Source organism: Ambystoma mexicanum, chromosome 8, assembly GCF_040938575.1.
Source record: "Ambystoma mexicanum isolate Mex_15411 chromosome 8, UKY_AmexF1_1, whole genome shotgun sequence".
Lineage (NCBI taxonomy): Eukaryota > Metazoa > Chordata > Amphibia > Caudata > Ambystomatidae > Ambystoma > Ambystoma mexicanum.
Genome location: NC_090929.1, coordinates 666,336,474 through 666,480,652, shown reverse-complemented (window position 1 = coordinate 666,480,652; position 144,179 = coordinate 666,336,474). Strand labels below are relative to the sequence as shown.

At 46.0% G+C, this 144,179-nt stretch overlaps 1 protein-coding gene across 1 annotated transcript; it reads right to left on the bottom strand.

Annotated features, from left to right (window-relative positions):
• Positions 1-49,152: 49,152 nt before the first annotated feature.
• Positions 49,153-143,047, bottom strand: AGMAT (agmatinase (putative)). Its single transcript, XM_069610455.1, has 7 exons — positions 142,584-143,047; positions 139,803-140,005; positions 74,502-74,550; positions 73,040-73,235; positions 72,557-72,736; positions 70,534-70,618; positions 49,153-49,406 (listed from the first exon to the last, which is right to left on the bottom strand). Exons 1-7 carry the CDS (start codon positions 142,964-142,966, stop codon positions 49,333-49,335), a joined length of 1,170 nt encoding a protein of 389 aa, XP_069466556.1. The 5' UTR covers positions 142,967-143,047; the 3' UTR covers positions 49,153-49,332.
• Between the last annotated feature and the right edge of the window lie 1,132 nt (positions 143,048-144,179).

The window sequence follows — 144,179 nt, the reverse complement described above, 5'->3', positions numbered from 1 at the left end:
CTGGTTCATTCGCACGTGAACGAAATGACGGATCTGAGCTTGATTGAACATGTTGATTCTATTCTTGACTCGAATTCTTCAGACTGTGTAAATGTAGTTCAGCAAACGTGGGACCATTCCTGTCTGGACTCCCCTACTGAATTACTTAATTTGATGGAAACATTTAGAAAAGACCCTGTGATTCCAGACAATAGTAGCTTTGCGTCTTGTGCTGGGGAGGAGGGTATGCATCATACACTCGCAGAAGTTGATGAACGTATTAGGTTAACCTTCCCGATGGTGTCTGAATTGAATATGGTTTTGAGTTCATTTGTAACTCTCCACGATAATATTTGGGAGGAGGTAAAGGTACATTCTATGATGCTGAGTGCAATCCATACTAAAATAGACAATATGGAGGCTATGTGTACTCCTGTTCCATTTATTTGCTTTATTGAATTTGTATTGCGCACCTAAAAACCCAAAGGCGTGAGGGCGCAGACAAGACAAACAACATAAATACATGTAAGAGTCTATAACAAGATCGGAACAAAATGAGCAAGGCATAACAATCACCCTTCACTTAGTAACTGCAATTGAGAAATTGAATAATCAGAGTAAACATGTTATCAATAATCAGGAAGAGAAATAACCATAATAATAACTCTCTGAAGATCTAAATTGAAAGAATAATATTACAGTTTGAAGTCCCTTTGGGTAGATATTTGCATCGTCTGAGAAAAGCAGGTAAGGTGCTAGCGTCACAGCCCACTAAAATACAGTCACAACTGGGTAGCAGACACCAGTCACTCAGATCTATCCTCCGAGTGATAATTAAGTCCTTGAGTCTGACTACTCCTGGGCCAGTTCTCTGGCGCAACCAGGCAAGAACCTTGTTGTGCAGGGCTTCTTTGGGCTCTTTTTCTTTGGTTTTCTGAATGTTAGTTATAATTAAGTTTCTTTGGTCCATTACAAAGTCATGGGAATTCGAGTACATTATCTTTGACATTTGTGATTGTTTTACTTGTAAATTTCGTAGAGATGTCCTTTTCAGTTTGGCGTTCATGACTGTGGGCTGTTTAACCTCTTTATGGCCAGCACTCGGCCCATGCAAATATAAGGAAGGAGCAATTTCCTGTATTGAGTCTAAACTAGAGATTTTTACCTTTTCCTTGCATGCCAAGGTTGGCCCGATGGAGCTCAGAGATTCCTTAATGCAGAGGTCAGTTTGAGTGGCTTGATCTGTCATTTCCCTTTGTGTAAGAGTTTGACTGGCAGTATTTACTCTCACTGCCTGTAACAGATCATCAGCACTGGAAGACCAGTGCATCTGGGAGGCAGAATTCAGTTTCGGCACCCATAGGTCCGCTACCCAATCGTTTAAAGCACCCGACAAAAGGCCAAGGTTAAATGGGTCCTTACAAAGGAGTAGGTCCTTAGCAATGTTGCCCATGAGCTCGGGCCCTATGCTCAAATTGATCAAAATTGGGTGTACTCCTCCCTTGAGGGGCGAGATTGCGTATACCCCTACCTTGAGGGGCGATGGATGGTAAGGTTATAGGTATCTCAGGTCTTATCGATAGAGCATTAGAGGTCTGTACAGTCACCGTGTCATCCATGGTGCTATGTAGACTAACCAAGGGTACATGTACTTTAGGACTCTCCTTCAGTGAAGGACTATCCAGGACCTGCGTTGATTTTAGTGCTTTAAGCGGAGAGACAAGGTCTTCAGATAACGTAATTTTTGTGACAGAAGATGTACTTTGTTTGTTTTGCAATCTCAGTCTTCTGTGCTCACTGAGTGCTAAGACCTCAAATACGTGGTCACTGCCAATTGCTGGAGAGAGGGCCATGGATTCCCCTGGACCCCCTATAGCTGCGCTTGAGCTCGACTTAATGCCCAACTTCCTCTGAGCAGCCATACTATTGGTCGAGTTTAATAAATATCAAATTTAAGAGAAGCAGAGTAGAACCAGAGGCTACCTTCGGAGCTACGTCTCCCTAAAACTACGTCTCTCACAGGGAGAATAATTCCACCAATCACAGCAGAGTTGCGGGAGTCTTATTGGACGCTGGGCTCTTACTGCACTCTTACCGCACTACAATTGCTCCAGGATGCACCTGGACCAGGATACTCTGCACTGTGCACCCTGCGGACCGCGGCGTGGTCGCAAAATCGCAGATCCCCAGAAGCTCAGCAGCCGCAGACAGAGACACTGCAGCCAGAGACCCTGAGAGCGAGCGAGACAGCGAAGAAGATTCAAGGAAAGGACCTTACATCACATTTAGTTGCACAGAAAGCCTAGAGCTACCGCCGCTTCTGACGTTCCCAGAATTTCCTGTATATGGGCCCAGCTACATCTCAAACTAAGTCTATCTTAACTACAGAAGCAAGGGCTGTAACTAATGAGTCTATAATCTGTATTGATTGTTCCTCAGAAGGCAATACCCCGACAGGTAACATGGGACCAGAATTTGCAGCTCATGTTCCACAGGGCCAAAAGAATAATAGTATAGAACCTGTGTTCCTTTTACATGCGTCGCCTAATCTGGACAACTCAGTTATGCTTGTAGGTACTGGGGTCATGTCACCACCAAAGAAAGCTTTAACAGAAGCTATGAAACATAAGATGTTGGTTAAGTATAGCACAGTAAAACATGGTGAGGGTGTAACTGTTTCAGGAAAGCAATATGAAATGCAACAAAACAAATCTAAGAATTTAAAATTGGGCAAAAAAAAAGAATTTTTCCTCCTTAACATTCATTGCGAATCTTACTATTAAAGACGTTCTCTGTGGTTGAACCACATCAAATAGGAGGAAAAAGGTTATGAGTTCTTTTGCACCAGGGGTGACAGGAGATACTGCTGCACCGATTAAGGATTTCTTGGTACTGGACAGCACAAAACCAGGGGTTAATTTTGAGAATGTAAAGGGCTGTGCACATGTAGACAAGGCTGGATGTTTGGAACTAGTGCAATTAATCACACTTCTACTACGGCCTCACAGACTGATGTATCTTCAATTTAGGCATTGAGGGACACATCACGAGTGAATCCTTTGACACTCCCGAGGTCTGTGACCCTAGCTACACAGACTATTTGGGAAGGCTCTAGTAATGCAGATAGGATCTAACCTCAGCAAAAACATCGGCATGAATGTTCAGGTGGGGTTCCATTTTACTTAGAGCCTCCTTTTGAACAGAGTGAAAGTGCGGTTGTCAAGCATGCCTGTTCACGGACAGGCTTGAATATACAGAGGTTGAATGAGGAAGAGCCCCAGCCCGAGGAAAAAAATATGTGCAAATTGCTAAATAAACTTGTGTTGCCTCGCAGGAGAAGTGTCCCGAAAGTTAACTTAGGGACTGCATATGAGGCAGGCAAATGTGACCACTATAAGAGGTCTGAAAATGAGAAATATTGACGTAAGGAACCCGTGAAAACTATGACTAGGGAAGAACATCATGGGGAAAGTAATCATATTAAGAAGGTGATCGATCAACCGTTTTAGTGTGCTGAAGTTTACAAGGAGTTATGATTTACAGGAAACTGCTCTTGTTGTGGATAATAACAGAATTTCCTCAGAGAGGAGTGATATTGATATAAATTGACTCTGGTTGCCAATTAAATGGTCGAAAACAAAAGGATCGAATGCCTTTTGATCGACAGTAAAATGATCGAAAAAAAGGGTCGATTCTTTCTTTTTTTTTTTTTTTTATGGGGGCGTTCCCACGCAAACCCCCCGTGTTCTTTATTAAAAACATTTTTTTACCATCCCAAACTAAAAAATATATAAAAATAAATTTAAAAAAAATTCGACCTTTTTTTTCTTTTGATCATTTGACTGTCGATCAAATGGTCATTCGATCCTTTGTTTTCGACCATTTGACTGGACACCATTGACTCTGACTAGTATTCATGGAGAGCATGCCCAGGTTTAACTAAATCGTAGTAATGTCCTCACAATATTCTCTGGAATCCCACCTTTAGCAGCATTGGCTTCAGCAGATCTTGATAGGGTGAAATGTCCACAATCGAAAGCATACAAATAAATGTATCATTCATTTTTCCTCCTTGCTGCTAAAGGAAATGGTTCCGTTGGAACGTCTGAAGTTGGAGAAATTGGGTTTTTCAATTGTGCCTTGTGAGGAATGTGACATTGAGCTAAGGAGGGGTGTGGGTTCACTGACAATTAGAGTTGAAAGTACATACAGTCATAACCAAAGGAAAGTGGATTGGGCTGGAGTTACCTCTGCTTAGTGGAAGCCGAGCAATCCCTGATCCAATCACATACTGTTCACCTCTATGGGGCTAACTGACCTGAACATCTCACATATGGTGGGCCAAGGGAGTGTAGAGCTGAGTTCAGGTTCACAGTTTGAGGGAACAGACAATTTTACAGTGACTTCTTGGAACTCGAAAGGGAATTGCCATCTTTTTACTAACTTGAAGTTATAGCCTTATTGAGGCAGTCTAATTGTATCGTTCTGCAGGAGACGTGGCTCCTGCAAAAAAGTATTAGACGGGTACCAGATTTCTTTTTCCAAGCAGAAAAGCCCAGTAGAGGTGGTCGTACAGCAGGTGGTCTTATTACAGCCCTACGTTCTGGGCAGAAAACTATACTGAAATGGTGCCTGATCTCCTGTATGGCATCTTAGCGGTTAAACTATCGGGACTTGATGGGGATTTGAAGTTGCTTTTGATTAACATTAACTGGTATAAGGAAGTTTACAACCTGGAAGTATTTTTAGAAACTATAGTTTCCCCCATGCCCACCCAACTCTCTCTTCTCCCCTGGCAACCCCCCTCTCCTGGTCTGACCACTCTCTCCTGTCCACTCATCTGGATCCCTATGGCACTGTGACAACTCCTCATAATGCTCTGCCAACCTCGTTCACGAACATTTGTCAGATAAAATGGATGTCAGTTGCCGCCTTCTCTTCCACCTTCATTCCCCCATACCCATCCAACACAGACTCTACCAATGATTCTGCCCTCAGCAACCTCTATCTGTCCATTACCAACACCCTAGACATTCTTCTCCCAGTCATGAGGATCCGCCTGAAACCTGCCTTCAAGCGTAACACCTGGTACGACTACGAACTTGCAGACTAAAAACGTAGGTGCAGGGCTGCAGACAGGAAGTGGCAAACCTCAGGTGCACCCTCTGACAAACTGGCCTGCCGCCTGACCCAGAGACACGACAGACTCTCCATCCGTGCCAAAAAAAAGCCCACATTCAGGCATGAGTGTCCAATGACTCCAACAACATGGCTCAACTCTTCAAAATCTGTAGGGAACTTGCCAACCGGACCGCTGTTTCTTCTGTCCCTACTCCTTCCCAGGCCCTATGCAATTCACTCGCCTCTCACTTCATTTCCAACATCAAAGACCTGTTGAACAGCCTTGCCACGCACTCCTCCAACTCAACCCTCCTCCCGCACCCCCCTACGACCCACCCTCCTCCTCCTCCTCCTCCTCCTCTCTTGCTCCTGTCTCCTCGGAAGAAGTCACCAGAGTTGTCAACTCCACAAAGGTCTCTTCCAAACAGGTTGCCCCATGCTCTTACAGAACCATCAAGGACAACATCTCCTCTATCGCCCCTGCTCTTGCTGATCTCTGCAATCACTCCTTTGCGACTGGTTCTTTTCCATCCTGCCTCAAGCACTCCCTTGTGCACCCCCACCTTAAAAAACCCTCTGCAGACCCTTCCGGCCCAGCCAACTACCGATCCATTTCTATCACCCCCTTCCTGGGGAAATTGCTTGAGAAGCTTCCTCCTCCACCTGTGGCGTCCCCCAGGGCTCCATTCTCTCACCCTGGCTCTTTAACATATGCCTTTCTCTGCTGGCATGCCTTATTTCCTTCTTTCCGCAAACTTCCAGTGCTACGCTGATGACACACAACTCTTCTTCAAACTTCCTAATGACGCCTTTGCACCTTCCTTCATCCCTGACTGCCTCTCTGAACTCTGCCTCAATGCCAGCAAAACAGAGATTCTCCCTATTGGGTCCCCTGCTTCCTATTTCTTCCCTTCACTCTGGCCTTCCTCCATGGGCTCCCCCCCGGCCCCATCCTCTGTAGCTAGGAATCTCAGAGTCATCTTCGATCCCTCCCTTTCCTTCATCCCTCATATTCAGAACATTGTCAAAAAGTCCCACTTTCAGCTCCTCCTTCTCTAAGGAACGCTACCCTTCCACACTTTCCCCCAGAGACTCAATGTCACCTGTGCTCTGCTTCTCTCCAGGCTAGACTATTGCAGTAGCCTCCTCCTAAATCTTCCTGTGTCCACCCTGCGACCCCTCCAGCCGACCCAGAATAGGGAAGCAAGACTTATCCTTGGCCTCAAGCCCAGGGACCGCATCTCTCCTGCCCTACAAAGCCTTCACTGTCTCCCGGTCTCAACCCGGATTAAGTTCAAATCCCTCTGTATCATCCACAAGGCTGTCTGGGGACGGGGACCACTCTATCTTCAACGCTTCCTGATTAAATACTCCCTTCTATACTCCTGCGTTCCTCTGGCACCAACTCCCTGTATGTGAAGCGGTTTGCTAAACAGAGAGCTGGTGGTCGATCACTTTCCACAGCAGGCTGCCTACTTTGGAACAGCCTCCCTCTTCCTCTGCGTCTTGAGCAGGACCTCCTTAAGTTTCAGAAAAGCTCAATACCTTTCTCTTTACCTCTTCCTTCTCCTCCTCTCTTCCCTGCTAATCATACAGCAGCGTGACTAATGTGCGGGGCCCTTATGTATCATCAGGGCCCTGACACTCCCACATCTCTCATCCCAGCCACTGTCTATTTACTGCACTTACTTGGCTCACCCTCCCTACAGGAGGTTGCACTTACGTTCTTCTCTTCTTAGCACTTCACCCCGAGCACTTCTCCATAAGCACCACAGCACCTATCCTTTGCCCTCCCTCCCCCTGCAGGTGTACGTTCTGAACACTCACAAGGCATAGTAGGTTAGTCTCACTTTTTGTTTGCACTATTAATTCAATTATTTATCTCTGGTGTAATTCATTGTCTACCTCCTCCCCCCCCCACCCTGTCACCCTGTGAGCACTTTGAAACAGTTCTGCTAATTAGCGCCTAACAAATGATCAACAAATAAATAAATAAATAGTTTGTAACATTTTTGATTGGCAAGATGTGAACAAGGGGTACATAGTGTTAGTGGGAGACTAAACTCCAGTTGAAGTGAATATGAGGTTGAAGGCGAACCTTTGGACTGTATTATGGATGAGAAGTCCCCATATTCTAAAAAAGTAAATGGTAGAAGGTGGTTTGTGGCACTCTCCTCACTAGGTTTGCAGGTTCTAAATGGACCTATGAAAGGGGATATTCCTAGTCAACCGACATGGTTCAAGGGTAATTCTAAATGCACTGTGGACTATGTGTTTCAGAGTTGCACTTGTGAAAAACCTGAAGGTGTCTCACTCGCTGGTCCCCGGGGATCTATCATCCAGGTGGCCAGGACACGGCCATCGCTATTGGATCCAGTTCCTGGGAGTGGACCAGTGCGGGAGGATCACTTGGATGAGGAGTTTTAGGGGAGTGGAAGTGGGACAGCGAAGAGTAAGACAAGGTATCCCCTTCCTTATGAATACTTTTCCCCATCCTGCCAAATAGGATATTTAGAAACTCACTTTTCCTACACTAACACTTTCTCACACTGTGAGGAGCGACAACGGACTAATACCAGAGCCATTTACCTGACATGTCCCAACACAAGGGTCAGGCAGAGTCAGGCAATTGCTGACAACTATGCACACCTGACTGCCCTTTCACTTCCCCATAGGGATAAAAGGCAGAGCACGAGAGCACATTCTGAGCAAAGCTGAATGCACGAGGAAGCAGCTATTCCAGGACGGCAGTTCAAACGGAGGAGAAAGGTGGCAATACCTGAAAGGATGTAAAGGAGGGAGTTGCCCTTACCCTTTCTCAACCAATACCACTAAGCCTCCAACAAAGGAAACATAAGACCGGGAATCGCAGCTGGCGAATGGTGTGACGGATGTCAGCGGTACATGGAACCCTCCCGCACTGATAGCCAGGGTGGGGAGACACGGTTGCCATCAAGGTACAGTCTTTGACTCCAGCGGCCAAGGAAACGCCAACGAGTTCAGCAGAGCCGGTGAGTCGGAAGATCCTGATATTGGACCGGACTATGTGAGGCTCAAGGTTGCAGTGGCAACATTAAGAAGATTAATAGACACAGGTCTTTTTGTGAATGAACTTGGTACCATAGATAGAGTGGTAAGGCGACACATGGGCGCTCAATCAAAGGTCTCCAGCTGGTACCCCTCTCCTGAAACTACAAGTAGCAAGAGGCCATAGGGAAGGCCGGCGTGAAGTGTCAAGGTGGTCATGCAAGGGTCGAGCCAAACCCCTCGTACAATCGAAAGTCCTTGACACGTTGCAGAAGTTTTGACAATTGTAAAATTGTGAACCCGACTAAGGAAATTGTGAAAGAGGCGTTTGCGCCCGGCTGAGTGGAATGCAGAGCGAACTGTGAGTTTGTAAAAACTTGCACTTGCCATAGGCTAGCAGAGTGACCCAGCGAGTTGAGATCTCCCTTCGGAAGTCTCCATTTAAATTGGCAAGTGTTTTGGGAGGTTGACGCAGAGAGAAGAATCAGCGCCCGGCTGAGGGGGATCCAAGGGTGAAGGGTCATCACCCAACCTCAAGATTAATCGAAGGGGACCTTTGTTTTGTTGATTTAACATATCAGGCCCTCTGAAGCAAGAGACTTGCATGAGAAGAGACTTCGGCACAAAAGGCCCTGATATAGAGAAAAGGATCTGTAAGCTCATGCTAGAGAAGCCCAGGTGTGTGCTGTGCTCAAGAGTCCCACCTTCCCCCATGCTAAAAACGTGGGGAAGGGAGACCCCGGCCATAACATCCTGACTTATCATTTTGTGAACACTTCTTTCTTTTCTTGTTTACATTATCCTCACAATCTTTTGTAACAGCGATAAGGATTGGCAATAGGTTTTCTTAGTATAGGCACTTTTATTTGACTAGAGTCCACAGGACTGAATTATTATGTTTTGATGGTCGTAGCTTGCTCTCATCTTAGACTTAGGTTTAAATTAGGTGTTTATCTCACCCATTTTACAGTTTAATAAACACCCTTGAACTGTGGTCACTTGTGTCTCTTTCTTTTATATCATGCCTTCCTTACACACTAAATTTTTTTCTCTGAAAAACTCTTAGAGACCACTCAGTTTTAACAGCTGTCTTTGGAGTAACACTGTGATAAACTTAAGGGTGGCCCGCCAGATTTAAGAATTAATTCTGTAGGAAATCAAGTCCATTGGACAGACCCGAATGTATCTAAATTAAATTTGATGCTTCAGGAGGTGATTAGTAGATTAACCTTTGAATGGAAATTAGATGTATTCAATGTATCTCATTTTGATTGTTCTCTAGTGAAAAGCAGTAAGGGTTTCTACTACCAATTGTCATACGAAAAACCCTGGGAAGCGTCATAGGCACTGTTTTGATGAAGATCTTGCTAGCAAAAAACAGGAAATGAGGAAAAAAGTAAACTGCAAAGTATAAATAGATTTGGTGGTGGAAGTAGTAGTAGTAGTAAGAGGGAGTCAAAATTGATTAAACAATAATATTGTAATTATTGCAAATTTGTCGGGGCTAAGCTCCTAGAGAATCATGCAGAAGCAATGTTAAATATTGTTGTAACGAGGGATGTTGCCTCTTTTGGGGTTTTAGCAAATGGAAAGAAAATTAAATCTATGACCTCAGAATTAAATCCCGTTGCTGAATCTGTTTGGGGGAAGTACTTTGAAAGTTTGTATTCTACGGACTTGGTTGCACAACTTGTGGACTTCTCGAGAGATACTCAGTGAGAGGTCGACATGTGATATGCTTTTTGAAGTTGAAGTTATAGTATGGGTGATTCAGCTCAGTAAGCGTTCATGTGCTGCAGGCCCTAATAGCCTTACTAATAATATTCTTAATTGCAGATCCGGCTACATTGGGCAATGGTCTTGTAACGCTTACCTCTGGTGCCCTGCAGGAGTGCCTGGTTCGGAGCGTCCTCGTATGACTCTGGGTGGTGCTGTGTGTCCAAACCACTCCCTTCCCACTGTTCCGCTGAATGGACTAGTTGGCCCAGCGTAGGGTAGGTTGGGAGTGGAGTGGAGGTCTGGATCTGCTGGTGTAGTAGTGGCCCTCAATAGTACTGGTTTAGTGCTGGGCCTTCTTCTCGTAATCTACAGCCAGACAAACAAGAAGAGCAGAGTAAACTATTGTGCCATATGTAATGCTATTGTCCCCACCTCTCTCCCTTTCCCAGGGTATGCTGACTGGCAAATAATGCAGGAAGGTGCTCACCTTACGATATGGTGAAGTGCAGAACCTCAGGTTGCGACAGGCTCCCAGTTGCTTCACTGTGGAGGGAGGCCCAGTCCTGCTGCGGCGCTCGTGATGCTTGCTGGTGAGTTTCTGCTTTGCGCGTTGTGTAAAAGTGTCCACGCACGTGTTGAAAGTCCTTCCTTATTCCTAATGTGCTCCGATGTGATGCGGTATGGAGTGCAGTGTTTTGAAGTATGTTTGCAATGTCCGATGACAAATAATTCAAGTATCTTACTTCTTTTGCAGGAGATATATTATGCAGCGGCTTCAGCTGTAGAGCCGGACCGAAGAGGGATCAGCTGCGGTAACGTTCCAAGACCAGAGGTAAGTGTGAGAGTGCTGCACGGATTCCGGTTCTGATGCCTGCCTTGTTTTTCCTTAGGTGCGGCAGCAGCAGGGCTACGAGTTGTAGAGGAGGTCCCAAGCACGACCCGCACTCAAATCGCCCATTTTGAAGTACCAGGAACTTTCACGCCGAAATATTTGATGTATGATGAGCAAATAAACCAACAGAGAGCCGCAGTGGGGCTCTGCCCTGTACCTATCAGACGGACAGCACCTATTGAAATAACTGCACAGAAAAAACCTTGGACGGTAAGGTACCCATTGAGAAAACTATATGAGTGAGCCAAACTGACGATTGCCAAAACACAATGCCTGAAGCAGCCAAGAAAGTCCTAAAGGAAGACGAATGGTGACATCACAAGAACCCGAACTGACTCACATATAGAAAATATGACGACCTGCGAATGACGAAAGGAGACGAAACACCACGGATAAGTGACATTGTGATTTTAAAGTGAAATGAGTGATGTCAAGTAAGAAGCTTATGCCATAAGAGCGATAAAGATACGCAACCAGTTTACACGTGTACATATGCTTGGAACCGCAAGAAAGCTGAGGAAATTGTGCGGCTTGCTATGCTTAGTAGAAAGATAGATTGAGGCAAGCACCACCTATACATATCTACCTCAAAAGGAGCATTTTGTATAAGTATACTTCCACTGTGCACAAGAGCAGAATCAACCGAAAGTTACTAGAGTCCACAGGAGAGGAGCCCCTCGACATGGGAATCGAAAGCTAAGGACAGAAATGAAACTCAGACGCATGCATCCCATGCAAAGAAACCAAGGTCATCTCAGCTGACATAGACTAACAGGAGATGCAATTTATGAAGCAAAGAGCAGAGTATCCTGTTAAAATAAGTCAAGATATATTTGTACAAACAATAGGGGTGCCGCTTTGTGCAAGCGTGAGAGAGGGCAAGGTATACTTTTTTAGACAAAAACAGAAAATACCCACGCTACAGCCAGTCCTTATTTCTGCCAATTATTTTTGATTATCTCCAAAAAATAAAAGAGGAGTGTGCTTTGAAATAAGTCACATAAAAGAAACCAAAGAGAAGTCCTTAGAGTACAAGGTTCATTTAATAAACAAAGAGCATTTTATATTCAAACTTATAGATTTTTCTTTACACAAATGTAATAAGAAAATTGAAAGGGAAAAGACATAAAATAAAGCATTCATAATGTATACATGATTTACAAAAATACAGAAAAAAGTTATAAAGCAGTTTAACTGTTTTTTTTGGCAAATTAATTGAAAAGAGCTCTGTAGGAAAACAAATTGTTCCTGCAGAGAAGGAATTACCCTGATAGATTAAAGAGGGATGTTAATCAATCATGATTTTTGTTGTCTGCCAACACGTACGAGAGATCATAAAAGTAGTTCCCAATGTTATCCCAAAACAAAATGGAACAAAAACATGAAAACACATTTCAGCATGCCAAACGGCATCAGTAGTTAGAGCCTTCCTCAGGGCAGGGATGTTGTAATAGGATGTTTCTCCCTAAAGGGGGCAGAGAAGAATAAAACAATGGTATTGTGAGAAATCTATTGGAATTATTCTAAGGAAAAACTGAATTTTTGCTGCTGGTCTGGATTAAAGAAAATACTGAGTACTCACCCTGTATACACATTAAAGACAGGGGGAATCTGTGTTGCTGTTTTCCAGGTATATTAGGATTCTTTCACAAGCTAGGGATAGCATCTGTAGCAGTCTGCCAGTGATACTTCTGGGCCGGTGCACTATCTTGCTGTTGAGTGGTTACAACAACTAGGGAGGCAAAAGAGGGTGAAACACGGCTTAGATAGACAAACGGAGAAGAAGTCAAGATAAGCAGCAGAAGGCATTTGGTGGGCAGAAAGCTAAATCAAATACACAAATTGCATGGAGAATGAGAAGATTTCACGGTGTCTGAAACATGTGACCTGCCACCAAGAGAGAAGTGTTGGGGCCTTCACACCCACGCGTGGCCTTGTGCCATGCACAGCTATCTGAACTCTCCCAGACAGAGAGGCAGCCTCGAGGCCTACTAACAAGAAATAATTGACACATGGCCATTGGGGCGGTGATTGATGGTGTTACTGGTTGGGGGGAGGCTGGAAGAGCGGGCGAGCACCATGCACCTGGCCGACAATTCTGCACGCTGCTAAGCCAGTGGAAAAGTACAAGGGGGCTTGGTGCCAACCCAATCATAATGGACCAAGTAATCTAGGATCCTATAGTTTGTAGAACCAATGGGACGTCGTACTTTTAGTGACGTCCACAATAGCCATTCTGAAGGAAGGGCTTAGATGCCCCACCTGACACTAGTTATCCAATCCTTTCACTCCGCTTTCATATACATATATAGTACCTGGTATCCAGTCAATATTTCGAAAACATATTTTCGAAATGCCATTTTTTTTAAAACAAAATGCCGCATTTTTTTTTCTCGAATGTTTTTTTTTTTATTCTTGTTTGGTTACTAAAAAAAAAGTATCAATAAAAAATAAAACGGGGGGTATTTCAAAAATAAAATAAAAAAAAACATTCGAAAAAAAAAAATTTCTGCAAAATTGGGTCGAGAAAATGGCATTTCGAAAATATGGCATTCGAAAAAGTCACTATATACCATAGTACCTATAGTAAAGTTATTTTCCTTTAACCAATAGAATTGCATGCAACATTTTAAGCGTTACACGTCAGTGATGACGAGTTTTTAGTATAAAAGATGTGGTTTTTATGAAGTTCGTTGGAGTTGAAGCGAGAAGGAAGATTGAGCGATTGTTAATGTTCATTGAACTCCCTGTTTTTTGTACTTGTCATTAAACTGACTCTCTTTGCCAAACCATTGAGTTGTCATTATTGATTTGATGCTAGAGTATGAATCTGCATCCCCATCCATCTCATGGGTGCTGCTGCCGCCTCATCTTAAAGTGCTATTGGGAAACCCCCAGCTTTATGGGCCGGTTGGGGTCCTAGTGCACACTTAGTAGCAGAGGATGGTTATCGATTAGCCAAAGACACCCATTGACCGTCGACATAAAGTAACTCTATGTCCTCGGCAATATCACAAGTCCTTTGCCATCCGGCTAAGTAGACCGAGAAGCTCCCCGTAGATAGTGGCTAGAGTAAATTAAAAAACCTGCAGGGTGAGGTCTGAAGGAACCTGTGTTTCACCCCCGAACCCCTTCCCACTTCTACGCGCAGCCAATCAAGTGAACAGCAGGAGAGGCGGTAACGAAGGAGGTGATCCCGAGGATCCAGAGAGAAAAACATGCGAACGGTGAGTGAATAAGACTAAACGCTTTGGCAAAAAGTTGCATGCCTTAGAACAAGTAAGGGGAGCTAACGGTGGGAAGCGGGACAAAAAATACAGGTACAGATAGAGTAGAATGTATATGTATATGGGGAAGGAAATAAAGACTCGAGGGTGACTGAGTAACACATAGAAGATGCCGGGAAGATGCACGAGCATAGAGGTGGATACCAGGAGGATACCCGAGCAATGAGGAGGATACCTGAGCAGAGAGAGGATACGCCTAAATACCTAGGCTTAATATAGCGGCTAGAAGAAGCCGGCATCCAAGGTCCTGAATTAAATAGGACGAACTGGGAGACCAAAGCGGTTAAAGACGCTTTTGAAAGGGATGGGCTTACACTCCATGTCGGGGTAACTCATAGGGGCAGAGATCTGTGTAGCCGGCTAGTCTGTCTAGTCTGTCACGTCTGTCTTATGTTTTCTCTTGTTCTTTTTTTTTAAAAACTTGTATTTTTGTTGGCAGAGGCAAACAGCATACACATACATCAGAGCAGCCAAGACATTTGATACATATATAAATGAATACAGTAGTATAGAAAAAACCATAGTACAACAGTAGGTGGGGAAGGAGGTATCACAGAGCATCACAATGCTTCAACACTTGAATGAGAAGTCTGGGAGGAATTGTCCACAGAGGAGGGCTGGTCCAAGCTATTCAGGTAGCTGTTAAATGTAGACCATATGTTTTTGGGGCGGGAGCAAGCTAAGGATCATACTAAGGAACTCTTCTTCACAATATCTGGACCAGGTGAGTAAGTTTAACCATTTCTGGAATGAGGGAGGGTAAGAGCTCTTCCAGTTCTGTAAGACACATTTCTTAGCTACTATACAGCTCACATTCAGAAACTTGGTCATACTTTTAGCCCCCTCAGTCTGCCACACCCCAAACAGACCTCCTATCAGGTCCGGGTCAACAACAGCATCGCTGATTTCAGATAGGGTTTCCAGTATCTTGCCCCAGAATGCGGCCAGCCTCAGGCAGTCCCAAAACATGTGCAAATGGTCAGCGCCCTCCACGCCACAGCGAGGGCAGAGTTGTGGGTCGGAACGTGCAAACCCGGAGATCTTGTGCGGGGTATAATACAGTCTGTTTAGCAATTTGTACTGTATGTTTTGGTCGCGGAAGTTTAGGGAGACCCTGTTGGCATGAGAGCACATCTTTTCCCATAGGTGGTCAGTGAGCTCCACCTCCAGTTCGGACGCCCAGCCGTCCCAGGCCCTCGAGGGCTGGGGTGTGGCATCAACCAGCAAAAGCTTGTACAATGAAGAGAGCACCCCACGGGAGGCGGCCTGAGTTGGCGATGTAGGCAATCCCAGGGGAGTCCGGGGGTTCATTGGGGAAGTCAGGCCAGGCGTTCCGGAAGGCGGCACAGAGTCTATAATATTGCAGAAGTTCCAGTGCTGAACCTGAGTGACCCGGCCTCCACGTCTGTGGTGTTATGAACTGTCCATCTGGGTAGAAATCAGTTGGAGCAAGGTACCCCAAGGTCTCTGTGTCGTGCCAGGGCTGTGTCATGTGTGGGTTCCAGCCCGGGGAATCGCCAGGCGGGGAGCCACTTGTAGTATGGGTGCTGTTCAGCACATGTCTAGAACATCCGACCCCAGGCTTGCACAGTGGTTTGGACCGGGTCTATGGGCGAGTCCGGTTCGTACTGCTGATGCAGTATTAATGACATTGCGTTAGTGCCTGCTGCCGCCAGAGTTTCCAGCCTGAGATGGTGGCGAGGAGGGGGCCCAGGATACCAGTAAGAAGCGGACTGTGCCTGTGCTGCGATCCAGTACCGCAGGTTATCCGGGAGGTGAACCCCCCTCTATCGTAGGGGAGTGTCATGTCAGACCATTTTTTACGTACAGTGCCGGAATGCCATAAGAACTGAGCGCACAGCTTGTGTAGATTTGTAAAGTATTTCTTTCCGGGCCAAATGGGTACGTTACTGAATACGTACAGCAGCTTGGGGAGCAATATCATCTTTACAAGTGAGAGTCTCCTTTCTAGTGATAGTGGAAGGGAGCGCCAACACGCCATTTTGGCTTCGGCTTGCTGTGCCGCGGCCAGGTAGTTGTCTGCTAACAATGTATCCTTGGTCAGGACACCTGGACTCCTAGGTACTTAATCCCGTCAGGGGACCAGCAGAGCGGGTACTCAGTGGCGGGACGTAGAGTGGAGTTGGTGAGAGGGAAGAGCTCGGATTTGGTGTAATTTATAGTGAATCCAGAGTGTGTGCCTATGCGGGTGATGTCGCGTAAAATTGGGTCGAGGTGGGCAGCGGGGTCTCTAATGAACAATAGCACATCATCCGCGTAGAGCGAAATAATTTCAGGAGAATCCTGCAGCCGTATCCCTTTACGTGAGTGGCGCGCCCTGACATGGTCCGCCATTGGCTCTATTGCCAGGGCCAACAGGATCGGGGAGAACGGGCAGCCCTGTCGGGTGCTTCTAAAGAGAGGGAGCAGGCCCGATGGCTTGGAGTTGACTCGAACTCTAGCCACTGGGGAAGTATATAATAACTTAATATATGCCATCATGATAGGCCCTATGCCCATAGTTTCCAATACTAGCCACATGTACTTCCAGGACACCATGTCAAATGTCTTCTGGGCATCGAGTGTGACGGCAACTGCACTTGCGTCCTGATCAATTTGCGACATGACGTTAAGCAGCCTTCTAATGTTGTGGGATGTGGATCTCCCAGGCACGAAGCCTGACTGGTCGTCGTGGACCATTTATGTCATGACCGGAAGGAAGCGATTGGCAATTAGTTTAGCAAACATTTTTGTGTCCAAATTCATTAACGATAGGGGTCTGTACGATCCACACTCATCGCTGGGCTTGCTGGGTTTGAGTAGGACCGTTATGACGGCCTCACGTAATGTTGGGGGAAGAGACCCTAGCCGGAGTGATTCGTTCCATACTTCAAGTAATTTAGGGGCCAGTATGGCTACGTGTTCCTGGTAGAATTCTGCCGTTAGCCCGTCGGGGCACAGCGCCTTTGCCTTAGGGGAAACTGGATATGGCCTCAACTATTTCATCTAATTGGATTGGGGAGTCTAGTTGGTCTCTGGTTGCGGGGGAAATACAAGCCGTGGGTATCTGCTCGAGGAGGTCTCGCATATGGGAGTCACTGTGCTCTGGGGGTTGGGAGTATAGTTCAGAGTAGAAGTCCGTAAAGACCTCCAAGATCTGTTGGTCGGACCACTGTACTGCCCCCTGACAATCCTTGACACAAGTGATCTGAGTTTGGCCCCACTCACCCCTTACCAGAGCAGCTAGTGTTTTGCCGGGTCCATCACCCTTGCCATATTTCCGCGCAGCTTGTGGACGGCTAAAGTATTGGATTTCCCTGGTGGCCTGTTCATTGAAAAATTGGAGTTCTTTGCTAATTTGGGAGAGGGTGATAGGGTCAACTGACATCGGGTGACCCCGCTCTAGTTCACGCAGTTTGGCTTCGGAGCGGCTAAGGGCTGCTCTTATAGTTTTAAGGACTCCCCCCTAGATATGGACATTCCCCTGATAAAGGCTTTGAAGGCATCCCAGCGGACTCCCAAGGTAGTGGACTGGGGCGTATTATGCTCAAAATAGGACTGGATGTCGGCACGGATGTCTGCCTTGAATAAGATATCCTGCAGGGCGGAAGACTTGAATCGCCATGTGTTGATGGTAGGGGTTTGAGTTCCCAGTTCTAGGGATCTCAAGATTGGTGAATGATCCGATAAAGTGCGAGCCATAGGTATTCACCAACAGATATTCTCTGTTCACTAATTGCGCAATGTAGTATGACATATCTTCCCTCCGGATCAATATGGCTCTTGTGGAGTACAAACTTAAGTGATTTGTGAACCATTGTCAGCACGCCTCTGGCCTGAGTGGAGTATGAGGTGGAATATCTGAGGGGTCTCCATGATGGTGCCATTCACTTAGAGGGCCCGTGGAGAGTGTATCTTGCAACCATATCTATTGGCGTAGGCCATGGTTTTAAGTGCCTTGGTGTAGTTACTCAAGCCCTGAATGTTCCAGGACATCACTGTTGTAGGCATTCTAAGAGTCTGGGGAACATCCCCCCACTGTTGTCGTAGAGTATATATAAGGCGGGAACCTCCCTTACGCAGACCCTCCGATGTCCTGTGGTCTGCCAGTCCGCCTCTGCCTTTTCCGATATAACATCCCCAGTTTCCCACACCCCCCACCCTCACCGCCCAATAACAACCAGCAGCGCCCACTCCCACCCTTCCCCTCCCAAGTCCGGCATCCCTCAAAGGACGGGTGCCGGTTGGCCGATCCCAAGGTGGACCAGCCTTCCCTTTAGGCCAACAGGGGCCATCAACAATCAAACATTCCAACATGTGGTTGCAACTGCAGTGGGGTGTGCCGTTGCCGTGTTGCCAACGAGTAAAATTAAGTCAATTATAGAGTACCACTAGGGTACAAGAGTTCGGCATTGAGAGTATGCTTATTATGTTGTTCCCCTCGATGAGTTTGTGAGACAGGGGATAAGGATATTTCATTGAGGCATGTCCCCCCACCGCCGAGCCGGGCGGGGGGCGCAGCCCCATCCGGAAAAAAAACCCTGCATCACGGGACTGGGAGGAAGGTTAGTGTCAATGATGCATCAAGGCCCAAGAGAAGCGACATAGAGCGGGTCAGTCATTGTCCATGTCCATGTGATTCTCAGGAGGTTCTTGGAGTGGTATCTGTGCCTCAATGAACCTTGCCGCCTCGTCAGGCACCGTAAAGAAGTACAGTTTCCCTTTGAATGTGAGCTTCAAGCGCACGGGGAACAGCATTGCATATGGGATGTTGCGTTCACGCAGCATTTTCTTGATCCCCAGAAATTGGCGCCTCTCTTGTTGCACTGCCACAGAGAAGTCAGGAAAGATTCTAATTGTTTGGGGCCCCAGGCGCAGTTCTTCTTTTTCGCGAGATAAACGTAGGATGAGGTCTCTATCCCTGTAATTGAGGATGATGGGCCTGGGGAAGTCGCCGGGTGCAGGTCGCGCTGACAAGGCTCTATGAGCACGCTCCACTGGGGAGAGAGCGGGATTGCCGAGTAGCTCCTACAATAGATCTTCCACCGCCAATTCCACGCGGCCCTTGAGGGCATTTTCAGGCACTCCAATTATCCAAACATTGTTCCTGCGAGATCGCGATTCCAGGTCGTCGCACTTGGCCTTTACTGCCTTCATGTCCCAGCTAAGAGAGGTTACAGTGTCCTGAAGGGAGTATATTATCTTCATTAGTGGCTATTCGCTCTTCCGCCTCTGTGATTCTGGCACCAGCATGGTCTATTTGTGATTTGAGCGACGCCACATTGGCATTGATCTCGTCTAACTTTTCATGAAATGTGGCAAAATTCTTCGTCATGGACTCCAGGATCGTCGCACGGTCGGGTGTCGCTGTGGAAGAGGGGGCAGCAGAGTCCTCCTGGTTGGAAGGTGCTTGTCCTTGGTTGGATTTGGGGGTTGCCTTAGCATATTTATCCATTGCTCCTGTTTTGTTGGCACCACGCGATTTGCTAGACATGGCACTGCAGGTAGATGTAAGGTGTTGCCGTTGACGGCGATCCAGGTTTTAGAGCAGTGCTGGAGTGCCGGGGAGGCCCAACGGGGTGTATGGGGGTCACGTGAATAGCGACCCCAGAAGCGCTCCACTAGTATCCCCAAGACTTGATGTATGCGCGAGACGGATGTACTGACCGAGTGCCCCCCAATAGCAGGGCCAGTGATTCCAACAATGTGTTGCGGGTGACAGAGAGCTATGTTGGCGGCAGCGCCCAGCGGCGGGGGAATGGTGGCGCAAATGTAGTCCAGACCGGCTGGAGGCAGGTTGGGCAGGCACTGCCACCAGCCCAGGCGGACGTGCCGCACCGGCCCTGGGTTCGGGCGGGGGAAGCACGGCCTACGTCAGCAACGGGCGCTACAAACTGTCAGGTTGTGGCCTTTCTCCCAATATCATTCACTTAGGAGCAGGTGTTAGACCAGGCCTACAGTTCGCATCCAGTAGAGGAGTTTGTCAATGGTTTCGGTGATGAGGCCCCCGCGGGAGGGTCATCTGGCTGCAGGGGAGTGGAGGCGTGGATAGGGAGATCACCAGCGGAGGAGTAAGATGAGACCCCCAGCACCCACCTTGCAGCCTTTATGGTGGCGAAACCTGTGCGTCCCACAGCGTAGGATGGCGCCCCCAGAGGGCCAACGCCCCCTCCACTGAGGCCGGGCCCCGGACCTCGGGTCGATGATTCAGGGGGTGGGGGGGCAGTGGCTGGCCGCCAGGTAGTAGTGCGGGCCCCACAGCAGGGGGAAGCACCAATGGCCGCGGACCTCTTCAGCAGAGGCACAGCGCAGGGGAACTCTGGTGGCAGATCCTTATTAGGGCAGCAGGGCTGTGCGTGTGGAAAGCCACAGGGGGGCACCGTCCACTCCCTGTGGCCGTTGCAGGCCGTCGATGCTGTGGCCCAAGAAGTTGAGGTGCCGAGTGGGCTGAGTAAGAGCGCCGGCCCGCGCAGTGCCCAGCGAGCCGCCAAGGACACCGGGCGGAAGTTAGTGTGGCACCACGGCGCAGGGAGAGCGGCCTCCCGGCATCAGCAGACCCAGGGGGTCATATTTAAGTAGGGCCACGGGGGCTCCAGCCCACCCCGCGGACACGGTAGCTCGCCGACTCCATAATCCGGCTGCTGCACGCGGTCCGGCAGTGCAGGGCCGCTCCAACTGCACGTCCGCAGGCAGGCCGATGGCATACTTGCCAACCCTACCGATTTAGGCGGTAGGCTGCTGCTTTTTAAGCACTCCTACCGCCTACAGATTAGAGTGTTTGATCCTACCACTTTTTAGTATGTCTGTGAAGTTGCTTTATGGCTCCCCAGGCGCTCATGTCTCGGAGTCAGATCAAGACACAGAGCCAGTAGCTGCAGAGCTGCAAAATGAAAGCATTCGATTTCGGCTGGTGGGTGGGTGTGAAGTCATTTATTTGATTTACGTGATGAACTGTGACTGACCTGATGAAACTCTAGGCACATGTGTGCAGAGACCGTCAGGTTGTCACTGGGGCATTTCACCTCAAGTGTGTTCAGACTGATAAGGACTTGTGCATTTGAACTCAAGATTTAGTGGCTTTTGTCAAGTTTCCAAAAAGAAGGAAACCAAAAAAAAATCTGTGGTCCCAAAAGAAGGTAATAAAGCAATGGTGTGAATGTTGATCAGTTGTGCAAGAAGCAAAGATGGAATGGGACTAGTCTGGTTCTCTGCCATTATCATTTCAAGGGCCAGATAAGCATATTATTAATTTGCTAGAGGAATAAATGTGCAATGTTCGGTTTTGACTTTTCAAATGATATTCTCCCAGAGCAATCGCTTTGATGAGATTGTTTTTAAATGCCCCACCTCACTCTTTTCAGATGACCCTCAGCTATGGGGGGGTTAATGGAAGAATCGGGCTGGAAAGTGTAATGCAGGATTCTATGCTTAGGCAAGGAATTATGTGAAGAGTTACAGGTCTGGGGGCACAGGAAGTTGAGGCAGCGTTCTTTGCAATTAGCTAAGTATTACGGTTGTAGGTGAAAGGGTCGAATGAAAAGATTCGAAATACAATTGTTTTGAATCAAAAGGACCGAAAAGCAAAAAATCGAATGCATTTTTTTGGGGGGGTCCTCCCCCAAACCCCTTTTTTTTGCCCAAAGACAACATTTTTTTACCTATACCAGGCCCCCCAAAAAAAGACATTTAAAAAAAGGCATAAAAGGCATTCAATCCTTTTTTTTCGATCCTTTTGAGTCTAACGTATTGTATTCGACCCTTTTTCATGCGACCCTTTGACTGGACACCATGTATTACTATATGTTCAATGCTTACATTGGGCTTTTGCATGACGAAATGTAAAAGGTACGGTATTTTGCGTATTGCCTAAATCATTGGTACTTGTAGCAACGGAAAATGCATGGGCTGCAAGTCTCTCGCCCATTTTGATCACAGCATTCTACTAATGCCGTGAACTATTGCCTTCCCAAAACTTCATTTATTCAGAGTGAGCACTCTTCCTGGCTACCTCGAGTGGTCACTGGGGCAAGTTTCCTGCTGTTTTTACTTATTTCTATATCCTGATCTCCCTGAAAGAAATGTACTGCATTATTTCATCTGGGACTTTAGGGGCATTCAGAAATGCAGCATATCTGGGTAAACGAAGCACAAGTCCATGAGTACAGAAGTAACTAGCACATAGGAAGTAAGCTAACTCCAAAGGGTCTGAGCTAGTACATTAAACATGCCCAGAGTTTAGATGATGTGTGCAGAACAGAGAAAACATATGTGGAGGGTTTGGAACACAAATGAAGTCAAGCATACAATGACCGCGGTTGGTGTGCTGGACTACTAGCTGTATAGTGACGTAGTAGCCCCCAAATCACATGATATTGCAGTTGGTTTAGAACAGAGTTGCACGGAGCACATGCAGGCTATTTTTGATGGAGCCCTCAAAAAACACTATGGCCTGCATGCAGATTTGGCAACAAAATGCGTTGACTGTATTTTAGTGGCGTCGGCTGGTGTTAACAGTGGTTGTGCTTGGATGGGCCCGGCTAGAGATGTGTGAGGGCCCATTGCAACATGACGGTTGAAGTGGGGGCCTTGCCTGGAGCAGAAAAAAGTCCAAGGCACCCATGGGGTGCATACATTTTAATGGAGACAAAGAAATACAAGGGGGGGCTTATTGCCACCGATTATCACAAGACTTCCAGCCATCAGGGAGTCGAAACAATAAATGCCCACTAGAAATCTATAAATCCTTCTTTGTGGCTGATGCAGATGAACTGGTGTCAAAGGCAATAAGGTGATAACACTTTGGTATACCCAACCATACATGCAACATTCCAAGGCACCTGTGACAGAGATTTCCTCTGAAAAATCGGGAGACTTAAAGTTTCCCATAGGAATTAATTGGGGCTAGAATTATTTTAGGCGGGAGAAAGTGAAAAATATCATCAACATTTTTCACTGAAAAATCAGGAGTCTCCTGACTTAATCGGGAGGGTTGGCATGTATGCCCATGGGAAATTATGGTGGGAAGGGCTCCAGCAAGCAGTTTGTAAGGCGAGTGCGGCAAAGTGCGCATTTTAAACCATTACCTATGCTATTTATTTCAAATTATTATGCTTAGAACCTTGTCGTTGAGTGCCATATGACATGTGATGTTATTTCCTGAGATCAAGTGATCTCATTTCCCATGAAGTTATCCCTATGCTAATTACCATTTTTCGAACTTAAAAAAATCCTACAGCTTTTTAGTCATAGAATGTTGGCAAGTATGCGATGGACGGCCAGAGAGCTTCGTCCCAGCGGCTGCCGGCAGGAGGCCAGACCCCACCTGCCAGGAAGCGCCTCAGGATACATACAACAGGCGCCGCATGGGGGGAGCGGGCAAGACGGCACTCTCCAGCGGGGGCCGCAACAGGTGGCCGTGAGCAGGGCAGCAGCTGGTCTCCTCCACGAGGCCCAGCAGTGGAGGCCGCACACCCAGCAAAGGATCAAGTGGTCATATCTCGGGCCCCAGGCACCTATTCTTCCCCAAACTACAAACACACAGCAAGGAGGGTGTCAGCAGTCAAATCGTGGCTGTAAGGTCGGGGAACAGAAAGGATCCGGGCAGGCAGAAACGGAGCTCAAAAGCCAAGCAGCCATTTTCTGGGCTGCTCAACAGCGCCCCCCGTGTTTTCTCTTGTTCTTTTCTTTTTCTATGTGATGTTATAACAAGTAACGAAATTTGGAGGAGTAAGCACGAAAATTATGCGATTGTGTAGCCAAAACACTGTATACTATTTATTGATGATTATTGGTTGAAAAGGAAAAAAATAATTTTTTGGAAAAAACTGGATTGGAGCTTGCGACGATTGGTGCTCGCTCATATTGTTGATATTGTTAAAGTAACGCAAAATGTGACTAAGTGTTGTGTGAGGAAGAAGATAGATAATTTTAAGTATGGAAGAGGTTACACCGTTAATATACTGTGCAAACAGTTGCCAAAACATGCACCTAAGCTGAAAAAGTACAGTGCGGAATGGGTTAAGGGAACCGCTAAGAAAATGTTTATGCCATGGCCCCAGGGCGGGTCACTATCTAAAACGGTCCTGCAAGACATGACGACATATTTGCACAGCACGTACACTGGCAAAAAATTAGACAAAACGCCTAGCGAGTTTAGAGCTTTGGAAAATGTGCCAAGAGGATAAGGAGGAAGAGCCGCCCTTAGATTGGATACTTAACGTATGCACAGAGGGGGGTGAGATGCCGCCTGCGCCACCTGCCCCGCCTGAAAAAAAAGGTGAAGTCAGTAAAGACGAGGGATCATACCCGCTAAGGGAACTTAAAGCAGCCACAGGATATTGCAACCGGGCATATTTGATGCCGATATTTGATTTGACTATGCAAAGTAGTGACGAAAACCCAGACAAAGATAGAGACAGAGATATCACTACCAAAGTCCTGAAGGACAAGGAGAGATGCGAAAAGGGGAAAGGAGAACAGGCACAAGCAAGTACATCTCTGGATACCAAGAGAGAGGGCAAAAGATGGAAAAGAAATGAGGATAGAACTGATGAGATAGCATTCACACAGAACGAATGGATGGGAGGTCAGATTCTGTTGAAACTCGATGGTAAAGGCATTGAAGTGAGACAAACGGGAGACTTAGATGATTTTAAAAACAAAATGAGAAGGAAAGGGAAAAAGGATTGAGAGACAAAAGGATCACGAGAACAGACAGGCAGGGACGAGAATAGTTGTATCGCGAGGAGCAAGAAAAGAAACACAGTCACAAGCAGAGAGCAGTCGATGAACAGAGTAGGCAGGAACTGCGGAAAATAGAAGGACAACAAAAGATCAGGAAAAGGAGAATAAAAAGACAAAGGGATGAGGAAATATGAAGGGCAAATGAACATAGAGATGCAAAGAAATGGGAAGAAGATAGAGTCAGGGAGCAAGCGAGAAAGCGCAGAGAGTTCGGTGACGACATAGAACGCAAGCGAAGACAGAGAGCACGCGATCTTGAATGACTGGAAAGAGGTTAAAAAACCTGATCCAGTGGTAAACTGGGAGGACATAGAAGAATTGTTTCCTGAGTACGATTCAGTACCAGGCACGTCTAAGGCAAATATCGAGGATGACTTCGACACCCGAAGCATCGGAGAAACGATGGATAGAATATATGATGAAATGGGGCTAGAACAAGCACCCCAAGGGAGAGGAGAGGACAAGCGTCGTGAGAGCACTCAGTTGTATGACACTGAGGATGCCTCCAGAAGTAGTAGAAATAGAGAGCTGTCCCTAGATAGGTTGACGCTAAATCGGAACGAGGGAGATCAGAACTGTCATGAAACTTAAACGCAGAGACCATGTTACAACTGCAAGACGTGCTCTACATTGGTTGCCTGTAGAGTCCAGAATTTTGTTCAGGACTCTGACCGTAGTACAAAAATGTAGACTTGGCAATATGCCTGACTATTTACAACAACTCCTTGTTGTGAGAACGAATATTAGAACACTAAGATCTATTAACCAGCACTTGATACTTGTGCGGAAATGTCGAACTGTTGAAGTGGCCAATTCAGCCTTTTTCTCCATTGGGCCTAAGGTCTGGAATGCTCTGCCTCTGGATATGAGATGCATTGAGTCACTTAAGATTTTTAAGAAAAGTCTGAAGACTCACCTTTTTAATTAACTTATTCATAGTTTTTACCTGATGATTGTAACTTTTCTTATTAGCCCCCACCAAAGTATCTTTTATGATCTATGTTATTTGTTGTCTGTCTTGTAGCGCCCTTACGCCCTAGGGTCTATGGCCGCGCTATACAAATGCAATAAAGTAAAGAGAGGAGTTGCACGAGTTGGGCACAGACAGTATCAGATGCAGAAAGAGAGGAGTATGAGGTAAAGGAAGATGAGAGAAAATGCGAAAAACGCTTCTCAACGGGAAAGGGAATAAGATGCTCAGATGCTAGTCAGTCTGCACCTAAGGCATCAGAGTCAGTCACGCAATCAGACCGACACAACGGAGTATCTTACAGTCAGAAGGGGGTGTCTCCGCCACCCTATGGGAGCTGACTAAGGACATTGCCAGGTAGATGGCGCTGTAGGAATATTACCCCTGCAGTGGATAGAAAAATGATGAGGGAGGAAAAGGAGTGCCATGTGTTACAATTCCCATTGCTCAAAAAAGGAGGAACAAGGCCACAGTATATTCCATGGCCACACATGGATCGAGAAAACCTAAAAAACAAGCTACCAATGTTAACATAGGGAGCTGGGAAATGGATACATCAGCTGGAAAAAATGACGGGAGGGAACACGCTGGCTATTGGCGATATTAAGGGTCTTTTAATCGCCATACTTGGTGATCGAGCTGACGATGTGTGGTCACGTGCAGGCTATCCTGGTGTGACCACAGTTAACACTGCACATGATGGAGCTCTATTCAACAATTGCAGAGCTGCGGTATGGAAAGCATTACGATTGCTATACCCAGATACTTCTGACATAGGAGCTATAATGACACGTAAAACGAAGGAAGCAGAAGATCCTTTGCTTTACATTCAGAATTTCCAAGACGCAGGGGTGTTGGAAACGCGGGAGTCTTGGGGGAAATCTATACCTGTGTTTTGCCATATATTATGCTAAAGGCTGCCAGATCAGGTACAGAAGCAGCTCAAGAAATTGGTGGGAATCAAGGCCAAACCGTGGTCTGAAATACAATTGACCATAGCTCACTATTGCAGGCTACTGCAAGAGAAGAATCGCAAAAAAGAGGCTGCACGAAAAGCTGAAGAGGCAAAATTAGTGCAGAAGAAATTGTCTAACTATGCCATTGAAGGGGCAATTATAACTAGCACAGACAGACCGAACATACAGCAGGTCAATAATCAACAGCAAGGTAATCGGGGCAGTAATGGCTTTCATCTCAGAGGGTGAGGCTTTCGGGGAAGAGGATGGCACAGTAATCAGGGAGGTGTCCAGAGTAATCGGGGAGGTTTCCAGGGTAATCAGGGAGGTTTTCAAAACATGCAAAATGTCAATCAAGATATGTCAAATGGGCAAATAATCAGACCACTGCCAGTATGTTGGATGTGTGAAATGTCAGGGCATCTAGCATGCACATGCAGAAGTCAAGGCATGGTGGAAAGCGACCAGGGAACAAGAAAAGGAATGGTGACTACACCTGTGTTTTTACAGCAGGTTGGAAATGGAGTTGCACAGAATCACACGGTGCAGCAGCAAGTGCCAGGAGCACAGCAAAGCTGGCAACCTGAGAACTTAATAAGCTATTCACAAGGACAGTCTCAACATTCCCTGATGCAACTGTCGCAGACAACAAGTGCAGGACAAGCATCGAACTCTGGAATGAGAGCAAACACTGGTGATGGAGGAAATCCATTCACTCAGCATGGGACAATGTTATATATGGATTAGGACAGCTCACTGGGAAACCTGATGTGTTCTATCCTATTAGTGACACCTAACCCTCACCAGGAACCAAGGGTAGATGTCCTTATAGGGGATAAAGAATATTTCTTCTTAGTTGACACGGGTGCAACACGTTCGTGTATACGTGAAGGCAAGTTTTCCTTGTCCGGCGATGCTCTTAATACTCAGGGCTTCACAGGAGCAACAAGTTGTGTTCCTTTTACGGAAGAACTTCCAGTCTCTATAGGAGAATGTGACATGAATGTGCCACTGTTATATTCAAGGCAAACCCCAGTAAATATATTGGGACCAGACTTAATAACAAAGTTAAACATGACAATCTCATTCACGCAGAAGGGCATAGTATGTTCGACTCCAGGAATGCATTATTTGAACGTATGCGAAATGATTAGAGCATACGCGGGACAATCGGCTATGACAGCTGTTCCATTGGAACCAGAAACATTTGCATATGGGATACGCATACTAATGGCACGGCTACCAGACCTTGCAGACAAAACCATGAGAACCCCAGATGAGTTTCTATTTAGGCCAAGAATACCTATGCACGAGGAAAAGGGACAAATGTTTCCCTTGGCAATACACACAGCCATAGTACGATGGAAAATGGCACTGATCGATGGTTATGATGACGAAGGTAGACAATGGTGCACAGTAATCGCCATTGAAGAAGGGTACAGACTGACTGACGTCACTGATGACGATCTGTTCGATGAGCGAACAGACGCTGGGGAAACAGTTGAGGTAAATCTCATTTTTTGGGTGAGGATGATCAAAACAGAAGTGCCCCAGACAATGATGCTGGCGAAAAAACGTCCTGAATATTTTGATGACGACATGGCTCGGGTGCCTGTCTCAGTGTGGACCACAGGCCCCTATGACGTAGGCTTAGTGAAAGGAGTTGGAGAAGTAAGGATTAAACTGAAGCCAGGAGCAATTTTGCCAAGAGCATGACAGTATCCCATGTCTATGGAAGCAGATGAAGGGATTTTCAAGACAATTTCTGCTATGATGGAGCAGGGCATCTCAGTGACGTCAGTCATCATGCAATACCGCGGTGTACCATATCAAAAAATCAAAGGGAGAGTCTTGGCGTTAAATCCAGGATTTGAGGCCAATAAATGATATTGTTGAGGCTGAGTTCCCTCTAGTCCCTAACCCGGCCACGATACTATGTAATATACCTGTTGAGGCAAAATATTTCACGGTGATTGACTTGAAAAACACATTTTTCTCAATCCCATTACACAACGACTCGCAAGATTTGACGTCATTTACATTCAGACAGATGCGTCTGAAGAGCACAAGACTACCCCAGGGGTACTGTGAGTCTCCTTCAATTTTCAACAGAGTCCTGCAAATGGACTTAAGTAACATCGCATTAGAGAGTGTTGTCTTGCAGTATGTGGATGACATTTTAATTCGTAGCACGACAGAGGAAAGATGCAGACACTATTCTATTCAGCTATTGATTATATTGGCTGACAAAGGATATAAAGTTGACAAAGAAAAGTTACAATATTGTCAGCAAGAAGTGCTGTATATAGGCCAGCTGATCTTGCATGAGGGGAAAAGGATTACCCCTGAAAGGGCTGAAGCCATACTGAACACAGCCAAGCCACACACGATAAAACGGATGCAGAGTTGTCTAGGCCTTTACAATTACATCAGGGCATGGGTCTGTGACTAAAGCTCATATACCAAGCCCTTGTTACAGGCCCTAAAGAAGGCACAGGTGAAGAAAGAAAAAGTTGAATGGTCTGAGACCATGGAAGAAGGTTTTACTGAACTCAAGAAGGCCATTTGCACAGCACCAGTTTTAGGGATTCCCAATTATGCAGAAGAATTCTACCTGTTCTCACACACGAATGGCAGTTTTATGACAGCAGTACTCACACAGAGAACCACATTGGGGTACAAGCCCCTGGCATACTACAGTGGGAATTTGGACCCAGTGATGAGAGGTCACTTCCCTTGCGAACAAAGCTTAGCTGCCACAGCATTCACCATAGAGAAGGCTACAACCATTGTGCTGGAATGCTCAATGACGTTGTTCATCGAGCACGCACTATTTGCCATTCTAGAGAAACCAAAGGGCACATTGCCATCTCATAGAGCTTCTGCTTATGAAGTAATCATATTGAATCCATCGATTAAGATAGTTTTATGCAAAATAGTGAACCCAGCTATGTTCATAGCAGAACCAGTGACCGAAGGAGAGCCGATCCATGACTGCACAAATTATGAGGAATTCTATGATGAAATTCCCAGAGTGAAAGAAAATGCATTGGCAGAAGGAGAAATTGTCTTTGTTGACGGTTCTTCGAGAATCAATCAAAATGATGGGCAGAGGTACACAGGCACTGCTGTGGTAAAACACACGGCAAATGGAGAGTTTCGGGTACTTATTAGTGCACGATTGCCATCTCATTACTCAGCACAGGCTGCAGCATTATTGGCGTTGATACTCGCCATCGAGAGTCACGTAGAGCAGGAAGTGACGGTGTACAGTGACTCCGCCTATATGACATCAACAGTGCACGCAGGCCTAGCGTGCTGGAAAAGGAGGGGCTACCTCCGAGCGGACGGCACGCAAGTACAGCACGCAGCCCTATTAGACTGACTCATTAAGGCACTACAGCTCCCAGTGGGCATAGCGGTCGTGAAATGCACCGCCCACACAAAGGGGACAGATTTTATCTCAAAAGGGAATCAAGTGGCAGACATAGATGCCAAGCATATGGCATCCAAGGGTGAACCCATAATGGATGTGGAAATCACTGATGTAAATGAAAAAATGATCGTTGCACGAAGTGAACCTGAGGGTTATAGTAACATGGGGCAAACCCAGTTAATGGAACTCCAAGGGGATGCGCCAAATGAGGAAAAGAACCTCTGGAAATGGCGACGGTGTTCTTTAAACCCCTCTGAAAGCTTGTGGCGACAAGGCAGCACTGGTAAACCAGTAATGCCTGTAGCCCTGTTAAAGTTAGCATTGGACCAACTACATTATCCAGCACACATCTCAAAAGAGAATCTAGCAGCAACGATCGCTGAAGACTGGTTTGTACCGAACTTAGCAGAACACGAACTGTATGATCTGCCAACAGTTCACGGCTGGGCATACACTAAAAGTAATTAGAGGAGTCATCCCAAGGCCAAATGGACCTTTTTAGCACTTGCATGTCGATTATGTCGATATGATTCAAGTATGTGACGGGTACAGATATTAAATTGTTGTGGTGTGTTCATTCTCTAGATGGGTAGAAGCAGGTCCATGTACACACCCAGACTCTACCTGTGCGGCCAAATTTCTGGTAAGAGAAGTATTTCCCAGGTTGGGAGTATGTGAGGTCATGAGGTCAGATAATGGGCCTCACTTTGTTAATGCAGTCTTCGAAGAGATTAGCTTGCTGCTTGTTATAAAGCACAAGTTCTCGTCGGCGTATCACCCGCAAGGAATTTGGATCTGCGAGCAGCTCAACGGATTGTTAAAGGAAAGAATACCCAAGAAGAAGCTTACTCTAAAGAAGGGATGGTTACACTGCTTCCATTAGCACTGTATGCACTCAGAAACCAGCCTAGTTCTGACCATCATCTTACGCCGCACAAGATAGCAACAGGCAGAAGGATGCATACTCCACTGATACCCCGAGACAGAGCTAGATATGATGCCCAGCCAACAGGAGAAATCTTAGGGTCTGAAATGCTAAATTACTTGAATTGCATGACATCTTGTCTTACTGTGATTTCAGGACAGATGCAGCGACGCCAAAAAGGGTGTAGGGCAGCACAGAACACAGAAGGAGATATTGCTACAAACTTAGTTCAGAGTTTACGTGTACCATCAATTCTTCCTGGAGACACGGTCCTGGTGAAGAATCACACGAGAAAAAAGTGGAACAGACCTTTCACAGTTGAAGACGTCACTCCATCTGCAGTCAAGCTACAAGTTGTAACAGTGATGAAGTACAGATGGCTTTGATCTCTAGGTGCAAATAGCTACCATGCCAAATGCCCTCCTAATGAATAAATGCACAGCGCAGCATGCACGCGTTAGGATAGAAGGAAAACTCAATAAATAGATGAAAATGAGTTCTGAACAGTGGTCCTCTACCACGTGATCAGAACAGTGATCATTTATTCTAACCCAAACTAGATAGTGCGCCTGCTACTCCCTTAGCACAGCCATACATCGACATGCCAAGGTCATTAACACATTGGCAGATAAGGCCTCAAGCCTAGAAACAAGAAGGGAGTAACTTCTTCAAACTGAATTATAGCAATCCGTTCATCTCCCCTTCCTCACCATTGAAGTGCCCAAGGTTGGATGAGCAAACTATTAACCAATTAGGATTCTGTCTGCTATGTTGGCTAATTTAGCATGGTGCCAACCAATGCTTTGTTAGAATGAAGTGTGACATTCTTAGTAGGACGAACTTGGGAGGAGCTATCAGTTATAGAATACCCAATAGTAGTAGCCCTCACATATAAAATGTATAGGTGCAATACCTTATTAACCAATAGGATAATTGAAAAAAAAAATTTCTTATCACTAAACCATCATGTCATTTGTGATGTGTATTTGATTTAACCCCTTAACTGCTGAGGGGTTTCCCTCCTGGTGCTGGGCCCTTTTTTGGAGATTTCGGTATGTCGCCATTCAATCCCTTGTAACTTTTCTGTTACACGAGATATCTTGGCCAAATTTGGCCCCTTTTCTTCCCACATGTAGGTGTTCATAACACCACCAAGAAATTCTAGTTGTCTGTTTGGGGTGAGAGAAAATAACAAAAAAGAGAGCACATTTTGTGTTTTTTCAGTAAATGCCAATAACATGATGTACAAAGAAGCCTGTGTTTTTTCCTTTTAAGAGCTAGGAACAAATGGTTTGCTATTCTGAATTTGCCATTTTCCAAGCTTTCAGAAACAGGTTGAGTGGAAACCAAAAAAACATACTTTCATAAGGGTACCATCAGTTCTGTGAGAGATAGGCGATTTTTCCCTTTTTGTCCAATAGGACATGCCTGGACGGAATTAAAGAGGAGGGTAGGAAAGCTGAATGGGAAGACAGAAAGGCATATATCTCTGAAAAGTATACAAAATTCCAAGTTCAGGAAGGGATCATTTGCGCAGGTCAGGCAATGTAGGTAAGATTCCCATAGTTTGGGAACAAATCGAAAAAAGGACAGAAAAAAAGTATGTGCTGGACATGTTTGGACCTGTAAGGTAATGGCTTCTGTGAATATTGAGAAATGCAAAGCACTGCTACATTCCCCTGACTTTTCTAGTTAGGAAATCACAGATTTTACAAAACAAGCAATACCAAAAACTGAGCCATGGTACACAAGACTTTTATGCTGATGGCCTAAACAGACATAATTAGCATTTGAAAATAAGGAAAACAAATGTGGTGAGGAATGGCAAGCATACATTTTTTTGATAGAGCACAGGCAGACCTTTTGAAGGATAGGTGACTTGTGCAGGTTACAAAAGCGTACAGTGGCTAAAGCAGCAACCAAATGTAGGTTACATTTGGGAAATTAAAGGGTTGTGTAACAAAGTGCAGTAGCAAATGTATGAAAATGTTTTCAAAACCAAGAGAAAACAACAAATGTCCTACCTTCCCACAGGTATCCTGACGAAAACGGTACCTCACATGTGTGGGTGCACTTACCTGGGCGCAAAGGGAGAAGGCTAAACAACTGGCACATCAAACACCCTGGGGAACACTGGATTTGCCTTTGTGGACAACCCATAGATTTGGGCTTGGGGTGTCGCAGCCACCAAGGAAAACAGGGAACCCCATGCATTTCGGAAAAGACACCCGTGGGAATCCAAAGAGGCCTAACTTGCACAAATCACCCTTGAATCTATTACCCACAAGACCCGGCAAATTCCAAAATTTGAAACCAGGAAACTACCGAAACACAGCGGCAACAACACATGTCCTACCTTCCCACGTGTGTCCTGAAAAAAACTTAGCTCACATGTGTGGGTGCACTTACCTGGGCGCAAACGGAAAAGGCTAACCCACTGGTACACCAAAGGGCCTAGGAAGACCACATTTTTACTGTATTCAGTCTTGTGGACAACCCACAGATTTGGGCCTGGGGTGTCGCAGCCACCAAGGAAAACAGGGAACCCCATGCATTTCTGAAAAGAAGACACCCGTGGGAATCCACAGAGGTCTGACTTGCACGAAGCACCCTATAATTTATTACCCACAAGGCCCGGCAAATTGCAAAATGTAGGGAAAAAACACAATTTTCAAGCATTTGCCATCAGGAAACCACTGAAACACACCAGCAAAAATACATGTTCTGCCTTCCCACGTTCCCACTGGTGACACAACAAAAATGGTACCTCACATGTGTCGGTGCGCTTACCTGAGCAGAAAATAAAAAGGGTATACTGTCCCCAAGCCCATTGGCGGTTTCAGGGAAACCCAGCAGGGTCCACATCCTTCACTGGAGGTAAAAGCTGTAACTGAGCACAGCCAGTGGTTCGGATGGCTGGAGGTGCTGCCCCTGGCCTTGGGTGCCTGTCTACCATGTGGGTTGACCGTCCCCAGGCCCAACAGCAGTCACAGGGAGCCCCGGCAAGGTCCACATCCCTCCCCGGAGGGTATAGCTGTAAGGCAGCGCAGGCAGAGCTCCAGGAGGGTGGGGGTGATGTCCCCGGCCACCTGTCTCCCATGTGGATCGACCATCGCCAAGCCCAGCAGCGGTTGCAGGAAGCCCCGGCGGGGTTCCCATCCTTACCTGGAGGGAGAAGCTGTAATACGGCATGGCCAGAGCTCCTGGACGGCCGGGGTGCTGCCAGTTGCCTTGGGCGCTTGTCTCCCATAATGGCTGACCGTCCCCACGCTCAGCAGTGGTCCTAAGGAGCCCTGACAGTGTCCCCATTCTTTCCCGGAGGAAAAAGCTCTAACACAGCCCAGCCAGAGGTCCAGGACAGCCGCGGGTGTTGCCCCTGGCCTTGTGCGTCTGTCTCCCATGTGGCTCGATTGTCCCCAGGTCCAGCGGAAGTCCCAGAGAGCCCCGGCAGGGTCCGCATACCTACCCAGAGAGGAAACCTGTAATGCAGCCCAGTCAGTGGTCCAGGACGGTCGGGGGTGATTTCCCCGGCCTTGGGTACCTGTCTCCCATTTGGGTGGATGGCCCCGAAACTCAACTGCTGTCCAGGCACCCCCAGCAGGGTCCCCGTCCCTTCACAGAGGGAAAAGCTCTAACGGGTCAGGGATGCCACCAGGGCTCCCGGGGACCACCACTGGACCTGGGGATGGTTGTCCCACATGGGAGATAGGGGTCCAAGGCTGGGGACATCACCCGGACCATCCAGGAGTCCTGGCTGGCCTGCATTACAGGTTTTACCTCCAGGGACGGATGGGGACCCTGCCGGTGCTCCCTGGAACAGCCGCTGAACTTGGGGATGGTTGACCAACAAGGGAGACAGGTACCCAAGCCCGCAGGCAGCACCCTCGGCCATCCCGGATCTCTGGCTGGCCTGCGTTACAGCTTTTCCCTCCGGGAAGGGATGGGCACATTGCCAGGGCTCACTGGGACCGCCGCTGGACTTGGGGATGGTCGCCCACCATGGGAGACAGGCGGCAAAGGCTGGAGACATCACCCCTGATCAACCTGGAATACTGGGTGCTCAGCTTTACAGGTTTTCCCTCCAGGGGGAGGTGGGGACCCTGCCAGGTCTCCCTGGAAACGCTGCAGAACTTGGGATGGTTGCGCAACATGGGAGACAGGCGGCAAAGGCTGGGGACATCACCCCATATCAACCTGGAATTCTAGCTTCCCTGCTTTACATGTTTTCCCTCCAGGGAGTGATGGGTACCCTGCTGGGGCTCCCTGGGACTGGCGCTGGATTTGAGGATGGTCGCCCGACATGGGAGACAGGAGCCAAAGGCCGGGGACATCACCCCTGACTATCCTGGAGTTCTGGCTGGCCTGCGTAACAGGTTTTCCCTTCAGGGAGGAATGGGGATCCTGCTGGGGGTCCCTGGGACCGCCGCTGAACTTGGGGACAGTTAACCAACAAGGGAGACAGGCGCCCAAGCTTGGAGGCAGCACCCTCGGCCGCCCCATAGCTCTGCTGGGCTGCGTTACAGCTTTTCCATCCTGGGAGGCATTGGGACCCTGCTGGGGCACCCTGGGACCACCACAGAACTTGGGGATGGTCGACCAACAATGGAGACAGGTGCCCAAAGCCAGGCCTATCACCCCTGACCGTCCTGGAGCTCTGGCTAGGCTGTGTTACAGCGCTTCCCTCAGAGGAGGGATGGGGACCCTGCTGGGGCACCATGGGACCACTGCTGAACTTGGGGACGGTCTACCAACAAGGGAGACAGGCGCCCAAGGCCGGGGCCATTGCCCCGACCATCTTAGAGATCTGGCTGGGCTGAATTACAGCTTTGCCCTCAGGGAAGGGATGGGAACCCTGCCGGGGGTTCACTGGGACTGTTGCTGGACTAGGGTATGGTCGAGCCACATGGGATACAGGTGCCAAAGGCCAGGGACATACTGCTGACCAAACTGGAGTTCTGGCTGGCCTTTGTTACAGGTTTTCCCTCTAGGAAGGGATGGAGACCCTGCTGGACCAGCGCTGAACTTGGGGATGGTCACCCAACATGGGAGACAGGCGCCAAAGGCCAGGCACATCATCCCCAACCATCCAGGAGTTCTGGCTAGCCTCTGTTACAGGTTTTCCCTCCAAGGAGGGATATGTACCCTGCCGGGACTCCCTGGGACCACTGCTGAACTTGGGGAAGGTCGACCCATAAGGGAGACAGGCGCTCAAGCCCGGAGGCAGCACCGCCAGCCATCCCGGAGCTCTGGCTGGCCTGTGTTACAGCATTTCCCTGCGAGAAGGGATGAGCACCCTGCCGGGGCTCAGTGGGACTGCCGCTGGACTTGGGGACGGTCGCCCAACATGAGAGACAGGCACCCAAGCCCGGAGGCAGCAACACTGGCCGTCCCGGAGCTCTGGCTGGCCTGCGTTACAGCTTTTCCCTTTGGGAAGGGATGGTTCTCTTGCTGGGGCTCACTGGAACCGGTGCTGATCTTGGGGATGGTCGACTATCAAGGGAGACAGGTGCACAAGCCGGAAGGCAGCACCCCAGCCCGTCCCGGAGCTCTGGCTGGCCTGCGTTACAGATTTCTCTCCAGGGAGGGATGGGGAACATGTTGGGGCTCCCTGGGACTGGCGCTGAACTTGGGGATGGTCGCCCAACATGGGTGACAGGCGCTACAGGCTGGGAACATCACCCCCAACCATCCTGGAGTTCTACCTGCATTACTTTGCAGGTTTTTCCCTCCTGGGAGGCCTGGGGACCCTGCCGGGGCTCCCTGGAACCAAAGCTGAACTTGGGGATGGTCGCCCAACATAGGATACAGGCTCCAAAGGCCAGAGACATCACCCCCAACCATCCTGGAGTTCTGGTTGGCCTGCATTAGAGGTTTTCCCTCCGGAAAGGGATTGGATCTTGCCGGAACTCCCTGGGACCCCTGCTGAACTTGGGGATGGTCGACCAACAAGGGAGAAAGGTGCCCAAGTCTGGAGGCAGCAGCCGCAGCCGTCCCGGAGCTCTGGCTTGCCGAAGTCACAGCTTTTGTCTCCGGGAAGGGATGGGCACCTTGCCAGGGCTCGCTGGAACCGCTGCTGGACTTGGGGATGGCCACCCAACATGGGAGAGAGGTGCCAAAGGCCAGGGACATCACCCACGACCATCCTGGAGTTCTGGCTGCCCTACGGTACAGGTTTTCCCTCCAGGAAAGGATGGGGACCATGCTGAGGCTCCCTGGGACCGTTGCAGAACTTGGGGACAGTCAACCAACAAGGGAGACAGGCGCCCAAGCTCGGAGGTAGCACCCCCGGCTGTCCCAGAGCTCTGGCTGGACTGTGTTACAGCTTTTCACTCCAGGGAGGGGTTGGGACCCTGCTGGGGCACCCTGGGACCACCGCAGAACTGGGGGATGGTGAAGCAACAAGGGAGACGGGCACTCAAGGCCTGGTCCATCACCCCTGACCATTCTAGAGCTCTGGCTGGGCTGAATTACAGCTTTTCCCTCTGGGAAGGGATCAGACCCTGCCGGGGCTCACTGGGACTGCCGCTGGACTTGGGGATGGTCGCCCATCATGGGAGACAGGCGCCAAAGGCGGGGGACATCACCCCGACCATCCTGGAGTTCTGGCTGGCCTGCGTTACAGGTGTTCCCTCCAGGGAAGGATGGAGACCCTGCTGCGGCTCCCTCGGAATGCCGCTGAACTTGGGGATGGTCGACCAGGGAGGGACAGGCAACAGCCAGGCAACAGCCAAACATCCCCCACCCCCAAAATCCTTTCCCTGGTGGCCTATTGCTCCTTTCTGCTTCGTAGGGGTGGAAAAATTGGACCAGACCCTCAATGTTACCCCACCCCCCAAGGGAAGCAGAAAGGATGTGCCCCTCTGTGGGGGGATTCCTTTCCTAAGAGGGCTGGCCCCCAGGGACTGGGTCAGCCCCCTGAAGCCCCCAAGTGTGCCACTAACATTGCTGTGGAACGTTGTTTTGCCTTTCTTGGGGACAAAACAGCACCCAAAGAAGGAAAAACAACATTGTGCCACCTTTGTGGATTTTTTGGTGGGTGGGGGGCTCACCCCAAAAATCAATTCCCTTGTCATCTAGTGCTCCTTTCTGCTTCCCCGGGTTGGAAAAATGGGGCCAGACCCTCACTCTGCTCCCTTAGGGAAGCACAAAGGTTCTGCCCGTCCTTGAGTGTGGGGGAGAGTGAGGGGGACTGGCCCACAGGCATGGGTCCAGCCCTCTAATGCCCCAAACATATATATTTTTTTTATGTTGCCTTCCTTCGGGCACATGGGTAAAAAACAGAACATCTATGGCCCCAAAGAGGCAAAACATTGTGCCTCCTCTTTTTTGTTTGGTGGGGGCCTGCTTGGCTTGGAGTGGAGTGGGAGCAACCCCCAAAATCAATTCCCTGGTAGTCTACTGGTCCGTTCTGCTTCCCAGGGGTGGCAACAATCAGCACCCATCTGCCCCCAAAGAAGGCAACACATTGTGCCCCCTTTGTTTTATTACTTTGGTGGGGGTGGGAGCCCATTTGACTTAGGGGGGGCACCCACCCCCAAAATCTATTCCCTTGTGGTCCAGTGGGGATTGCTGGTCGAGGATCGAAAGATCCTCAACCAGCAATCTGCTTGTGTGAGGGGTCTTTGGAAAGGGAACAGTCTCCCCTTTCCAACGAGCCTTCGCTTGGCCAAATCGGGCAAATAATGCCCTTGCAGTACGCAAATGTGTCCCTGCTAAATTTACATGCTGAAGCTTTCTGGCTTCAACATGTAAATATTATTTCCCGATGATGTCGGTGCACGTAGCGTGCGCCAGCATCATCACGGCAACCCCCCCGGCCCCCAGGCATGGAAGGGGAATTCCTCCCCTTTAATGCCTGGGGGTCAGAGGGATCAAGGGAGCAGCAAGGGGGGAGGTGATCCGCCCCCACCCAAAGGTAAGCAGTGCAGAGGACGAGGTATCTCATCCCCCGCACTGGAAATATAGTGCGGAGGACGAGATACCTCGTCCTCCGCAGTTAAGGGTTTAAAAGCTTGTGTTTTGCATTATATCATTGAAAGAATGCTGTGTTGCATGCACTCCCGGCCGCTTATATTTGAATAAAGCTGGGTTCTCTCTTGCACTTGGTGTTACTCAATTCATTTTGGTTATTGATCACCTATTATCAATTATCAGTGGCTGGGACCCCCTTAACACCTGAGAGTAAGACTTTCATGATGCAAGTAAGAGGAGCTCGCCTTCGAATGGAGGAGACTGAGCCAAAGATGAAATTGGTGTCATAAATATAACTATCCTGGAATGACAGATGATATATATCAGCCTTGAGAAAGACCACCAGTCGAAACACGTGTTGGTTGATACATGATATGTCTATTGAAGTTATTTCTATTTGTGACCAGTATATGTAAAGTTCCATTTCATGTTTGAAATATAGTTGATTGAAGTATTGAGATTTACATTTTTTTTTGCAATATTACAGAATTGTAAACTATTTGGAATTATTGAGTTACATTTTCTGTGAAAATACTGGTTAGCACAGTATAGTTATTTCTATGAAACTAGTTTTATTTCATGGGTTGAGGGTAAGGCCCTTTACAACTAACAGTGCAGCTTTTCTAACTATCAATGAACACAGTGTTAATTTCAAGTCCAAGCACACTGGAGACTGATTTACCCTTTCTACGTCCTCCGGCTCACCACCAAACGTAAACATGATTTTCTTGTCATATGAAATAGTGAAATGTAACACCTTATGTAGCAGTAGATCGTGCAGGGGCTTGACATACATTTTAAATAGCAGAGGTGGCAAGCATGAACCCTGAGGGACTCCACACACAACAGTAAAGATAAAGGACTTAATCATTAGGTTTGACCCTGGTTTCTACTATTTCCGAAGGAGGAGTCAATTAATTTCACCTCCCTTTTTTACACTCCCACTTCCTCCCATCTTGCAAGCATGATGGCGTGGCCAAAGGTGTTAAAGGTGTCCAGCAGACGTAAAAACATTAGAATACCGGCATGACCACCATTACAGAGCTGCAGCAGATTATCCTCTGCATCTAATTTACATGCAGATTGCTACTGTTTGGCAGAAAGGAAAATATGTGCTAAAGCCAATCAAGTGAATTTATCTCAAGAAGCCAAGTATACATCCCGTTTACTGAAAGGGGGTGGCATTACTTAAGCTGCGATTTCACATCCTCCCATTGAATTCATGTATTCCTTGACATTTCTAGTGCACCCATGCCAAACAGGGTGCTGCAGAGCCCAAGACAGCATGGATCAGACAAAGATTGGATTTATGGCAGGGAGGGGTCAGAAAGGAGAGTTGAAGAGGAAAGTCTTTGGATGTTTGCAGAACCAGAGCTGGCTACCTTTGCTCAGAAGGTGCATTCAATTAAATAATCAGTCCCCACCCATATTATTTTTAATATTTGTGTCCTGATGAGTCTGATTATACAGATCCCTTAGTTCTTCATTCGTCACATGTCACATTAGAATGGAACAGAACTAAATTAAAGAAACAAATAGTTATAGGCCGGTTATCGGAGCAGTTGAAAAATTGGCAAATACGACCACCAGCTATGTGGATTAGAAACAGGGCTTTATGATACATCAGACCCTTTGGTACCCCTGGGTGGTTCTCCGTACAATGCTTGCAACCAATGTTTCCTCTAAGCTGCGCGCATGTGCGCTTGCCCAACTTCTTTCTGGCTGCTGCTCAGAAGAATTTGAGTAGCGCACACAGACACAGCAGTTAACTGGCATTTGTTTTCTCTCCAAATAAAACTAAATTATACTAAGTAGTCTTGATATTTTGATCTAGTCTATTTACATGACACTACTATGAAAGTGTAACCTAAAAACCCTAAACAGAACACACCCTCAAGAGGTTTAAACAAACATGAAAAAGTGGCTCCATGAACAGAAGATATAACTCTGATATGCCCAAATACATCAATCAAATAACCCCCCCCCCATGACTCCTATACTTGACTCTATCATACTTGTACCATATGTCTCTAACTTCTGCCTCGGTCCACGTTTAGATATTACAGGACAACCTTGACTCGGCCTCTGTTGGCTCTGGGAAAGGTTAGCAGGTTTGTATCTACATCCACTTGTATTATGTTTGTTGTAATATGAATAACATTCAAGCACCAGAATATGTGTTACTCATGGTGCCTTAGCAAAAGCGTCATCCACAATATGTAACCCAACTGTGAGCTCAAACATCTGATTTGGACTGGAAGTAAGCAGATTAATTGAATGTGTAACCTCGCCCCATGCTTTCTATGTGTTGTACATATGCCATACAAACATGTTGAAACTGTACTCTTGCAAATTAACCCTTTAAATGCCATGGGTTTTTCCCCCCAGTGCCAAGGCCTTTTTGGTGATTTCGGTATGTCGCCATTCAGTGCTGTGTAACCTTTTTGTTACATGAGATATCTTGGCCAAATTTGGCCCCTTTTTTACCCCACATGTAAGCTGTCGTAACGCCACCCAGGAATCCTAGGTTGCTGTAGGTGGGTGAGAGAAAATAACCAAAAAGGGGGAAAATGTTGTGTTTTTTCAAAAAATGCCAATAAAATGATGTACAAAGAAGCCTGTGTTTTGATGTTTTGATGTGGTTATCAACCGTTTTGTGAGAGGTAGGCGATTTTGGCCATTTTTGCCGATTGGACATGCGTGGATGGAATGGAAGAAAAGGGTAGTTAAGCTGAATTGGAGGACAGAAAGGCATACATTTCTGAAAAGTAGACAAAATTCCAAGTTTATGAAGGGGTGATTTGTGCAGGTCGGGCAACAACCAGGTAGGGGAAAATGCCATAGTTTGGTGAAAAAGCAGTAAAATGACTGAAAAACAAGGTATGTGGTGGACATGGTTGGCTTGGTACGGCTATGGCTTCTATGAATTTTGAGAAAAACAATGCTCCGCTACATTCCCCCGACTCTTGCAGTTAGGAAAGCACACATTTTTTGTAGTGTTTCACAAAACAAGCAATACCACAAGCCAAACACTGAGCCATGGTACACAGGAGTTTTATGCTTACGGCCTGAACAGACGTACTAAGCATGTGTAAATCAGGAAAACCAATGTGGTGAGGAACGGCAAGCATACATTTTTTGAAAGAGCACAGAGAGAACTTCTCAAGGGTAGGTTACTTGTGCAGGTTACAAAAGTGTATGGTGCCTAAAGCAGCGACTAAATGTAGGGCACATTTGGGAAATGAAAGGGTTGTGTGACAAAGGGCACCAGCAAATGGGTCGAAACGTTATGAAAACCACACAAACACAACAAATGTCATACCTTCCCGTGTTCCCCGATGAAAACGGTACCTCAAATGTGTGGGTGCACCTACCTGGGCGCCAAGGGGAAAGCCGAAAACACCCCCAACCCAAAGTCTTTTCAGAGAGCTGAATTTCACGATTTTTCCAGACGGGCACACCATATAGATATGGGCCTCGGGTGTCCAAGCCACCAAGGAAAACAGGGAACCCCACACATTTTCGAAAAGAGGACACCCGGAGGAATCGGTAGAGGTCTAACTTGCACAAATCGGCCCAGAATTTATTACCAAGAAACCCTGGCAAAGTCCGAAATGTGGCCAAAAAACCAATTTTCTGCACATTTCACTCGGCCAACCCACCGAAACATGCCGCCAACAACACATGGCCTACCGCCCTGCATTCCCACAGGTGTCCCGATGAAAACGGTACCTCACATGTGTGGGTGCACCTACCTGGGCGCCAAGAGGAAAGCCTAAAACACGGGTAACCCGAAGTCTTTCGGCACAGCATAATTTCAGGAATTCTGCTCATGCGCACACCCTACAGATTTGGGCCTAAGGTGTCCAAGCCACCAAGGAAAACAGGGAACCCCATGCATTTCCGATAAGAGGACACCCGTGGGAATCCGCAGAGGTCTGACTTGCGCAAATCGGCCCACAATTTATTATCCAGAAACCCTGGCAAAGTCCGAAATGTGGTTGAAAAAAAAACAGTTTTACGCACATTTCACTCGGCTCACCCACCGAAACACGCCGCCAACAACACTTAGTTACTATTAGATTGCTTTAAAGTGCATCAACTGTACGGTTAAATGCCACACAAATCAGTTCATAAAGGAAACCAAAAACAGATATAAGAGCAAAGCAGCTGGTTAGAACAATTGGCAAAATACTGGCCCGGTTATCGAGACAGTTCTGTGTGGAGATCCCCACACCTGGGCCACCTGTAGAATAAAGATATATCACAAGCCCAGTCCATATATTGTTCACAAGAGTCTTTCCAATAGTTCTGCAACCCCAAAGTACCTGACGTTGTAGCGTTCCTCGTCGGGGAATCGACGGCCCTTCTTGAGTGCCTTCCTTTTTAGGCAGGAGTCACGGGTCGTCGAACGTCCGACGGAGAACAGGGTGAACTACGGCGGTGAAGTGGCAGCTTCTTTCCTAGCATTGCTTGTCGACAGGGAAGCGTAAACATCCTGCAAGGAAGAGGCGTGTGGGGCACCTCGATGACGAGAGTTCTGGACCACAAAGAGTTTGAAGAACTGTGGCCCAGCAAGGGCGTCGAGTTGTCGGCATCACTGTGGTCTTTGGGTGGCGGGAAACCCACCGGTGGATGCTCCTCGGTGCGTCGATGGCCTGAGCTTCTCCGGCGGGATAAGGCAGGCGGCGGTGCAGACAAGAGAGTCCCTGGATCAAATGTTCTTAGGCAATTGGACCATGCGGCTCTGGTCGTCGACGGTGGCGGATAACAGTCCGGGCGCTTCTCTTTGGGATTCCGCGGCAGTCCCTGTCTCCGGTCGGCAGCCTGTCGTAGGTCTGTCTACCAGGGAGCTTTGGCAAAGATCAATTGGTGCACGATGGTCCCTCGTAGCTCAGGAAGATGGTGCCTTACCAGGTCCTCTCTGGGTCCGTCCTTGGAGACACAGCAGCTTTCAGATTGATGAAGGAGAGCCAGAGCAATTCTTCTCTTCCAGCCGGGCTTCAAGGTCCAGCGTCAGTTTTACTCCAGTTACTCTTCGTAGTTTGGACTTTAGCTCTGAACACTTCTGAACATGATTCCTAGCAGTGAGAGGTCCCCAGATATACTGTTGATCTCCCATTCGTTCCGCTAGGTCACACTTGAGCACCCAATAACTACGAAGGGCATTCAGCAGTCTGTCAGCCAATCAGGCGCACGGTGCATTCAGGCCATTCTATTCCATCCAGACACTCACAACACAGAATGTGGATCCGGACAAGTACCACGCCATTCAACACTACACACTGCATTCATACCAGTTTCGGGCAGGGCTGTCTCAGTCATTGTGTCAAACACCAGAGACCAGACATCCACAACAAGAAGTGCATATTCGTCACACACTCCATTCACCCAGGTCCCACCCACAGGTGTACCCACAACACACGGTCTTTGGGAAGGCTCCAGCCAGTCTGGTCGGCACTTCTCCACACTACCATATATGGAACTTCCACCCAACAGCCAGTCAGGAGGAAGGGACAGAGTCAGGGCTTCCCGGGACTTTGGGAAGATCAAGGTAACAGGCGATGGAGGGCAAGAGGCCACAGGGGCCATCTTGTCTCCACCATGAATCTACCGATTCCAATGACAGGGCCTGGGCATCCCAAAATGGAGGACTCTTAGGGCACCAGGCATTTCAGCACAGAGTTGCCAACAGCCCGTACACTGCTCTGTGGGCCACCCACAGGATCCCAAAAACATACACTAGGGGTACAGGGTTGTACCCCCACCCATGGGTGCCATAAGGGTATCCCATGGGTCTGTACACCAAATCAAAAGAGAGAGCTGCACCGTCAGGAGTCCCATATGAACTCCTGCGTGGAAAACACAACAGAACATATGATAAAAAGCAGTAAAGGACAAGGATACGGAGGCCCTGTCCCTCTGATGCATTTCCAGCATTACAGTCGCCCCCCCCCCCGCAGACTGAGGTTAGGGTGCCTAATCTCCCACGAGATAGACACCCTCATCCAGATGGTCAACATACCTTCTGGAAAGGCCATCTGCATTATCGTGACTCTTCCGTGGTCTGTGCTCTATGGGGAAGTCTAGCCTTTGCAGGCTAATTGACCACCTGAGCAGTTTTGGGTGTTCACCCTTCATCTGCAAAAGCCACTTCAGGGGCTTATGATCTGTTTGGACCTTGAAGGTAGACCCTGTAAGGTAGGGCCTAAAATGCCTAAGACTCCAAACTATGCTAAAACATTCCTTTTCAACAGTAGCCCACCTAAGTTCTCTACCCTTGAGTTGTCTACTGATGAATATGATAGGATGTGCCCTCCCTTTGTCATCTAACTGGGACAAGACAGCTCCAATTCCGGTGTCGCAGGCATCTGTCTGGACGATAAAGGGTCGGCTGTAGTCAGGTGCACACAACACAGGTGCCCTACACAGACTTTCTTTCAAGCCATCAAAGGCCCTCTGACAGCCTTCAGTCCAATTAACCTTCCTAGGCTGTTTGGGAGAAGTCAGAGCTGCCAGGGGTGCAGCTATGGTTCCATAGTCCACCATGAAATTGCGATAGTACCCAGTGAGGCCCAAAAAGGCTCTAACTTGGGTTTGAGTAGTGGGAGTCTCCCAGTCATGTACCTTACTGGGGAGAGGTTGGATTTGACCCCCTCCTACCTCATGACCAAGATACGTGACTTTCCCCTGAGCTATCTGGCACTTGGTGGCCTTGATAGTGAGATTAGCCTTTTTCAAGGCCTGCAACACCTTATCCAGATGTGTCAAATGCTCTTCCCAGGTGGAACTGTAGACGGCAATGAAGCGCATGATTGAAAAATCTCTGGAAGGGGGCAGGGGCATTCTTCAACCCATAAGGCATGACCCTAAACTGGTAGAGTCCCTCTGGTGTTGAGACCTCTGTGCATTCCCACGGGTGTCCTCATTTCAGAAATGCATGGTGTTCCCTGTTTTCCTTGCTGGCTTCGACACCCAAGGCCCAAATCTGTAGGTTGCCCACATGAACAAAATGGGCTGTGCCGAAAGGCTTGGGGTTACCAGTGGGTTACCCTTTTCCTTTTGCGCTCCCGGTAGGTGCACCCACACATGTGAGGTACCGTTTTCGTCGGGATACCTGTGGGAACGCGGGAAGGTATGACATCTGTTGTTGGCGACGTGTTTTGGCGAGTGGACATCCATGTACCATGTGGGTGTACCGTCCCCTAAGCACAGCCGCAGCTCCAGTGAGCCCCGGCAGGATCCCCATTCCTCCCCGGAGGTGACATTTGTAACGTAGCACAGCCAGAGGTGGAGCCTGGGCTTGCAGACGGACAACCCACATGGGAGGGATCCGCTCCCAGGAAAACACAAATGTTCTGCTGGCATGGGGGGCAATTTGTGCCCTGACCCTGCAATTGTGTCCCAGTCCACCAACATATCTGCCCAGATGGCCCATTCCCACCCACACCACCAACAATCCAGCCCCAGTCTCACCAACCGCACTGACAGTGGGCCCTAATCATAGAATAATAAAAAACAGTACTCACATAACGTTGCAGATGCTCGCGTAGAAAAAGCTACGGTCACACCAGCAAAAACAAATCAATAATTTTCAGGCATGCCCCCCCCCCTCCCTTACAAGCCATCCCTGGTGGTCTACTGAACCTCACCCCCCACTGAAAACCCATTTGCCCCTTCATACAGGCAGATACCTGCCCCCAGGGAGGCCTGCATGAGATACCCCTGCCATCTATTTGGGGTGAGCCAAAATTGAGTGGGGGCCATGTCATGCAGCCCTCCCTGGGCCCAGATATCTGCTCCTAGGAGCCCAGGGAGGAGTGCAGGGGGGAGAGGGCCACCATAAATTGTGGGACAGCCCCCCAGTGGGTGGGGCAGTAAGGTTTGGCAACCCTGGGGCCAGATTGGCACACCAATGTGCCCCTCTCCAGCCTCACATAGCCCGGGGGTTGGATTACAGTTAAAACAAGGTGCCAAAAAGGACGAGTTATCTGGTCCTTGGCACTACGGAGGTAATGTCAAGGACCAGATATCTCATCCTTGGCACTTAAGGGGTTAATTCATTATTAAAATCAAATAATAATTTGCCCTCTAAGATTTTGAGAAAGGAAATGTCATACTCTGTGTCTCCTACTTTAGCATTGCTAACATTTCCCTATAAGTGGAGAACAACATTGAAATACCATTTACTTGGCATGCCAGAGGGAATGGGCAATGACTATGCCTGGAATTACTTGTACATTTTATTAGGGCAATGGATATTCAGACAGCTAAAATGCTTTTCACAAAATCTGCATCCTTCTATGTTTTCAGAGTTACATTGGGCATAGACCTTAACACATTATACTGAAACTCTCTGCTATCAAAACAATTGTTTTACTGAGCACTTGTATAACCCTACCCAATACTATTATGGTGGGGTATGTTGCAAACAATCTTGTATCCACTGCAAAATAATTACATACATGCAGATTCATGTCATTTTCTTAAACTGCCCATACAATCACAGTGAAGCTTTAAATATGTTTTTCTTGTTAAGCATTGCGGGAATGCAAATATCCCAGTGAGTGTGTTACTGCTGCAAGCCCTCACTTTTTACAGAGCCCGGTCAACTAGTATTGGAGGCTAGCACAGGAGCCAGGGAAGGGTATTGGGAAAGGGCACAGAGGAAAACTCCTTGACAGTGGAGAACAAATCAGCAACTTTCAAAAACCAAGTCCGATGTTTCAGCAGTACAGCACAGTGAAGGAAATGTGTTGTTTGTAGAAGGATGGGAAACGCTATCAGCAGTCTAGGAAACAGCACCTTCTGTTTCTTTCTATGCTCATTAGCTGAGGGCTTTCCCATATAATTGCGTGTTCTGTGTTTCGTGCCCTTAGCATCCCTGTGCATCTTGTTTAACTGATATCAGTGAATTGCAGAAGAGGGGTCCCTAGTTACAGAAGATGGAACTCTGTTGTATCTATGAGAATACTGCTATTAACAAAAACGGCAAATGCATCTGCTTTCCATCCACAGGCTCCATAAGAAACCTCAGTAAGGATCTTGTTGAATTTTGTCTAAACTGTCCTGAGGGAGGGTAGGCAAAATTATAGACTGTATTGTGTGCCCTGTTATTTCACTTCCTATGTCAGGGTTACAAGCAGGGCTTTGATGAGATTTACTCCCTACACGGAATCAAAATATTTTTCAGGGAGCAAAAAAGTAATTTGCTTTGCCAATAGGGACACTTTATGCATGTTAAAAGATGTGTTTTCCCCTTAAAATTCCTCTTGAAATCAGCGAGTAATATTCCTATGCCACTGCTCTGCTGCCTACTAATTCCAAAAATATCAATGGTGCTCTGTAGATAGAAGCAGGAGTAGGCGCCTATATGTTTGTTTACAATTTGCGTCAAGCAAATCTTCCTGTTTTAGGGAATAACGATGGGTGTTGGTATGCCTCTTAGCTGCAAGACTGGTTTTGAGTAAGTGTTGTCACAGCTCTGTTCACAGGACAATGTAATGTGAAGGGTAAGCACGAGAATTCTCATATCCTGTGGTGCAGTTATTCTGATGTAATTTTTATCCTTACACAAAATATGTTCTTCTGGCATTTAAATTACTCCATTATGGTTAAGGTTCCTTTTAGTTGCCATGAAGCCATCTGCAAATATTGTAACCTGTCTGAATTGTTTGCCAGCCACATCAGTTATGATGAGTGATATTCGTTTTTTCCACTGGAATAAAAAACGTTCTGCATTGTCTCAGAAGGAGTACTTCTGCCAGGTATTGTCGCAGTTCCTTAAGTCCTAGACTGGATGATCTCTTTATGATCACATATAAAATATATGTTTTTTGTCTAGCTTTGCAAAATGTTATGTAAATTACACCTTTTACACTGATTTGTAAAGAGTTGCTGTGGACAGAAAGAAGAAACTCCCTTACAAACGCTTTGGGAATGACAGCTCACCAACTATGCATGATTATAAAGTGGCTTAGCTCATCAGTCAGTGGCGCACATGAAGCATAATGTGCGCACAAAGGCCACACCCATTTCTGCACGTACAGACAAAATATTAGAGGGAACATTGCTAACTATTCATACCTCATGTTCAGCAATATGGCGACATTCTGTACACCGCATGTTAAAGATATATATTTTATTTTCCCAAAAAACACTGCATATGGTCACAGAAAAACAAATGTGGCTGTGAAGTTTCAGACCAGAAGGAAGCAGCGTCTTCCCCAGGGTGGTGAGCAACTGTGGAAGGTGTCAGGGAGTCGCTTTGTCGCCACATCTTATGGGGATACCCGAGCAGCAGCCCTCACAGACATCTGACGCCTGGAAGAACACACAGCATCTCGAACAGGAGATTGGCGGCCATCAGTGCAGTGTTTCCTGTGAAGACAAATACCATCTTTTACGCTCTATATGGCAGGCATTGTTCGCACTCATTGATGAAGGAACTGCACCCGGGGCCCGCCTCCCCTCTGCGGATATGTTAAGGCGTGTGTTAGGCCGATCCTAGTATTTGTGGGACCCCAGGCGGGAAGCAACTGGAAGCCTCCCTTCAATTTTCACACATATTGACGTAACAGGAATGATGTCACTGAAGTAACAGCACATCAAGTGATATCAATCTTTTATACAGGAGGGCATCATGAGAAAAAGGACATTACAAGAAGTTGCCAGGAGCATACCCTGGGACAAATACCTCTATGATGTGCAACATATAATCAGCCACATTGATTATTATATATTTAAGCCACACACCGGCTTGCACAACCATAATTACGTTTTTTTTGTTTTACCAGTGTACTCTATGAAACTGATTAACGTTTAGGGATCCTTACTTTGGCAGATAAGGCAAAGTGCGAGGGAATGTGTTGCCCAGGATCACACACTTTAAATCAGGAAAGCAGGGTCTGCAATGTTGGCACTTTCCCAACTCTCAGCTCTGATTGTACAGGAATGGATTACTGTTTGGCTTACAAATTCTATAAAAAAAAGTTTTTTCTAGAGTTGACTAGAAACGTACACATATCATGTACTAAACCAAATATACAAATCCTTATAGAAGCACGTTAGTTCAAATTATAAATGCAATTGTATTTTTCCAGCTAAGATAGGGAAAGTATTGTGTGCCTAAAATATGTCCAGGGTTTCAGAACTCTGCAAAGACTCAAAGAAGCCCCTTGGCAAAAGTAGTTCCATATGATTAACCTGCTCGTAATCACTATTTGGCATAGACAAGATATACAGATCGTGGCTATGCAAAATGGAAGTATTACTAAACAAAATGCTGTTGTGCATGTCAATGAGCATACCTCACTGAAAAGATGTTGGTGGTTTAGAAAGGTGGGTATAAATTGTGAAGATGCAGTTTAACAGTCTGGAGAAGTGGCACACATTTAAGTAGCTAAAAGGAGCTGTGTGAGGCTTCCACGTGCAACCAGTCCCACTGCTGTTCTCAGTGGTTTAATTGAATTCGGATACGAAATCTAGGGGGGCACACACACGCACGCACGCGCGCGCGCATGCACATGTACACACACGTACGTTATGGTGTGTTTAAAAAGGTTTGAGAAAAAAAAAAAACCTTTCACCTGAAATGTGAAAGTTCGTCACACATTCCACAACGCCACCTAATAGCCACCTCCAGTTCTCAGCCACAAAAGCAAGGCATTCTGGGTATGCAAATTGACCCAACTGCAATTGCATGGAGACAAAGGTTTGCAGTTGAGGCAATTTGCATACCCACAATGCCTTGTTGTTGTGGCTCAGAACTGGAGGTGAACTTCCAGCGATGGCTACTAGGTGGCGTTGTGGAATGTGTGACTTGGCTCAAGTGAACTTATATATATCCTTTGAAAGAAATAAGTGAAGCTGATGTACTAATAAACCAGTGTAATGACAATACTTAAATATAATGTGTTGCAACAATTAAACCTTTTTGAAAACAACTTAATTCTAAATGTCTTCAACTAACGTTGCAATTATAAACAAGTCTGATACTAACATCTACTGGTGAAGAGCAGTATTGCCACTCGGCTTTGTATCTAGTCAGGAAAGTCAGTTCGGAGAGCTCTGCAGAGCCCGGCTCAAGGGCATTATTTAGAGGCCGTGGGGGCAGTGCCCTGGCTAGCGTCGGCCCACTTAGCCCTGGCTGTTCTGATCACACTTCACTTGAGGGTCAACTTCACTTCCCCGGCATCCACATGAGTTATGAGAGGCTTCTCTCCTTTGGCCCCTGGATCACTTAATTCTTTTGGGACATGGACCCTTATTTTCATGTTCTCTCCCACACACCCTTTGGTTGCAGTTATTCCTTCTGGCCAATAATAGAACAAGTTTTGCTCTCTGGACATTTTTTCCGGATTTCTGTGGTACAATAATACTCTGGTCCAGAGTACTGAGTTTTCCTGCTTCTTTCTGGTTTTGCAATAATAGAACACGCCTGAATGTTTTGTCAGCGGCACGAGTTATGCTGCATGATTTATTCTTTGGAACGCATTTTTAGATGAGCATTTTATTTTCCAGTGGCATAAAACATGTTCTGAATTGCCGCTGAGCAGTGTTTACCAACAACCTGCCGAATGAATAACCATAACATTCTTTGTTTGATATTTGTATACATGTATTTTTATATGCACAGGAATACTTTTGCTGGGTACTGTGGTAGATCTTGAGTTCACCGATTGGCTGATAAGCCTTCTTAGAACTACCCATAACACATTTTTTTTTAACATCTATTTTGCAAAAGGGGGATACATTTCACATTTTCTACTGATTTGTTGAGAAATGCAGTGGTTGGTGGAGGGGGACATTTTACTTCCGCATTCCCTTCAGAGAGGATGTCTCAGTTCCAGGTCGTTTGGGTGTTTCAACGCGCAGTGCCCAACGAAAGCTGCACGTGCAGTGTTGCTAGGTCTGGAAAAGATCTGGGGCTATGCTAATACCAGGACTGTTGGGACTCGGGGCTAGCTAGCCTTATGGTTGTAGCCCCTGAGCTTCTATCCAAGGCTACAACCAAAAGACCCAGGGCTATAACCCCCCACCTGAAGCGCTCCATAGTGACGCCTCTGCATGCACCGCCAGCATGCGCATGTGGTGTGAGGTGGAAGCAGGATTTTGAGGGCAACTGCTTCGATTTTTGAAAGAGAAGCAGGTAAGCCGGGCCAAGGGTATAGTATATTGATGAGGTGTGGTCAGAGGCAGGGGCGGCGCCAAGGGTAGCCCCGGCCACCCTTTTAAAAATGCTCCCCACCCACCCCGGGCTCCCATTCAGTTATGTGTGTTTGTTTTGTTGTGCCACCCCAAGATTTCCAGTGTGGCCACCACTATGAAAAATGTCTGGGTGCGCCACTGGTCAGAGGAGAAGGGCAGTAACGTTTCAGAGGCAAAGTGGTTGCTGGGGAGGAGTGGGCCCAAAAGGCGGGAGTTTGGTGGGGTGACAGTGACATCTTTGAAAATGCAGGGGGACGGCACAGAACTCAAGGCTTCGGGACTGCTGGCGGGGCATGAAAATGTAGGGAGGCAGTATTAAAAGGAACACACAGTAAATAAAATAAATAAATTAAAAGGAAAGCACAGCAAAAGCTGCGGTAGGCAGTCGTGAGCGCAGCTTCCAAGGAGTGGTCAAAGGTCATGCGCCATGAGCGACTACCATTATGACACAGAACCGATAAGTTACTACCACTTATAGAAAAATAATTAGAGAGAATATGTGTGTGTGTGTGTGTATTGTTTTAAAATCTTAGTGCTTGGAAAGACATGTAAATCACAGGTCCAGTCTTGAAGCTAAAATAAAGAAAGTATTTTTAATAACAGCCTCCATTATTTAAATTGTCCAGGTGTATGAGGCAACATCATGTTTTATTACACCCTACGGTTTGGCAGGGAACTTTGGGTCGGGCAGATGTAATGTAGAGGGGGACATGAGAAAAGAATCCTGAAAACAGCTCTCCTGATCTTTCAAACAACAAGCTTTATTCATCATTATTAATGATTATTATTACCATTATTATCAATAGTGCCATGAACAAAGCTGGAGGGGAATCTACTAACTATGGGCCATATTTTCAAAAAGCAGCGCAAATGCAAGGTGCGCAGAGAATACGCTCCTCGTCTCATTAGCGCTGCTTTCAGAAATGCTCAGGTCACCTTATTCACAAAGGTTTCCTGAGCATTTCAGGGGGCTGGACAATAGCGCAAAGATGCGCTGTCCAAGGATGTGAGTCACGAGCAAATCATTCAGGGTGTAGAGACTTTCCCCAGGCCGGACATAATGCGCACTGAGTTATTAACTCCCCATCTAGGAGAGTGATCTCTCCACTAAAAGTAGTACAGGAGATCAAATGAGCAGGACTGAGCATGGACTGCACTAGTAATCCCCTATTATGTGCTGGGTGTACGTGAACACCATCCTATGGCTACATTTCCCGCCTATACGAGACGTACGGCTTGTTAATATTGTATAGATCAGAAATTGCCCAGCAAGATTAGGGTGCGTACCCGATCTGCGGTGCAGGCAGGGCTCAAAACCTGGCACTGCCTCTCATAGTCGTGGCACTGCTGCCAGCGCCGCTGCACCACTCCCCTCCTCGCATGGGCCGCTCCTGACAGACACAGCTGCCCCTTAACCCCTCCTTGCTAATAGGCAAGGGTATTAGTATGAGGGCCCACTCTGGCTTGGTGTAAAAATTCATTAAAACCTTACATTTTTCCGTAGTGCTAATACTTAAGCAGTATAACCCGAGGATGGGGTATCACCGGTGGGGAAATGCACTGGGGCAGCAGTTAGACGCCTGTGTGAAGCAAGGGCTTTGTTGTGAGCCCCGGGCCATTACCTCGCTTGTAATGCCCCCCCTCTGAGGGTTCTATTGATATTAGTAACCAGGCACATTTTACCGGGGTACTAATAGTGTTTTCATCACCAGCTGAGAAACGGTATGTTTGCTGTTTCTCAGCTTGCGCTAAAGCTACAAAAACAGATGGCCACCATGGATCTGGGAGATGGGAACTACTCGTGGTCGGCCATTCAGGAGTCGAAGATGCACCCGGGAATACTAGGGCCAATGCAGGGCGAGGAAAGTGGGGAGGGAGCTTAAATAAGTGGAAAGTGCGGGTGGGGTATGGGGACGAAGCAGGCAGTGCACTTACTTGATTCCTGGTGAGGGGAGATGGTGGGCTCCCTCTCCTCTCTGAGGAGGCTTGGAGCGGGGTCTTTACCGCTGTGATATAGAACCCGTCCTGAGCCTCCTCATTGGCTGGGAGGCTGCCACACACCCCTCGCCAGGTACTAAAATGCAAAATTGCACCTGTGCAAAGTTGTAAATGCATTTGTACTGGCGCAAAGTCTGGAATATCGCACCAGGTCTGATCTGTATGGGGAAAACCCATAGCATTTCCAATTTATTTTCTCTTTTGAAAGGAGCTTTGTTCCGGTCTCCTGGATTCCTTCCTGAGCTTCACAAGCCCTGCTGATATTGGCTTTAAAGAACCCAGGTCCTGCATGGCTTATATCCCAGAAGGTAACACTCTAGAAAGGAACAGGAAAGGGCTTTTGGTTGGAGCACTAACTGCCACCTACCCTGCAGTGAAGTTACTAGCATGACTCACAGCACCACAATAGACTATAAATATTGTCTCAACTGATGTGACAAAATGACTGCTCTGCAGGGAAACAGGGACAGGTAGTGATTTCTAAACTCCTTCTGAGCCCTATAATGCTACTAAAGCAGCACTGATATCAATCATAAAGATGAAACAGGCACAATATGAGAAGTCATCTCCTGTGTGTCTTCAAGGTAGAAACGGGCAAGGGCAGGCTGTACTCCTCCAGAGGAGTGTCCACTAGCAAAACGCATCCAGACATCAATAGTACAGTGGTACCAAAATCAAGCTCTATAAAAATGACGAGTCTTTTAGTTATCCTCAAAATGCAAGCATGCTAATACAAACACTAGTAACCCGCCCCTGTAAAGCATTATGCAGCATATTCAGACTTTGAGATGAAAAGACACTCAGGGTCTGAAGAGAGTTATAGACAGGCAATAGTTTATGCAGCAGCTCGACGGCTCCAAAGCCATTGCTGAAAGGCAGCTGTGTAGGTCTTGCGGTGACTCGCAAGCAGTGGATATGATATGATAAGTCATGCATAACGCGCCTGTACATAAGTGTTTCTAGTCGCGACAAGAAAAGGAAGGGAAGACAGAAGGAGGACAAAACATTCTTACTAGACCTTGTGTCATTCAGATTGCCCAAGTGCGGGGAGGGCTTGGGGCTGAGGGGGGGGGAAGTGCGTCTTGAAAGTGGTTTGAAACGAGAAACGGAGCCCAGAGCTATTACTTTATTTGTTGGTTGCTGAGGGACCATATTCAGGGTCTCAACTGAAAATGTGAGCCCTTCTTCTGTCCTTCCCAGCCAGGAAGGTTGAAAGAGAGCACTTGCAGGGGATGCCACCACCAGTAAGCAGGATACCGGTGTGATGAATCTGATGATGTCATCACTCCTTTCTCTGAGGGAGCCTCTTCTCATGCGAGTCCAGGGGACGGAAGCCGCTTATGCAGCAGCATCCGCGGCACGGTGTGAGGAAGAACGAAGCAGCCAAACAGAGCTGGTGGGCCCAGCTGGGGAAGGTGGGACACTGGGGCGCTTAAAGGCGATTGCCGTGCATCGGGCAAAAAGCTTAAAAGCTGATTGGGAAGGCGAGAGGCCCTGAAAGGGAGGAACTGTTGCCCGAAGGGTCATTGACCCATTGAATGCTGAATGCACGGAAAAGGCTGAGGCCTGTGAAACTGTGCAAGTCTGGGACTCGCACCCAAGCTGAGAAATCTGTAAGAAGCCCTGGCAGGATAGTGAACCAGGCACTTGTGGAACTTGCAACATAAAGTCCTGGCAGGAGAGTATAACCGGTGAAGTGCAGATCTGGGATCCGCACCCATAAAGAGTTCTGTTATATGAAAGTCCTGGCAGGGGAGAATACAGGCATTTGCAAGTGTGGGACCTGCACCCAAAGTGTGTAAAGGAACCGTACAAAAGAACCTGATAGGGGAGTATACCAGGTGCTGTGTGAGTCTGGGACCCAAACCCAAGTAGTGGAACTTTAAAAAGAGAATACAAAGGAAGATTCATTCCCTTAGGATTTTGAATTGCATTAGTGACATTTTGAAAAAGAGAATCCACAGGAAGACTTATTTGTGACTTAGGATTTTGATCTGCATTGCATGTGGAAAAGCACATGGGGAAGGGAGTTATTTACCTGGGAGTGAATTGCAATACCAAGAGGAGGGGATTATCCCCTTCAACTACAAAGAAACTTGGTTATTCTTTTAGAACTTTTGTTTTGGTGGAGAGATACCTGCGGAAGGGAGCCATTCCCTGGAACTGTGAATAGTATCCATTGGACACTCTGTTGAATGTATACCTTTTTGTTGAACTTGAACATTTGTGCCCTTTCCGAGCCAAAGACATTACCCATAGCATCTTATAATTACTTTCAGAATGACAGGGCTAGGATAGGATTTCGGACATAGGACATTTTTGCTTTGGACATCTTGACACAGGACAGACCCTTAGTTTTTGGTTGAGGTAGGAAAATACCTCCCAGGGTAGGGACAGTGAGGTATTTCCCAAACCCCTTTATTATTTGAATAAAAGTTTGCAACCACAAACATGAGTCTTCTGTGTCCGCGTCTCAGTGGTTCAAGCCGCAGGCAGGCCTTGTCCAATGTGAGAAATCAAAAGGTGCCTCACTTACTAGTCTCCTGGGATCCCTCTTTTAGGTGGCCAGGGCAAGGCCATCGCCTTTGGATCCAGACCCTGGGGGTGGACCAGTGCGGGAGTATCACCTGGGTGGGGAGTCTTCAGGGAGTGGGGGTGAGACAACCGATGGTTGAGACGCGGTATTCCCCCATTTCCCATACCCATACTCCATCCTATTTTGCAGCATTCTCCAATGTCCCAACCCCTCCCCCCTTCCTACACAAACACTGGGCCGAGGAAGAGGGCGACTGAGATTAAAGAGGCTAAATATTTACATATCTCATTGGACATGTCCCGTTAATCAGGTCAGGCAGTCAGGCACTTGAACATAATCACATTCATCTGATACCCATTAGCTCCCCCCACACGGATAAAAGGCGTAATGTAGAGAGACACTTTGAGCAAGGTGACACATGACAATTGCGGAGAGCTGCGAGGAGGTGCAGTCTGGCAGGAAACTCTGATCTTTTTTTTTTTTTTTTTTTTCCTGTTTGCAGTGGAAGTCTGTCTACAGTGTTTACTGCTACAAGGGCTTAAAAACCCATTTTGGCCGCGGAGCGGCCGCGGAGAGCTGCGAGGAGGTGCAGTCTGGCAGTCTGGCCGCTGGAGCGCTGGAACACTGGGTACTGAGACTGCATAAAGTCAACATACAGCAACTTTGAAAAGGATTAAACAAAGTGTCGGTACCCTTTGTCAGGAATGGACAAAAAAACGGATATCCACCCTACCGCTCCTCCCTCATTACAATACATCTCTATTGACCCACTGTTCAAGAAACAAATAAAAAAATCATCTAGAGGAGAGTTTTGCGACACCATGGATGACACCACTGGGGGCAACAACCCACGGTTAAAAGAACATGAAGAAATGGGCCGCGTGTTAAGGAGCAGCGCACAAAATATAAAAGAAACAGTGTTGAGCGAAACAAGAAAAAAACCACTAAAGAAAACGACTGAAACCTTAACCTCGAAAATCAGCACAGCCTCTCCTTCAATACCCCCCCTCAGATCCCCCCACCAATATGTCTCACCTTGGAGAGAGGAGATGAATTCGGAGCCTGGATGCGAGGGACGTGAGCGGCCGCAGAGCTGGGAGAGGCGGGTGCCCCAGTCTCGGTCTCTGCGAGGCGAGGCGGGCGATGATGAAGGGGAGGTGTTCCCAGAGAGACCGGGGCGGGTTCCGCCGTCTCCCGCTCAGGAGGAATGGGGAAAAGGTGTGTCGGGCAGCGGTGGTGATGTGAGAGACTGTTGTGGGGTGAGGGAGAGAGGAATCGAGGCCAACCTGGAACGAGTGGCTCCAGAGCCCAGTGCGGAGCCCGCGGGGAGCGGAGCTAGCGAGCCCACCACTATGCAGGGAAAGATGGTGCCTGCCGAGGGCGGGGCGAAGGAGTGCAAAGTCACAGATAGGAGCAAGGTGTCTGCACGAGTGGTTTTAGGGCTGAGCGCGGAGCTCTTGGGGAACGGAGCTCGCGGGCCCTCCACCGTGCAGAAAAAGGAAGAGACACCACCGGAGGACTTGCTGAGAGAGCAAAGAAAAATTGTCATGGAAGAAGAGCCCGCACGAGCGGTTTCAGGGCTGAGCGTGGAGCTCTTGGAGAGCGGAGCCCACGGGCCCGCTGCCGTGCGGATTGAGGAGACACCATCTGGTGGTACAGCGAAGAAGTGCAAAGCTACAAATTTAACCAGTACAAATGAAAACACACAAAAGAATACAGAGATCGAGGTGAGAAAGACAAACAAGAGGCCAGATCCACAAGATCTTCAAACATGCGAAAGTGACCTTCATCCAGTGATAGTGAGATCTGACCTACCCAGCCCGGAATGGAATCAATCAGAGCCCAGAGATGCGAGCTGTCAGAACATTACCCTATCATACTCGGAGGAACAGGAAGGAGAAGATATGGATGAATTAAATATCCTGAGAGAACATAACTGGGCAATAACACATACTTATTTACAACTAGAGAAACAAGAAGAAGAGCCTCATCAACCAGTAACAAAACAGTTACTTGAGGATAACTTAAAAGGAAAAGAAACACAAATACTTTCTAGTCACAAAGATAATGAACTTTTAATGGACCAACAAACAAAAAGACTAGGAGGGGAAAAATACAATCCCACTGAGGCGTCCACTCCGAAAAATAGATTTCCACCAAAGCCACAAACGAAAAAAACGGGAAAACCGCTAACACCGTCAAATAACCCGATTGGAAGATTCTTTGAAAAACTGGGGAAGCCTCCGACTGTAAATCGGTTTGAGCTTTCCGATTTAGAAATCTTGGCAGGAATTCCACCATCCCCCCAAAGAAATAAAATAAACCCACTGAAGATAGAAAAGTCGACAGAGGGAGGAGTCCTACTACCACACATACGTTGGCACCCAAGCCAACCTCCTGCATGCCAAAGGACAGAAACAACTAAAACTGGCATAGACAAGAAAACTACAGAGAATAGACCTCAGGAGCACGAGAAAGATAAAAACAAATCAATACTGAAAATAGTAACATCAGAAAAGGATATCGAAAAAAAACAGGAAGACATATCAAACTCTATTCAGACAGAAGGAAACAATAAAGCCAGGGAATCATCAGAGGTAACAAATAACGAAAATCAAAAAGTGGGGTACACAAAGCCAGACAAACCAGTGGAAAAAACTATTGAGATTATAGACAACGAAAATAAAAATACGAAAAAGGATAAGAAAATGGAAGACTTGATAAAGCCAAAACCAAGCCATATGTGGAATCAAGAAGAAATAAAATTGGCAGAAGCAATTTTGAACTATAAAAAAATGCTAAAACAAAGAGAGAATGCTATAGGCGAGAAGTGCTCGCCGCAACATAAAAAGTTGGACATCTCGACAGACGCCTTACGAGTTTTGTTATCAACGCCACAGAAAGCAAAAATCGAAATTGGAACCCCATTGAAAAAAAAAGAAAAAAACTCACCAGTTAAAAACTCGGACATTTTACCTGTAATGTCAGCCATGACCATTGCTCTGGCACCTTTTGGGAAATTGTACGAAACAATAAATGAAACACTTAAAGATCACACTTCAGTACTAGCAGCATGCAATATGAAGTTAACTCACTTGGAAGGATACATAACAACGTTGGAGGCCTGGAAAGCCTCCACAAAGGAACAAGGCACCATGACGGATAAAACTGAGGTGTTTCAGTTTAAAAAAAAAGCAGTATCCTCTTATTCCCAAACTGACCAGAGGGAGACCAGACAAAATAGTTACGAAGAGGAACTAATAGAAACCTCAGCAGATACCAATTGTGATCTGACACCAACTAAAGAAAACGACACGAACTTAAAGAAAATGGAAAAAAAAACTAAAAGCGGGATACAAAGAAACTCAGCAAACGAGGGATCAAAATGAAAATAACCCTCAATCCCAGAAACAGAAGATCTCAAAAATCAGTTCAAGTCAAAAAGATAAACTGAGCACTACAGGGTCAAAAGTACAGGAGAAACAAAACACAGAAAAAAACGCAAATTTGAGTATTTCCAAATGGATAGCTGGGATATCCCAAAAAACCAAAAATGTAGAAAGCGAATTACAAGAGATAAACATGAACGCAAATCACAAACGGGTGGAGGAGAGCCCGTCAAATCTGTTGGACCTGAGTACATATTCGATTGAAAACTCAGTCAGAAATTCCTCGTCCAATTAAAAAAAAAAGAAAGGTGTCATTTATGGAAGATACCTTACCAATAACAGAACAAAGGGTCAATCACAAGCAGATACAACCAAAAGCACCTGAAAAAGAAATAAATAAAACAGATGACTTAAGCTACAGAAGAAGTCGGATAACCCCAGAAAGGAAAACGTTGTTCCGAGTGGCCAACACAAAGATAAACAAAATTGAACACGAAAAAGTCAGGGATGGCCCTGTACAGACCACAAAGGAAAAGCACGTGAGAGAATGGGCCGGATACACGCCGAACAGCGGAACACGCCACAAACAACACTTTCAATATAACAAAAATGCTCGACAATACAAACCAGAAACTTCTCCATATAGAAAAAGGACAAAAACACCAGAAAATCGAAATAAAAGAAGAGAAAAAACGAGCTCAAGTGAGAGACACTCAGAAAGAAATAAGAGATCAAACAGAAGACCTTCGGATCACCTTACACAGTCTAACTCCACCCGGACATCAACAATTTTCACTCACAAGAGCAATTCATCACGTACCTTGAAACTAGAAAAAAGTGACAAAAAGGGAGAAAAACTTTTATTAAACAGGAGAGCAACCATGAGATTACTACAAAAAGTACAGAAGGGAGATCAAATCAAAAGTGTCGACCTAAACATAGTGGAATTCGCACATAAAACTAGAACGGACAGTATCTTCCTCCATATTACATCGCATACAGTGAAGAAACTGCTGTTGTCTGTGGCAGGAGATTTAGCCAAAAGAGGGTATACCTTAAGAGAAACAACTGCAGAAGAAAGAGGGCACAGAAGAGAGGATGAGTATGACACAAAAGAAAAATGTAAACATGGGACAAACGCAAAAGAAACATGGAAGATAACGCCTGTAACCGAAAGACGAACAAGAACAAAGAGAAAACACAACTATACACCGGAAAGAGAAGAGCAAAAGGAAGAACATGAACGTCGAAAACCACGAGAAACATTAGATCAAAGTGACTTAAGAAAGAAAAAGGACAAAGAAAGAGACAAGATCAAAGAAAATTCTTCAGCCCAAGACAACCGGATACAAAATGATAAGAAATCACAAAGACTACCCCCAAAATACCCGAAAGGGCCGTTTCTGACACAGTCCGGCAGAGAAAAAGATAAACGTATCACATGTAGAAACACATCAACACAGATCCAGACGCAAGAAATAGAAAAAAACACCAACAAATGGGCATGGATTTCTACAGCACTAACAAAATACGTGAGGAAATAGCAATCAAATCGTCAATCTGACAATTTTGTTGGAGAGACGTTAAAGGAGCTACACGAGGGCAAAGAACCGGATCAAAACATCATTCTCGGCTCCTGGAACACAAGAGGCCACATTCACCTGACTCATTCAGGAGATGTCAACCTGGGCCTTTTTGACCTTATAACTTTGCAGGAGACCTGGTTATTATCTCAACCGAGCCTGGATGGTTTTGAAGTATCACTCTCGCCGGCACAAAAAGGAACACGAGGACGTCCTACCTCAGGCTTGTTGACAGCTGTAAAAACTGGCGGAGTGCTTAGAATAGTTCATAACCTGATATCATCCCTGACAATTCAGGCGACATTGCTGGAATGGAATAAAGAGGACCCCCGGCAAAAAAAAAAACCAAGGCAGGAGCTTATCCTGGTACTAAACATCTACTGGAATCAGTCAATAACAAAGACAAAAAACTTTCTAAATAAGGTGGAAAAAATCCTTACAGATACAACAGAGATGTATGATATGGACCACATCCTGATATGTGGCGACTTAAACGCCTCTTGCCCGGTATCGGAGAAAGAAAGACCAACGTACAACACGAGCAACACTCAATCAACAACGAGAGGTGCAGCATGGGTCAAACTGATGGACTCCAGGGATTTGTACAATTTAAACTCCCTTGATTCAGCCAAATCCAGAATTCCAACATGGGAAAGTGCGGGCAAAAGAAGTACAATTGACTACATCTTTGCCTCTAAAGAATTATATTTCCTAACCACAAGCTTCAAGGTAGTGAAGACCACGGCCAGTGATCATAATTTACTAACCGTAACATGGCCAGCAAAAAAAAAGGTGCCGGTGACAATGTCGAAAAATCTGGAACTAAACCAACAAGGAAACCGATTGAAAATTACAACAGAAGGCATAACTTCCATCACGGCAGCCTATAATGGACAAACGACCTTAAATACATTGAAAGCAAACTTGGATTACACGCCTCTCTTGATCCCTTATCTCCATCCACGACGTAAAAGAGTAGATGATAAAACTCATTTACATACTCACAATGAGGAATTGAGAGCAAAGAAATCAAATCTAAGAAAGGTGATTCGGCTTGCACGAACAAATCCAACACAAACTAACGTAGACCTGGCATCCAAAACTAAAAAATTGTATAAATCCTGGCTACAAGCGACACGATGGAAATTATACCAGACGGACGCAGAGAACATGTTGAGAGCAGTTTGTAAAAGGAATTCAAGAGATTTTTGGACAATCGTAAAACATAAAATCTCGCCCATGGACGCAAGAACTACAAACAATGTCGCAGAAGAAAAATGGAGTGACCATTTCACTGACCTATACAATGACCCCACTCCAGGAGAAGTAACATCGATTATCCAAGAAGAGGTCAACTGGATAGTATGCTCAGAGAAGGACATTTTGTCTAAGATTAAGAAACTGAACAACTCTTGGGCCCCCGGACCGGATGGCATTTCCAACGCCATTCTGAAGCAGGACCCAGAAAATTGGGCTCCATTAATAGCAGAAATCTTTAGGAGATCTAGGATTTCGAGAACTATTCCGGAGACATGGAAGACTGCAAACATCGTCCCAATTTACAAAAAGGGCCCAAGAGACGATCCGAGAAACTACAGGCCAATTGCACTTCTAGATGTACTCGGCAAACTTTACGGATCATTGTTGTTGGACGAACTTCAGACATGGCAAAAAGAGGCAAAAACAACTGACCCCTTTCAATCAGGATTCGAGAAGAACCTGGGAACGTCGGTAAATATTATGCTGACCAGCATACTAAAATCAAAGGTCTTCGAGGGGCAACCACCAATATTCATTGCTTCAATTGATCTGGTGCAAGCTTTTGATCGTGTAAACAGAAAAAAACTATGGAAAAAACTGGAGAAACAAAAATGTCCATCAGCCATTCTCGCTCAAGTAAAAGCGCTATATAGTGGAACATCGATCAAAATTCGACTCAATGAAGCAGGCTTGTTGTCGGAAAATATAAAAACAAACAGAGGGGTGAAACAAGGCTGCCCCCTGGCACCGGCACTATATAAGGCCTACATGGCGGACATTGCAGATCCCGAAAATGACACCAGATCATTTCCTCCTCAAATAGGCGACTCAAAAGTGACAAGATTGCTGTATGCAGACGACATCTTATTGCTAGATCAAACAGCAATTGGTCTACAGAGACAAATAGACAGCCTCACAGCCTACCTGACTAAAAACGACTTGGAATTGAATACATCTAAAACAAAAATCCTGATCTTAGAAAAACCTGCGAGAACAAAAAAAAAAAAGAAATGGTTCGCAAACTCGGAGCCACTGGAAATAGTGAAAAGCTGTACCTACTTAGGGGTAAAACTATCGTCGAGCAAAATTGAAATATCTATGCAAGAGCATCTGATCTCCAAAACAAAAATGTTAGCAGCTCAGGCAATATCCTTGGACAGAAAATTTGGGAAATTTTCAATCCTCCCATTAATAAACTTCTATAGAGCAAAGGTAGGTCCAACTTTGACCTACGGAGCCGAGGCCATGCTATACCTGCCAAAGTCATTGTGGGCTAAATTAGAAGGTATATTTTGGCGGAGAGTACTACATCTTCCAAATTCCACTTCTGCGACAATCATTCGATGCGAATTGAGTCTCCATTCATTGGAATCTTTGGTAACAAGAAACAGTCTCCTATTCCTGGGTAAAATCATAAGGCAGCCGCGTCCTAAAATACTGGAGATAATATATCAAGAGATGAAGAGTGAAACAAACCCAATGCTATCAAGTTGGTACAGCAGACTATTGGAACAAGCGGAAAAAATTGGATGTTCTGAATGGGAAATAGAACGGATCCCGGAAAAAGTAAAGAAAAAACTGAAAATACAAGACTGGATTGAGACTTTAGATAAGACAGAAGAACTCACAATTACAACACATCACACTATGAACACCCAAAAAGTAGATGAAGTCAGAAACTACCTAAAAAAGTTCCCAGACAAACGACTGAGAACAACTTTCTTGAGAGCAAGGTTAAACATATTGAAAACCAATGAGATTCTCTTTCGAAGAAAACAGTCGACAACCAAAAACTGTAGATATTGTGAGCAGAGGGAAACCGAAACACTACGCCATCTTCTTCTTCACTGCGCAGGAATGGCAACCATGCGAACTATCCATCTCAAACCACTCAAAGATCGGTATCAAACGGCAAACGAAGAAACCTGGTGGAATATGCTAATGTGCGGCAAATCCGCATCTTTGACGGTGGCCACAGCGACCTTCTTGGAAAAATTGAAGCTGGACGAAAAAGAAATAACAGAGAGCTTTCAAACATCCCATTGAACAGAAAATTCCAGGACAGTCCCAAAGGAAAACAGGAAACAAGGATATAAAAAAATTTGGACAGAATTTGTAAAAATTGTAATACAATTATATACAAATAATAAAAAAAAAAAAAAAAAAAAAAAATTGCAGACAAGAAGAAACCTGCATTGTGTTTCAAGAATTTCTGTGACCCTCCCGGGTGAATGACAGAGTTGGGGAGGCGAGGCCAAGCCTGTGGTATTAACTTGGACTTGTGAATCAAAGCTGCAGAAACAAGAAATGAGTGCACACAACCAGTGAGTTAGTGAAAGACATGAAAGGCTGGTTTGTGTCAAGGAAAGCTTGAAGCCGCAACCGTGTATCGCATTATTGAAGGTTGCGCACATGTTGATGAGATGCGAAAGAAAGCAAACCAGTAATGAACTTTTAAGTTACTGATAACAGTGATGCCAGTGATACAGAGTAGCGGAGTGGTCCGGCAAAAGGAAGTAGCCCACTCAAAGGTCTTTGTGAAAGGTGAAATGTTTGTAGCGATAAAGTGAATGAACTGTAAAAGCAAACTGATTGGAAGGGAAAGTCAAAGTGGTCCTGTGGAGGTCTGAAAAAAATGTCACGCATATTCGAAAGTCTTCAACACCATGAAAACGGCTCGAGTCCGACTGAGGGAGACCGGAAGTGTAATATGTCTTGTTATGAAGCGACAAAGTGAACGAACTCTGAAATGCGGAATGACCAAGATTAACCCAGACGAAAGGGGAATTTGAAAAGGTGATTGTTTGAAGAGGAAGATTTCTTTGAACTTTTCTGATTATGGTATAGAACTACCAATACCAAGAGACACTGCGGCAAATAACATCAAGAAAGAGCTAAAGTGAAAGTCAAAGTGGTCCTGCGGAGGTCTGTGGTAAAAGCCTTTCACAATCTAAAGTCTTCGACATCAGTGAAAGGTCTGAGCCCGACTGAGGGAGACCGGAAGTATGAAATAAGTTAGGGGAAGGGAACCCCTAAAGAATGTGAATGAAGTTTGGGGAAGGGAACCCCTGCAAGTACTGTGATTATGAGGTTTGAGCTCTGCTGAGGGAGATCTACGTTGAATCAGGTAACTTTTTGGTAGAAAGGTCCGAGCCAGACTGAGGGAGGCCTAAGTGAACTATTGATGCTTTGAGAGGTTTGAGCCCAGCAGAGGGAGACCCACGTGAACATTTGTTGAACTGTGAAAGATCTTTTGAAACCTGGAATAAGTGACTTTAACGGTGAATACCAAGAGGCTCTCGACCTACGTTTTGAACTGCCTTTTGTTTATAACACGAGCCAGAGTGTGTCATCCTATTTACGATGGGCCGCCTTACTCCGTGCTGTCCAACGTGGGGAGGAGAGCTGACTCAGTCACATTGATCCTTTATGTTATAACACTGACTTTGCTTTGCATACACATTCCCCTTTACACACTTTTTGTGTAAGAGATAGGGCAGGCATTACGTTTTGTTAGTATAGGCCATTTTGATTTGACATCGACTGACTAGCACTGTATTTTCTGTATTATTTGATGGTAGAGGCTACTCCCATCTTAGCTATAGGGCAAACTAGAAGTTTTTCCAAACCCCAGGAATTGTATAAAAGTTTTGAAACTTGGAACTCTTGAGTCAGTGTCATACTTGTGATACCATGCCTCCCTTACATCAATCAGCAGGTCACTTCAAATGGTCGTCTGAAGAGGATGTGGGAATGGTCTTGTCCCCACCTTAGAAGTCAGTAGCGGGAAGGTGGTGCTGGACCCTAAGTTACCACAGAGTACATCCAGGAGATATGGAGGAACCAGATTGTAGCAAGGTAACTAGGAGGAGCACAAGATACTTGGAATGAAGAGAGAAAAAGCAAACTCCATGACAGGACCATGTAGGAACAAGACTTGAGGTGAGATACGGAAGGTGAGCAAGAGAGGAGTAGGGAGTGGAAAACCGGGACCTTGAATTTCATTGCATTTTTCATTTTATTGAATTTATAAAGCGCTTTTTGCCAAAAGCGTTGTTACAAAATATTAGAGACCAGTACAATGATACGATAGTGAAAAAACAATTTAAAACGGAAAGAGGTGTTAGATTGAAGAATACAAAGAGATGGAGAAGAGCAGGCAGGAAAAGGGAGAACATTCCAGTGTCTTGGGGCTAAGAGAGCAAAAGATCGGAAATGGGAAGAAGCACACAGGGTTTGGTAACAGTGAGAAGGAGCAGATTCTGTGATCAGAGAGTCCGAGAAGGAGAATAGAATGACACTAGAGAATAAAGGTAAGGCAGAGCCAGGCCATGAGCACATTTTAAGACAACTGAAAGAAAATGGTAGAAAGGCACAATTTCGAAGGGAAGCACTGAACTGGGGAATTGTAAATAGATTGGAGGGGGAGAAGATATGAGGCAGGGAGGCAAAGTAGAAGAGAAAAAACAGAAGACGTTTAGTAGCATGAAATGAGAGGTAGGAGCGAGCACAACGGAGCGAGCAAAAGAAGAAATATGCAGTGTGAAAGAAAGCAAGGGATCAAAGATAATGGCCAAATTGCACCGAGAAAAGAAAAAGAGCAAAGAAGAAGGAGGAAAGAAGAGAGACGGGGAGAAAGAGTAGGAGGAATAGTTGAAGCTAGAAAAAACAGAACCTCAGTCTTAGAAGGATTGAGGTGTAGCAAATGAGAAGACATCCAGTTTTAGACAACAGAAAGGCAGGTTGATACAGTTGAGTGCAAAGTAGAGTCAAAGGAAGAAAAAAGAAAAGGATTTGTGTATCATCTGAATACAGATGAAAACAAAGACTGAATTACGAAAAAAGAGCAGAAAGAGGGGCAGTGTAAAGAGAAAAAAGAAGAGGATCAAGTATGGAATCTTGGGGGACACCATAACGAAGAGGAAGTGCGGAAGCGGTGTGTTCGGGCCAAGTTACAGAATAGGACCGCTGAGAAAGATAAGAGCACAGCCATTCAAGGACAGACCCAGTAATACCCACAGAAGAAAGGGAATTGATTGAATGTTCTCTTGATGAAGGGTAAAGCCATGTGTTGATTGTCTAAGTACCAATGAGTGTACACAAATGTTCTATACTGTAATTATGTGTATATATATAAAGCTGATTGGGCTAAAGATATCTTAAATAAATTAAAATTTTAAAAAGGGAAGAAGTAAGAGCATGATCAACAGTGTCAAAACGCTGCAGCTAGATCGACGAGAATAAGTATAGAGGAGATCTTGGATTGGCGAGTAGACATAAGAGAGCTGGAGACATGCAGAAGAGCAGTCTCAGTAGAATGAGAAGGGCAGAATCCAGATTGAAGAGGTGGTAGAATTGAATAGAGATTTAGAAAACTAGCAATCTGAGCGTAAGAGAGAAAAGGAAGAAGTGAAATTGGGTGAAAACTAGCAGGAGTAGAAGGGTCGAGAGTCGATTTTTTCAGATTGGGAGAATAACAGCGTAGCAGGGAAACATGAGTTTGAAAGCGAACAATTAATAAGTGAAGTAAGATAAGGAAGAAGATGGGGCTAGACATGTGGAATAAGAGAAGAGGGTCAGAAGAGATGCTGTTGGATGAGCATGGGTAAGAAGGGCTGAAGTATCAGGACCTTTTAAGACGAGAGAACGAAGATAAAGTGTATGAAGGTAGACTAGAGGAAGAAGAAGGGAGAGAAGAAGGAGAAGAAGCAAAAGAAGAATGAAGATGATTACAATTTAGATGTGAAGTAGCTAGAAATGTCAGAGGAAGCAAGGGATGAAAGGAGGGATGTGCCAGAAGGTTTAGGAGACAGGACGTTGTGGGGAAGTTGATAGAAGTGATAAGGGGGGTCAGAAAGAGAGAATGTAAGTTCACAAAAGTACAATGTTTTCACAGCAAGTAAGGCAAGTTGAGAAGGAGATCGAGATTTTTTCCAGCGCTAATGAGCTTCATGCAGACGGCAGCGGAGGGAGATAAGATAAGAAGTTAGCCAAGACTGGGGAGTTTTGTGAGTGAGAGTAAAAGAACAAGGAGGAGAGACAGAGTTAAGTACAGACAGCAAGGTAGAATGGAGGGTGCTAGCAATTGCATCAAGATAAAAAGAAGAGAAGGTAGTAATAGATGGAAGAAAGGAGTGCAGAGAAGAGAAAACATGGGAGGGTGGTGGTGAGAGGCCTTGGGAATACCCTGGCTCCTAATAAAGCTTTTCTTAATGAATGGCATCCTTGTGTCAGGCCATACGTTTTTTGATAAATGCCAACCACATGACAGTATGTATCATACATTACTTACTGTAACTGTATTTCTGAGGCTTGTGGATCTGCTTAAATTCACATGCTATGCATAGGCGGACATCTAGTGGTACTCGCACAGTGTTGCAAGGCTTGTTTTCGGAATTCGAAATGGGACATCGACTGGGAGTGTTAGTAATACTATTCCTTGTGTGATGTCTATTATACCCATGCTTATCAAAAAGGGCACCTGGTTGATGCCTTACTCTACCCAGGTAGGTAGTAAGGTGTTAAAGAGCAAAAGTGAGCAAGGTCATGGGTTACCTAGCTGCTGAACGAAGGGTGAACACACTCCTATGTAGGTTACACCTTGCAAAGGTGTGCACACACTATATTGTGAATGAATTCTGACAAAAATGTATCAGGACAATTCTGGTAACTGCAGTCAGATTTTTAATAAAACTGCAGTTTTCATGTTGTAGATACACTTGACTAGGAGTCACACAAGATACAACAGAATTTCCACATTTTTGAGGTATAGTAACCAATTCATAGGTAACAAATGTCTAATATTTGTAGCGGTATTAGACATTTGTTACCTACTGGTAAAATTCACTGTTCTCAGCAAAATGGTGGCTGCTTGTGCCTTTCCCTTAGAAGCCCTTACGTCACTGTTTCTCTCCCCCACCACACCCATCCCCCCAAATCAATTCAAAGTTAACTTACCAGTGTTCCCTCAATGCCATCATCCTCTCCATCCCAATTCAGCTCCCCCACTCTGCTCCACACACCTCTGACCTGCTTCACCACCATTGAAATAGAAGAGGGGCTTTGTCTGGAACACTGGCTAGCATTTCCAAGGAGGTTTGCTTTTCCCCTCAAAAAAGTGGCAGATAGTACAATGGATGTGTCACCACTTGCTTCCCACATCTCTTCCTCTGCTTCTCCGATATCTTCTGTGTGTCCATTTTGCCCCTGCGCCAAGCCTACTTACCTCTCTGACCTCACTCCCTTTGAGCCCCTACTTCACATGCCCTTGCACAGAAGAACACTCCTCCCATTAACACAGCTCTTGCATACTAAGTCCTTGGGGAACAGACCCACCCCAGGAAACAAAGTAGGTGCACTCCCATGCCTTGGACAGCATACCTTCCCTTGCAGATTACACAGATGTCACATGTTCATCTTTTAACAGCAGAGCAACCCCCAGGAACTAAATATGCACAGGTTCATAATTTGCCCTTTCAGGTTAGTGCTGTGTAATAAAAGCAGTCCCAGAAGGAAGCATTTTTTGGGCTTACCAGAGGAATCATATATTGGTGCCACTTCCACAAGATCGCAGCCAATGATATTCAGGCCCTGGCAGCCACGAATGATCTCCAGTGCCTGGAAGAAAAGAAGGGAGAGAGGATAAGTCCTGGATTTATGTATGGTCAGCACTCACTTTCCAGCTAGAGGCCATCATTTGATCCAGCTCCCATGAAGCTAGGATGCAGCACCGTGCAATGCCCACAAATGATTCTTGGTGGTTAGTCAGGACAACCTGATTCAGCTTGTATGTCCCAGGGTAAGTGGGGGGTTGGGGGTCTTTCTTCCTCCTTTCCTGGCATCTGACCTGGGACAGCTAACATGACATGTGGAGCACTTTCCTGACAGGGGGCCGTGAATCCTTCCTTGACACCCGCCTGCCATCCCCTGGCACATGGTTGGATTATTCCTTTTCTGGCACAAGACCGGTAAGACCTATCCTCCGTCTGTAGCACTGGTGCTACAGGGTCCTTTGGCAAAACATGTGCAACACATTTCATCCTTCACTGAAAGATGAGCTCCTTATTGGGCCACCAGAAAAGAAATAGCGCAACCCGTAAATCTCCTTACATATCATATAGCCTGTGACCTGACCCCTAGCAAAGGATGTGTGTGATATTTCCTGTGCAATCACCGATACATTGCCTGAGTGGAGAGAGCATGTTGCTCCAGCACACGGACCTGTGCATATTTTACTCTTTCACCCCTCGCACAGGGCCTGGGAGCAGGAAGACAGAGCACCTCTGGCACACCATCTGAGACCTTGCATACTCCTTTCCTGACACATGACTTGTTTGATCTCACTCTGCTATAGGGAAAGCAAGACCTGTGTTACATCTGCCCTCATCCCGCCCCCTCCCAGCTGCATGACCTTTTCTATCCACATCTGGCGGGGTACCGTCTCTAGGACCTTCCATGCTCTCTCCCTTGCATATGGCCTAGTGGGTGCCTCTTTGGGAATATCCATGCGAGGCCTCTCCTACCTCCTTCCTGGCAGATAACCTGTAGGGCCATCCTGTAACACAGGACTTTATAGACATTTCTATCTTCTCTGGCACCTGTGTTGAGCATTGCACACCTGACAGAGCACATATCAGACTTTTCCTACCCTGCTACCCGACTACCCTGGGCACAAGACCTGCTGTATTTTCCTTTGCCTTGAGACGTGGAAGTCACTTCCTGGTTTACTGGCGTTTCTCCTCTGGTCACTGAGCTGCAAGGCCTTTGACTGTGACCTAGCACATTCCTCTGGCACAGGTCCTACAGGGTGTTTTTCTAGTCCCACTGCTGCACGTCCTACAGAGTTTTCCTTTGGCCCATGAACATTAAGGACTTTCCTCCTGTTACAACATATTATTCACTACATTTAAGGAGTTTCTGTCCCAGAACACAAGCTAGCTATAGACCCGCCATCACCTAGCTGGGTGTCACGTTGGGGAACTTTGGGAATCCATGCGAAGGAGCAAGGATTTCTTAAGACGTCATTGGTTGTTGGATGAAAGGCCAGGATCAGTGGATTTCATGCCTCATGAACATGATTCTGTTTGGATAGGCCCTTTCTTGTCTGCTGATGGGTGTTCAGTGATCTCTAGTGTTCAACAGTAGTGAAAAAGCTTCTGAAAGGGGAAGCTCATGATCACCTTGTTCAGTGAGTGACCTCAGACTTTGGGGTTCCTATCATAGGAGTATTGATTCCCGGGTATGCCCAATCTTAACTCCTGGGTGCAAAGTCAGTAATCTTTGGGGTTCCCCAGGTAAGACATTAAAGGTTTGTTAGGATATGCTCATCATCACCTGACTTAGTCTGAGGTTTGCAACCCTTGGGGTTCCAGTGCCAGGAACAAGGGTTTCCTATGGTAAGCTTACACGATCCTACTGAGTGTGATGTCAGGCATTTCTTGGTTTCTTATAGAAACATTGCTTTATTACAGTAATCACATGATCTCCTACCTCCGCCCAGTGATCGATGGCCATCCTATAGCCCGAAATGATGTGCTAGGTTAAATCCATCATTACCTGGCTGGGTGTGAGGCCAGCAATCTCTGGAGTTCCTGTCCCAGGAGCAAATGCTGGGTCAAGTCCATCAATGTCAAAGCTGATGTAAACAGGCTTCTCTCCCATCTGTTGCCTCACTTCCCCCATCAGAGGAACCAAGGACTTCAACCAACAGTCTTCAGCGAGAACTACCCGAAATCCCTAAAGAAAAAGAGGCACATTGTATTACAGCATAAGTACCAGAATGGTGCAAGGCTGGGGAGACGGGAATCTGGACAAACGACAAAAGCTAGGTGAATTTATGAGGTGGCACGATCAGTCGAGGGAGCCATATTCGTCAAGATCACAGAGTACCAGGCGATGCCAAAATTGGAGTGTGCCAGAAGAAAGATCTGTATGAGGCGGTGGTTGCAGAATCTGATAGGGTTATCAGTGTAGAAAAGGCACTTACCTACCTGGTCATCGAATAGCTCATTTGGGCTACAGCAGTTATTTGTGGTTTACCTGGTCCCGGCTGTATTTGTAAGGATTCGGTGTGTAGCTTGAACCTCGAATTCCGATCTGCACTACTCTTTTACAGTCCAGGATTCCCTCATCCACACAGCGTCGGAAGGGCGTCCCATGGTAGATTTTCTCTCCAAGCGCTTTGTCTCCTGTATCAGTATGAGCATCCACATGCACCAGTCCTACTGGCCCAAACCTTTCATCAAAAGAGCAATACACTTAGCACTATGGCGAAACCCAATAGTTGCAAGCACAAGTATAAGTGAGTGGATTAACGATCCATCAGACGTACGTAATACACTGAAAAACCCCAATATTGACAAAAGGGACACCCAGGCGAAAAGGTACATTTACAAGCAGGTTCTAGCACAGAGGAAGAGAAAATGAATGCAAGACACATGGGCTGAGCTAGAGACAGTGGCATGTTCAATGATATAGAGGAAATATTGGGAGCTAGTTGCTCATGGCACTTCACATATGAAATCTAAAGAGTAAGAGTCTCATTTTCTTGCTTATGATCCCATGGCTGGCAGCGTGTACAATGAAACCCTCCTCTACATGCTTGCATGTCGGAGAGGGTTTCATTTAAATTGAGAACGCTGCTTACCATGTTCACATGGTAAGCAGTGTTCCCAGTTGAAAGTAAACTCTCCCCGACATGTTCACATGATGGGCAACGTTTAAAAGTAATAGTGAGTGCTGTTTAGCATGGAAGCATAGCTAGTGGCGCCCACAATAAAAAGTAAACACTGCACAGTGTTTACTCACTTTGAACTGTACAGTGCAAATGTGATGGGCAAAAGGCAGCGTACATGGTTGTACGCTGCCTTTTGCCCTTTAAACTTGCACCCTGCAGTGCAAATGACCACAATTTGGCAACGGGGACCCGCTTACATTAAAGTGTAAACGTAACGGGTCCCTGCCGTCAAATTACTCCTTTTATAAAAAAAAGAGCTGCACAGCGTTTTGAAACTACATGATACAGCTCTTTCAATCTTGCAGAGTTGGTGGACAACTGCTTCCCTTGACAATCGGCCCCTTTACAACTCAGGAGGTAGCCGTGCCAGTAAAACCGGCAGGCTGCCCCGGAGTTGTCATTTTTTCCGGCGCCTGACTTCACAGAATCACTGGGGCATTACAGCTCCAGCGTCTGTGAAGTCAGGCGCTAGAAAATGCTATTCACCATTCCCATTTGAATCCCGTAGGACTCAATAAGAATGGGGAGGATGGAAGCACCGACGCCGTGTGCAACAGTGCCGGTGCTTCTGTCAAAGTCTGTGAGCGGCTGCTGCGACTGCCGTCTACCGTCGCGGCAGCCGCTCACAGAACCTGGAATGTGCCGGTCCGGTAACAATGGTGCTGGTACGCATAACAGCACCGCTGTTACCGGACCGGCACATTCTGCCTTTAATGTCCAGGTGAGTAAAAAAGCAAAGCCGCAAGAAAGAACTGTGTTACTTACTTTTCTGCAACGGCCTGGAGTATGGGGTACGTGATGGTGTGATCGCCACCTGCATGGCAAACAGAGCAAATTAGTTGGAAAATGTGTACTGCTTTCAGAAGGCATCTGTCACTGAAGCATGGCAGTTTGTTATACTCCTACTCCACTTCCTTCTGGCAATAGGGCAACAACTAGTTTGCATATGATCGGTCCTTTCTGTAAAGGAAGGGACACTAGACAAGGGCAGATTAAACAACACTGTGAAATAGAATAGCTGTAGCTAGCGCCTAAACGCCCCAGGGCTTTGTGCGCTTCTATAAATGCAGCAATAAATAACTAAATAAGCTTCCCAGAGAATTTTCCAGTGGGTATGGTTGATTTGAACGTTTCTATGCGCCATATCTTGTTTTTTTCTTTAGAAGTACACTCGTAGGGACATTATGTTGCCCTCTTCACAAAGGCACGCACTGGGAGGCAGTGGCGTAACACAAAATGTGGGGGCCCCCTGCGAGCCATGCTGAGGGCCGCCCCTCCAACTCAGCAACAAATCACAGGTCGTGCTACACTCTGAGCCGGCCTAGATTATCACGCTTGCACAATACGCATGAACGTGCTGCTGAAGGGGCATGCCGCACACTGTACTAGCAGAAAGATATAAATATGTGTTTTAATGCAATATACAGCACACTTTCTGAGAAAAATTGGCTGAAAAGCCAGAGTGTTTGCAATTATTTTGTAAGTTAACACCAATCCAATACATGTAAGTCACCAACAGTGTACAGGAACATTAATGCTTTGCTATCAAAAATGCCATGCCACATTGAAAACATGTCCCACTGGCTGCACAATGTAAACCAGTGTAGACACGTAATAACATTACAGTAAACCATGCCAGGCCACATTTAGACATACCTAGACTGGTTGCACAAAAATGCCAATCGAAGCAATAACACTCATCAATAAGAGAGCACACATTGAAGCCCGGGTCTCTGCGGCCTCTAACAACATGGGCAAACTCTTTAAAATCTGCACGGAACTGGTCAATCCAGTTGCCGTCTCCACCTCTCCTGTTCCCTCCCAGGCCCTCTGTATGGCTCTGGCCTCTCACTTCTCTGCTAAAACTCAGGACATCCTGTCCACTAACTCATTTTCCTCTCCCTCTTCCTCTCTTGGCCCCCCCTGTGTCCATCTCTACCTCTCCTCCTCCTTTCTCCTCTTTCTCTCTGACAACAACTGACAAGGTTTTTAGACAAGTCCGATCCATGAAAGTGTTGTCCAAACAGGTTCTCCCATGCTCCTCCAGAACCATCAAGGACCATATTGACACCCTCGCTGCAGCCCAGGCCAATTTCTGTAATCACTCTTTCACCAATGGAATGTTCCCCTCTCCCCTTAATCACTCCCTTGTGCAAGGCCACAAGAAGCCGCCTGCCGATCCTTCCTGTCCGGCAAACTATCGTCCAATCTCCATCAGCCCTTTCCTGGGCAAACTCTTGGAAAAAAGCTGTCCATCTCCCAGTTCACTCTCCAATCTGTTGGTTTTCTCCATGACCATCAGTCTGGCTTCAGAGCTGCCAGAGGCACGGAAACTGCTCTCCTGCACACCCGTGAAGATCTGCTCTCCAACCTTGATTCCAGCATTCCTTCTGTCCTGATCCTCCTTGATCTTCCCTCTACTTTCGACACAGTCAACCACGCCATCCTGATCAATTGACTATGTGAGAACCTGGCATCACAGATCAGGCCCTGGAGTGGCTGACCACCTTCCTCTCGGACTGCCCCTCCCAGGTCCAACTTGGTCCCTTTCTCTCTGCCACCTTTCTCTCCACCTGTCACATTCCCCAGGGCTCTATCCTCTCACTTGGTTTTTCAACCTGTACTTGGCCCTTTTGGCCGACCTGATCCCTACCTTCACCTCTAACCTTTAGTGTTATGCGGATGGCACTCAGCTTTCCTTCAGGCTCCTCTCGTCTCTCGCTCATTCCTGACTGTCTATCCGTGATTCAGGATTGGTGCGCCTCCAACGATCTCTGTCTTAATGCCATTAAGATGGAGATCCTTCTCATTGGGACCCCTGCCCCTGCTTTCCCTCTATCACTCAGGCCCACCACCTTGGGCACTTTTCCTTTGCCTTCCTGCAAGGCAAAAAACCTTTTGTGTCAACCTCGACTCCACTCTCTCTTTCTCTCCTCTCATCTTGGATGTTGCCAAGAAGTCCCACTACCTACCAGCTGCTCCTCCTCCAAGGCACTCTTCCCTTTCTCACTTTCCCCCAGAAGCTCACTGTCTCCAGAGCCCAGTTTCTCTCTAGGCTGGACTACTGCAACATGCTCTTTCTCAAGCTGCCTTCTTCTACTCCCCGCCCTCTGCAACTAATCCAGAACAGGACTGCAAGACTTATTCTTGGCCACAAGCCCAGTGATCATATCTCTCCAGCCCTGAAATCTCTCCACTGGCTCCCGGTGGTTGCAAGAATCAAGTTCAAGACCTTTGCATTGTCCACAAGGCTTTCTGGGGTCGGGCCCACACTACATCCAACACTCTCACCAAAATACCTTCTTTCTCAAGCCCTTTCCCCAGCTACCTCTGACTCTTTAATGGCTGGACGCTTCTCCAGGCAGAAGTGGAGGGTAGAGCTCTCTCCTTTGCAGATGCCTTCCTCTAGAATGGCCTCTCTGCCCCTCTCAAACTTCAGCGGATCACCTGATGTTCCAGAAGCAGCTCAAAATGTTCCTCTTCTCTGCTTTTGCTCTCTTCCTTCCCTGCAGAACTAACTGACCTACCTGTCTGCTGTACTGACTGGTTGCTTGGCTACCCTCAGGGTCTCACTGAGTTCAGGCTCTTTCTTGATCAGTCACCTTTGCACTGCCTCCGGTCTACCACACACTTAGGGGTTGTAACTGTAACCCTACAATCCTTTGTTCTCCTTGCACTACCCAGAGCCGCACTGCCCTGGATGCACTTACTCAGAACATTATTACCCTGTTTTCCCCTCCCTTCTTCCTTGCACTTTCCCCCTCCCTTTCCCCTTGCATTTCTCGTTCTCGCACTTGCATGATCTGAAGTACACAAGGCCTAGTAAGGTCATTTGTCTTGTCCTCCCTCTATCTTCCCTCCCTTGCTTGTCGCGCCTAGAAACACATGTGTACAGGCATGTTATACTAGACTAATATCATATCATTTTATCAAAGATGCCCAAAAAAATATACAATGCCGCAGTAAGAAACTACTAGACTGGCAGCACCCAAATGCCAGTCTAGCCAGGTAATTACACTTAGCAGGACTTCTTTATCAGAAATGTGCAGCTAAAAAAAAGTCATACCAAACTGAGGAATAACTAGACTGGCTGCACCAAAATGCCTCTCTAGTCACTAATACAACGTATCATGCCTGGTTAGCCTGGACATGGACAACCATTATGATTCATCACACAATATCACCCCCCACACATCCCCTCTCCCTCCCATGCCAACCTCCAAATCAGCTCCTTGGCCCAGAATTACCTTCACGTCCCTCTTCCCTGTCCCAGAGCTTACGTTTGAGGCTCCTTGCCTCATAGGTAAGTACTGGTATGAGGAAGAGTGGGACTAGGAGTAATGAAGATACAGGTAGCTACGTCAGGCATTACCTCCATGTACCTCTACTTCATCCCAGTACTTGTGTATGAGGCATATTGCCTCATACACAAGTACTGCCTCATACACAAATACATACAGGCACACCCAGGCACCCAACCATACATTTAAGTGTGCACCTATTCACAATACACTCGCACAGCCAGTCACCTACACATTTAAGTGTATACCCTTTCACAATACACTCACACCCACACACACGTCATGGGGTTGAGGGAAGCCTTATTATTTCGAAAATAAATTGTTTCTTTTTGAAATCACTCTGACTTCATAAAGAAATTATTTCCGTTAAGGACTGAACCATAACGGAAATCATTTCTTTATGAAGGCAGAGTGACTTCAAAAATAAACTGTTTCTTTTTGAAGTCATGGGGCTCCCCAGCCCATGAAATGGAGGCCTCCAGCCGTGGGTCTTCCATGTCATGGGGTGGGGGGAGCCCTCGGACTTCAAAAAGGAAGTTTCTTTTTGTAGTCACTGTGCCCTCATTTTATTTTCTCCAAGTGGGGCCCCCTCCCAGGACATGTGCTAGCGCACCGCCCCCCCCCGCACCACGGGGGCCCCTGTTACGCCAGTGCCAGGAGGGTCACAGTGTAGGAATCCACTGAGGAACACGGCATAGGCACAGGTCTGAGGGACAACGTGTATTTATCCTTTTACGTTAAAATAACAGAATGCTTCGAATATACCTAAGAATATACCAATAAATGTAGAAGTATATCACAAAATACCAGTACTGGGTTAAACTTGAATTACATCTCCAAATAGCACAGTATAGAGGAACACCTTAACGGGGAAGTACCAGGCCTACATGGTTCATGGAAAGGAGGGCGGAAAAGCGTTAGACAGTATGGGGGAAAAAGGCCCAAACAGCCTACAAGCAGTAAATATAATCAGGAATACAATACTGGCCCTGAATAAGTCCCGGTTCACCCATAAAAGCAATTAAAAACAATGAAAACACTAGTGGTTACCGTTACTCTATTTTGTACAATGTAAACCAGTGAACAAAATGGTATAAGAAATCACCACTACATGTTAAAATGATAATTTCTGTTCTAAAAATTCAAAGAGGTCTAGGGAAAATATCCCAGTTCAACTAGATGACTAACAGTTTTCAGGAGTTTGAAAAGTTTGCCAAAGCTGAGCCAGGTGAAATCAATCGAACACAATCAATAGGCCTGCTGTGTTTATGGAGAAAAGTTAAGAAAATTCTTGTTTTCTTTTTTTCTTGCAAGAATACATAATCCAGTGGCACAACAAGGGTGGCTACAATAGGACCCTCAGCAGCAGCCCATCTCAGTAGCTGCCTTCCGGAGTTTTAGTATAGAATCTGAGAATGACCAGGGCCTTCCCACAGATATCCCCTTTCATCCTGTGGTTGGGAAAGCCATCCCACCAATCACATTCTAGAAAGCGCTCAAAGGTTCTGGAGATCTGCCAAACAGACAGGCCCCACAAACCTCCAAACACACTGCCACTCCCACACAGGTTGGCGATTGAGGGATTCTAAGAAAGGTCTACACCACAGGAACGCCAGGAGAAGTAACCAGTCGACTGGGGAGCCAGAGGAACCCCCAAAGCAGAGTCCCATCCCACATTCCGAAAATCAGCAGGCCAGAAAGAGCTAGCTGCAGAAGAAGCACATGCCCACCATGTACAATGGGCATCAACGGTGGAAGGGGTGGGCTCCAAGTCCCTGCTTCGCCCAGATTCGGGGGTCCTCTGAGAATCAAACGAGGAACAGGATCACGGTTTAAGAACCATGGGACAGGTTCTCATCTTGCTAGCTTCTTCGAATAATAGATACTGACAAATATATGAATGATTGTAATAAATGATTGTCTTATCCATTACTTGATCAAGATCCAACATTGCATATTATTAAATATATCAAACCAATTTTGGAGGAAGCAAGAGCTAGTGAGTTGACTTGCTACAAACTAGACAATTGTTAATTAATCAACATTCACTAATGCCATTTTTCTGTGTTTTACCTTACATTCATGAGGATCCTATTAACCCTCCAGGTTGCCCAGTTACTGCTGGCACCGACTGTGTGTTAAAACCACTTGGGTTATACATCGACACATTTTTACAGCCACTGATCAAGAAATCAGTTACACATATTAAAGATACTTTAGACTTTCTATGGATTATAGAAAGTACTATAGATTTAGACCAGATCGACATCTTATTTATGATGAATGTGAAAAACGTATACACCTCAATTCCACACAATGAGGGTATTGATGCTGTGGAATATTTATTAAGCCAAGAAGAAGTACATTTGGGAGCTAATAAAGTGTTTCTTCTCAAATTACTACATACTGTACTGTACCACAAGTTCTTTAAATCTGAAAATAAATTGTATCTACACATTTCAGGAGTAGCAATGGAATGGGAGCCCCATATGCTAATTCATGTATGTATTTTTTGGAACACACATTAATTATTAACAATCCAGGTTGGACCTGCCACAGGAGGTGGTACAGTGTATCCCCTCGACCTCATGCCCTGGAAGGAGACGGCCAGCTCCATCCTCCGCATGGAGGGCATAGAGGGGATTGGAAGTGCGGATGCTGCAGCAGGGTTCCACAGCGATGGTTCCTTACCTTTGAGAACATGGGTAAGGCACATACACAATATTTTTGTAATTTGGAGAGATACAAAAGATTCACTGTACAGTTTCTTTGAATTTGTGAACAACATACAAGAAAGGATTACATTTACAATAGAAATTTATGACAAGGGTTTACATTTTCTAATTTTTTTCATTAAATTGGCAAACAAATTAATAACTGATATTTACCGTAAACCTACGGACTGAAATAATCTATCAGATGCATTGAATTTTCATCCAAAAAAACTATTTCTAGTTTACCGTGTAGTCAAATGATAAATGTCAAACGAATTGTCTCTGACCAAAATAGAATGGAGTAAAGAATTTTGGAAATGTCCAAAAACTTTGAGGAAAGAGGATACCAAGTACCAAATATAGAAGCTGCAAAATATAAACTAGTTGAGAAACTCACACAGAGCTAATAACTGCTAAAGAGAATGCTGATAATTCAGACTTGATATATATTACCACATATTGAAATCAGAGCACTTGGTTACGTAAAATAGTGAAAAAATTGGGAAGTATTTAAATTTGATTTTACCTTAAACACAAGTGAGAGCTAGTGCATCCAAACAAGCAATAAATACAAAGACACAGAAAAAGTGTACATTTCCATGCCTTAACTGTCAACATTGTGGTAACATTTTGAAAGGTTGACTATACATAACATCCACATACTGGAAAACAGATGTGGTTTAAACATTTTGCTACCTTCAATTCTACCAATGTGATATATGGAATTAAATGTCCATGTGGGCTATGTTACATTGGGAAAACCAAAAGGAGAGCGAAAGTACGTTGGATCGAACATAAGAACAGCCAACCAACACTTTCGAGAATTTAAACATTCAATTGCTAAGATGAAATGTGTGATTTTGGAAAGTTTAGGATGACATAATAGAGGAGCCGACATGGAGAAATTGTTTTTACAACATGAGGCCTACTGGATAAATAGAATGAACGTGCTAAATCCAAAAGGTCTGAATGAGGAACCAAAATTACATTGTTTCCTGTCATTATTTGTACACTAATAATTGAACACATATGAAACAAGAGATCTAAATGTATTTTATATGTATTTCTTGATTGGACATATCTATAGTGCATCTAAATATCTTGAGAACTGATTTTGAGTTTATAATATGTATCATTTGTAAGACCTACAATATCTTCTTATAATGAAATTAATTGGCCTCTAAGAGACCTATGTATTTGATCTAATTGTGCCACTCCAACGTATGGGACTGTGAATATCTTTCTATATATTTTCTCTAAATGTTTGGCAGTCAATTTGACATGCTTCTTTTTGTGAATAAAATAATAAATATGACTGAATTATTGTTATAGTTTATCCATATTCATATGAAGGTACATGCAGTAAGAAGAGCACTTAGTATTTTTACAATAAGGTTTGGGATTGTACAGATCTAATTTTACAAAGATTTCTTGACTTTCTATTAGGTTTGTAGAATAGGAGTCACACCTTTATTTCATGTATCATCATTTTCAACTTTATTTCTCAGGCTCATCATATTTGTTATATAAATTCAGTAAATTATTATCAAAAATGATTTCATTAAGGCTAGAAGATCTTCAGCATTATTTTAGTTTGTAATGCATGCGCTACCACGATCGCGTCAATTTGTACTCCAAAAATAGGTTAAATTACAACACAAAACATCATGAGCAGCAGAAATGTTGTTTCATGCCAATTTGTAGTCCAATAATAGGTCAATAAACTTCAACAGAGAGCATCATGGGCAGCAGCCATTTTGTTTCCTCTTTCCCACGTTCGGAAAGATACTTAAACTTGAATAGAGTAGTGCTCTATTTAGTCCTTCTCTTCTACAAAACATCAACTGTTGGTGGCAAGTAAGTTACTGATTATGGGGTCATTACAAGTTGCGGGGTATCTTGGCGTGAAATCCAATGTGATGACGCCCAATACAATTAGCGTTACTGCAACTTGGTCCCGAGTTGCAGTGGGGCAGTAAGTCCCCATTTATTTTGAGTCTATTGGACCCAATGGGCCATTCTTGGCGCAATTTCCACTGCGGTTATACCGCTGCAGTAATTGTGCCGAAAAAGGGTGGAAAGTCAGTGGATTTACCCCATCTCAGAGCTCGAGGTGAATTCCCAACTTTCCATCCCAACTTATAGTTGGGCGGAACTGTAATGCAGCGATAATAGCTCTGCCCAACATTTGATGAAGCCCTATATGTCTACCCCAGTGTTCAATTTAGTCAATAGGAATTAGTAATTTATTGGCATATTTGAAATTTTATCTTTAAAAGGAATACCTAAAGAAGGGGACAAATCCCTGCATTGATTTACCCATAACCCCAAACTGAATGGAGCTAAGAACATAGGGTAAGCACAAGTTATGGGGGTCAACATGAGTTAGTTGTTAATACATCAGTAATTCCGCCCCAGGGGTATTAACGTTACCACCGGGATGGCTGGCAGAATTACTGATGCATGATATGGTGGGCACACGCACATGCCCCCAGTGGAAATGGTAATACCGTCTGGCGGTATGACTGCCGGCAAAGGCCATCGGGAAGAAATACCACCAGAATTACGCTGGTATTTCTATTACCAGCAACACACCTGGAGTTATTACTGGTGCCGGTATTGCCGACAGAAACAGTGGCACTGATGGAATGGGAATCTCGGCTGGCAGCCATCTTTAAAAACTCAGTCCACCACGAATCACCCATTTCCTGCTGCCAACCAGCGCCCATACTTGTGGTATCTACATGTCAACGGAAGAAAAAGGCACGCCTCCCAGAATCCCGGCTGCTGAAGCCCAAATGTACAGGCAGAGTTCACTGCACTGGCAGATGCAGTAGTGAGCAAACAGAGGAGCTATTTAGGAGCAGACAAAGGAAGACCTCTGCACAGAGGAAGACGGTCATATCAGGTGACATCATGGCAAGGCTGACGGCAGTGGGCACTGTACCCCATAGGGCCAAGGGCTGCCACAAGGGCTGGTATGATCTGAAGGCAAGGGTCCACAGCATCATTGCCAGGCACAGGAGGGAGAGGGCTGCCACAGGAGGTGGTACAGTGTATCCCCTCCACCTCATGCCCTGGAAGCAGACGACCAGCTCCATCCTCCATATGGAGGGCATAGAGGGGATTGGAAGTGTGGATGCTGTAGCTGGGTTCCACTACGATGGCGGTAAGTCAATCTGACCCTATGTCCATGGGTATGCAGTGTCAAAAAGTATGTGTACACCACCAGAGATGTGCGAATAGGCCAAGGTAATGTGCCAACACATGGCAATCGCAGCAAATGCTCAGGGATCACACATATGGACCAGGGGAGGCAGGGAAATGTAGCAATGCACATGCACTGTAGGTGAAACATTCATGCTAACATATGGACACATGAGAAGCAACCATGTGTGCCATGATATTCCATGTTGGCAAGTGATGCCCCACCGCACCCACAACAAGCCACCTTGGCAGGAAATGTACACCCTCAGCAGGCACTACCAACACCTAGTAGTCCCTGGAACACACACACTGTTGCATGAGTGTCTTGAAAGCCTGCAGCTGCAGATATGTTTGCAAGATGATTGACAGCAAGTCAATCTATTCCCAACAGGTACACAGTCCACAGACAGTGTCAAGACAGGACCCTCCACTGCAGGTACATCGTAGACCTCCACCTCTACACATGGCAGACACCTTGCTAGCGGGAGCAAGCAGATCAGGGCTGCAAGACCACATCCACCATCTCCACCACCTCTGCCAACCACACACAGTGGATACACCAGGAAGTCTGGAGGATGTCACCATCCCCACAGCAGTGCTCAGTGGCCCCTCCACCGACCAGGCAGGTGACACGGCTGTCACTGAAGCTGCCACTGCCATGACACAGCCAGCACCTGTCGTGGCACACATTGCTGCCATCACTGCTCTGGTTGGAAGTTGTAAGGGTTCCAGCATGCCCTCCTCACTATCAAGGGCAGTGCAGCCACCGGGCCACCGTGGTATGGCTCATATTGATACCATTGATGAGGATGAGGAGGGCCATGACATGGGATTTGCATCACCATGTTTCAGCCCTGGCCCTCCGTACAGCCCACCACCTCTGCCTGTGCCCAACATGTCGCCTCTATATGGGTATGTCTGGATACAATAGAGCAGCGACAGGCAACCATTGAGGCTCTGGCGTCCAAGCAGCTTCAACAAATTCAGGATATCTCGGTCACTTGGCCAGGCCACCGCAGCCATGACCTCAGCGGGAGCACACAGAGGCATCCTCAGCCTCTACTGACACCCTGCACCAATGCATGCAGCTTGCCCTGCAGTTCATCCGGGCCCAGGGGTCAGAGCCCTCAACCTCTGTGACCCCCGCAGAGGGCTGGTTACCTAGCACCATGGGGTGCTGCTCAGAGCACCACCTCACTTGCAAGGAGCCATAGAAGGCCCCCCATCCCCAGGAGGCACAGAAGGTTACTGTTGGACACGGCAAGGGTGTTTTTGTGGAGGGTGTTTTTGGTGAGGCGTTCTTTGGGAGGGTGTTTTCAGAGGGTTTATGGAAAGGGTGTTTTTGGGGAGGAGTCCTTGGGGAGGGTGTTTTGAGAGGGTTTTTCGGGTGTTTTTCGGGAGGGGCAAATGTTTTGGGGAAGTTCGTTTCACGTTTAAATTGTTTTTCACTTGAACCAATGCTAGGACATTCCTTATCATGCGCTGGCGTTTAATTAATTATGTTAATGTTAAAGATCATTTATACCATGCACTATCACCACCGGAGTGGTCCCCTGGCGCTCTGGTGGATCTGAAAAGGATGGAGTGTGGGGTGGGTTAGTAGGGCATAGCGGGAAGAGATAGAGCGAGAGTTGTGATGTCCTGTTGACAGCTTCAGTTAGGTTTGCAACGTTCGTTGAGCTTGGGTTGCGATTTACGGTTCGGTAGATTCCCATGTGCTGTTGTGCTGGACTGCGTGGTTTGTTTTGTTGTTGCAGTGTAGTGAAGTACATGCGGATTGCTGTGCAGAGAATGGGTTGTCTTTGTTTAGTGTTTAAGAGGTGGATGTGGAACTTGTGGTTAGTGGTGCTTTTCTTACCTCGTTGGTTCGGACTTCAGTGCTCAGCGTCTCAGCTGTGCGTTTGTATGTGACTATGTACATAGGTGCGAGGCAAGTGCATGACAGTGTTATAAATACCATATCATATGTTGATAAAAAAGAATTGTCAATGAGTTCTTGGCGAACAGGCATCCCTCCCTCCCTCTTCTTGCTCAGTGCGTGCCAGTACAGCACCTGCAGGTACTGAGTCGTCCTCATCAGGCGGTGGCATGTCTCATCCGGGGGCAGGGAAAAGATCTGCCTGATGGAAATGTTGTGCAAGTTTGTACAAGCAAGTACTTTTTGTCCCACCTTATCAGGCTTGTACATGAGGGCCCCTCCAGAGCAGTGTTAGCACCAGGGGCAAGCCTCAACAGGCCAAAGGTCTGCTCAATACAGTCCCTAGTCCAGACTTGTGCCAGGTTGTAGAAGACCTCCTTGGACGTCTGTGGATTCCTTAGTGGTGTCATGAGCCATGGCAGCTGGGGGTATCCAGAGTCACTTGCAAGGATAAAGGTCAAAAGTGTTAGTCACAGTGCATTGTGGATGTGTTGACTATTACAATGGCATGTTGACAGTCAGTCTGTGCATGCATTTCACAAGTATTGTCACACAATATGATTTCCCATTCCAGTCCTTACATATGGAGACATTTGCTCTGTCGTAGTACATCATGAACATAGCTCACAGCCTGCACTCGTCACTTTCAGGGTCTGTGATTGACAGGGCAGCATGTACTGCTTTTATGTTCTATGAGAACCAATCAACTTCATCCTTTTGCATTCAAAGCACAGTCACCTTGATCCTTTGTTCTATGACTGACAGCCATCATCTTTTGTAGCTGACCCCCCCCCCACCCCCGGATATACTTTGGACACCCCTAGTGGTGCCAGCCCCCAGTTTGAAGACCATAGATGTATTGGGATGTGTAATGCTCATTGTGGTTCTTGTAGTACAATGTGTGTGTAGGTAGCCTTTTGGTCAAATATGCATTGGCCATTCACTGCAGCATTATGACTCATTTCATGGTACTGTGGGTTGTAGTCTGTCATGCATCTACAGGGCCTTGACAGGGCATGCAATTTGGTGACACCCCACATAGCTTGTCAATTGTGCTGTGAGAATAGTGTCATGCAACTTATACTCGCCCAATATCATGGTCTGTTCCCCTCTCCATGTATCCTGGCAGCGTGCTGTTGAGCAGGCATCATGGGTGGAACCAGGGAAGCTGGCACATCAGTGTGTGATGATGAGGTATGGATCACAGGTGACCTGTACAATGAGGGAGTGGTACTGTGTCCGGTTGAGGTAGACCTCTTCCGATGCCTGGGTGCCACCAACTCTACTGCGTGCAGTACAAAGCTGCAATTACTTTGGGCATGCGTATCTAGGGCGTAAAAACATGCCTTATTGGCATTCACCTGTGCCAGGGTGGTAGGTAGTGGGATGTACCATAACAAATGACGCAGGAGTGCTTCCAGCACATGCATGAGCACATGGGAAAATGTGGGCTGGGACATGCCATGCAGCCACAGTGTGCAGGAATGTGGCAGTTGGCAGGAAGTGCAAAACTAACACAGGCTTCACCAGCAGTGGTAGAGCTGTCCTTATGTTGATCCTGCTTCCAATTTCATCCTGGATAAGGGGCAGCAGCTCAACAATTGTTTCCCTATTCAGCCGGTACAGGGTGAGTAACTGTCGGTCTATCATGGTCCAGGGTGAGGGCCTAACCGGGGGATATAGGTGCTTGCCTTACATGAAATCTCATCCTCCTCATCCTCTTCTCCTCTGCCTACCGTACCCTATGTTTCTCTTCCAGCCCCTGAAGCTCAATGCAGAGCTGGAACAGCTGCACGTCCATGTGCATAGAAACCATCGGGTGCATGATGGTGTTGGAAAGTGTTTTTTGGGAAGGTGTGACTCTTATGTACCCTTCTTAAGTCCATTGGGTGCACCTGTGGCCTCATTTCTATCACCTGTATGCATTAAGCTCCACCTTCCAGTTGGAGGTATCTCTGTTGTGTTTTTGATGGTATTAACATAACATTTCAGCAGTGTTACTGAAATTTACCCACCTTGTGATACGTTGGTAATACCGGTTTTCCAGTAATACTGGTGTCGGTGATATAATCGCCGGAAAATCTGCCGACTGGATTACCGGCAACAGTATTAATGGCAACTGTATTACCACCATCTTGTGATTTGGCGGTATGGGAAACGTGGCAGTAATACCACCACTTTTACCAAATAACGCCAGACTCGGAATGACCTTATACTTATTTACACTAGAATTAGTTACACATTAATTTCCGATTGGATTACGTCTGAATAGTAGATTAAAAAAATCCACATTATAGTTATGTATTTTTTTACATACAGTTCAGATTGAATTGGGATACTATATAAAGTACACTATGACCTGTGGTCACTTTATGCAGTATTTTGACCAACTTAAAGAGTACCAGATCTAAAATGTAGTAAGTCATTTCTTAATGATCTACATTTGCAACTAAATTGAGTTTAGTTCGAACATAAACTGACACATTCATTTCATCTTTATAGGAAATAATTACGATGAAGATATTCAATAATTAGTTCAAGACTGAAATCCCTGTAAGTGTAATATATAAGGATTTAGAATGATCTCTTGGAAAGGTCCCAATGATCCAAAACGTGTTGAAATACAATATCCCTAGAGTTCAAATTGAAGAAAAACATTTTCTATTTGATGCATTTAAAGTTTTTTGGATTGTATATTGAACGTTGCAACATTTCTCTTTGATATATATGTTAACATTATTTAAAATGGCCATACACAAATTCTTCTTTTGATGATTCACAATGTGAATTATGGATTAAAAGAATATACATTTGAAAAATGTATCTATATATAGATTTGTTTTTGATTGAGTTTGATATTGAACCTGTTTAAATGTTCGAGTATTCATTTGTTGACACACTGAAAAGGTTGTGCTGGGGAGGTTGTGCTGTTTTTTCCAAGCCAACATTGTTTTAGATATTTTTCTGACACCAAGTACCAGGTGTTTCTACCCCCTGCACACCCTGATAAGGTTGAAACATTTAAGAGGGATAATGATTTTGAGTTGTGCGCTATATAAATATATTTTTCACATTCTTCGGATATTGCTGAGGATGGTGGATGCATAGGTGAGTTTGGGAGTCAGGTGTTAAGTGTGGCTAAGAGTGGTTGGGGGCTCGGATTGGCTTAACTTGACCCCACAACCGAGCCAAATGAGGAGGAAAAGTGGAGAGATGAACCACAAGGGGAACAAAATTGCACCGTAGACATGAGCAATGCACAGGACTCGGTCAGGGTCACAGGACAGCTTAGGGGGGCAGAAGGATTGCAGCTAGTCAACAATACAATAATCAGATGATGGAATAAACGGCTAGAGGCGACTCAAGATGTCTCACAGTGAGGCTGAGGTGGGGAAGCAGCAAGCCTCCCGATTTTCCATGGCAGGAATAGCCTTTCATTTAGGCACTTGGGACAAAAAGATGTTAAAAGGGGTCTAACACTGCAGCTGCGGAAGAGTTCAGCAAGGACAACCTGTACAACCAGCAAGGAAGACTATATTTAACCGCCAGTAGAAACAAGAATGCAGGGAGAAAGGAACCAGGGGCAAAGCTAATATGCCCACACCAGGGTGATCAGCGAATGCCCATCTCAGAAGTAGTGTTTGAGAGTTAAAGGTAAGCATCTATGATTGGCCGGGGTCTTCACACAGATGTCCTACTTCATCTTGGGGCTATTCAAGTCAGCCCACCAATCACATTCCAGGCAGGACACAAAGGCTTTGGTGGCCAGTAAATATGACTGGCCCTAGAAACCAGCACACACACAGGCTCTCACACAGGAATGTTTGAGAGGTTTTATCCAGTGTATACCAGCTTAAACCACGACTGAAGCCGCAGTGGTGGGCTCAAGGTGAGTACATGTCAGCATAATGACCCTTTCAAGCTGCCTCTTTGTCCATGCAAGCAAAGACAGCCCTCAATTTTAAAATAGCCAGGGCTAGGACATACAAAATACATTGGTACCACAATGGCTAGCATGTAGTTGCATTTGGCTGCTAATGTGTTACACAGGGATACAACCTTGCTGTATCCAACACTAAAATACAGCTACCATCAGCCTACTTCCCAACACCCTTTTAGTGAGCTACAATCACCTAGGGCCCAAAATGGAGTGCTTACAAAGCACCCCTGCCCTGGCATCAATATGTGATTCTAGAGCAGCAGAGGCGTTGCCAGGTGGACCTGAGAGTATGGGGGGGAGGGGTGGAGGGTGGCTTTAGCACACAGGATTTTTGCGTTGTAGCACCGGATGGAAGCTCAGGGGCTACAACCAAAATCCTAGCTAGCCCCAAGTCCCGACAGTCCTGACATTAGCATAGCCCCAGATCTGTTCCAGACCTAGCAACACCCCTGTTGGGCAGCACATCAGAAACATGGTGCCGTGACAGAGGGCTCAAACATGGAAACCAGCAAAAAGTTAACAGGACCCACAAAGTTCGTTAAAGGAACCCCAAAAAAGGAATTATGCAGTACGGCCAGCATTTGTGTGGGGTCTTTTAAAAAAGGAGAAGGTTAAACAAATGTTGCAAAAGAAAATGTTTGTGCTTGTAACTGTCATCTGATATTCTGAGGAACAGATTGCACCAACACTCAGAGAGCAGCTCTGAGCGTCTGACTCGGCTGCGGTGAACTCTCCTTTGGTGGGTCTCTCTATTATAAAGGCGCTCTGCACTTTAACCTGTGGACTTTCACTCCCAGAATTGCCAAACGTCCCATGGATTTCTTGGAAGCGTTGTGTTATTTTCCTACGAATTTCAACGGCTACCCTTAAGTCTGAATCAGAAGACCTGCCGAACGCTTAAAAATACATATTTCTTTTCGCGTTTTTGCAAAATCACTTTTTTGCTGGTGTAAAGCCGGCCATGCACATTCGTTTTATTTTACAATGTGTGGCAACTGGGGAGTGCTGTTGATAGTTACTCACACCTGACATTAACGGGAAGGAGATGCTGTACATCGGGGCCCTGGGCAGGGGCACGTGGGTACAGGTAAGATAAAGGATGGTCAGTGCAAGACCTTTTACAACCCCTGACAAAATGACACCCCACACATCAAGTAACAAGGTCTCCTTGTTGGAGCCGCCATCTCATGTGACCCACACCTGTTGCATAGCCAGGACCTCTCATGAGAGTTGCCTCCTTTGTGTGACCCACATGCTTCCAGTATCACAATAAATTATATGCCAACCAATGTCATATAAGGAGGCTGTTCGTTTTTTAATTCACCTTTTCTTTTTTTTTATTATAAAAAATAGTGAAATTAAGTTTTTTCAACAAAAAAAGGGGGTCTCTCTACCAGCATGAACACAGCCCAATGACCTGGTAGAGTCTCTCCCAGGGGCTATCCACCCAAGAACAGGTCACCTGGCTGTGTTCGTGCTGGTAGAGAGACTCCCAGACCCCCCTTTGTTTTACATAAATTAACTTTGTGTCTCACCCTAAGTTACCAGGGGACTCCAGACGTGGACCCCTTGCTCACTGTTCTTAGAGAGGCACAGCTTCACCTCACTGATGATGCCCAACAAGGTTGAAACACGTGTATGGGGTTGCTGTTGGTACTCTTGTTCAGGGGAGAATTGCCTAGCATTTCAGTGCTGGACTGCCCCTGGGCAGGACAAAGACTGATATTCAGGGACATTTCTTCTCTGTGAAAGGGACAGTGAGCTAAAGACTTGGTAAAGTCTCTCCCAGGGGCTATCCACCCAAGAACAGGTCATTGGGGTGTTTTCGTGCTGGTAGAGAGACTCCGAAACCCCCCTTTGTTTTGCATATGTTTTTTCCAAAGCACTTTTGGATAAAGTTGTCAGAATGTAACACTTTTCACAAAAGCAATAGAAACAGGGACTAGATACCTTTCCAATTGATTTCCGCTTCTAAAGAGCAAAACATTTTATTTTTAAAACACTTCTCTCCAGTTTCTTTGCTTTTGAAAACAGTATAAACTCATGGGAAGGCTTTTTTAGAGGAAAACAAATTCTACTTCAGGTTGTGTCCCGTACAGCTGGCATGCTATATATCTGAATGGATAATGCCACAATGCATTCAGCATCAAGGGTCCCGGAGTATGGCTATTGAAGCATGGGAGCCTTAGATGCTAACTCTCCATGCTAAGGATGCAGGCTGCTAATGCTGTACTAATGCAATAAGAAGCCCAGCGGAAGCCAAGAGCAGGTACGCTCCTTTATGAAGAGCCCCAAATAAACTCAGTCAGAGCACACCACATATATGTTGATATAAACAAACCCCCTTATACACCAGACACTGGAAACAAAACTGTCAGACATAAAATGTATTCAACTGACAAGATGACCCAGTTTTGTTGGTCGAATCGTTAAGGCTGGGGAGCATCAGACAATTCGGGTGATGAAAATTATTGTTCAAAAGGTTTTTCTACAACAAAAGTATGCCATGGGTTTAGGGTGAATGACATGCAAGAATGGGGCCATTCCAAAAAATTCAAGATAAAGAAATCCAGCTTGCTTAAGGACTGGTATCCATCACTCTGACCTTCGCTTATGTTGGTTACGGTCTCCTAGTGGCCAAATTAAAGTCACTCACAGTCAGTGGGGTTTCAAGTGACTTTTAGACTTCTTTCTTCTATTGACTAAACGGTCGCTCTGTAATACACTGGTCAGGATGTTGGTCTCCATGGTGGACAATTTCCTCCTTTGGATCTTGAGGGACATGGGGACAGTTTTTCAGGAATCCCAAATCTGAATGTTCCAGATCTTTGTAAGGTGGTCAAGTGTGTGCCTCGGAGACTGGACCTCTCCTCAGCTTTCTAGCCTCCCTGCCTCGATAGCCTCTCCTCAGCTGATGATCTCTCTCCTAGTCTGTCCGTGATACCCTGAAAAATATTGTGTCCCCTTTGTAAGGGAGCCATGGTATCAAACAGTAAGACAGACACAAGTGATCACAGTTCAAGGGTGTTTATTGAACTTCAATCGGGTTTGAAAAACGCCTATCAAATCCTAAATCTAAAGATGGGAGCAAGACACAACCATCAAATAATAATAACGCAGTGCTAGTCGAGTCTGTCAAAATAAAAGGGTCTATACTAATAAACATATTGCTAATCCTTACTTCTAATTACAAATAGTGTGGGAAACAATGTTATGCAAAAGAAAAGTGTTCAAGAAAAGATATGTCAGTATATTCAAGCTGTTGGTTTCCATTCCCCACGTTTTCAGCACGGGACAAGGCGGCACACTCAAGCTTAGCACACTCTGCGGCGTCTCAAGCACGAGGATGCAGTTCCAAACTTCCACATCATGGTCTTCTGTGTCAAATTCAATTTGCTATTTAAAGTCCCTTATTTTAGAGGACCTGATGCAACACAACAAACATTAAAATTTCTTTCTTCTCAGGATTTTCACTTATACAACTTCTCTGGTGTTTTACTGTTCTCCCCGGGTCCCTCTCCTCCAGGCTCACACTCACTTCAACACAAAACCTTCAACTGATCTCCCTTTGCCGGGCTCGCACTAAACTCATATACTTTTCTAAACTTTCTCCACTTCATCAAAATCGAAAACCTTCGACTGAGCGCAGGATTTTGCTTGACCCGTCGCAGGACCACTTCGATTCGCATTTATTAGTTCTCTTTCAATTGATCTTCCTCCGCCGGGCTTGGACCAAATTTATCTACTTTTCTCACTTCTCAGCAGGGTACCTTCCAGAGACCTTCGATCGGGCACCCACGCAGTGTCAGACCACTATGTCAAAGGCAATGTTGCTTGCTTTAAAGTTCAATCACTCATCAGCAGTTCAACTTCACTTGCGCCTCTTATCACACTCATTTTAACAATGTTCGTTCCAGAGCTCGCCATAAAATGTTGCTGCTTGCAACCTTGGCTTCAACACAGACCGGTCGTGTATCGTTCGCCCCAACTCACCGGCTGTGTTGATTTTACTGACGCTGCTTTGTTCTTGGAGCCAAGGTCAGAACCACAGTGGCTGGTGATTCTCCCCGCCTTGATTTTTGACGCGAGAGGGCCCCGGTATCTCCGACACACAATGCAGGATTCTTCAGCCTGGTTTCCTGGTCTTATGCTTTCTATTCTTAAGGCCTCTGGAAAGTAACAGTTCCTTGTCCAAAAGGTCAAAGGAAATTCCCTCCTTGCGATGCCCTTCGGTTTTGTCCCCTTTCCCCTCTTGCTTAGCTGCTGTCTTGAAACTGCTGTTTCCTTGTGTGTTTAGCATCGGTCAGAGTGTGCTCTCGTGCTCTGCCTTTTATCCGTGTGGGGAAGCTTAATGCAAGTCAGGTGTGTGTGATGGTCCGTAATTGCCTGACCTCGCCTAACCATTGTATTGGGAAACATCAGGTATATGGTTCGGGTGTTAGTCTGTTTTCCCTCATCGCGGGCTGACCGTGAGAAAGTGTTCATTTTGTAAAAGGGGGTAAAGTTCCTAAATATTTTGGCAAAGCTGTCACAAGGAAGCGGATACTGCATCTACCTGGGGACTAGTGGGTGAGACACCTTCACGTTTCTCACACATTCACCTTCCACTTTGACCTCTAGCTCTCCCTTACTCCCCCACACTCTTTTCTTCAGCTGCCTTTCATCTCTTTAGCTAGGAAAAACCTCATCTGGTAAACCCATTGTCCCTGTATGTCTTCCTATTCGAGACACACCTTTGAACACCTGTTCATCCGTTAAAAATTCTACTGAGGTCGCCGATTATATAGTCTCAAATAATATATCTGTCATGGTTATTACTGAAACTTGCCTACATTCTGCTCCTTTTCATGCTGCCATTCTGCCCACCCCAGTTGGCTACAACATAATCCATGTCGATGGCACTACGAACAAGGGGGTTGGTGTTGCTGTTATCTTTAAAGGCACACTTCTTGATATACATAAAGTTGATTGTCACCCCCTTGATGGCTGTGAATTGTTGCACGGTAAACTGTAGACAAATCATAACATTACCTACAATCTGGTTCTGGTTTATCAACCTCCAAAAACAATGCAATTTTTGGAGAATCATTTTCAATTCCTGCTGAACAGTTTTCTCAAACCCTCCACTTATACCATCATTCTCAGAGATTACCAATATTGGGCACATGATCTCTGCAATGCACATGGTTCTTCGGTACTTAATATGCTCTCATTGCTTGGTTTCACCCAGCAAGTGCATATGCCTACTCATAAGCAAGATAACATCCTTGACTGGGTTCTTACTCAGAATGTGCTTATATCTACTCCTGCCTCTGATTCATGTCCTTGGTCTGACCATTTTTGTATTACATTTGACATATTTACACAATCCAGATGTCTCCCTCCTAAAAAACCTAAAAAAGTAGTTTCCGGTCATGGAATTAAACGCATCACAAGGCCCTCTTTATACTACTATTCAACCACTGTTGCATAAATTACCAGATCTTAGCGATCTATTCAGTTCGGATAACCTTTACAGTACTACCGTTACTACAACTATTGACACGTTAGCAACTTCAAAAAAGAAGAACCTTAAAACAAGTGACAGAAAACCATCTGCGTTTCTCTGACGATCTTGTTAGACTAAGTAAAGTTAAAAGATCTGCAGAAAGAGCTTAGAGGAAAGATCCCACTATTGAGACTAAAGCCATTTATATTACTGCAGCTGGCAACTATAAGAAAGCCATCATCAATGCTACAAAAACTATACTATGAATGTCGTATCAGCTCTGCTAAATCAGATACCAAGGAGTTGTTTAGAATTCTTAAGGAAATTGATGGAAATAAGGCAGTAACATAGGCTGATATCACTAAGGATACCACTTTACCACTTGGTGCCAAGCAGTTCAAGATGCTAAGGCAAAACTTCATCTACACAGTACACACTGCATAAAACCTTCTCATGCCCCATTAATGATTCCATGGCTCTTCCATTTTCTTTTCCCCATGTTTCCAAAAATCATATCAGAGAGGTTTTAAGTTCAATCAAACCTACCTCATGCAAGGGTGATGCATGCCCCACCACAATTATATAGGAATGCTCTGATGCATTGATGCCCGTCATCACAAAATTCATGAACTCCTCTTTTGATTTATCTATCTTTTCTGATTGTTTAAAAACTGCATGGATTACACCTCTCCTGATAAAGGAAACCCTGGACCCCATAGTGGCCAATAACTATAAGCCCATTACCTGTGTTCCATTCATCTTGAAAATCATTGATAGGATGGTGTTTCTTCGGGTCAAACATTATTTGGAAATCTACAATATTGTAGGTGTTCGTTATTTAGGCTTTAGAGGATGTCATGGTACTGAAACCACACTCATTGACCTCAAATACAATAATAAAAGCATTCTAGAGACGGGTCATACTGCCCTCCTCATGTTGCTTGATTAACTGCAGCATTCGACCTGGTAGATCATCCCATTCTGGTGGAAAGACTCTCTAATGTCGCTAATTGTTCTCATCCTGCGGGGGGAAAGGGTTAATTTCTTCCTCGTTATTAGGACCACCATAATCTTTGTGAATGATTCTGTGGCCTCCCCCATTCCACCCCCTTGTCGGGAACCCCAGGGTTCGTGCCTTGCACCTACCCATTACAACATATTAACCTGTCCACTATTCGACATCTTGGACCAGCTGGGTTTCTGCTACAGTAATTACGCAGACGATACCTTCGTTCTCTTTAAACTTACTGGGGACCAAAATATAGGCACCATGAAAGTCAACCAGATTTACAATGCCATCCAGGTGTGGATGGCAGCCAACTCTTTAGCCCTTATCAAGGCATATAATAAGCAGTGTCACATAGCAATTTGCTATGCAATTCTGTAGTTTTGATAAACAGATGAACACTTGTGTGGCAAAGTTAACTATTTAAGTTGCCCTCTTCAATGAAAGCACAGCTCGCCCTGCATTCCTCTCTTGCCGTTGATGCTCTCTTCACTCTTTTTTCTCTGCTCACTTCAAGTGCCAATGCAGGGAAAGTGCAGCAGTAATCTTCTCCTCCATCCACTCTTAAGTGCCAAATGCATGAGTGGGTAGGAGTGCAAGAATTTATTTTTCAAATTATTGCAAACCAGAAGTCATTGGGATGATTCTTTTATTAAGCTTTTTATATCCTGTCTGGCAAAGACAAGTATGTGTCAACTTTATATCGTATTAAACACAAGATTCTTTCACTTAACCCATAGATCTTTACATGATTCAGCTAGGGTTAAGCTTCAAGAATCCAGAAGAGTCCTTCGCTCTCAGGATCCCTTACACCTGGAAGTGGGTCGGTCAAAACTCCAGCTAACAAGTCGCACATTGTTTGATATTTCAGCATCATCTCTGTGGAACAGTCAGCCTTTCTATAGTCGGAGCCTGCCGTCTACTTCTTTTAAAATGAACCTTAAAACATATTTGTTTAGTTCTCGTTTGTTTAGTTTTCTCTTGCTTCTGCGCCTTCTTTTGCTTTGTTGTTAGTTTTTGTTCGCTTATTGTTGGTACTCTGAGGCCTATGGGCTTGTATCACTTATTACAAATAATAAATAATGATAATAATAATAATAATAAGGAATACTTAGTACAATGCTGATTGAGGGCTGAGGAACCCTGACTTACAGTAAATCAGCGGTCAAGGGACAATAAGCAGTTAGTGTTTCCTCAAGTAGGTATGTTTCAAAATTACTCAATAAGAGGCTACTGTTTGCATTCTGACATTTCCCTTCAGAGCCTGTTTGCACTCCAATGCATGCAGCTGATGCTCAATACCAAAGAAGCAAGAGGCTGACTCAAACTCATTGAAGCCTCTACAAAAAACAGGGATGGGGAGATTGGCCCAGAGTGGTTCTGGGAACAGAATATGAAAACAGCAATAAGTCGGAAAGATTGAACACAGCTTGATTCCTGAGGAAGACTACTTCTGCAGGAATATGTTGGGTATTCTTTTGGTGATGAACTTATGTTATGTTATGTGAATTTGTAGAGTGCAGCGTATGCCAAAGGCATCTTGGCACTAAGGGGTGGAAAGTAAGAAAAAAAGATTCAGAGAGAGCTAGAAGAGTCTTCAGTGCACGTCTGAAGGCCAGATGATTGGCAGTAGCACGGAGAGCCCAAGGAAGTAGGTTCCATGCTTTGGCTGCGGCCACCGAAAAGGCGCAACCTCCCGTTCGAGTGCGTTTAACGCGGGGAACCAAAAGAAGTAGCGCGGACTGGGAGCGCAGAGGACGATTTGGCACATAGTGGATAAACTTCTCCTGCAAGTATTCAGCTCCCGCCTTGTAGAAAGCCCGGTGAACAAGACACATAGATTTAAAATGGATCCGTTGTTCAATCGGGAGCCAGTGTAGCTGACGCAGGAGGGGGGCCATATGCGAGCGTGCTGGCGGGCGCAATATTGCGTGAGCAGCAGCGGTTTGGAGCATTTGGATCCGATTGAGCAGATAGTGTGGTTGGCCAAAGTACATTGAGTTACAGTAATCCACTGTACTAAGGACCAATGCTCCAACCACTGGGGCATGAAACTGGCCCGGGATAAAAGGAAGAACCTTTCTTAATGTCTGCAGTTTAAAATGGCCGGCTTTGCAGCTAGCGCCCACTTGCTCAGTCATCATCAGAGAAGAAGAGAACTTAACACCCTTAGTATTAGGTTTGTGTATTTTTTTGTGATGGCGAATGTGGTTTGGATTGTTTATGTTTGTATATATATTTTAATAAACAGGTACATTTGAAAAAACACAGCTTGAAACATTATCTAGAATATCTCCCGTCCAAGCGGTGCCCACTGCAAAAGACAACCCATATCAGCTACCGAAAGCCAAGTGGCCACCGCAGGCTTCACAGCGACCCCAAAACCCACTTTCCCAAAGCCTGAGAAAGTCAGGGTATCCATAGGAGAGTAGGCCTCAAGGGAACCCACAGAGCAGCAGTTTAGGCTGTGTGATGAGTCGGGGGGCATACGCTTGGGTGACTGTACAGAACCACAAAAACAAATCTTATTGGGAGCTTCTTCCGATAGTAGGCGATCCAGAGGATAGGATACAGCATGCAGTGATTATGCAAAGTGTTGGGACTCAAACCCTTACCCCCAACATGTTAAACTAGAACAAGTACAGCAGAGGCAAAAGCACATACGTTAAGTAAGTCCTTCATTAAGAGGCTCAACCAATCTCAGCCAGTGCCTAGCAACCAAATCCACCTGAATCTCTCCAGCTACCTAGCATGTTTCCTGAAGCGTGAGCCTCTGCGATCTGACACACACAGCACAAGCTGGAAGGATGAATGGCACACATTTCTTAGTAAAAAATACTGGAATGCCCAGGGAAGTAAGCAACCTGCTGTATCTGCAGAGCAGTGGTCGAAGTGAGCGGGAACGGTCGGGAGCGGAGATCCACTGTTAACAGTTCCACTACTTTCAAACATTTTCACCATTCCAGCACTGTTCTTTGTGAAGTTAAAGCATACTTCCCCACTGTAACACCCAATAGCAGTTACAGGTAAACTGAAATCTGTTTCATCTCAATTGTCTGTCAAGCAGCATGGCTGCAACCCTTGAACAATTTTTTGCATGTTGCAACCAGCCCCAGTCACAGTTCCACTTCTTGTTTTGGTACACTTCTACCACTGGTCTAGGGAAGTAAATGGGCTCGTGTACAGCCAGGGAAGGGAGCCAGAAAACAATAAGACAAGGGAGGGCTATGCACAGGGAGACATTTTAGAACACAGCAATTATAGAGAGATGGTTTTGCAAGGCAAGTTTGGTAGACATTTGTATGCACAGATGGAATGTAGATGCTGTGCTTTCAGAGAAGGAAGAGGTCTGTAGCCTTTCCAGGGAAGTACGGGAAATGTACACATTGGAAAGTAAGGTAGCCACTAAGGTGGTAACAGGCACAGTATAAATACATATATATTTTTATTAAAGCTTTCAGCGTACAAAAATACAAGCTTTTGCTTATGTACACATTTTCCCTCCTGTCCATGCACAAGCCAGACCTCTCCCAAGTCTTCTCTCTTTGTTCTTAAGTCGAGGTTTGGCTATTTGTTTTTAGTCCTCCTTGTTAATAATAGTCTTAATTCCCTTCCAATCTCTTTAGCATAGATTCTAGGAAAATACCCAGACCTTTATCGTTTTTTTTACTTGGATCGTCATATAAAGCTGACCACCATAAGTTGGGGTCCAGATCACATGATGGAGGCAATATTGGTAGTAATAAACAACCCCTTTCAGATCTGAGTACATATTACATCACAAGGAGAACTGTAATGAGGGGCGTTAAGGAGGCCAGTCTACACCCAGTAAGAGTCCCTGAGTGTCTTTATACACTAATGCACATGGGAACACTCCACTTCTAGTCATGTCTAATGAAGCAATTCTGAAAAACAACTTTGACAAATTGTAACAGGAAAGCACTTACAAATGGGGCTTTAAATGTTCCGGGGCTAGCCAATGCTCCCAAACCATGGTTCTGATGCCCCCCCTCCCTCCAGCCCTACATTTCACCCCTGCCTCTATGGGAGAGGTAGGTGCATTGTTTTCTTTTATGTTGCCGGACCCACCTCTCCTTTTGTTTCTTACACCATGGAGTCGACCCCTGCAGGCAGCCCTATCACAAGGCAGGTCTGATTATCTCTCTCTGTTTGCCGGCTGGGAGAGAGATGTGCAGAAAAATGGATGCTAGCAATGTGCCAGCCTCTCCCAGTGACCTCTTATAAAGGTGGGACAAGAGGTGGCAAGGCTTTTGTGTAAGAGGTCAATGGTAGAAGTGGGCACATTGCTAGCATTTATTTTGCTGCACCCACATCGCCTTCTTTTCTTAATCCGAAGCACCGACTCCTGCAGGCTGCCCTTTCATGAGGTAGCTGCGTCCACCTCTGTAGGGTGACGTGTGTAGTAAAAGAGCTGCCTGGAAGGGTCAAGGCTACAGATTAGGAAACAAAAGCAGAGGAAGATACTGCAAAACGAATGCTAGCAATGCGCCTGCATCTCCCACTGGCTTCTTTGTGCTATAAGCAGTAAAATAAAATAAAGAGTAGCAATCAGATTAGGAACAGGAGAACTGAGCTGCAGCCAGGAGCAGAGAACACACGAAGTGACAGTAACTGTATGTGTGGTGCAGAGGCAACCCAAGAGAAGCACAATACACTTGCTTTGCTTCCTTACACTCTTTAAGCCGTGCCACACTACGCTCTTTAATTTATATGTTTTTATGGTGTTGCGCTGACACTTGCAGACCACCGCTGTACAATTAGATACATTCAAATGGCAGCGGTGCACGGTACAAATCAACATAACATAACATAACAAGCAGCCCATCTTGCTTGCTCTTTCCAAGGCCATCGCCAATCCCATCTCAGAACCCCAAGTGATTGTGACACACAGCAAAGCAAACTAAGCCAAAGTCTCGGCTGGCATTGCAGATTGCACAAATGGGCTGGGCCACAATCTTTATAGAGGTCGAAGTCCCATATGGTTGTGTGAAGTGACGCGCAATCGAAGTAAATGTTTGAAAGCTACTCCTAGCAGCTGGGACCAAACAGCTTCTTCGCAGCAAATGTTGAGACTGGGAAAGTGCGATGGAACGTGGAGGATGTCCCAAAGGGGTAGTCACCCTCTGCCTCAACTAGCTCTGCCTCTGTTGGTCATGGTATTGGTATCTGGGGTTGCTGTTGGTACTCTTGTTGAGAAGAGAATTGCCTAGCATTTCGGTGCTGGACTGCCCTTGGGCAGGACAAATACTGATATGTTGTGGACATTTCTCTTCTGTGAAAGGATGGTGAGCTAAAGACTCTGGTTGAAACTCTAACCCAGGATGTAGGCCGGTAAAGAGACACTCCCAGGACCCCCCTTGTTTGTGCATATTGGTACCTGTACAGCCATATATTCTATGGGTGTACATTTAACCCCTGCATTGGAGCAACAGTCATGTGCAAACTCGCTTTGATGAATCAAGGAGCCCTTTCAGCCTGCCCATTGACCTCAGGGTGATATGGGGCTGCTCTGCTCTGTTTAGTGTTGCAGCCTCTGTGGAAATACACCATTTTGTGACCCGCCAACTTCCCACGCTTGTCTGTAATCTGTTCTTTGGGGAAGACGGAAAGCTCTGCATTTGTCATTCTGGTAGAAAAGCCTTACATAAAAAACAACTATCCGTTTGCAAAAGTATTCCACTAGTAGGATTCCATATCTGAAGTCAGGTTTCACCTGATCCAATGGACTTAATTGACCCCCTTCTTGGTCCCAAATGCCCTCAGAGCTTTCAACACTCTGCAAAGGGGCTTGCTCGTCTGATGTCTTCAGGCTTGTGAGTGGAATTCGCTACATCGGCTCACAGCTACGTCAATGCCGCTGACCAGCCAAGGCCACCAGCATGTTCCTCCCACTCAGCATTTGGTCAAATTGGCCCCCACATGCCCCTCAAAGTCTTAGGACATTATATCTGACCTCACATTCTTGGGGCCTGTGGCTTTTATTAGGGTATTTATTGAGCACAGACCTAACTTTGGAAAGCAACAGAGTGCATTATAAGTCATGGGAGAAGGACATGGTGAGGGGAGCAGGGAGCTAACAGGGTGAGGGGAGGGCAGGCAATTTGGCAGCAAGGGATCCACAAGCAAACAGTGAGGAAACGGGGGGTAGCCAGCGTGTGGGACATATCTTAGGGGTGTGTGAGAAACCTGAAGGTGTCTCCCTGTCTAGTCTTTGGGGATCTGTCATCCAGGTCGCCAGGACACGGCCATCACTTTTGGATCCAGTTCCTGGGGGTGGACCAGTGCAGGATTATCACCTGGATGGAGGGGTCCTTGGGGAGTGGGATGTGAAAACCCCCGTCTTTGCACACCTTTTTCCTCATCCTCTTCTGGAGGACATTCAAAACCACTGCCGCCCCCCCCTTTTTCTTAAACAAACACTTTCGTACAACACGAAAGACAACTGACAAACACTACAGCCATTTACCTGACATGTCCCAATACCAGGGTCATACAAAGTCAGGCAATTGACGAAAATCACGCACACCTGATGGCCATTCCCTTTCCCCAGAGGGATAAAAGGTGGAGCAAAAGAGTACAGTATGAGCAAGGCAGACCGCACAACGAGAAAGCTATCCAGGCCTGGCAGTTTAAGAGGAGGAGAAAGGCGGCGAATATCGGGAGGCTAAAAAGGCGAGATGCAACCTTGCCCATTTTGACGCAGACCCGCGAAACCTCAGCAGAAGGAACCGTAAGACCAAGGATATTAGCCCAAGTGTGCTGCAGTAAATGCCGACGGTACACGGAGTGTGCCTACACTGATAAGCAGGAGCAAGGGAAACTTCTGCTACCATGGTGCCGGTCTTGACTCTAGATACAAGCAAAGTCAAGCGGTACATCCCAGCCAGTGAGTCGAAGGGAAAGCCGATAAGAACCGAACTGTCTTGAATGAAAGTCGCAAAGTGGCCATTTGAAGAAGGTTCAAATAACTGTATATTGCAAAAGGGAAATCCAGCTGCAGAGGGAACCGGCACCACGTGGGTGCTAACTCGAGAGACTCTACTCAATCCGATGTTGAGTAAAACTACAAATACTAGAAGGCCGTAGGAGAGCCGCCACGTAGGTCAAAGTGGTCATACAGGAGGTAAAGCAAAACCCCTGTACAGTCGAAAGCCTTTGACCTAAGAACCGTAGTGAAAGCTAAGGGAAGTGAATCCCGCATGTTGAAAATTACCACATGAACTATGTTTCGTGGCGATTAGCAAGAGTGAACACGGCCAAGGGATTCTAATAGAAAGGTACAAAGTCTAAAAAGCCCATGAGGAATTGTTGGTGAAGATATGTGAAACTAAGAAGCATTGCATTTGGGGTCCGAGCCCGACCGAGGGAGATCCAGGGGTGGAAAGTTACCACCCAAAGCTCATTGAGAAAAGAACTGTTTTGGATAAAGTTGATGAACTTGACTTGCGAGGGCGTCTGCGCCCAGAAGAGGGGGACCCAGCTGTGAAGCCATCACCCAATGTACATATGGAACAAACCTTTATTTGTTTTGCTGAGACATCAGGCCCTCGAAGGCAAGAGACTTTTGAGAGTAAAGAGACTTCGCCCTTGGGAACCTGATAGCTGAAACGGAACTGTCGACTTGTGCTCGAAAGGCTCGAGTGTGTGTGCTGTCCTACAAATTGTCCTGTGCTGAAAAGTGGGGAAGGTAGACCTCGAGGCAATCACATCCTGACTTGTTATTAGGAACAATAATACAAAAGACAATTCCAAAATATCTCCCAAAAAAAGGAGCCATTTTGAATCTGGCTAACAGTTAAAAAACCATAATACATACAGCAGACAAGGTTGGGGGGATAGTCCTCCTAGACAGGGAAGACTACATTAATGAGTGCATGAGACAATTGGATGAGTCATGTTACCTTAAATTATACCTGGACCCTACCAGCAGACTCCAAAGCTTAATTAAAATTAAAGTGGAGAAAGCCTTGAATAGAGGCTGGAAATGTAAACAAGAGGCAATGTTCCTAACAAATAAGACACCCTAGAACCTCAATTCTGCATCCTCCCTAAAATACACAAGTGTTTAGATAAACTTCAGGAAGACCCATTACCTCTGGGCCAAATTCAGTCCTGGGATCACTTCCCAAATTTGCAGATGTGTACCTCAGACCCCTTGTCATGCAAATGAAATCCTACGTGCAAGACACCACAGCGGTAATTCGGTTGGTGGAAGGCATGGAATTTGACAGAACCCAAGAGCTACTAGTAAGCCTAGATATTGTATCATTATACACAATGATCCCTCAGACTAACTCACTAGAGATGCTAGAGGAATTGCTATATCTCAAACGCACCCCCAACGACACACCCAACTCGTTTGTACTCTGGTGTGTTGAAATGACTGACTGAAAACTACTTCATGTTCCTAAGCACATTCTACTGTCAAATTCATGGTGCAGCAATGGGAGCCACGGTAGCCCCAAGTGTGGCTAATTTATACGTGGAAATGCAAGAAGAAACCAAGATCTATGCCAGTTGCTATATAACCAAAGTTTACTGAAAGAACCACAAGCCCTGACGAGGTTCCAAAGATATACGCTTAATTCAAGGAACAAAACATGTTGGGCACATGAAGTAATGCTAGGTCCATACAAGATCAAACGTTTAACTGCATTTTTGCACATTAAGAGTGGCGTTTACAATTCGATGTTTACACAATCACAGTAACACTTTGGTATTTCACTTTAGGGTTCGGTTTACAGCTAGGTTTTTAAATGTATGCATTTGTATACCATTTGTGTTGATGATTTTAGAGATGTAAACTAAAGCACATTCAGAACTAACCTGTTTGTGATTATTGTACTTAAAACTGATGAATAAACAATCAAAGGTAGATGTGTTCCTCCTTGATTTTATCTACTGATTACACCTGCACTAGCAGTCCAGAAGGTTTTTTTTTTATATTGACGGTTTCTGAGCAGTTCAATGTAAAGTTTGAAGTTCACTGGGAAGATGATCGATCCTTGTGGCACACCACAGGTGATGGATAAAGTTGGTGATCTGGAGGAATCTATTTGGTGGTGGTTAACAAGTTAGGATTTGAATCAGCGGAGGATGATCTCATGATACCCATGCACTGATGTAAAATGTCTGTGACTGTCTGGTGGTCTACTGTGTGGAATGCTGCTATGAAATCAAGCAGAACCAGGAGGCAAGGATGACCATCATTAAGGATGTAAAGGGCATCATTGAAGACCTTGATGGTAGCAGTTTCTGTGATGCATATGAGTCTGAAGCTAGATTTCTAGGATTAACTGTGGTTGTTGGCTTTGATATGTTGGATGAGTTATTTGGCTATTGCTTTCTCAAGGATCTTACCAAGAAAGGGCAGATGTTTGAAGGGGTGATAGTTGCTGAGAGCAATTATTTGGGAATGTTTCTTTCAAGTGGCCATTCTTCTGTAGCATATTCTTGTGTAGCATATGTTCACATGCTTTCCACAGTGATATTATTATCCATGGCTATTTTCCACTTACTTTCACTTAGGGTAACTGTATTCTCATTTACTGCTTCTTCCAATGAGGCCACTGCACACTTGTCTTCTAAAACAGTGGTTGGTGTCCTCCCACTACATGACAGATGGCATACATTCTGTTGGTCCATTCCTTCATCCTGGTGCCTGCTAAATGGTGAATGTATTCTTGAGGCTTTGTTGCTCATCAATCTCTGGATGAAGACATATGCAATAAATGCCTCTCCTGACAATTCTTGGAGCGACAAACCCATGGAAGGCCCTGCACCGGAGCGGTGTCTCCCCTGTCGCCCAACCACGGCACCACCAACCATCCTTCAGCCAGCCAAAGAGACCTAATCTTGTTTATGGCACTTTGTCAGGAATATTCCGCAAACACAAGCCTCCACCACGTCTATCCAAGCCAAGTCTTCACAGCCAGAAGCCAGTAACCTCCCATTAACTAAGTCAGTTGTCTGGGCTAACTTTTCTATCCATGCAACCAAGACCAGCATTGTGGTCTGCATCGTTTGCAAGAAGGAGGTCCACAGAGGCAAGGCGGGCTCCCATTTGTGTACATCAGGGCAGGTCGGCCATATGCAGCTCCATCACAAATCCAAGTGGGACTCAGCCACTGGCAACAATATAACTCCTGGGCAACTTCAGCATGCACAATCGCAAAGTGCCACATGGAAGCCAAAACTGGTAGAGGCCTTGGAGAAGCAGACATTTTATGACTGCAAACATCCTATCGTCTGACAGCTCGAGGCTGTGATGGCCCAAATGCTGGCTATTGATGTGCTGCCATTTTCGTTTTGGAGGAATCCTGGCTTTTGTACAGTCATGGCATGTGTTGCACCGAGATGGAAGAGCCCAAGCCAGCACTACTCTTTAACAGCTGCCTCTGAGCTATACCACCAGGTCATATCTCGGCTTCATGGCACACTTGGGAAATCTGAAGCAAAGAGGGTACACCTCACAACAGACATGTTGACAAGCCTGCAAGGGACAGACTACATGACAGCAACAGCGTACTGGGTGTCATTTGTGAATGACACGGCACACCACATCAGCAGATGACGTCCTGCATGCAGAGCTTTGACCAGATGACACACAAAGTTGTAGACGTGAGCATGCAGTTCAAAGTCGTCATAAAAGACTGGCTTTGTTCCAGGGCTCTTAATGTTGGCTTTGTCACAGCATACAATGGTGGAAATGTCCTGACGTCCCTTAGAAAGGTGGGAATAACCAATATCTCCTGTTTCGCCCGTGTGCTTAACCTGGTTGTTACTCGCTCCTATAGGAGAGTAGCCTCGCTGGCATGTTGCTGTGTACCCGGAAGATATGCGCGCACTTTAGCTGCTCCTGCAGTGCATGGAATGCCTTGACAGACTACCAGGAAAAACACTAGATGCCACGCCTCCAAATGCCTCCCAGTTCACTATGTGGAACTTGACCTTCTATGCGCTTGAGCGCCTCCTGGAATAGCAGCTTTCCATCATTGCCTGTGCTATGTCACCCCAGCATGCTAAGGTACTTGGTGACACTACTCTGTCGGGGAGCCAGTGGGATCTGGTTTGAAGAGTCTGCAAAGTTGTGAAGCCTTTCGAAAGGGTAAGTGTAGAGAGAAAGAAGCGGACTTGAGTGAAATCCTTTCACTGATTTCCCTGCTAGAGGGAGCCTGGAGAACATGCAGGAGCAGGGTCACTGCCTGCCAGTGGATGATGAGGAACTTGGGAGCCTTTGTGCCAAAATGTTATTGTCCCTTCACAGCAATTCATGCCTTTGTGCCATAAAGGACAGTGACATCTACCTGCTGGCAACATTTCTGGACCCTCGTTCCCAGGACCATGGGGGATCTTGTTTCATGACCAGCACCCTCAAAGGACAATCAGTGAACAGTGCAAAACTGTGTATCAACCAAAGTACAGGTGGATGTGGCCCCCAGCTGGTTCTCCTCCAAGCAACAGTACGTCACAGTAAGGACCCAGCTGAGCTTGGATGGCTTGCTGCGTCTTCTGGTGTGATTGTCAGCTTTCAAGGGCCCGTGAATGGCCCAAGTGCCTCGGGACATAGGGGCGATGTACGTGTAGGACTCCATGACTTGCATGATAAAATGGCAGTATAGCCAGTGCTTACACATGCTGCAGAGGAGATGCTTGGCTGCCCACCAGTAAGTGTACAGGCAGAGAACATGTTCAGTTCTGCCGAGGCCATAGCAAGCAATAGGCGCGCCTGCCTAGCCACTAATAGTGTGCAGCAGCTCACTTTCCTGAAGGAGAACTGCTATCTAATCTCTAAGCACTTACAATCCCAGAGCGAGCTAGCCCAGGGAATAAACATGCAACAGATGATGATGTCACTGATGTTCAGTGGCCCTAAGTACTAGTCCCATGTAACATTCACCTTTGCCTTTCATTTATATACAAGATTACATGTTATTGAAGAATATATTGTGTGGACAAACTTTTATTGGGGCCTGCGGAAGAGAGAGTGGGGCTGGGAGACAGAGAGGGTGTGAGCATACTTATCTGTCTTCAAAGGTGAAGACTAGGGAAAGTGGTGACCTCCTGTCCCCCTCTTCCTGTGTTGGGTGGTTGTCCCACTTCTTCCATCCATCCCTTTTTTCGACTCTGACCTGTCTGGAACGAAGTTGATGGCATGACAATGGACACATCCCCTTCCTGTGGCTCCTTAGTCATAGTTGCCTCCTCTAAGATGGACGGTGGCGGCTGGAGAGGTGTTCCGAACATGCTGTTGCTGAAGCCAATCTGCGTCATGGAGAAGTCCAGGTGGAAGTCCACTGCGGCCTCGCTCGTTGTCATCGCTGTCATGCGGGTGGAGGTCTTTGCTGTTGTCATGGTGTCCACTGGCAATCGTCACTGGTGTCTGCTGCTGTGGAGGTACCTAACATTCCTCATTATGGGGGGCGGTGTGCTGTTGCCGGTGCTTGCTGCTAATGGGGATCCCAGTGACTTCATTCTAGGGCTACAATTCCTTCCGGTAGAAATAAAAGATAATAAGGGCGGTCTGACCAATTACCAAACAGATAGTGGGTGTCGGCAACAGTAACTAAGACAGCTGAAGAAAAAGAAAGGGGAGAAAAGTGTAAAGCCTGGATGAAAAAAATGTTCTGTGGAACAAGTGTGGGCCCAGAGCTTTTTTGAGCCCACTTGTATTGAAAGGTGGATCCTTCGGCAGGAGGGGATCGGACAAAGAAAACGACGGAGCCGAGAGAGGCGGGGATGAAAGCAACCACTCCCCTGCATCATTGCATTCACACCTCTGGTCGTGGGGATTGGACAAATGCATTGTGGGAGACGAGGGAGATGGGACGAAAACAACTATGCTGTTCAAGTCATCGAAGCTCTCATGAGTGGGTTTGACGAACACATTGCAGGTGACATGCGTGGGGGAAAAAGAACGAAAATCCCAGAGAATGTCTTCTTTTGTAGGAAAAATAAAAATATATCCGTCAGTGGGCTATATCCCCATTTAAAGCAGAAAAGTGTACCACGCTGCGGAAAACATCTGTGGAAGTGGAATTCGCCCCCAACTATACTATCTTGTACACTTTAATCTTGCATATCATTAAATTCTCTTTAAAGTTAAATCATTTGTTGAGTCTTCTTTTTTGTTTCTTCAAACACAATGGGCCTCGTTGCGAGTTGGATTGATGTGTGTTAAATGCAGCGGCATTACCGTATACCGCACATCACTGCCGGTGGAAACTTGGAGGATTCACCTCCAGATATGAGCTGGAGGTAAATCCGCCAACTTTTCACCCAATTTTGGCAGAATTATCGTGGCGGAATTACCCCAGCATGAATTCTGACGAAATGCCCCATAGAGATACCACCAGACCCGTAATGAGGCCCATTGTCCCTATCGTCATCAATAACGGCAGGTACTTCTTTCAATTTGTTTAATATTCTTCAACCTCTAACACATTCAAAACCCCCACTTTCTTTCTGACTGGCATAATCATTTCCTCTGAGGGCTTTTATGTATGTCTGGAAAAGTGGCAGCCATTGGTTCCAGAGAAGCATGGTCTTTTGCTGTTGAGGGGTGCATTGGCTCTTTATTGGTCGAGGTATCAATGTGTACCTGAATGTTGACTTTGCTGGTCTGTGTTGGTTGAGGTGTAGATGCTCCCGTCTCTCATTTCCACTATAGTATTTTTTGCGACAGTAGAAGGAAGTGACTAGGGGTGCAATGAAAGTACAGTTATTCACACAAACAATGTGGAAGCTGAACCTCGAAGCAGAGGGCCAAATAGGTCTTGAAGGCACTCCTCCGTGCAGAGCGCTAGTGCTCACTCTTAGCTCCATTTTGTGTCCTCTCATTTACCCATGCTGCTGCCTCTTCCCATGCTGCACTGCTTTTCCATCGCGATATGCCGCAGGGCAGAAGAGAGTGGTAGGGGATGCATGCCCGCACAGCGGGTCGCTTTCCTGCACCTCAGTGCACCACACACTACTGTTGCCGAATAGAAACTTTTATCCTCTGCATCCCATAAATCTAAATGGCAAAGTCTGCAATCTGAGTACTGTCTAGCAATCCACAACTCCTCGAAGATAAGGGTTGTTCTGAACCACACTGGTATCTGGACTGCGTGGAATTGAGTTTGTCTTTAAGGGCAAAGAAGATGGGATACCAAAACTTGATCCTCTGGCCATTGCTAGGTGGGCATCGAAAGCAATGTGGGAAAATAACATCCATAACTTTAGAGGTTTGTCCATTGGTGCCCGCATATATTTCCTCTTGGGCTCCTTGGAGCACAACAATTCTAAGGCAGAAAGCAATAAGTGAATGCCAGTTTCAAGTTATTTCACCACAAATAGGATGTTCTTGCCAGAGGAGCAGCAGCGGTTCTGATGCATTTGGTCCCCATTTTGGAGTTGTCGTCTGTGGTTTTATTTTGGGGGAAGAACGAGCAGACTCACTGGTGATCCTAATATTGTCCCTCAAGGCTCCCAATACCTCTGGATCCAGAAACACTCTTGAGTCAATGCTCCATAGTTGCTGCATTTTAAACCTTTGAAAACATGAAATATTCCGGGCCAAACCACTGGATACCAGCACTGTGCCAAACACCTAAGCCAACAACTGATTCATGAATGCAAACCTGCACATCATGTGACTGATTTAATGTGATCTTTTCACTCCCCAGTTGGTCTCCGTTGTAAATGAATGATTCGTTTTATTGATGGAAAAGATTGCAGGTCCTTACTAATCTGGCGGTAAGTGCCAAAGTCTGTGAACGGAACCCTTTCTTTTTATTACTGTTTTATTATTACAGTAACACGAGGGGTCTTGCGTGGTTAGAGCAACCGAGCAAGTGCCTTCTTCCTAAAACATTCCCTTCTAGAGCAGCCAAAGAGCTGCTGTGGTTCTCTAATCGGTGAGAACAAAACAAGAGTTAATTCTCCACACAGTTGTGTCAGTGGTGGGATCCTGCAGCTTAACTCTGTTTGAATAGAAGTCTGTCTGAGAACACCCAACACTACAGAGAGTGGACCACTGGCTATACAACAATAATGTTTGTCTGGTCTATATGAGATGGGGGAGGCTTATCCTATAAAGGGGTGGAAGAACAAAGCTCACACAGAAAAATAACTGCTATGGAGGGAGACCCATACCAAAGTACATCATTGTGCTTAACAGGCTGCACTAAGTTCCACTCCAAATGTGGGTTCGCGTACCCCAGAACTATCTTGGAGTAGCAGTGACATTCACTAGTGACCCATGCCCTGGCAGAATACTGTGAAAGGAGCATTATTTACCACACAGGGCACTAATACTCTACAGACGATGGTACTCACACTGCATGTCAAGTGGATCCCTAGACACCGACTGTCTGAATCCTCCAGCTGTTCACACAGCTGTAGCAGAGACCACAGCAGAGTTGAGCAGACCGCAGCTGTCAGCGCTCCAGACCAAGCTGCCAGTGGCTGCAAATCCATAAAAGCTGGGCTTGCAACGGTTGCGCTGTAGCATCTGACTTTCCGCAAGTTAAAAGCCTCTAATTAGAGACATTCACCCAATATTGTAGTCAAGAACACCTTTTTTCCTTTGGCCAAGTTGGCCAACAATGCTGCCATTTGCCCCACTTGTGTGGAGGCCTTCTGGGCAGAATGTCTCCATCCCACAATTTGAACTCACTAGTCTTTCAAACAGGCAGCTTGCCCGTGGGCGAGTCTGCAGCGCCAGAAGGCCAAAGCTTCTCAATCCTGTTGGAGGATACAGGAGACTTGCAAGGAGGCAAATAAATAGACCGTGCCAAGTGCAGATTATTACCTACCAGTAAAGTGTTCTTATTTTTGTACACAGACACCATGTAGAGTAATTGTATTATGAAGTTTCAATAGAAATGGGGGTTGTAGTCCAATGATTACTGATGTAAAATGGCGGGCGGCCCCATCTCGCCAGAATAGAGCAGCATACTCCAGTCAGATAAAATCCTTCAAGGCAGAAATCCGGAAGGCTAAAAAGTCCTTTCACTGGAACAGAATCTCTATGCCGTAACACCGGCAGAGAACTCCACAAGATCACCTCCAAATTCATGGCCCCTCCCTGTACTTCCTCCCCATCTCCCCACTCTGACACCCTCTCTAACTACTTCCACAACGTTGCTTCCGGAAGAAACCACATCATCATTGCTAAACTAGCAGTGATTGCGCCCTGATCAGCTGCACCCTCGTCCGACCCGACAAACCGTCCAACCTGTGCAGACAGCATTGCAAGATCTATCATTAACTGTTCTCTCACCTTAGGCATATTCCCAGCAGTTATCAAGACATCACACATCAAACTCCTGCTCAAAAGACCCTCCCTTGACCTCCTCCTACTGGCCAAATGCAGACCTATCTCTAACAACGCTTCATAGCCAAACTCATTGACCGAACAGCCTACTCCCAGCTTTGCCTTTTCAATGAATCCAACCTCCTCCTCGACCCAGCCCAGTCCGGCTTCAGACTCCTTTGAGGAACTCAATCTTCCCTAGTCTCCATCTGGGATCACCTCAGAAGAACAGTAGATTCAGAAGACTGTGCAGCACTTATCCTGCTGGACCTCTCAGTGGCCTTTGACACTATCCACCACCACACCCTCATGGACAGATTCCACTCGCTTGGCATCCGGGACACAGCACTAAGGGGGATTTCATTCTTCATCACTAACTGATCACAAATCACCCTCTTTGTTCCCTCTCCTCAAACCCCTGCCCAGGCACCAACATAGTACTACAGGCACCTCCCTATGCCCCCTACTCTTCAACCTCTACCCCAGCCCCCTCCCTGCCCTTATTCACTATCACAACCTAACCTGCTACAACTACGCAGATGACACCCAGATCATCATCAAGATCCCCAAGACCTCTTCCAACCCCAATCCCGACTTTACATCATGACTCTCAGAAATCAGTCACTGAATGACTGCTAACCACCTCCTCTTCAACCCGGGAAAAACTGAAATCATGATCTGTGGGAAGACTGCCTTCTTTGCCAACCCATTCTGTGACCGTCCTCACCCCACTTCCAACTCAGTAATGAACCTGGGATGTACCATGGATGCAGATCTGACTTTTTCATTCCACATCAACACTGTGTCTAAATCGTGCTATCTAAACCTTCACATTCTCCGGCGCATCTTCCCTTTCCTCTCCTACACTCAGCATCACTGCAATGACGTCCATCACCCCCTCTCGCCTAGGCTACGCTAACTCCCTATACCTGGGCACTCCCTGCTTCTCAACTCAGAAAACTCCAAAGGGTCCAAAACACCACAGCTTATCTCCTCCTAGCCCTTATACCCAGAAAGCACATCACGCCTGCCCTCTGTGTCCTCCACTGGCTCCCTTTTGGTGTTGGTTTACTTTCAAAGCTATGTGCATCACCCACCATGCTCTGCACAAGACAGACCTAGAATACCTACAACACAAGCCCACCCCATACTTACCCAACAGAAACCTGAGATCAAGCACTGCTTTCCTTCTGGTCATCCCCCTTCAAATCGACCAGAATTGTGGGGTCCTCCTTTTCTGTCCAGGCCCCCACAATATGGAAAACGATTCCCCACAGCATCCGCCGCGTAGAGGATCCCCTTGCCTTCTGGAAGGCCCTCAAGATCTGTTTCTTCACCCCAGTGCCCTGATGAACACATTCTGCCTCCCGCTCTCTGTCAACCTCCTGTCAAATAGGCTGGGGCAGCAAATGAAAATCTCAAATCAAGTACTGAGCAACGCAGAGAAAGGTCCTCAGTAAAACACAGGACAGGGACAAACAAAACGAGAAACCTTCCAGGACAATCTGGTATCACACTCCATGTCAATGAAAGATAACCGTTGGTACGGCAACCCACCTGCACTCCTCTAAAATCACTTGCCACTTGAAGACACATGATATGCAATTTATAATGTGCTTAATACCCAGAGGTTTCTAAGCGCGGACCCGGGGATCGAACCTGTGGTGCTCCGTGTCGTCTTGCTTCCAAGGCGAGCACGTTGCACCGGAGCTATACATCGCACAACACCACTGCCATTAGAATGCAGCTAAGTCCCAGGACAGAAAGTCAGTCTTGCTGGACACATAACCAGTCTCCTTGACCCACATACTCTCCCTACAACCTCAAAGCACCCATCCTCAAGCCAGCACGATATGGGTCGCTAGCAGGGACTTGGCCACCCCAACCTACCTTCGTATTGGCTAAAATGCACACACGCATTCTATTCTTCTCTGACGAATCTCCCATTCCACAGACTTTGGTCTTCTGAGGGCATTCACCTACAGCGCTTTGAAACCATACCAATGGGAATATATGCCAATAGGACCATACCAATGGGCACCATACAAATGCCAAATTACATTACATTACATGTATAGATCATAAGGTGCGAACGGGACAATCCCTCTTTTTGGGCAGACAATGACATGATGACTACCCAAGCCAAGCTCAGTCTCCTAGATTATGATGCTGAAAAAGTAAAAGAAACACAAAAAACTAAGGAAACAAAAAAATAAGCACATCGGTTGAGTCTGGTGTCAGACAGCCCTGGAACACTAGCAGTTCAACATTCAGCAGAGGCATGAACTAGATTGACAACATCTGTTCATCGAGCACTGGGTGGATACCAACTGGCTAAACCGAATCCCAGTAAGGGACAGGTGGGACTGCTGTTTGGAAAGCATCCAAACTCAAGAAACCAGATTGCTTATTCTTCTGTGATGCCACCTGAGAGCAAGGTGGAAGAAGGCCTGCTTGCCGTCCAGCTTCCTGGTGAGTCAGTGCATCTCCCATCTGAACATCCTGCACAGGACCTTGCCCCTTCCGACCTGCCCCTGCAAAGTTGCTTTTGTCCGCGAAGGTTCCTTGGATGAGAGTGGACAAAGGCACTGGTCTCTGCCTGAGCTTTCACAACGATAACAAGCCTTTTAGAAAGCATTGGCTTTTTCAATTTGATATCTCTTTATAGAAAAGCTGTTACTATTGCTTGGTTAATTGGTACTCAATTTATTCACCTTGGGAGGAGGGAAGGCTGTGACAACTCTGTCCGGGGTTCAAACTTGTGACCTGCAGATTGCACACAGATCTCATCAGCGAGCACTTAAATCACTGAGCGAAGGTGTCCAGCAGCGTCAGAACATCCTGAAGATGATCAGCTGGAGATGGAATCATACAAAAATGTCGACCTGGGAACTGCAACGGCCGAAAATGGCGACTTTTTTTTCCTTCTTTTTAACCCCTCCCTTACACCATATATATATGTGGGGGGTTAAGTGTATAATATTAATATGGGGGGTTGCGGGGGTCTCCCCCCTGCATATATATGTGGTGTAAAGGGTTAAAAAAAACAAAAGTCGGCATTTTCGGCCGTCGCAGTGATCACATAGATCCGCTGGAGAAAGCCCACCTCTCCGACTCCAGCGGCTGCACTTTGGTTGCCGGTGGTCAGAGGTTGGCTTACAGGCACCTCGCATAGTCTACATAAACTAGAATCCTTCTATAACTTACTCATCATTACATAACACACATCAGCTGGCCACGCCATACTGCAGCAGAATGCCTGCTGGTAAGCTCCACCTGTGCTCACAGCAACACCATCTCAACCCTACATCTCTTCCAACAACTCTCCACATATGGCCCTTTGGCAACTCCCCTACCTTTCCTCACTCTCAGGATGGACCCCACTAACAGCATACATACACAGGGCCACCCCCTATTGATATGCATAGCCCAAGGGCCCTCACCACTACTCTCATGCAAACAGAGAAATAAGGAACATGTTTTTCCGATACGCACTCATCAACAATTCGAGTTTCATATATTGCACCTGCCTCTCCTCTGACTACCTTCCCCCCACCTTTTCTAACAGAACTTGGTGTCAATAGGCCACTAAAATGGCAGCGGTTGCACAAAAAGACCACACCACGCTACATTGCACTTTAGTAGTATAGATACAATGAACCGCTTTGTGGGTTGCACAACTCCTATTTCAAAGTCTAATTGCCCATAAATCAGATACATGTGTCACCTACTGGGGCTCCAGAAGAAATCAGGTAATGACAAAACCAATAGGCCTGGCTCTTATTGATTGCCAAAACATTTTGAGTGTCCATTTTGATGATGGGCTGGGTGTATAGCATAGTAAGAGTAGGTGTGGGGAGGACATTGGAACATGTTGGTAAATCAGTGGGGAGAGCAAACATTGAATGGGCATGGACTCAACTCCCTCTTTATCTCCCTGCACAGTTTGAACACTCCCTTGTGGGAGCAATTAGTAGATTACCGAGCAGGGCTTTTACGCTTGTGCCCCCCCCTGATCTACAGTGTGACAGTACTGTAGTACTGCCTTCTGTTTGATAGTGCAGGGTGATAAGTAAATGGATGTTTGAGTGGAAGAGAATGGTTGGCAGTGGGTGATGGGTGTTTTTTTTATTTTTATCTATTTATTTATTGGATATTTTTAAGACTATACAACAAATGGTGTTTCAAGGCGCCACACAACAAAAAGGGGCGTGGGGGGAACAAGGCAGAAAGATATCAATATCGGTCCTACTAAGCCTTGTGACATTCGGATTGTGCAAGTGCAGTAACAAGAAGTGTGAAGGGGGTCCCAGGGTGGGAATGGAAGTGCGGGGCAAGGAGGAGAGAGTGAACAAGAAGGGAGGGGATGCGGGTGGAAGAGGGACACAGGGACTAGGCGAGTGCTAAGTGGAGGCCAGGTGGGCAAGTGCCAGGGACTGCATGGGTGCAGGGGGTGAGGGGCCCATGCTAAGTGCGAGTAAGGGGGGTGGACTGGGCAGGTTCCCTGTAGAACTCAGACGGAAACCAGGCAGTCAGTCACTGTGGCAGGCGGGGGTGTTAGCAGGGGAGGGAGAGAGGGAGAGGGAAGGAAGAGAAAAGGAGGGTCTTGGGGAAGTTAAGGAGATCTGGCTCAATCCTGAGAAGAGCAGGGAGACCATTTGATACCCCTCACTCTCTGCTTAGAGAAGCGTCTGATCTCCAGAGAGTTGGAGCTAGAAGACCAAAGGGCTCTAGCAGGGAGGTATTTGGGGAGAGTTGGATGTAGCAGAGTATGCACATTGCAGCATTTCAACATGCAGCATTTCAACGCCTGGTCATAGAAATGGGTAGATAAATGGGATTATGCTATAGAAGGTCGAAAATGACAGGCAACCAAAGGTAGCCCACATGGTCAAAACACATGCAAATCATAGCTTCTGGAACTAACTTCAAAACTACACAAGCACAGTTTACTGGCATCCATCAAATTGTGTACAAATTGTAGATAGTATAGTACAAATAAGTCAACCACAACTACTCCAGAAAAGTAGCCCACTTCTTGTTGTGCAAAATAGCTGTTAATGATTGAGGCGGTACCTTCTTACCTGCAGGAGACCCCCTGTGGTGACAGCTAAAAATCCTGTGCAAATGCTAATCCCTGACAGCATCGCCCTGGCCCGTTAAAATTAGTAAATCCTGCATGCCTGTTGTTGCCCTGGGGTTCATCCTTTAGCGGTTGAAAAAAGCAAAATGATTGTGACAACACTCTATGACTCACCATTCCAGTCTTTTTTTTATAATAATAATCTATGGCCCTCCGGATGGCACAGATATGGCTGAAATTGCTCATCATTGCTCGGCATTTTATCTGAATGGCTTTTAAACGTCCTTGTGGCCAATATTTAGTTAGCCGTTAAGATAGATTTTCTGCTGAAGCGTGATTCTCATTACTCTGAAAGGGAGGTTAATTTTATCACCCATAGCGGTAAATATTTAGATTTTACCCAGACAGCCTCTGAAAAAATATGGTGTTGCTTGATCAAGAGCTTTGTTCTGGAGCAACTATTTCTTATAATACTAATTGGGAGAGACCAAATTACACTTAGTCAAATGTGAACTCTTATTCTTGGCTAGATTATGTTTTCTTAACTCTAGAATGATCTTAGTGACCATGTCATTTTGAAATGCACTTTTAACTTGCAAGGATCTACTGCAGCCCAATATGCGCGGGGCGTTCCAATTTGCATGGAAACAGAGTCCGAGGGAATGAAACAAATATTGAAAAATGTAATCTAGAGATGAGTTAGAGCTTGGGTCATGACAACGAGAGAGGTTACTTCAAAACTGGAAAAAGTTGTGAAGAGTTTGAAAAAACCCATTGCTCACTCCAACAATCCCGAAAATTGATTATGCGCACTAAGCAAAAGGTTGTGCCTGATTTCGCTGCTATGATACCTGGGGAAAAAAGTAAATTGAAGGCCAACTTGAAAGATATAAGGAAACAAGTAAGTTGTCTGCTAGCACGTAAAGTGCTTGCTAATAATTTAAGAACCCATTAAAAAAGTGGCTTAAAATCCATAAGGGCTCTATGGCGACCACCAAATGGCAGTTCATTTTTTTATGTGCTTCGCTTGCAAGATAATCGTATATTTTGGTTATTTTATTTTGGTCGTTTTATTATAAATACATGACAGAGAATCACATTAAAAATTAGATTAACCCAATACCTGAGATGATCGGGCAATAATATGTATTATTTGTAAGGAGAGGATTATTTAGGAAGTGAAACATCATCCCAAAATTGCATTTAATTGTAATTGACAAAAATGGGTAAAGTGTGGGCACCACTTAACTTCTTTACTATTACCGTCTTAATACTTCAATGATCAATACGATATTTAATGTAATTTTTTGGACGCATGGGGGAAAAAAATCCTTGGTACAAGGATATCAAGTATTGATATTTTATTTGTATCACGCTCATACACAAGTGTTTCAGAGCGCAACGAGGCAAGGGAGGGGAACAAGGGAGAAAAAATACAAAGATCTTACTAGGCCCAGTGACATTGAGAACACGCAAGTGCAGGGGAGACGGAAGGGGGAAAGTGCAGGGGAGAAGTGGAAAGTGCTGAACAAACAAATACAAAACAACAAGTGGTATTGCAGCCAGCAAGTGGCAAGTGCTAGGTTTATGGCATAGACAGGGGGTGTTTGATAAGTGCAGAAAAAGGGGAGGACTGTAGGGTTACAGATACAGACCCCAGTGCAAGGGTTGCCAGGAGGCAGTGCGGGTGCGTGGCAGCGTGGGCAAGTACCTGGGCCGAAAAAGAGAGTAACCAGGTGCACAATGCCAAAGCAGAACAGATCAGCAGGGGAGAGGAGGAGAGAAGGCAGAAGCAAAGAGGAAGGCCTTGAGGTGCTTCCGGAACCGGAAATGGTTCTCCTCAAGTTTCAGAGTGGCAGGGAGGCTGTTCCAGAGGGAAGCCCCAGCTGAAAACAGAGATCTACCCTCAGCTCGTTTCTTTGAGAAATGACTGCCTGAGGGAGTTGGAGGTGGAGGAGCGAAGAGCTTGAGAAGGAAGGTATTTACAGAGGGAGCATTGAAGGTATTTTGGACCCAGGCCCCAGAAAGCCTTGTGGACAATGCAAAGGGTCTTGAATTTAATCCTTGCAGCCACTGGGAAAGGAGTGATTACAGAAATCTGCCATGGCTGGCGCAAGGTGGTAATGCTGTACTTGATCGTTCTGGAGAAGCAGGGGAGCAACTGTTTGGAGGAGCCTTTCATACAGATGACTTGTGTAGAGATCTCATCAGGTGCTTTGGGCGAGAAATGGGAGAGTAGGAGGGAAGAGGAGGGGGGGGCAAGGGAGGCCTGAGAGCTGGGGAGGTGTAGAGGAGAGTGAGGACAGGATGTCCTGAGTTTTGGTTAAGAAGTGGGATGTCAATGAAGTACAGAGGGTCAGGTATGGCAGGGGAGAAGTGGGGACTGCAGTACAATTGGCAAGTTCCTTGCAAATTTTGGATGAGCAGATGTGTGGGGAGGTGGTAAATAAATGAATGGAGGATTAAGTAAGATTCAGGGCTGGAGAGATACGATCCCAGGGCTTGAGGCCAAGGACAAGTCTAGCAGTTCTGTTCTGGATAAGTTGCAAAAGGCGGAGAGTAGAAGCAGGTAGATTTAGAAAGAGGCTGTTGCAGTAATCCAACCTAGAGAGACCCAGGGCTCGAGAGGCAGTGAAGGAGGGAAAAGGCAGAATACCTCTGAGGGGTTGCAGTTGGAAGTTTGACTTTTTGGAGACATCAGAGATGTGGGCAGAAAAGGAAAGCATGGAGTCGAAGATGACCCCAAGGTTCTTAGCCTTGCAGGTATGGGTAAGAGGAGGGCCAATACAGAAAGAAGTTCAGGGTTGCCCCTGAGCCAACCAACCACTCTCGTTCTTCCCTATTAACAAGTTGAATCAAAATGTCTAAACTGATCTCAGTTCTTTACATTGCACTCCTTCAACACCTTAAATCATAATCTCCAAGTCCATATGAAGTGACTCATCTCTTTTATTTCTTCATTAAAGGCAGTGAAAATCCAACATGTTTCCTAAATATATAGTCACCAACATAAACAAACAATAAGATCATGTATGATCAAATATACCAGAAATGTTCAAAACATGTGAAAACCCAAAACCAAAAACAGAAACAGAAAAATGAAGCGAAAAAAAAAATCATAAGTTTCATATTCAAGTTCAGACCATTTCTTCTGTTCAAGTATTTAATGTGAAGAACCTGAGGGTATCCTCCCATCTACTTCCCTTGGATCCTCTTCTCAGGAGGCCAGGGAAAGGCCATTGCTTTTGGATCCTGACCCTGGGGGTGGAGATGTGAGGGAGGATCACCTGGAGGGTCCTTGGGAAGTTGGGAGAGGATGTCTGCAGGTGATACATGATACCCCCCTTTCCCAGTTGAGAATGAGTCCTCCCCTTCCCTGACCTTTGTAGGGTATTTTGAGTCTTTTCCCCTTTCACACACACCCACTGGCCCACAATCATGTGCCTTTAAGACTGGGACGAGGAAGAAGCAACTAGGAGTAATACACACTTCTAATCAATTTCACCACTATGGTACTGGGACGAAGGAGATGCCTATGGAGGGTCAGGCATGTACGGCTAATTGGTACAATGAGGGTCAGGCAAAGTACTCACACCTGCAACCACTTGAAAGGCCACAGGTGCTTAAAAGGAGGGGCCAGCATTGGAGCAGGGGCAACTTGCCTGGACTGAAGGTAGCAGCTGTGAGGCAAGGAGCAGGCACAACAGGACTGGTAAGAGGACGCTGTGTGTTGCCAGGGTGTGAGAGAGGTGCTGCGACCCGAGACCCAGCAATCATCTGACCCGCGTGTTCCCAGCTGGGGTAACACGGAAACCTCCTAACTGCCGCGGGATGCTGCAAGAAGGTTTCCCAATAGCGAATGCTGCTCGCTGGCACGCCCGAAGCGTACCCAGGAGTGAAGAGGAAGATGGAGACCCGAAGGAGGACGCCCGGAGAAGCAGAGAAGCCCTGGGGAGTGCGAGACAGGGAACAGTCATACCGAGGCACTCCAGGGGTGGGAAGTGGACATTTAAAGTTAACAATCTCATGAAAATATATAAGAATGGGGTTTGGAACCCGAATGGAAGAACAGTGAATCATGAACAAGTTGCCAAGTATTTTGGGAAATACAACGCCATATATTGAATATCCTGAACTAAAGAGAAGCTATGGAAATAATTTGAAATTACAGCACAAGTGGAAAGCGAATGATGTGCTATTGTGAAAGTAGTGAAACCGTCTAAGAAACATTGTGAAAACCTGTCATGAATAATTATGAACTAAGTGAAAAGCAGGTGTGAGACAAGTTGCTGAACTTGAATGAACAAAGTGAAAACAAGGTGGTGGAAGAGGCTATACACCACAGAATAAAGTGAATACAATGTGTGGCAAAGCCAAAAGACTGCCCAGGCGAAACGTGGACAAAGAGAAATCAAGGTGGTGCAAGAGGATATACACCACAGAATAAAGTGTGTGCAAGTTGCGACACAGCTACAAGCTTGCCAATATACAAGTGGTGGAAAATCCAAGAGACTACATAAGAGAATAATACCACAAACAGTGATTACTGACACAGGTGCAAAGAAACGGAATCTGTACTTGACAGACGGTATGAAATACAAATTATATCAAGGCCAAGTACAGAGACTGATAAAGAAAAGTCACATTAAGTGGTGACACATGATACAGGTTGTCAAAGAAGATAAACACGTTAATGGCCAAGTATCGCGAGTCATCAGTTGCGTGACCTGTAATGGGTGAACCGTGTGGTTCGACAACTGCGCCTAGACCGAGGGACTCGCTCTCTTGGGACGAACCAAAGAACACCAGGAGCAAAGGGTTATCAGTTGCATGACCTGTAGCGTGTGGACCATGTTGTCAGACAATTGCGCCTAGACCAAGTAGCCTGACTTGGGAAAGAGCCAAGAGAAGCCAAAAGACAACGGCTGTGTGGTATAAGTGCTAAAGTGAAAGAAACTATTGAGGAGTCTAAAGGATTATAAAGTGAAGCAGAAAGTATTGCTGAAAGTCAAAAAACCTGGAACTGTGTTGAACTTGGGCAAGGGCACCCAGAGAGAGACTGAACTGTGTTGAACTTGGGGAAGGGAGCCCCGAGATATCCTGGAACTGTGTTTCTCTTGGGGAAGGGAAACCCAGGCCCTTTTGTGGAGCTATTTGAACATGGGAAAGGGGAAGTTGAAACAGGCCAGAGCTGGAAGATGCTCAGAACTTTATTTTTTAACACTGTTTCTTTTGAATGCTGACATCCCTAAACATTGTATGCCTTTAGTTGTGAGGGCAAGCATAGGTTTTGGACATAGACAGACTTTTAAGTTGAATTTGTTGACACAGACAATCCTTAGTTTCTTTAGGTAGGGAAAGTCCCACCTTAGTAAATGGCAAGTTAGTTCCTACTCCATCCTGACAAATAGAATAAAATACTTTTATTCAGAAAAGTGAATCTATTCTCTCTATCCTGCTTCATGATGCCTTCACGGTAAGTAAAAATACCAAGTACCAGCCTGTGTTTAAAAAAGTGTATGTAACTGAAAAAGACAAAATGACAGCATGTATGCCTGCATGTTAGCTATTACTCTATTGGCACCGAGGTTACACACTAAATGTGGCCAACATTTGTAATTTTACCTGAGTCATTCCAATCACCTGCGCAAGGTTAGTAGGCACATTCAGTTTTTTTGAGGTCTCCATGAGTATGGACAAAAAAATATTCCAATACCTAGTCAGCACCATAGTTTCTCGAAAATGCTTCATCAAACCAAGGTTTCCCCGAGCCAGTTCCGGCTTAACTTAAATCGTGAAGTAGACACAAAACGAGTGAGAAACACTCAGAGCCTCCAGGCTGTGCTGCAAGCACCTCCACAATCTTACCTCTTAATGATGATGTTGTGAGCGTTGTGACGTCATGCAGGCAAGCATGTTGTGAAGTCACAATCGTGTCGAGTCCCGCGTGGTCTGTACAAACAGACCGCACAGGAAACTCACCATCAAAAACATACTATCCTCTACTCAAAGTGTAACATAATCCATGTTGTACAAATCAGGCGTACTGTGGTAAATATCTTAAACGTAACCCCTTGTATTCAGAAAGTGACATTACTGCCCTACTCCATGTAGTTGATGTTATTACCAAACCGGTAGTAGTAAGGGCTACCCTTCATATAAATAAATGAGAAACATCACTTTGAATTTAACAGGCTTGAGCAGGAGGCCAATGAGGACGGCCATCCCACTAAATTATAGTCATGATCCAAAGCATGTGTTTTTAATTAAAATAAGGCAATATATTACGCAATATAGTTGGTGCATAGTCGTAATCTCTATGTACAGATTTCCTAATGCTGTGGCAGTAACGATGTGTAAGAAACATATGCCACCAGATGGTAGTCCACGAAATAAATGGAAAAAGAATTCAGAATGGCTTTAACTGTGCATTCGACTGGGGAAAAAACCCGAACTCCATAATGCCGAACATGGAGAGCGGGCGGTGTCCCCTGCTCCTCTTTGTTCATCATTATAGGCTTCGGGGTTGCTGGGGTGACCCCGCTTCCATGACATTGGTAGCGTGGGACAATAAAAAAAAAATGGAAAAAGGAACCTTGCGGCGCCAGCTCCGACCCACGTTAGTGGGAGGGAACTGACACTGCAGGGATAGAGGAGAGTAGGCGGCATTTCTGTGTGTGTGCTGCTGAAAAGGTAAGTGGGGTGAGGGGGTTGAGGGAGGCAGAATGCTGGAAAAGTGATGAATGTGATCACTGCGCAGTGCGATTTTGGAATTCGATATTTTCAGATTTGCAATTTTGCGCTGCGTAGTACTCACATAGATCCCACCATACATAATGTATCTAGAGCATGACAGTGTGAAAACAGCTCTATGCTTACAAATGTCATCCGGGACAGTACCATAATGCATATTAAAAGTGCATATTGAGCATATTTTCCGAATTTCCCACAAAGAATGATAGATATTGGGCCTCATTACGAGTTTGGAGGCAGCCATGCAAGGACTTGGCTGCCTCCAAACTCGGGTCCGGGTTCCCTGAATGGGGAAATACCGGGCCATTCCGACCTTGGAGGGCCCTGTATTTCCCCATTCAGGGAACCTGGACCCGGACCATCCCTATTCCCATTTGAGCCCCCATTGGGCTCAATGGGAATTTGGAGCATGCTAACAACGGGCCCGTTAATGACGGGCCTGTTAGCATGCTGGGCCGCTCGCGGGTCCTGCAAGGGGACCTTGTAATAGGGCGGTATGGGTTTAACGGCACCAACAGCTCTACCGCCGCTGTTAAACCCATACCGCTAGGGTCATAATGAGGCCCATTGTATCCTGATATTTTGGCCAGATTGCGGTAGAGGTTTCAACTCCCCAGAATCGATCACATCCTGCCTATCCACAGCCATATGATTAATGATCCATAATATAAAACACATCTACTATATGTTCAGGGTTGATGCATAACAGTGTTCCTTAGGATACAGCTGTGGCAATATATTAGAGCATCATATAACATCAAGTGTGGTGTGCATAGAGAAATGATTAAAGCTGCCTGCAAGGGCAGCAGCTTGGTACGCACTGTGACGCTAGCAGATACCAAACAAAATAACATACCTCCTGTTGGTCTTATAGAAACGGCTTCCGGGTTACATCTAATCAAAGTGTATAATTTGCCACATCAATGTGGAGCCCAAAAGGGGAGCACCACTATACAAAAAGACATTCACTTGTCACCTGTTGAGTCACATGACTCGTGCATAATAGGTAATCCATCCTAAGAAGCACATGTAGTTGATCTCTTCACTGATTCTACCAGGGGTCATGGTATCAAGTGTTTCGATCCAGATGGTCTCTCTTTGATCTAATCTTTTGGCCAAACCTTCATGGGTATCTCGTCTGACAATCACATCCACCACTTGGAACCGAATCTGAGAGATATCATGTTTCTTTTCCTACCATTGTTGGCTAACTGCTGAATTCATGTTCTTGGTTCTGATGCAGGATCGGTGCTCATTCCATCTTTGTTTGTCTTGCCTTTTGGACAGTCCAACATAATATATCCCACAGGGGCATTTAATGGTGCAGATAACATTGATGGTGTCACATGTCGCAAAACTGTGGATTTTGATTTTCTCACCAGACCTTGGTTGGTTTATTATATAGCTCTTAGTTACAAACCCGTAGTTTGTACAATGCAGGCATGGAAAGGTGCCAGTTCGTTTAGTCGCCAATTGCTTCTTGGCTAGTCTAGTCTTTCCCAGCTGATCTCTTAAGTTAGTGCTCCTTTTATAAGCAAATGTGGGCAATTTGCAAAACAGATGTTCTACCCTAGTGTCACAAGCCAGGGTTCTCCAGTTCTTTTTGATGACTGATTTAATATGCCCACTTTCGATTGTGTAACTATTTAGATACATATACCAATGCTGGAGGTTTTTTCACTTTGCGTGTCTCAGTATGTAAGTCTGCTTGCTTGACTTTGGCCAGTCGTTCAGTCGCAGCATTGACCTCCTTGGTTTTTAACCGTGGGCATAACATTTCTCACCCATTTGGGTAATCTCATCAGCATAAACTTCAGGGTCACAAACAATCCTCCTCACCCGTACCATCTGGCTAAAAGTGAGATTCCTAATTAGGCTTGGTTGGTGACACCTTAAAATATGTAACAAGTTGTTATGATCGGTTTCCATATGAAAAATGTTGGTTGTATATCTTTCCTGCTATGGTCTGATTTCTACATCCAAAAAGTGTATGCACTCCTCAGAGACTTCACTCGAATTGAATGTGGGGATCAAATGTTTTAAGGTATGTTAAAAATCCCTCTAGATGCTCCCGGGTGTGATGCCTAATTCTTGGAAGATGTCTCATAAAATTCCTGTCTATAAGAGTGGCTCTCGGAATTTACTTGAGAATTATAGGCTACTTGCACTTACCGATGTGCCTAGTAAGATTTTTTGCACCCTAATTCTCCATGAAATCACCAAATGTATTGACAATAATAACATCTTAGATAAGGGTCAAACTGTCTTTCGGAAAGGGTGCTCTACTAAAGACAACATATTTATAGTAAACACTCTTGTTGAACATGCCATGGGCAAGGATAGATTACCACTGTACTTGCTATTCGTTGACTTTTCCTCGGCTTTCCACTCAGTTGATTGTAAGATGCTGTGGTCAAAACTTGAGTTGCTTGGAATGCCTCCCTATCTCTTGTATGTCTGTAAAATGATCTACGATGAAAGTAAGGCCAGGATTTGTATGGATAATGAGGGTGCACAGTCTTAACCTGTTACTATCGCCAAAGGTGTAAGACAGGGTTGTACACTGGCACAGACACTGTATAACCTTTTTAAGGCCGATTTTGGTGGAATTTTTAAAGCAAAAATGAATGCTTTTCCCAGAATTGGGCCCATAAAATCGGGTGGATCTGCTACGCAGATGACATTATAATCTTTAATAATACCTATAGTGGAATCTGCAATAGCGCTAACGCCATCTGTGAATATACGAATGATAATGGCCTAACAATCAACCTGACTAAAACCCAATTTATGACAGTGGGTCCTAATAGCTGTAAAAAGTCAAGTATATCTAGCTCGTTGGGTGTGATAAAGAAAGTAAACTACTATAAGTATCTGGGCTATGAGATTTGTGGCGATAGAGATAAAATGAACCAGTTGAAACAACAGAATAAAAGATCTAAAGTCATGGTTACTCTTAACGCCATTATGTCTTTTTTTTTTTAAACAGCTGGCTTTAGCCTGCTGGGAATAGCCAACATTTATAAGCAGAAGCTAGCGGTCATGTTTCTGTATGCCTTGGAGACATCTTTCATGGACTGGTCTGACTGGACGGATGTGACCGAAGGCATCATATGGCGTAGGCTGCTTTGTCTCGCCAACTATACCCCCGTTCAGGCAGTCCGATTAGAAATGGGGCTTATTTCTCTGTCTTCCCAAATTGACCATAATAGAGCTAAGCTGTATGTGAAAATTAGATTTGCTCGCCCAGGTACTTTGCTGCACATTCTTAGGGAAGGTTTGGAGGGTGGTAAAATGGATGCCCTGAACAAATTTAAAGAGAAAAATCTTTGGTAAAATTTGCTGGACACCTAGGTGGGATCATGGTGAAGGGGTGGTGCTAAAATCTCTGGAAAATGTCATAGAGAAGTGGGACTGGGTTGCCAGTCATGATAAGGTTTCATCGATGAGCTCTCTATGTACCTTTGCCAAGTTGCCCTTCATATACAAAGAGCCCCAAAGATATCTTAAACTTATGCCCTCCAAGACTAATCGCAGAATATTCTCAGATATCAGACTTAACCGTCTCAATTTTCTGGGGGTGCGGGATCTTGGATGGATCTACCTACTGAGAAAAGGATCTGTAGATTGTGTGCGGATAATACCACAGTGGAAGCAGTAAGACATGTACTTACCTGCTGCCAAAAGATGATATCGACACACAACAAATATTTTGCCAAATTTGACCTCAACCAATTGTATATTGAAAGTGAAAACTTTTGGCTGAGGTGCCTTTTTGGGAGGAGTAACTATCTGGTTATTGCCATTACCCAGATTTGGAAGGTGGCAAATGAACGTTTACGTAAATTTGAAGATGAAGTTAAATTGTTAATGGATCTTGAGAATGGAGTTGAATAGGGTCTTGCTCTGGTAGTATGGCTGTAGTTAATATTTCGGATTTAAGATTCTTATGGATCCTTATGGGTTTTTTGTTTTTTCTTTTTCTTCTTTCCTCCTCTCCATGTCGTTCTGATCTGTACACCATGGTAAGTTTGTGCTTACCTCTGCTTTTTTTGTTGTTGAATTTAATGTATGTGTTGGTTTTGTAATTTTGTATTGCTGTTTTGTTTTAAATTTGTGAAAAGTTCTATGAACTATAACACAATATAAAATAAAAAAAATAAAAATAAATGTATTATCTTTTTTTTTTTCTCCAGGAGCCTGACGTGGCCTTAATAGCTGAGGATAGGTGGAGCACCAGATCAGAGATTTCCTCAAATTGTTCTGTGATATTTAATATACTGGCTAGTAGAGTGGAGAAGTTAAGTGATGAAACATTTTGAAAGTGTCTGCATTTTTTCACTGTCCTCTGGTTCGTATCAAGTCTAGGCGGAGCTGTTGGCAGTACTATAGTCATATAGATCGGGAAGTGGTCAGACCATGGGCAGGGCGGGTGTCAACAGCCCTGCACTCTAGTTTGTGTGTCAATATCCAATCCAAGGTGTGACCACCTTGGTGAGTTGTATTGGTTATCATTTGTGTAAAACAAATGGTTTTCATGGAGGACAGTGGTGATTTAACTTGGGCATTGGAGGAGCCTTCGGCCAATAAGTTGAAGTCCCCCAGGACGACCATGGGAGAGTTTGGTTTTGTGGGGTCATTCAACAAGGTGGTGAGATGTTCCTCAAATAGGGGTAAGTAGTTCTGAGGAGGTTTATACAGTGTAAGTGTTGATAGGGAATATTCGGGTTGATTTTTATTTTCATAAATAGGTTTTCACATTCCTCCATTTTCGGTAGGTTTAACGTGTGACAGTCAATAGAGTCTATTATAATAAGTGCCACACAACCCCCTCATTACTCAATACGATCAATACCCATTTTGTAACATGTTGGAACTGAATCGTCTGCAGCTAGTTGGGCAGTTTCATGTAGCCAAGTTTCAGTGAGTGCAAACCGGCCTGGTTTGTGCATAATAATATGGTCTGCGACCTCTGCCCCATGTTGCACTAGGGGCCGGGCAATAGTGTACAAATGGTTCTGTGGGAGCTTCAAGACATTATAAATGGGAGCATCTTTGATATGTGTGGGCAATGAGGAGTTGGCGCCAAGTTTAACTTCGGTCTCAATTCTGGTCAGGTAAGAGTTGTCAATCCTGTTATTAGACGGCGAGGAGGGCAGTGTCTTTTCCTTGTCTCTACTGGTCCCGTGCAGCATAGGGGATTGATCTCTATTCTTAGCATGACTGTCCAAGTGGGTCTTTAAGTGGAGTTTTTTCTGCGCTAGTCATTGTGTTGTTATTACTATTAGGTGAGTAGCAGATATGGCTAGGTTGTGGGATATCCACTGCGCTAGTTGTTTCAAGGGCAGGCGACAATGCAAGAGCTTCATATTTTGCTAGACTTTCCACCACTCTACATTGGAAGCGAGTCCTGGCTGCAGCGGTCATACTGATAGTATCATAAATGATGTAACGCTGTGAAGTGGACTTACCCTGCAAGCGAGCAAGGAGCAAAGAAAACGAATGTTACCTATTCCAGAGCACATAGAGGTAAAGGAAGTAGAGCACCACCTTGCACTAACCGGCACTAACTGGCCTGACAAACGCGCTGGCGATAACGCGCCGCCGACGTTGTTTTAAGGCCCGGCTAGTGCTGGGAGTTGTAGTTAAGTTGTGGTTTTATTGAACTACAAGAGTACATGTGTTTCACATGCAGTGCGAACAGAAAGGCGCACAGTCTTCAAAGAAGCACGGAAGAAGACTACATGTGCACTTTCGAATCTGGATGTTTCAGATAATGGGTTTACATAAGCGTGGAAGCAGCAGGAGATCTGCTAGAAGGTAAATTAAGCTAACACGATCAACACGACCTAATAAGCTTTCCTCAGGAGCAAATTGAATCTAATACTAGCTGTTACTAAAATAAATGCACACTAGTACAATTCCACTGATATAAAGGGCATTTAATTCTATTTCATACAAAGGTTCGCACAGCACCCCACCATAAAATACAGTCAATGTTCCCAGTTCACTATAAAACTAGTTGTTTCACTTGATTTGTACGATGACAGGGCATAATCAATAGCATTAGGTGACATTTGTTTCTAAATACAAAGATTCACATATTAATTTCCCCTGCTTGGGATAAATAACATCAGCTCTGCCACTTTTGGTCAACCAGTGCTCTTTTAACCAATGTTTATTTTGGGGGAGTTGTCAAACAACAACTATTTCTTCATGGTCAGTTACGTTATATGCATAACATGAGTTGCAGGGCTTGGGTGGGGCTAGCTGCTGCATATCTCACCAGATAAGTACTACACAGTCTGGGCTAGCATTTCTCTATCAAATGCACAATAGGGCTTTTAGTCCAGGGTCACACTGTACAATATTAATCAACCAAATCAGGTATTCTACAAGGTATATAGTATGTATGCCCTTACTACTGGCTTCTCTACAGTGACTGCTAATCTCTTGATTTTATTTTTGTCTGTACTTCCTTCCTGCTCTCTAGTGTCTTGGAAGGTGTTAATCCATGTCCACTTCAACCCCCAAACCCCACTCATGCTGTTGGCATCATTTTAAAATGGAGTAGATGTACAAGATCACTGGAATCTGTAAGCATCTCTACTCCAGGTGGGCATTGCCCAGGGAAAATGTGGCTAATAATTTGCACTATGCAGGGCATCACTACCATCAATTGCAATTTCAAACTATATAAAAAATATTCACTTTTCATATGTATGCAGACCACAATTACTAGGGGATATTTGGGTAGTTTACAATATACACCGATCAGTAGTTCAGTGTGTTACTCTGTGTCCCCTACTCTTCTCATCTTTACCCAAATCCTTCCCCTCACTGTTCCCATCTGTACTTTGAGCTGTCATGCTGTGCTCTGCACCTTTACTCCCAATCCCTACGTCTACTCATCGGCACACCCACTCCCTCCTTCCCTGCAGCTCTCTGGCCGGCCTCTCTTGGCCCTCTTCCTGCTCCTACCTGCAAGGCAAAAAACCTCAGGGTCATCTTCGATTCCACACTCTCCTTCTCTCCTCAAATATCTGACGTCTCTAAGAAGTCACACTACCAGCTACACCCCCTCAGAGGTATCCTTCCCTTCCTCTCCTTCCCCCAGAAGCTCACTGTCTCTAGAGCCCTGATTCTCTCGAAGCTGGACTACTGTAACAGCCTCTATCTAAATCTTCCTGCCTCTACTCTCCGCCCTTTGCAACTCATCCAGAACAGAACTGCAAGACTTGTCCTTGGCCTCAAGCCCATGGACCGTATCTCTCCAGGACTGAAATCACTACACTGGCTCCCAGTGGCTGCGAGGATCAAGTTCAAAACCCTCTGCATTCTGGGGCCTTGGGCCAAAATACCTTCAACTCCCTCTTCCTAAATATCTTCCTTCTCGAGCTCTTCGCTCATCCGCCTCCAACTCCCTCATGGTCAGCCGCTTTTCCAAACAACGAGTTGGTGGCAGATCTCTCTCCACTGCAGGGGCCTCCCTCTGGAACAGCCTTCCTGCCCCCCTGAAACTTGAGGAGAACCATCTCCGGTTCTGGAAGCAACTCAAAACCTTCCTCTTCGCCTCCGCTTTCTCTCCCCCTCTCCCCTGCTAAAGTTACTAAACTGCAACAAATCTGCAACTGGGCCACTCACCTTCTCGGTCCTTGGCCCAGCCACTCTCCCCTGAACTGCCTCCCTGGAACCCCTGCACTACGGGACTGTGTCTGTATCCCTACAGCCCCTCCTTCCCAGCACTTATCTGCACTTACTCGCACTTGCCACCAGCTGGCCCTTGTTACTTTCCTGTATGCTATTACCCTGTATTCCCCCCCTGCCTCGTCGCGCCTTGAAACACTTGTGTATAGGCGCGTTACAAATACCATATCATATCATACTCTCCTGCCATCCACATTGTCAGTTCTCCCTGGAGATTCTCTGAACCCCCTCCCCAGGCTCTTGGAGTTTGCTGAAGTGGCTACAGGGGGACATGTGGGCGCTGTTAGAAATGGTTAAAGATTCTAATCTGGATAGGATGTTACCTGTTTACTTGCTTAATCTAAAAAGCATTGTTACTTTTGGGTTTGAAATGGTATTTAACCCTGCCTAGAACATAGCGATTTCGATATGCTATATTGTTTTGTGTATCAAATGTTTTCACAAATCCTGGGCAAAGGAGAGGTCTGCTCTGTCAGTGGAATTCACAAAACTAAACACTTGTACCACTGAAATTAGCAGGTCAAAGTTCAGCATTGCTTTTCACATTAGAACCAAGTCCCGGTGGGTACGGTTTTCCCTTCGGAAATCATGTTTTCTTTACGGTGTGCACAACAACTATGACGTAACATAAACACTGTCCACATTTTTTTAAGTATGGCCTTTTTTAACACTGGATTGGAGACATTGAGGAGCCGGAAACATGTCAAGTGTAATTTGCCTTTCAGCCATTTAGTAAAGTCAAATGCATATAAAGAAACAAGTAGACTAGTACAATTCTAAAATGGAACCCTTAGGGATTCCTTGTCATGCTCACAATTTCAATCATCTAGGTGTTTGCCTAACACTGTTAAGCATATGAAATAAGCGGTTCTATTTGATATGGTCGTCGGAAAAATCAAAAATCCTGCGACCGAAAGTCCTGATTTTTCCTTTGCACCCTAACCCACCCCCCACATATATAGATATGTTAAAACATGCCTTTTTTTAAACGCCATTTTCGCCCGCTGGATTTTTCTAGGCGACTTTCTCACTGGTCTCCAAATAAGCAGCCTTCTAGCTGTAGGCGGAGAATATTGAATTGTTGACTTAACTCTCCATGTCACGTATACAAAGTAAACAGACAGCAGGCTGAGAATGGTTATGGGCGGGGACGCAGATTGTAGGCCTTTACCTCACGGTGTGGTTTTTTGTTTTTTTAAAGACATTGAGCTAATAGACCATTTATATATGCAGACAAAGATGCAATATTCTCATTCAACTCTTGTCACCACACTGGGATGATGGGCGATCTTTCAACAGAAACACCGGCAGTTGTAGATATAACACTATTCAACACATCTGCCACAAATTGTATTCTACTTGTATTGTACTTGTCTTTTATATAGAGCCTTTTACCATTATTATAGCCCCACTGCGCTGTTGGTGGGAATGCCCTCACACGACAGAAGTCCAGAGTGTTGGAGGTCATGGAGTAAGATTAGAATACGTGTGTGCATTTGGCCAAATAAGGTTTAGCATGGCTCCGGTAGAGAGAAACCCACGCGGTCAGGCATGTGGATGGGTGCTGAGAGGAGTCAGGAGATGACATGCGAGATAGAGACTGCCTATGTGTTCAGTGTGCCCGAATTTGTCGTAGGTCTGCGCTGTATTCTGATGTCAGAGGTGTTGTGGCGTAGTCCGGTGTGGGCAGAGAATTATGTGAACATTTTGTCATAGTCCTTGCTGTATTCTGATGTTTATTCTGATGTGTGCAGGTAGCCATGCCTGCGGCCAGTGTCCACCGGAGTGGTGCATTATACACACCTGGCAGAATTCAGTGGTGATTTGTTGATTGTGCACCCGCTTAGGTAATTGGCTTCTTCTGTTGATTCTTGTGGCTGCAATAAAATATTTAACAACAGCTATAGTCTAAACTCCAAATATTTGCAACTCGAAGAGCATGGGTTGTACTTCCTGGTTCTTCTAAACGGATAGCGTGGTGAGTCCACCTAGATATCGAATGCTTATAGACCATTTCAGTTGTTACCTTTACCATGGGCAGCCCATCCTATAGTTCATACATGCGCAATACCTACCCTTTCCCCACATTCCTTCCAGAGAGATTCCGGGGCTGGTTCTTGATTGCTCTGCTGGAGTATTGAACGGGCGACCCCCACCTGGCCTAATGGTGCGAGACATGGCCATGGCACATGTCCTCCCTTCACAGGTCCCCTGCAGTGTATCCCACACTGTACAATTTTGAAGGTGGTGATTCTATCACAACCACTGTGAGTGTGATTTGCCTGTTTTCCCAGACATGGCAGGTGCAGTAACTCAGCAATCCTGTGAAATTTCATATAAGAAGGGCTGTGATTCAGCTTGTGGTGCTTGTGGGAAACCAGAGTCATGATTGGTGTATGATAGAGCTTGTGGTCCGGATGGGACCACCGCGAATGTAGCCTGCGTAGCCAGGTGCTGAGAGGACAGGCTTGCCACGAAAGCAGCCGGCACCGCCTGGTGTTGAGAGGTTGGAGTTGCTGCGAATGCAGCTGGCACCACCTGGCGCTGAGTGTTTCTAAGTTCAGATTGGGAATTGGATGTTTTTTGGGGAGGGGTTTTTGGATAATGCAGCAAATAGCTTTGGTTTATAGGACTTTTTTGGAGGAAAGATAGTTATCGGTGCAGCAGATTTGCAGAGGAAGAGTGTTCCAGATGGTGGGAGCTAGGGTAGAGAAAGCCAGAATGGTACGGGAGAATAGCTAGGAGAAGAGCTGAGCCGAATCAGAGCTTTCTGGGCAGGCCTGGACTGGCCCATCGGGACACCGGGAGTTTTCCTGGTAGGCCTCGAGCACACAGGGCCTCTTTGCTTGGGGAAAGTATACATACAATTTATGGGCCTGACTGCGCATCTGCCCATGACCTCTTTACTTTGCGTGTTAACTGATAACAGGAAAGGAGTAATCTGGGGTCACGGCCCTGCCCTGGGAGAGGGAGAAGTTACAAAATGAATAAATCATGCTCTCCGGAAAGGTTCTGGCGCCACTTCAGGCACACGCACTGCAGAGAGTTCTGCAGAGCTGCGTGTAAGAGCTCTCCTCTCATCAAGCTGTCTCATGGACGCTCATGGTGCGAGGGGCACGTTGGTGTGTCCCCGGGCAGGGATTCTCAGAGTGAGCCTGGCTGCAGCACCTCGCAGAGAGTCTGGCTTCTGGGCCAGTGGAGGAGGTGGAGGAGGTGAAACTCCTTTTTTCCAAATTCAAAAGCGGGCCTTTATCTGCTCCCTTGCATTGTTCCGCTGACAGCACATATGCTAATCCCTGTACCTGTGGACACAGTGCTGGGGTGAAAGGGTGACTCTGAGGGATGAGAGGAGGTGCACAGTGTGCAGATCCCAACAACCACCGCAGGGGCAATCCCCCCTCCCAGTGCGCCCACACCTAGGGGCATCCCTTTACCCCAATCTGAGCCCTGTTAGTGAAGCATGATGGAGGGCCAGGTGGGTGACACCGCGCACGCGCACTGCCGGCTGGATTGACGCCTGTCTCCTAATTGCCAGGTTCTGCCCTCACCCACCCACCCCAGGGATTACCAGCAATGCCCCGAATATCCACTCCAGGGGCAGCCCTTACTTCAGTGCCCCCTGCAGGCGCCACCCTGCATCTCATCCACGGCCTCAGGTGCCATCAGCATGGGTGTACTGGCAACCAAAGAGGCCCTGGAAATAATGTTCAAAGGGGCCCCATATTACACATTTTAAGCAAGCCCTTAAATACAAAAGAGGCCTAGGGTGCAGAGGCCCACTGGGAAATCTCCAGAGTACCCTGTAGGCCAGTCCCGCCCTGTCAAGAGCAAGCCTATACGAATGCCCACCCACAGCATCCATCGTGACCTCAGAGCCCACCTCAAGAGGCGAGTGGCACTCATGATGGCCAGATATAAGTACCCGGCCTGCACACACCGCCCTCACTGCCTCACTTTCCAGGAGCAACTCTTAAGACACGTGCCCTCATCCATCCCCAATCGTGACCCCAATAATACACTTCTCAAGTGGTGAGTGTCCCCCATAGCCGCCCGGACACCACTCTTACCTCACTACTCATTCCAAGAGCCTCCTTTAACCACCGATGCCCACCTCTATCCCCAATCCTTGCCCCCAAAGACGGCCTGCGGACTCAACTCATATCCAAATGGCCCCCTTAAGTAGCAACCCGCACCTATACCGCCGAGAACCTCCCGCGCTGTATCACTTACCTCCCCACGGAAACAACCTCGTGGTCTAACGCCCCCTGCAGCCTCAGCCTTACCCCAGTACACCCTCAAGCAGTCGAATCCTGCCGCTACTCCCACCCCATCAATCACCCCCAGAGTAAGCCTTCCCCCCCACCACCGAACGCCAGGGGAACCCCTATACCTCAACCACAGTATTAACTATCGGAGGACTGGCAGTCCCAGGGAGTACCGCGTGGACACTTGCTATCCACTACGCACACTCCACATACATGAAGTTTTGTGCACACGCATATGCTCACTTGCAGTTTCGTGTCCAGACACTAGCAGTTCCGTGCGCACACATGCGCAGCTCTACGGACACACGCACGCACTGGAAATTGTAAATGGATACGCAGTGTCACACACTCACTTGTACGCACACTCAGTTGCTGTTTCACACACATCACATGGACAGTTGTATGCCCACGCAAGCTTCCACATCAGGTTTGAGCATTTCTACTATGGGAGTCAGTGCCCACTACCAGTGGTGGACTGGCCTACAGGGAACTCAAGACTTTCCAGTGGTCCTCTTTTGAGTGGGTTAAATAAAGAATGTCTTACAAATCTTCCAGTCTATGATAATATGGGGCCACTTTGAAAAACATTTCCGGGGCCACTTTTGGTTCCCAGTCCAGCCCAGTTTCTGGGGGGTTGGTAGTGGATGATTTTGTTCTGAAGGAACTGAGGTTCTGAATTATGAAGGGCTTGGTGTGTGATGCACATGGCTTTGAAGGTTGCTCTAAGGCTAACAGGAAGCCATTGCAATATTCTGAGAGATGGGGTGATGTGTTCTGTGGGCAAGGAGCAGTCTGGCTCAAATGTCCTCAAGAACACACCAAATCTCAAAGACAGTTCAATGGTATTTATTATTTTCAGAATGCTAAAGTGGCTTGCTAAGGGCTGTCCCTCTCTCTGGCGCACTTCTAGTGCAGGACGTACCCTCCGTATCACAGGCATCCCTCAACCCCAGAATGGAATCTAGAGACTGGTAACCACTATTATCTAAGAAGCTGTACAACTGGTAGTGGGGGCTTAAAGGCAAACACTTTCCCTCTTTAACTGCCTCTGAGAATAATCTCAGTGGTTCCTTATCTAAATCCCTCTGTGTAGTAAAATGTAAGTATTGGTGCCTTCCAAACACCCAGGCCCCACTTGGCTCTCTCCTTCCACATCCTTGCATTCCTCTCCATGTGTCTCTCTGTTTCTCTCCATTGCCTCATCCTACCCTTCTCCCTACTACTTCACCCACGAGCTCTCTTCTCTCACTCACACTCCATTTTTTTACCTTCTGATGTTCCTCTCTCTACTACCTACCTCTGCCCTCCAATGTTACCCTCTTATAGGCTAATCCTCCTTTCTCTATGCCAATACTGCTCCCCCCTCTGCAACCACTGTCCCCTCCACACTACTTCTACTGTCCCCCTCCACAATCCTTCTACTCTCAACTCCACTACTACCAGTCTCCCTTCTATTGTACTACTAATCTCCCCTGTCCACTTCACCACTCTCACCATCTCTGACCTTCAATCTCCTTTCACTTCCCCATTCAGCTTTTCATTCACTCCTCACTCTCCCTCTATTAATTCCACTCACACACCCTGCACGCAAACCGCACTCAAACCAAACACACTTTCACCCACCAACCAATAGCTCACCTTCCACACTCCTTCAGCAATCATTCCGCCAGCTCGTTTACACCGTCCTTCCTCCACTTGGTTGTTGGTCCTCCATTTCCTCCATTGACCTCACCCGAATAACTCACACTCTTCGGTTTCCTGTGCCCCGTTTTATCCTACACCTTTCCTCTCCTTTGGCACTCTCCCTCACCTGCCTCCCTGAGTCAACCCCTGGCATTTTTCCCCCATGGGAGGGAGGTGTTACAGAGAAGCAAAAGCACAAAAGGGGTCCTAAGCTCTGCCCCTTTTATGCATGTGGGTCCGCCGGCTCTTGTGAAGGGCATCCTTGTGTGTTTGGTTGAGCATGCTAAGATTGCTGATATATTGAGGAGAAAGTGTCACATTCTAGCTGATACTGGAGCCATTTTCCACGTGCTGACCCCTGTTGCATAGTGGATCTCTCTTTCTGGTCTGTAGTGAGGATTGCTCTGGGACTTGGAAGCTCTTTGTGGTTTCTTTCGGTCATGCTGTTCTCTCGTTCTTCCACTGCTGTGTATGTTGGATCTAGAAGACCTCCGGGGCAAGAAGGAAACTGCATGGTTCTAGACTAGGATGTGGTACGCATTTCAACCATGCAGGCAGGCATAGGTAGAAGGGACAGGGACTGGGGCCCTCCCACACCTACCCCTGGGGCAGCACTGGCTCTGTTGCAAACCCTAGTAGGTCTTCCACCCCAGGCTGAGAGGGGTCCCCATATGCCCCCTTGATAGGATCAGATCTCTGACCCCGTCGCAATGCATAGACTTATTGCAGTTACAGAATGCCTTGATTAACGTGTCCGTAATCTGGTCCATGCAGGAACCAATGAACTGGGAGTAAGAAGGCCAAGACACAGCCGACTGACTTCAAACCCTTAGGATAGAGTAAGGCTTTTTGAGCAAAATTCGTAGACAGAATAACAAACCAAAGTTTTTCTTATGTCAAGACTATTACGGATAGTTCATAAATTATGGTTTCAGGACAAACATATATAAATAAAAGCAAAATCGTGCAGAGAACCAGAAACGAACTCAGAGGCATACAAAATCCCATACGAGAACGAACAATAGGGAATCATAAATGTTATATATAATTATTCATAAGCACCGTCAAAGGTGCATTCGTTTGTTTACCTATAAACACAGACCTGGAAATTAAACGCAAGTATTAAAAGTAAAGCAAATAGAAAAAGAAGGTTAGTGACTGGACCGGACTGTCCATCTGAGAAGTCATAGCCGCAGCCACTGACAACTTCGCACTCTTGTGTTCGTTGCACAAAACGACGTCCTTCCATTCAGGACCAAGGGACAGGCAGTTCATCTCTGGCTGCCATGGCAACTAATGAGTCAGACTACAGCATCTGGATAATATTGGCATTCATTACCGAATTAGCTCAGTTCATCGTATATTTGAGGCATTCATTAGTATGTCGTTTAAAAAAATCGGAAACAATGACAAATGCCATAAAATAAAACAAAGGGTCTACTAGTGACAAATGTCATCGTGCGAAAGTACAAAGGCGAACATTGTGGCACTTCCTCGAAATACGTTCAAAATCTAGCTGGAGGTCAACATAAGGGTTCAAATAAAAGCCCATGGTGTCTCAGGCTGACACTAACACCATATTACAGGCTGACACCCTGTTGGGTAGTCCCACCGAGTACCCATTGCAGAGAGACGGGCCGCAGTCCAGGCATACCGTGCCTGCTGCAGAGAGAGCGACATTACCTAGAGTGAGAGGGATGCAGTCTGCGGCGAGGATTTCCTGGTACTTCTGCCGGATCCGCTGGCAGCTGTCCGCCAGATTGTACAAGTTCACATTGGCATCTCCAATATCAGCCACCATGAGGGACTGATAGGGCGAAGCGCCAGTGCTGGGGGTGTGCTTTCTCACCATGGCAGACTCTGCGCGGATATGACGTGGGCCAAACCTGCAGAAGAGAGTAGAGAAGTTCAATGCTGGCAAACCCCCAGCGAGTGTCTCGCGTTATAAGGATCTCCTTTAGCCAGACCCCTTCTTTTAAGACAACAGCATCTTGAATGCTGGAACATGCAGGATTCATAATCGAAAAACGCAAAACCACATATCCTATTGAACAAAGTAGCGATTGTCTTGGGAGGATAGCTCAGAGGCAACGTGCTCGCCTTGGAAACAATACGACACGGAGCTCTTGCGAGGATAGCTCAGAGGCAACGTGCTCGCCTTGGAAACAAGACGACACGGAGCACCACAGGTTCGATTCCCGGGTCCGCGCTTAGAAACCTCTGGGTATCGAGCCGGTTATAAATAACCCATCATATCATATGGATAATGGAAGGAAAGGGTGGTGGTGCATTTTTATGGCAAACTACAAGTTGGCAAAAAGAGAGCGGCCTGCACTGTGTTTAGCTCCCGTCCTGCCACCATGAGGGCGCATTCAGGTTCCTGTAACCTGGGGCCTACATTGTGTGTGGCCACGCGCAGGTGGGGACGGACCATTCAGAACCCTAAGAGGAGGGGCTTGTGTTGTACTTGACCTCACACAGTGAAAGACTGTCCACAGACGGGACCCGGGCCGGACTTCTTACGAAGATTGGTTTCTCAGCCAGAAATCTGCGCCTTCCTGCACACGCTTTGTTTGAGACGGGGAGAGACAGTGGGCCCGATTCATGGAACGTTTGCCCGGTTCAAAGTGAATTTACTCTGCTGAAGAGTGACTTTTCACTGCTGATGCAAACCCTTATTCGTGGAACTGTGAAAAATGTGTTTCTTCCTGCAAAGTCCGGGCAAAATCATTTTGAATTACAAAAATGTTTGTGCGCCGACTTTCCCCGGACTTTGCACTACAAAAATACACTTTGCGCGGTTCCAGGAATCGGGGGTTGTGTCGCAAGTGCAAAGTCCCTTTTCAGCAGCGCAAATTCACTTTGAACCGGGCAAATATTCCATGAATCGGGGCCTTAATGTTTACCATTATACATTGAAGTGTATGGCTGTGTGATTTGATGTGTTATTTTATGTCATTTGATATTTGCATAGTGCTTTATTGTCATTATTATGGCTTTGAAGCGCTGTGGGGTGAATGGCCCTTCGGCAGATCATAGCATGAACAGATGAAAAAAGAGCATTACATTACAGGCAAGTAGTATTTCATATATTCATAATTTCAAGCACATGTTCAATTGTAAGCAGAAACGACAAGTGCAGTGACATTATACTAGTCATAATATGAGTGCTTAATTAGGTGCAGCGTGGATTGCTATGTCAGTGACAATGTGACAGCTGACTCAAAGTGCTTCCTGGGAGCACTAAAGCTGGCACAATGACTAGTGGAGATCAGTCTATGAACCCCAGGGCAACTGCCTTGAGTTGATGTCCCTATATTGTTTACACGAGGAACGCACGCAACAAGGATACCATGAATTCACATGCAACTTACATGCACATTTGTCAGATATGTCAAACAAGGGCATGGAGTGATAGATAAGATATATGCACCAACTGTAGCAATGTCATCCAGGGTGGTAATAACGGAATGGATCTTTTCTGCACCCAAAAACCCTGCAGAATAAAACACCACCCAGAAAAAGTTTCAACGTTATATACATTGCAGCCATCCACGTGCTCTTAACCTAAAGTAGGAGAGAAAGGTGTTAAGGGTAACTCGAATCCAGCAGACATGTTGTAAAAAAAAACCTCTTGTACTGGTCATTCTATTCCATCTCTGGGTCCGGGCCATAGTGGCATGTCACAGGCAGGGCTTTAAGTGGCTGGGGGTTTCACAGGGCTGGGTCCTGCCATGATTTTAGCTTCGGCCCTGGGAGCTGGTGTCCAAGACCACAGAAGGATTTCCCACCCCCTGCCGGGTGTACGGGCAAGATTTACCCCTCGTCTCCGAGATGCTCCTGCCACAGCAGAATGAACCTTCAATTACCCGAGGCATCGACATGCCAATCAGATGCATTAATAACACCACACCGTCATTAATACCTGCACGGTGTGGCTCGAAGGAAATACTGTTTTGTTGAAACTTGCCTTCCAAGCTTTCTAATAAAAGACAGTTTCCAATAATGGAGAGGTTTGTGGGGACAGGGTTGGGCTGGAATGGCCAGAATGGAAGAACAGGGCAGCAGCACGGTATAGCACTATGAGCTATCTTGCTGGGATTGGGAAATTCGGACCTTTGAGTGAGATGCATGTATCTGCAGCAGGCCACTGTATATTCCTATTTCGATTTGTATTTCGATATTATTTTAGAATATATGTTTTGTTTTTTTGACTGATGATCGATTTTCCCATGCACAAAGACGACCAAAGTCGCCACAAAACCAGGCTCTTTATGTAGTCTGGCCGCTTCATTACGGGCCAGGACAACTGCAATATTTCATTTATCAAAAGACATCTGGTTTGCGTGTTCTTCACGTCAGCCCCCAAGCACTCCTTAGGCCACGCCCCCAAAATGCATACGCCTCTGACTGTTTGCCCCCCACAATTTCTCATCCCACTTAATGCAGCGCACGATCCTTTACCTGGCTCCCGGGCGGTTGGAGGTGCCAGTGTCCAGAGGTACCCCAATGAAGGCTGCATCCAGGCCCTTTGGGGATTCCTGGAAGGGGAGTTTTAGCATAGTGCAGATCCCGGCAGGTCGTGCTACGTTCTCAGCACTTGGGGGCACATTAAGTGGGGTGTCCGAGGTGGTGCGATAAGAGGCACGGGCAAGGAGACCCGCGGGGTTCAGCAGGCTCAGCTTTTGACCAAAGGGGTGTGCATAACGCTGCAGGGGGTCTCTGTGCGCGCCATTCAAGCCCTTGATGTGGTGGGCCCCAGCAGAGAAGGGGGCGCAGGAGAACCTCGGCGTGCTGAAGGAGGGCCTGAGTAGGGCTGGGAGCCTGGCCGTAGCGAGCGCTGCCATGCTGGTCGCTTTCTGCTCTGAGCTCAAAATAGAAATGCTAACTGTCAAAGCTTAGTACACACTCCTCGCTGCTGCCCCACCCACTCTTCTCCCCTGACCCTCGTCTTTCCAGTTTACTGTTGGCTTTTTTACCCTATTATAAGTCATGGCCGCCCCCTACTGTACACGTACATTAAAGCTACCAATCACGCCTACCTACAGCCACCTGTTGGGAAACTGTACGCACGTTTCTGTCATTTTATTCTCGTGTTTGTATTCGTTTTTCCCCTTCCTCGGAACGTTATCCAGCTAAACTCCTCACACTATCTACAACTCCCCCCCCCTCTCCCTAAATCCCCTTTCTCTTTAACCCCCTGGGCCTCCCGTCCCAGTGTGTGCTCTCTTCCGTCTCTTGTACTCGGTGCACCCAGGCCTGTGGCGTCTCTCCCTCCATCCAACCCAGGCGGGCACTGCCGGTAAACTCCCCCTCGAACCCCCCACCACTCGCCCGCACTCGCTCCAGTTTCGTGTCTTCGACTCTAAGCACGGGTTACCTGCTCCCCTTTGCCTTGAAGATGTGAGATAGTCTGAAGGAATAAGGAATGATGTGTCAAAGGTGGCCGAGGGATCAAGAGAATGAGGATAGAGGGCACATGGCAGTGGTGTGGCATAGCGTGAGTTAGAAATATGGAAATGTGGGTGAGGGTCGAGGAGTGCTCCTACATTTTTCAATGGATGGGCAAATAAGGCGGCTTTACACCCACCTAGGGCATAGGCGTGTCCAGGGAGTGGCCTGGGTTGGCACGTGCTACCCTGGAATCTGATTGGCCAAACCCAGGTGCCACAACATTATCCTAAACTAACTAATCCTAAAACTTTAAACCCAGTAATGTAAGACACCAATGTTTGTAATTAAAGTACAAATCGGTAGTGGAGCCAAATAGTAAATTAATGCTATTTAGACGTGTGTGCGCGCGCGCATATGTGCTCTTACTTCATGCAACCCCGGCACAATTCTGTGCCCCACTTGGGCCAACCCAGTCAAAACAGTCTGGATACGCCACTGACCTGGGGTTGACCCCTCCTGACTGCCCTATGCAAAGAAGACTGCAAATGTTTTACACAACATAAGTAACTTTGAGGGCAGGACAACCTTCACCACACCCAGTGTCAACAATAATAAATAAATAAACAAACCTAAGCAATTGCTACATGGCCAACACTGTGGAAACAC

Bases quoted from the DNA above. Each gene is read 5' to 3' on its own strand.
- AGMAT (XM_069610455.1), bottom strand. From the start codon at position 142,966: ATGGCAGCGCTCGCTACGGCCAGGCTCCCAGCCCTACTCAGGCCCTCC. The intron at 74,551-139,802 runs GTAATGTCGCTC...TTTGCCATGCAG, and splicing joins CTGCATCCCTCTCACTCTAG to GTGGCGATCACACCATCACG. The intron at 49,407-70,533 runs GTAAGCCCAAAA...TTGTCTTCACAG, and splicing joins ACCAATATATGATTCCTCTG to GAAACACTGCACTGATGGCC.